A 144,179-nucleotide genomic window follows, 5' to 3' on the forward strand; every position below is an offset into this window, starting at 1 on the left:
AAAAAAGTACTAAACCCACACTACCATATAACCATATAACAATTACAGCACAGAAACAGGCCATCTCGGCCCTTCTAGTCCATCCGAATGCTTACTCTCACCTAGTCCCACTGATCCGCACTCAGCCCATAACCCTCCATTCCTTTCCTGTCCATATACCTATCCAATTTTACTTTAAATGACAATACCGAACCTGCCTCCACCACTTCTACTGGAAGCTCATTCCACACAGCTACCACTCTCTGAGTAAAGAAATTCCTCCTCATTTTACCCCTAAACTTTTGCCCCTTAACTCTCAACATGTCCTCTTGTTTGAATCTCCACTACACTCAATGGCAAAACCCAATCCACGTCAACTCTATCTATCCTCCTTATAACTTTTAATACCTCTATCAAGTCCCCCCTCAACATTCTACGCTCCAAAGAATAAAGACTTAACTTGTTCAACCTTTCTCTCGCTCATACACATTTTTTGCAATATTTTCAGGTTAGACATTTTTTACAATAATATTTACCTAAGTTTCCATATTTACAAGAAACTGATTTGTTGGATACCATTTTGAAATTGAATCCCTTAATGAAAGGTTTCATTAGCAGAATTTATAATTTATTTTTGTTACAAAAAGTGAACCTGTCACCAAAGATTAAACAAGATTGGGAGAGAAACTTAATATGACCTTTGTTAATGAAGATTGGCTTCAAGTTTTGAAAAACGTAAGTTCTTCTTCTGTATGTGCCAACCATTGTTTAATTCAATTTAAAATTGTACACCGTTATTACTTAACAAAGAAGAGACTATCTAAAATATTTCCTAGTATAGACAACTATTGTGATAGATGTAAAACTGAAATAGCTACATTGGCACATATGTTCTGGTCATGTTCTTCATTGAAAAGCTTTGAAAATTAATTTACAACCTAATAGATTGACTGTTCTATTTGGAATAATTCCGCATCATATTCGGGATATTTCATCTTCAGATCAACATGTAATTGCATTTGTTACACTGCTGGCAAGAAGAGCTATTTTATTAAAATGGAAAGATATTTCTTCCCCTAGATTAATTCAATGGTTTTCTCAAGTGATGTTATGTCTCAGTTTGGAAAAAATTAGAAGTAGAACTTTTGATCCTCAATTTGATTTTGAGAGAAGATGGGGTTCTTTTGCCAAATATTATCATTTAATTTGAATTATTTTATATGGTTTTCTTCCAGTTTTATTTTTTTATATATAAATATGAAATGACGGTTGATGACTCTTTTTTTATATATTTAGATGATGGTCAAATATATTGCTCTGGGGGATTGAGTCTTAATGGGTTTTTTTTCTTAGTTAGATGGGGTTCTTTTTTTTCTTCTTTTTTCTATATATAATTTTTTTTTCCATTTTTATCTTTCAAGATCAGTTTTTTCTTCTCTTTAGCTTTATTAATTGTATACATATTAATCTGTTAAAGTTTTGTATCATTTTATAGCTGTTGATGAATAAAAAGATTCTAAAAATGAAAATGAAAAAAAAGAAATTCCCCCTCGTGTTACCCTTAAACTTTTGCCCCCTAACTCTCAACTCACGTCCTTTTGTTTGAATCTCCCCTACTCTCAATGGAAAAACCCAATCCACATCAACTGTATCTATCCCCTTCATAATGTTAAATACCTCTGTCAAGTCCCCCCTCAATCTCCTACGCTCCAAAGAATAAAGACCTAACTTGTTCAATCTTTCCCTGTAACTTAGGTGCTGAAACCCAGGTAACACTCTAGTAAATCTTCTCTGTACTTTCTCTATTTTTTTGACATCTTTCCTATAATTTGGTGACCAGAACTGTACACAATACTCCAAATTTGGCCTTAACAATGCCTTGTACAATTTTAACATTACATCCCAACTCCTATACTCAATGTTCTGATTTATAAAGGCCAACATACCAAAAGCTTTCTTCACCACCCTATCCACATGAGATTCCACCTTCAGGGAACTATGCACCATTATTCCTAGATCACTCTGTTCTACTGCATTCTACAATGCCCTACCATTTACCATGTATGTCCTATTTTGATTATTCCTACCAAAATGTAGCACCTCACATTTATCAGCATTAAACTCCATCTGCCATCATTCAGCCCACTCTTCTAACTGGCCTAAATCTCTCTGCAAACTTTGAAAACCTACTTCATTATCCACAACGCCACCTACCTTAGTATCATCTGCATACTTACTAATCCAATTTACCACCCCATCATCCAGATCATTAATGTATATTGTAAACAACATTGGACCCAGTACAGATCCCTGAGGCATACCACTAGTCACCGGCCTCCAACCTGACAAACAGTTATCCACCACTACTCTCTGGCGTCTCCCATCCAGCCACTGTTGAATCCATTTTACTACTTCAATATTAATACCTAATGATTGAACCTTCCTAACTAACCTTCCGTATGGAACCTTGTCAAAGGCCTTACTGAAGTCCATATAGACATCATCCACTGCTTTACCCTCGTCAACTTTCCTCGTAACCTCTTCAAAAAATTCATTAAGATTTGTCAAACATGACCTTCCACGCACAAATCCATGTTGACTGTTCCTAATCAGACTCTGTCTATCCAGATAATTATATATGCCATCTCTAGGAATACTGTCCATTAATTTACCCACCACTGACGTCAAACTGACAGGCAGATAATTGCTAGGTTTACTCTTAGAACCCTTTTTAAACAATGGAACCACATGAGCAATAGGCCAATCCTCTGGCACCATCCCCATTTCTAATGACATTTGAAATATTTCTGTCAGAGCCCCTGCTATTTCTACACCAACCTCTCTCAAAGTTCTAGGGAATATCCTGTCAGGATCCGGAGATTTATCCACTTTTATATTCCTTAAAAGCGCCACTACTTCCTCCTCTTTAATCATCCATAACTACCATACTTGTTTCCCTTACCTTACACAATTCAATATCCTTCTACTTAGTGAATACTGAAGAAAATAAATTGTTCAAAATCTCCCCCATCTCTTTCGGCTCCACACATAGCTGTCCACTCTGATTCTCTAATGGACCAATTTTATCCCTCACTATCCTTTTGCTATTAATATAACTGTAGAAACCCTTTGGATTTATTTTCACCTTACTTGCCAAAGCAACCTCATATCTTCTTTTAGCTTTTCTAATTTCTTTCTTAAGATTCTTCTTACATTCTTTATATTCCTCGAGCACCTCATTTACTTCATGCTGCCTGTATTTATTGTAGATATCTCTCTTTTTCCTAACCAAGGTTTCCAATATCCCTTGAAAACCATGGCTCTCTCAAACCTTTAACCTTTCCTTTCAATTTAACAGGAACATAAAGATTCTGTACCCTCAAAATTTCACCTTTAAATAACCTCCATTTCTCTATTACATCCTTCCCGTAAAACAAATTGTCCCAATCCACTCCTTCTAAATCCTTTTGAATCTCCTCAAAGTTAGCCTTTCTCCAATCAAAAATCGCAACCCTGGGTCCAGTCCTATCCTTCTCCATAATTATATTGAAACTAATGGCATTGTGATCAGTGAACCCGAAGTGCTCCCCAACACGTACCTCCATCACCTGACCTATTTCATTCCCTAACAGAAGATCCAACACTGCCCATTCTCTAGTTGGTACCTCTATGTACTGCTGCAAAAAACTATCCTGCACACATTTTACAAACTCCAAACCATCCAGCCCTTTTACAGTATGGGCTTCCCCGTCTATGTGTGGAGGGTTACTACCCCGTAACCCTCTATTTTTCTTTCATCCATGTGCTTGTCCAAGAGGCTTTTAAATAGTCCTAATGTTTTAGCCTCCACTACCATTTCTGGCAATCATTCCAGGCACTCACAACCCTCTGTGTAAAAAACTTACCCCTGATGTCTCCCCTAAACTTCCCCCCCCCCTTAACTTTGTACATATGCCCTCTGGTGTTTGCTATTCATGCCCTGGGAAACAGGTACTGGCTATCCGCCTATCTATGCCTCTCATAATCTTGTAGACCTCTATCAAGTCCCCTCTCATTCTTCTACGCTCCAAAGAGGAAAGTCCCAGCTCTGCTAACCTTGCCTCATAAGACTTGTTTTCCAATCCAGGCAATATCCTGGTAAATCTCCTCGGCACCCTCTCCATAGCTTCCAGATTCTTCCTATAATGAGGTGACCAGAACTGAACACAATACTCTAAGTGCGGTCTCACCAGAGATTTGTAGCGTTGCAACTTGACCTCTCTACTCTTGAACTGAATCCCCTATTAATGAAGCCTGGCATCCCAAAGGCCTTCTTAACTATCCTATCAACCTGTGCAATGACCTTGAGGGATGTATGGATTTGAACCCCAAGGTCCCTCTATTCATCCACACTCTTAAGTAACCGACCATTAACCCTGTAGTCAGCCTTCTGGTTTGTCCTTCCAAAATGCATCACCTCACACTTACCCGGATTGAACTCCATCTGCCACTTCTCTGTCCAACTCTGCATCCTGTCTATATCCTCTTGTAACCTAACCTTCGACAACCTGCATCTCCATCCACAACTCCTCCAATCTTCGTGTCATCTGCAAACTTACTCACCCATCCTTCTGCCTCTTCATCCAGGTCATTTATAAAAATCACAAATAGCAGGGATCCCAGGACAGATCCCTGCGGCACTGACCTCCAGGCAGAATACTTTCCTTCCACAACTACCCTCTGCTTTCTTCCTTTAAGCCAATTTTTTATCCAGACAGCCAAGGTTCCACTGATCTCATGCCTCATGACTCTCTCATGGGGGACCTTGTCAAATGCCTTCCTAAAATCCATGTAGACCACATCTACTGCCCTACCCTCATCAAATTCTTTTGTTACCTCTTCAAAAAACTCAATTAGGCTCGTGAGGCACAACCTTCCCTTCACGAAGCCATGTTAACTATCCTTGAGTAGACTGTACTTCTCCAAATGCTCGTAGATCCTCTTCTTAAGAATCATTTCCAATAATTTGCAGACTTCTGACGTAAGACTCACCGGTCTATAATTCCTAGGATTCTCCCTATTACCTTTTTTAAACAAGGGAACTATGTTTGCCATTCTCCAATCCTCTGGCACCTCCCCTGCAGCCAAAGAGAATTCAAAGATCATAGTTACTGCTCCAGCGATCTCTTCTCTCACTTCCCACAGCAACCCGGGGTATTTCACGTCTGGCCCTGGGGACTTATCAATCTTGATGTTTTTAAGAAGTTCCAACATTTCTTCTTCCTTAATCTCCACATTGTGCAGCACACAGGCCTGTTCTATTTCGACCTCACCCTGATCAAGGTCCTTTCGCTTGTGAATACTGTAGCAAAATATCCATTTAGGGCCTCCCCAACCTCCTCCGCCTCCAAGCACATGTTGCCTTCTTTATACTTTACACCTTCATTCTTGTCATCCTTCTGTTCTTCACATATGCATAGAACGCCTTGGGGTTCTCCTTAATCCTACATGCCAAGGCCTTCTCATGCCCCCTTTGAACTCTCCTGAGTCCTTTCTTAAGCTCCTTCCTGGTTACTCTATATTTCTCATGAGCCCCTCCTTCTTCCTGCTTCTTATATCTAACATATGCTTCCTTCTTCCTCTTGATGAGTTGCCTCACGTGTTTCATCAGCCACGGTTCCCTTTTCCTACCTTGTCTCAGTGGGACAAACCTGTCTTGAACCCAGCACAAGTGGTCCCTAAACTTCCTCCACATTACTTTTGTGCTTTCACCCTTGAGCATCTGTTTCCAATTTACTCTCTCTAGTTCCTGCCTCATCCCTTCATAGTTAGCCCTTCCCCAGTTAAGCACATTCCCATTTTGTCTGTTTTTATCCTTTTCCATAGCTATGCTGAAGCTAAGGGAGTTGTGATCACTCTCACCAAAGTGCTCCCCCACCATGAGGTCTGTCACCTGACCAGGGTCATGACCCAGAACTAGATCCAGTATGGCCTCTCCTCTCGTCAGCCAGTCCACAAACTCTGTCAGGAATCCTTCTTGAACACACCTGACAAATTCAACCCCATCTATCCCTCTTTCAGTCAGGAGGTACCAGTCAATATGAGGGAAGCTGAAATCACCCATAACTACAACCCTGTATTCACTGCACCATTCTAAAATCTGCCTGCTTATCTGCTCCTCGGTGTCCCGAGGGCTATTTGGGGGCCTATAGACTACTCCCAGTCCAGTGATTGATCCCTTCCCATTTCTGACTTCCACCCACACTGACTCAGTGGACACTCCCTCTGCAGTGTCCTCCATTTCTATAGCTGTGATACTATCCCTGACCAGTAATGCTACTCTCCCCCCCTTTCTACCTCCCATCCTATTCCTTTTAAAACACCTAAACCCCAGTACCTGCATCTGCCAATCCTGCTCTTCCTCTAGCCAAGTTTCAGTAACGGCCACAACATTGTAGTTTCACGTACTGATCCATGCTCTAAGCTTATCCCCTTTGTTCCTAATACTCCTGGCGTTGAAATAGACACATTTCAACCGCTCTAACTGGCTACATTTATGTTTTGTCCCCTGCCTGTCCTTCCACACCAACAGATAGCACCATACCCTTGTCCTTCTACCCTAATCTCTGCACTCACATTCTGATTCCCACCCCTCCCCTGCCAAACTAATTTAAACCCACCCCAGCAGCTCTAGCAAACCTGCCTGCCAGGATATTTGTTCCTTTCCAGTTCAGGTGCAGCCTGTCCTTTTTGTACAGGTCAGACCTTCCCCAGAAGAGATCCCAATGATCCAGAAATCTGAACCCCTGCCCCCTGTACCAACTCTTCAGCCACACATTCATCTACCATAACTTCCTGTTCCTACCCTCTCTGTCTTGTGGCACAGATAGCAATCTCAAGATTACTACCCTTGAAGTCCTGCTTTTTTTAACTTCTTTCCTAACTCCCTATATTCCTTCTTCAGGACATCATCCCTACCCCTATCGATGTCATTGGTCCCCACGTGGACCACAACATCTGGCTGCTCACCCTCTCTCCTGAGAACTCAATACAAGATATCACGAACCCTGGCACCAGGGAGGCATCAGACCATCCGGGATTCTCGATCTCTCCTACAGAACCTCTTATCTGTCCCCCTAACTATTGAATCCCTTATCACTACTGCTCTCCTCTTTTCCCTCCTTCCTTTCTGAGCTGAGGATCCAGTCTCAGTGTCAGAGACGCAACCACTACAACTTGTCCCTGGTAGATCATCCCCACCAACAGTATCCAAAACAGTATATTGCTGATGGGAACGGCCCCGGGGTTGCTCTGCTCTTTCTGTCTATTCCCCTTCCTTCTCCTGACAGACACCCATTTACCTGTCTCTTGACTTTTAGGAGTGACTGTCTCCCTGAAACTCCGATCTATTACTGCCTCTGCCTCCAGAATGATCCGAAGTTCATCCAGCTCCAGCTCCAGTTCCCTAACTCGGTTTGACAGGAGTTGCAGCTGGATGCACCTTTTGCAGGTGTAATCATCAGGGACAATTGTGCTGACCCTGACTTCCCACATCCTACAATCGGAGTACTTGACTGCCCTATCTACTATCTCCATTACCAACTCCTAAGTTAATTAAATTAATTAAAGAAGTTTACCTGGCCTTACCTCTCTGGGAGCAAGCTCATCTTCCACCTCCTCGCCGAATCCTCTTGAGCCAAAGCCTCAAAACTCCACTCCTTCACTAGCCCACTCACTCACTGGCGGCTCTACACTGATATAATATTTCTGGCTACTGCCCTGGGACATTATTGTTAAACGCTTTATTTCAGTGCGTTAAGGTGGACTAAGCTTAAAACACAATTGGGCAGTCCAGGAAAGAATAGAGTCTAACAACAACACACACAAAATGCTGGTGGAACACAGCAGGCCAGGATTTTGTGTGTGTTGTTGTTTGAATTTCCAGCATCTGCAGATTTCCTCGTGTTTGCTCTTTTAAAAGAATAGAGTCTAATTCATTCATGGAAAGTGAACATTGTTATCTGTTTACAAAAGGAGGGAGAGAGAAAAAAAAATGGATCTACAGATTGTTCCACTGGCTTCAGAACTTGGGAAATTGTAGTGAACTACAATGAAGTATAAGAATCTAGAAAGTAATATCTTTAAGAGGCTAAAAGACCATAAGACATAGAAGCAGAATTAGGCTTTTCAGCTCATCAAGCATACTTTATTATCCCTCTCAACCCCATTCCCCTGCCTTCAAGTTTCTGGGTGTGAGCATCACCTGATAGAACCATAGAACATTACAGCACAGAAACAGGCCTTTTGGCCCTTCTTGGCTGTGCCGAACCATTTTTCCGCCTAGTCCTGCTGACCTGCACCCGGACCATACCGCTCCATACCCCTCTCATCCATGTACCTGTCCAAGTTTTTCTTAAATGTTAAAAGTGAGCATGCATTTACCACTTCATCTGGCAGCTAATTCCACACACTCACCACTCGCTGTGTGAAGAAGCCCCCCACCCCATGTTCCCTTTAAACTTTTCCCCCTTCACCCTTAACCCATGACCTCTGTTTTTTTTCTCCTCTAGCCTCAGTGGAAAAAGCCTGCTTGCATTCACTCTATCTATACCCATCATAATTTTATATACCTCTATCAAATCTCCCCTCATTCTTCTGCGCTCCAGGGAATAAAGTCCAAATGTATTCAACCTTTCTCTGTAACTCAGTTTATCAAGTCCCAGTAACATCCTTGCAAACCTTCTCTGCACTCTTTCAACCTTATTAATATCCTTCCTGTAATTAGGTGACCAAAACTACACACAATACTTCAAATTTGGCCTCACCAATGCCTTATACAACCTCACCATAACATTCCAACTCCTATACTCAATACTTTGATTTATAAAGGCCAATGTACCAAAAGCTCTTTTTACGACCCTACCTACCTGTGACATCACTTATAGGGAATTATGTATCTGTATTCCTAGATCCCTCTGTTCTACTGCACTCCTCAGTGCCCTACCATTTACCTTGTATGTTCTACCATGGTTTTTCCTTCCAAAGTGCAATACCTCACACTTGTCTGTATTAAACTCCATCTGCCATTTTTCAGCCCATTTTTCCAGCTAGTCCAGATCCCTCTGTAAGTTTTGAAAACCTTCCTCACTGTCCACTACACCTCCAATCTTTGTATCATCAGCAAATTTGCTGATCCAATTTACCACATATCATTGATATAGATGATAAATAACAATGGACCCAGCACTGATCCCTGTGGCGCACCACTAGTCACAGGCCTCCACTCAGAGATGCAATCCTCCACTACCACTCTCTGTCTTCTCCCATTGAGCCAATGTCTAATCCAATTTACTACCTCCCCATGTATACCTAGCAACTGAATCTTCCTAACTAACCTCCCATGCGGGACCTTTTCAAAGGCCTTACTGAAATCCATGTAGACAACATCCACTGCCTTCCCTTCATCCACTTTCCTGGTAACCTCCTTGAAAAACTCTAATAGATTTGTTAAACATGACCTACCATGCACAAAGCTGTGTTGACTCTAATAAGTCCCTGTCTATCTAAATACTTGTCGATTCTATCTCCTAGTACTCCTTCCAATAATTTACCTACTACTGACATCAAACTTACCGGCCTATAATTTCCCGGATTACTTTTAGAGCCTTTTTTAAACAATGGAACAACATGACCTATCCTCATGTTATCCTATCGGCACCTCACCTGTAGATACCAACAGTTTAAATATATCTGCCAAGGCCCCTGCAATTTCAACACTAGTCCTTCAAGGTCCGAGGGAAAACCCTGTCAGGTCTGGGGATTTATCTACTCTGATTTGCCTCAAGATAGCAAGCACCTCCTCCTCTTCAATCTGTTTAGGTTCCATGACCTCACTACTTGTTTGTCATATTTCCATTGACTCCATGCCAGTTTCCTTAGTAAATACAGACACAAAAAAAACATTTAAGATCTCCCCCATTTCTTTTGGTTCCATACATAGACGTCCACTCTGATCTTCAAGAGGACCAATTTTATCCCTTACTACCCTTTTGCTCTTAAAATACCTGTAGAAGCTCTTTGGATTATCCTTCACCTTGACTGCCAAAGCTACCTCATGTCTTCTTTTAGCCCTTCTGATTTCTTTCTTAAGTATTCTTTTGCACTTTTTATACTCCTCAAGTACCTTATTTGCTCCCTGTTTCCTATACATGTCATACATCTCTCTCTTCTCCTTTATCAGAGTTCCAATATCCCTAGAGAACCAAGGCTCCTTATTCTTATTCACTTTGCATTTAATCCTGACCGTAACATACAAACTCTGCACTCTCAAAATTCTTCCTTTGAAGGCCTCCCACTTACCAACGACATCCTTACCAGAGAACAACCTGTCCCAATCCATGCTTTTTAGATCCTTTCTCATTTCTTCAAATTTGGCCTTTTTCTGGTTTAGAACCTCAACCTAAGGACCAGATCTATCTTTATCCATGATCAAGTTGAAACTAATGGTGTTATGATCACCGGAACCAAAGTGTTCCCCTACACACACTACCGTCACCTGTCCTAACTCATTTCCTAATAAGAGATCTAATATTGCATCCTCTCTAGTCAGTACCTCTATATATTGATTTAGAAACTTTCCTCAACACATTTTACAAACTCTAACCCATCTAGACCTTTAACAGTATGGGAATCCCAATCAATACGTGGAAAATTAAAATCCCCTACTATCACAACTTTATGTTTCCTGCAGTTATCTGCTATCTCTCTGCAGATTTGCTCCTCCAATTCTCACTGACTGTTGGGTGGTCTATAATACAACCCTATTAATGTGGTCATACCTTTCCTGTTTCTCAGCTCCACCCATATGGCCTTGGTAGACAAGCCCTCTAATCTGTCCTGCCTGAGCACTGCTGTAACTGTTATGGTCTGGTCCGGAGCCCGCATTCCTGGTCTTGATCCAGTCCACGGACTCCGCACTCCAGGTCTTGTAGTCATCCCTCCTTTCGCCCTTGAGCCCAATTAGTCACACCTGTGGATCATCGTGGCTTGTTTGGATTCAAGGAGGCGCACCTGATGCTGATCGGCTGGCAGTGTATATAGGGGGCTCTGGGATTGAGTGGAGTTGGGGGTTGTTCTGGCTTGGAGTTCCTCTTGTTAAAAGATGAGTTCTTTAAGTAAGTCTGGTAGTCACCCTGGACCTAGTTCCCTTCCTATCCTTTGCCTCTGTTGGGTAAGCCTGGCTGGACTGCTGTTGCCTGGTGGGGAACTCTGCCCCTTTCCATCTCTTGCTGCTGATGGGTTGTGCTCTGCAACCTACCCAGGTGTCCCTGTGTTCCTACCTGGGAGGTCTGGGCCTTGCCCAGGAGTTAAGTGGCCTGCCAAGTGAATTCTGGGATCCTGCCTTGCCTGGACATCTTAGAAGATTATTACCACCACACACAACCCTTCTATTTGTGACTTTGCATGAATCTTTAACATTTATTTTCACCCCTGCTCCACTATCTACTCTGGCACTCTGATTCCCATCCCCTCGCAAATCTAGTTTAAACCCCCCCCCCCCAATAGCACTAACAAACCTCCCTGCAAGGATATTGGCCCCCCTGTAGTTCAGGTGTAACCTGTCTCTCTTGTACAGGTCCCACCTGCCCCAGAAGAGGTCCCAATGATTCTGAAATCCTGCCCCCTACACCAGTTCCTCAACCACGTGTTCATCCTCCAGAGCATCCTATTGATACTCTCACTGGCACGTGGCACAGGTAGCAATCCTGAGATTACCACCCTCGAGGTCCTGCTTTTTAACTTCCTACTAAGCTCTCTATACTCACTCTTCAGGACCTCCTCCCTCTTTCTTCCTATGTCATTGGTACCATGACATCTGGCTGCTCACCCTCCCATTTCAGAATGCTGTGCACGCAATCAGAGACATCCCTGACTCTGGCACCTGGGAGGCAACAAACCATCCAGGAGTCTTTGTCGCACATCCTCCTGTCTGCACCTCTAACTATCGAGTCTCCTATCACTACCGCTCTCCTCTTCTTCCCCCCTCCCTTCTGCACTGCAGAACCAGACTCAGTGCCAGAGATCTGGCTTCCACAGCTTGTCCCAGGTAAGTCATCCCCCCCCCAACAGTATCCAAATCGGTATACCCATATACCCAATCCTGTTGATGTTGGCTTAAGGAAGCTCACCAATGCCTCAGCTTCCTCAGGAGGCTGAGGAACAGCATGTCTGCATTACCTCTTGCCAATCTTTATTGATGTACCACAGAAGGCATTCTGCCTGAATGTATAGCAGCTTGGTTCAGCAACTGCTCTGCACATGACCAGCAGAAACCACGTGGAGTTGTGGACACAGCTCAACACATCACAGGAACCACTCTATAGACTCTGCCTTTACTTCTCACTGCCTCAGTAAAGCTTCCATCATAATCAAAGACCCCACCCACCTCATTTATTCTCTCTTCTCTCCCATTGGACAGAAGGTTCTGAAGCCTGAAAGCATGTCCCACCAGGCTCAAGGGCAGCTTCTATCCCAGTATTTTCAGATTCTGGAATGGCCGCCAGCAGTGTTGCAGGATTTGCCTGTCAGCATTGAACTCAACAAGGGACTGCCCTAGGGACTCCAGCTCTGGACTTTTCCTCAGGGTTTACTTCTTGAATACAGTAGCTGTGAGTGTGCATACAATAGCTGCAAGGCAGCAGAGGTTTCAGATTAGAGTTTTCCTTCCCCTAGGTGAGCTGACAACCATGACACCTGAGCTCCAACAGCCCAAAGACACTGGTTTTAAGTTGCTAGTGTGATGGGGTCCTGAGTTACCCCTATGAACTGTGTTTTGGAAAAGAGAGAGGGAGTTGTTGTTCAACCCCTTGCAATGTGAAAAGGTTATGACCGGTGGGGAGTTATTCATGTGTCCAATCCTCACCTGGGTTAATAATTCCACCACAGAAGAATGGTCCCCTTTGTTGTGGTCACAGTTGGTGACTTCCAAAGGATTTCGGAGGACAATGGGACGATCAACGGCGTCAGCTTACCTGAAGACTCAAAACTTCTCTCTCTCTCTCTCTCTCTCTCTCTCTCTCCATCACTACTCAACTCAATACCACGAACTGAACTGAACTTCACTCATCATCATAAGACTGTATCCATTTACCTCTAGGCTTGAAGAAGCTTGGTTTTCCTATGTCCACACTAACCTGTTCGATATGTCTGCATTTATATTACTGTATTGCGTAGTTACTAATAAATAGCATTAGTTTATCGCAATACCAGACTCCATGGTGTTTTCTATCTCTGCTGGTTCTTTAACCAGTCACGGGGTATGTGACACTAGTGACCTGCCTTTGTCTCTTCTGTCAGTAGAAATGGTTCCGCCGGACTTAGTAGCTAAGCCACACGTGAAGGCCAGGAACTGGACTTAGTTGTCAGAGGCTATTTGAGACACATGCCATTGAGAGTATTTAGGAGCTTATCCCCACTACCATCCCCAGCTATAACAACCTTAAAGAACCAGCATTATAGCACTGAGAATGCTTCAATATTACTTCACTGGCTTAGGGGGCTTGGGAATGTCCTGACATTGTGAAACGGAAAGGCAAGACTTGAACATTTCTCAAATACATTTACTGAAAGATGTCTTTATTGGCACTAGCCTTTACTGTACTGTACTGTACGTGTTCAACATGTCTGCTCCAGTAACAAGGTCTAATTGTCTTTCTAAAAGATACCTCCCAAAACAAAGCAGTTTTGTTCATTTATTAATTCCGCATTTGTCTAAGATAAGTTGTGCATTTGAAGCTGTCAGTAACATAACATCTTGATGAACCATTGTGAACAGCTACATTAACCTGTCTTAATCCACAGTGTGTTTCATTTGAGAGTTATATCTGCTGCAGTTTCCTCTTGAGTCTTGTACTCTCTTCTAAAAACTTCCACATTAATTTCCAATGCAGTACCAATGGCTGCCAAGACCCTGAGCCCCAGAATTCACTCTTTAATATACAGTGCGTTCCAGTTCACTGGGTTATATCAGGACCAGTATATGTTTTGGCCCAATTGCTCAAAATACCATGGAAATAGTTAAAAGGTATAAAAAAGACAAATTACTGTTCAACTAAGTAATAAATAATGTATTTAAATGAAATAGAGAACAAATTAGAACAATATCTAAACTACTTCAGTACTAAAAAACTGTGTGTTAGTTTCTAAAAGTTATTGATGAAGGAATCCATCCAGTGTCCACTGCCGTGCTCTTTTGATTGACTGTCAATGAACTAAATCAGCACAGACACCTAGTGCAGATAATGGACTGCTTCCATACAATGCTTTCAATGACTGAATCCTCCATCTTTGTTTTCATTGTAACATTCAAGATGATTGTCGATACCTTCAAATTTTTCGTAGTGCCGAATTTGCTGAAGTAGAGTAATTATTTCATTTTCACTCCCTGCCGCTTCTGGCATCTCCAGGCCTGGAAGTCTGAAACCATGGGAAGCAAAACAGTTCCGATTGTCTTACTGCTTATTTCTGGCCAACTATCAGTGACAAAAATCACTGCTTTTTGAACCGAAACACACACAACTGACGCTATTTAGAAACTGACCACTCTAAGCATGGTATAGCGTCTAACGGCCAAGGAAGTGCATGTGACTGACGCTAGCTAGAAACTTCAGCAGCAGTCTCCTCCTCCAATTAAGCTGCATATTGTCCCAAATTAACAAAGGGAATCCCGGACATTTTCTCAACTTTGTTCTTCAAGAGTTGTCCCAAATAAAGGGCTGCATGGTTAACTGATGGCCCAATTATCTGGAATCCACTGAAACCTATCTCCAGCTAATGGTCACTTGTCCAAGAATCCCCGTAAGTGGTTTAGTGTCAAATTTTTGTGTAATTATATTCTTCTGGAAAAACCAGGTACTAGATGGTGATTTGGGGTGGCACGGCCGCATAGTGGTTAGTGTGATGATATTACAATTCTCACTGCAGTCTGTAAGGAGTTTGTTTATTACCACCCCCCCCCCCCCACCCCCAAACCATGACCTGTGTGGGTTTCCTCTGGGTGCTCCAGTTTCCTCTCACAGTCCACAGACCTACAGGTTAAGGATAGTCAATTGAGGACATTCTTTGCTGGCTCAGGTAAGGCAACTGCACATACTTGCACTGTGTGGTCGTTGACACAAATGACACATTTCAGTGTATGTTTTGGTGTACATGTGACACGTAAAGCTAATCTCTTTCTTTCTTTAAGGATCGTGGTTTCCCTTCTGCTGTCATCAATGATGCCCTCACCTGCATCTCCTCCATTTCCCACACTTTGGCCCTCACCCCATCCTCCCATCACCACAAAAGGGACCGTATTCCCCTTGTCCTCACCTACCACCCCACCAGCCTCCGGATCCAGCACATTATCCTCTACAACTTCCGCACCCTTCAACAGGACCCCACCACTAAGCACATCTTTCCCCTCTCTGCTTTCCGCAGGGATCGTTCCCTCCACAACTCCCTGGTCCACACGTCCCTCCCCTCGGATCTCCCACCTGGCACTTATCCCTGCAGCATAAGTGCTACACCTGTCCCTACACCTCCTCCCTTACCACCATTCAGGGCCCCAAACAGTCCTTCCAAGTGAGGCGACACTTCACCTGTGAGTCTGTTGGGGTCATCTATTGCATCCGGTGCTCCCGGTGTGGCCTCCTCTACTTCAGCGAGACCCGACACAGATTGGGGGACCGCTTCGCCGAGCACCTTCACTCCGTCTGCCACTACAGACAGGATCTCCCGGTTGCCAACTCTGCTTCACATTCCCATTCGGATGTGTCCATACATGGCCTCCTCTACTGCAATGATGAGGCCAAACTCAGTTTGGAGGAGCAACATCTCATATACCGTCTGGGTAGTCTCCAGCCCCTTGGCATGAACATTGAATTCTCCAACTTCCAGTAATTCCCTCCCCCTCCCTTCCCCCATCCCAGTTTCACTCTGCCTCCTCCTCCAGCTGCCTATCACCTCCCTCATGATTCCGCCTCCTTCTACTACCCATAATGCTTTCCCCTTACATTCCTCCTTCACCTTTCCTGCCTATCCTCTCCCTGCTTCCCCTCTCCCACCCCTTGATCTTTCCCCTTACTGGTTTTTCACCTGGCACCGACCAGCCTTCTCCTTCCCACCCGCCCCCCACCTTCTTTATAGGGCCCCTGCCCCCTCCCTCTTCAGTCCTGACAAAGGATCTGGGCCCAAAACTTTGACTGCTTGTTTCCATGGATGCTGCTCGACCTGCTGAGTTCCTCCAGCATGTTGTGCGTGTTGCTTTGACCCCAGCATCTGCAGAGTATTTTGTGTTTAAGCTAATCTCGTTAATCTTTATGAAAGTATACAACTCAGAAACAGGCCATTCAACCCATCTTGTCCATCCGAGCAAGATATATGTCGGAGCTAGTCCAATTTGCCCGCGTTTTGCCTTTATCTCTCTATCCATCAATTTGAAACATCGTTTTAAAACCTCTGCCATTCCCTCAGCTCATTCCATATGCTTACCATCCCCTGTGTGAAAAACTCCTCTGGCCCACTTTAATTCTTTTCTCTCTCACATTAAATTGATGCCCTCCAGTTTTAGACTCCCCTACCCTGGGAAAAATACTCTCACCATCCATCTTGTATAACGGTCACCCCTCAGCCTCTCATGAGAACTGAAGCTCTCCTGTCCCGGTAACAGTCGGGATCAGCATTGCTATTGGTTTATTATCGTCACGTGTACCAAGATACCGTGATAAAGCTCGTTTTGCTGGCCGTTTGAGGCCCTCCGTTGGTGGAAGTCGAGCGTGTTTTGGCTGTCTGTGCGATACGGCAGTAAGATATGGAGAGCAAGCTGATCTCCATGCACTTGATGAATCCAAAGGAACGACAGAGTTTGGCACCAGCAGCGTCGCAGGAGTTACCAGTCAGCATTGAACTCAACGTAGGGACTCGAGTTCCAGAATTTTCCTCAGGGTTTATTCCCGAAACCTTCCCCATGAGTGGGTATAGCCACAAAGCAGCGGAGGTTTGATGTCAGAATTTTCCTTCTTCTAGATGAGCTATCAACCACGGCTGACGAGCCCCATCTGCCCGGAGCAACTGGTTTTAAAGCGCCTTTGCCGCTTCTCCAGTCAGTGGGATTGGTTCCGCCCGGCCCAGTAGCCAAGCCACAGGTGAAGGCCAGGAGCTGGACCTGGTTGTCAGAGGCTGTTCGAGACGCACGCCGTTGGGAGCATTTAATAGACAACCTATTAAATCTTACTCCCACCCACCCAGTTTAAGGAACTGCACACTGATCAGATCATTACACTGTGCATTGAGTTAGAACAAGGTAAAACAAACAATGCAGAATAAAATGCAAGCTCATGCCGAGGTAGATTGCGAGGCTGAGTCCATTTCATTGTGCGAGCGTCTGATAACAGCAGGATAGATGCTGTCTTTGAGCATGATGGTACGTGCTTCCAAACTGCCTGAGAAGAGAGAATGCCTGGGGTTGGCAGCTTCACTGAGGCAGTGCAACTATAGACAGTGCACGGAGCGGACAATGTGCTGAGCTGTCTCCACAACTCTCTGCAGGTTCCTGCAGTCACGGGCAGAGCAGTTTCTACACCAAGCCGAGACACTTCCACGTGGAATACTTTCTACGATAAAAATTGGTAAGGACCGACGGGGACTTGCCGAATTTATCTTCTGCGTTACTTCATTGTAAATTCTTTCTGCGCCATTTTAAAGTTTGATGACATCCTCCCGGTAGGCGGGTGAAAAAATGTGCACAGTCCTCTTCTTGCGTGAAGACCTTTGGTCAAAAGAGAGAAAAAAGATGTAAGCTTCAAAGTGAGGGAGGGAGGGCTGAAAAAGGCAGTTGAAGATGGGATTACTGAGGAAGTGTTATCAATAGGCCAGTTAGAAGGCAACGCACATTTACAAGGAGCGCTGTCACAAGAAAGCGGCGTTAATTATAAAGGGCCCGCACCAGGCTCTTCTCGCTGCTGCCACCGGGAAGGCGGTCCCACACCACCAGGTTCAGGAATTATCGGGAAGGAGGTAGAGGAGCCTTGGGTCCCACCAGGTTCAGGAACAGTTATCCCCGCAATTATCAGGAAGGAGGTACAAGAGCCTCAGGTCCCACACCACCACGTTCAGGAGCAATTACCTTTCAACCATCAGGCTCCTGAACCAGTGTGGATAGCTTCACTCAACTCAACACTGATCTGATTCCACAGCCTATAGACTCGCGCTCAAGGACTCTATAAATCTTGTTCTTATAATTATTAAATTAGTAAATAAATAATACTATTTTCTTTATATTTGCATGGTTTATCTTCCGCTGAACTCTGCTTGTCAATTTGGGTAGTTTTTCTTTAGTATTTCTACGTTCCACTGTAAATGCCCGCAAGAAAATGCATCTCAGGGTGACATTTATTTATTTTGATAATAAATCTTTTTAAATTTTGAACCAAGAAGAATGATGGGCGACATAGAGTAGGTCTATTGGAATGGAGGGCGGGTGGGGGGGGGGGGGGAGAGAAAATGGCGCCAATATCAAACACGACAACAATGGCCTGTTCTGGTATAAACAATGAAAGCAAGTTATCAGAAGCTTGAATATTCGGTAGTAATTCCAGAAGGCTGCGTGGTGCTCAGCCGGAAGATGAGGTGTTGCTCCTGACACGTACGTTGTGCCTAGCCTCCTTGTACGAGAGGCCACAGTCCGACTGGCCAGAGGGGCAGGGAATTAAAGGGGCAGGCGACAAGAAGTTCAGGCTCACGGCTGTGGACTGGACATAGGTGTATCGCGAAGTGACCGCCGAATCTGTGTATGCTCCCTCTGATGCATAGGAGAGCACGTTATGAACCCGGACTGCAGTAATACTAAACTGGTAGGAGTCCAACTGAATTGTACTACGGGGGCCGTACTCTGCACTGGGCTGTGAGTCTCACAGTTCCAAAAAAGGCCTTTAACCCCCTCTGTCATACAGATAAGCTACCCGAAAGTCTGCCTTGGAAACGTTGTCTGGCAGCGTTCGCTCTCCTGCGTGATCGACACCGGTGGGAGGGTCGGGCTGGTTCCAATCCAATTTGCTTGCATTCTGTATCTTTCGAGTGCAACTGTTTTTTGTATGAGAGAGTTGTGTGTGTATGTAGGTGTTGTGTGTGTGTGTGAGAGAGAGAGAGAGAGGTGGGGGAGGGAGGGGCAACGGGGAGGAGTTTGATCCATCTCAGACGCTGAATCTGAAAGAAGTCTGTGAAGGGGAACAGTCTTGCGATATAGGGGAGAAAATAGAGTTGTAGGAAACGGGCATTCAGCGGAGGATGAAACTGCGAACAAGAGGCAATCTCTTTGAGATTTTTTGCTATCAACTATTGCAATTGTTCTAAAACAGCGTTTGTTTAAATCTGAGACAGCGGGTTGCCTGATTCTGGGTGTCTCGAGTGCGGGCGTGTGGATTTTACTTGCGAGCCGGCACCACTCCACTGCACCGTGTCAGACACCGGCTGCTTCCTGCCCGCACTGCTCTGGACCATGGAGGCGGAGCGGGGCTCAAACCCCGGCGACCACTGCCGCTGATCTGCGCAGGATGGATGCAGGTGCCGCCTCGTCGCTATTTACTAACCAGTCCGCCGGCGGGCCAGGGCACACGGCGGGCATCCGCTCCTCGTCCGTTCCGGTCAAGATACTGCTGGAAACCATCATGGTCCTGATGTGTGTAGCTGCTATCACAGGTCTGGCCCGAGTAACTCGTTGCCGTGTTGTGGAGTTTGCTTGTAAAAGCGTGCCTGCATCGTGGTTATACCCTTTAAAAACGGACACCCCCCCCCCCCACTTCATCGCAAGCTGAAGCCTGCCATTGGCGTTGGACTCAAGCGGGTTAACGTTATACAATAGTTTGTCACGAGAGACGAACGACAATAAAATGTATTAAAACTACCACCGGAATAGCAATAGCCGGGGGCTTTAATCAGAGGTGCAGATTTATCTATGGGTTGGTGTTATATGTCTATTAATGTAAAATGTCTGCTTATTTATACTTGCACACACGTGTACATTTCATATATGGATGCAATTCCGATATCCACATTAAAATTAAATCTGAAATATTTATTAATATTAGGAAAAGAAATAGAATCTCAAAGCGCCTCGTTTGGTAAAGATGCTTTCAGCAGAAATGTTCTGACACTGCTTGTTTCGAGGTTTATTGTGTAATCCGGGCGGTGATTTTTGTTTTGCCATCAGTTTGGTGGCATATGTCCTCGAGATCTGAAAGGTTCCGAGCTGTTCATTTCTCAGTCCGATTCCTGCCCTAGATTTCTGCTCCCGTGGAGCCGCAGAGGAGAGTTTGGGTTCGGTTTCTTGGTTTGCTCATTTAAAGGAGGATAGATACCACGGGTACAACGTTATGAGAGGGAAACTGGCGTTTGTCCTTGCGCTGTATTGGCTGAAAAGCTTCAAACCTCGCCCTTGGCACCAGAATTCTCCCCCCCCCCCCCCATACCCACCAAGGACAGTTACATGCTCCGCCCCAACTGGTATGTGGGTCAAAAACAGGAATGGGCAGGGAATGAAGGGGCACGGATCACATGCAGGAATAGCAGAGCAGATTGGATGGGCCGCATGGTCTAATTCTGCTCCTTTGTCATGTACTCTTATGACGAGGTTCAGTGGGATTGACCCCGGAGGCTGAAGGACCTTTTCCTGTTCAATTTAATTCAGGCTGAGTTCCACACATGTATCATTAACTTGTGGAGAATGTTTTCTTCATTATACCCACCCCACTCCACTCTTTCTGCAATTTTTACTTAAAGTATCTGCCTCCCTTGACTTCAAACCACACCCCTCCCTCCTTGTGAAGGAAAATGTCTCCATCCTGTTTAATCAATCTAGATCCCTCTAGACAGATAGATATTTTGCTGGCCTCAATTGAGGGTTAGCCTCTGCCTCCACTTTGCAAAGGAAACAGCTGTAGCTTGTCCAGTCTATTCCCCCAGATAAAATGTTCCTTTCCTGGCAACATCATCATAACTCTGCTCTGCACTCTCTCCAGTGCAGTTACGTGTGGCCAGTACAGTATGCAGTAGGTGAGCTGTGGCCTAAGACCTTGTCCTTATTCTCTATAGCTTGTCCAGTAAAGGAAAGTAGCCCAAGTGCTTTCTAACCACTTAGTTAGCCCGATCTACCTTTAATGTCCCATGGATAGAAATTCCAATTTTCTTTTGTATCTCCAGATCTCTTAATATCCTTACATTTGCTGGGATTCCCTTTATATTTCTGCACCATTCCCTTCACATTACTTTGTACGTTAGTTTGCCATTTATCTGTCCAGTTGATGAGATTATCTCCATCTTCCTGCAGCCTAAAGCTTTCCTCCTAATGGCCTAAAGCTTTCCTCCTAATACAACTATTTTTGTATCATTGCAGATCTCCCAATTGTGGCTCCTAATTTTGGGCTAACTTATTAATATTAATGTGCAGGCTGAGAATGGAGCCCTGTGAAAGTCCACTAGTACAGTACCAGCATTTGAGCTGAAGTTACACTCTTCAACCATTCCCATCAGTGAGTTAGCTTTGGATCTAATTTGCCTGCTTCTCTGAGATTCACTGGTTTTATTTTTTTTAATCGGACTCCAGGTTGTTCCTCCTGGGCACAGTCTGTGTCGATGGTTCTTGTTACCACCTCAAAACATTCCATTGAAATATTCAGATCCTCGGGGTAGAATCTAAAAATACCTCTGCCCAGACCTATATCCATCTTGTGCAGGTCTACTCCAGCCTCCATTCTAGCCGTGCATTGATAGACCCATCTCACATTGGACACCTTTGATAGAGTCTCTCCCTCTGTGATGTAGAATCTTTCTTTAGAAGGCTTGTCCAGGTTCCATGTGTGTCTGCATGTATTAATGTATACAGGTCTTATAGAGGCATCTCCCATGCTGCCTCCATCAGCTAATTCTCCTTAGTTCCAACTGTCCACATCCTCACTTTATAGAGGACCCCTGTTTTATTCTCTATGAAGATAGCATGGTTAACGTTGAGTGTATTGATTGATCATTAATCTTTGATGTGAGTGGCATAGTAGCATAGTGGTTACAGCACCTGTGATCACCATCAGGGTTTGATTCCTGCTGCTGTCTGTAAGGAGTTTGTATGTTCTCCCTGTGACCACATGGAATTCCTCCCACATTTCAAAGCAGGCAGTTAGGGTCAGTAAGTTGTGGGCATGTTATAGAGGTACTGGACATGTGGCAACATTTGTGGGCTGCCCCTTGGACTTTATTGGTCATTTGTGCAAGATGACACATTTCACTGTATGTTACAATGTACGCATGACAAATAAAGTAAAGCTAATCTAATTTAATCAATTGTAGAGAGATTGATTTTCTGTACTGCCTAGAAATTACTGAATGAATGTGTTCTCTTTCAGGTAACATTCTAGTGATTGCGATTATTGCTGTTACCAAACACTTCCATTCAGTCACCTCGGTGTTCTTGGTCAATCTGGCTGTCAGCGACTGTTTGGTGGGGCTAGGAGTCATGCCATTTGTTGCTATGTCCGTGTTTTATCAGGACTGGAACAGATACAACGTGAGTATTGCTCTAAATTTCCAAATATATATTTTGCATCCAATAATTAGAACAAGATTGCTTGGTAATATTATTCAGATTCAGTTTATTGTCATTTATAAACCACAAATACAATGCAGTTAAAAAATGAGACAACGTTCTCTGGAATGATATCATGAAAAAGCACAAAACAGACCACACAAGAAAAACCACATAACATTTGGTAATCCCCAATCCAGAGTCTGGAGAGGCAGCTGCATATCAATATCACGCTACCGTCTTAGCACATTCCCCGGAAAGGACCTACAAACCCATCAGACAAAACTAAAGCTACAAGACCTACACAAAACCACATAGTTACATATAGTTATAGTTAACATATAGTTTCAACAGTGCAGACAATACCATAATTGATAAAAGACTAACTGACAAAGACTGCATAATTATAACACATAGTTTCTAGATTATGATCTAGAATGAAAATAGTCTATGCTTGAGCAGATTAGTTCATCCTGCATTCAAAGACAATGTGTCTGGGACTAATGGAGAGGACTTGTAGATAAGAGAAAACCATCAGTTACAAAAGGCAATGGAACCTTGGGAATAATCTTTTTGACCTCTGACCTGAACTCCAAGATAACTTTCATACAATTGCTAATTATAACACATGGAAACTACTCTATCTACCGTTGATGCTAATTAGTAGACAACAAACATTATTACAGGAAAACTAAATCATATAAACACAAAAATAATAACTAGCATTTGTGTGGCACAAATGTCAATAAGATGATTCCTCATGAACCAGTTTGATTCAGAACTACATAAGGTTACAAAGCCAATCTAAGAGGTATGCCCAGAAATTTATCAGCAGATGTAAGTGCAGAATTGTAGGAGAAACTCAAACTCATTATCAAAGTACATAGTGTCTGTCATCATATTATTTACATGACATTCATTTTCTAGCAGCAATTCACTCTAGAACAGAGAAATGCAATAGAGTCAATGAAAAACTACACAGAAAGACTGACAACAAATGTGCATAAATAAATAAGTACATACATACATGCATAATTAAGTAATTCTGAGAACAAGTTGAAGAGCCCTTAAAAGTGAGTCCATAAGTTGTTGAATCAGTTCAGTGTTGAGATGAGTTAAGTTATCCACATTAGTTCAGGTGCCTGATAACTGTTCTTGAACCTGGTGGTGGGGATCTAAGGTTCCTGTATCTCTGCCCGAATGTAGTAGCAATAAGACAGCATGGTCTGAAATGCTGTTATTGGCCATTTTATGTTAAATTTTAAGTAATGTTTTTATGGTGACTGTAGAGGAAGAAGTGGTCTCAGAGAGAGAATTTCAGCATTTGGGGTCTTGGGAAGTAGCAAGGGTAGAGAAAGTAAAACTGGGAATCTGCAGATGGCCAGAATTCAAGGATTTGGGGAATCTGGATACCATGGACCTGGAGCAGATACAAGAAAGGGGTTTAAGTTGATGAATCTGGATTGGAGTCTGGATTCATAATATAAGACATAAAACATAGAACATGGAAAACCTACAGCACAATACAGGCACTTTGGCCCATGAAGCTGAGCCGAACATGTCCTTACCTTAGAAATTCCTTAGGGTTACACATAGCCCTCTATTTTTCTAAGCTCCATTTACCTGTCCAGGCATTTCTTAAAAGACCCTATTGTTTCTGCCTTCACCACACTCTCTGGCAGCCCATTCCACGCACTCACCACTCTCTGCGTAAAAAAACTTACCCCTGACATCTCCTGTGCACCTGCTTCCAAGCACCTTAAAACTGTGCCCTCTCGTGTTATCCATTTCAGCCCTGGGGAAAAAGCCTCTGACTATCCACATGGTCAATGCCACTCATCATCTTATACACCTCTATCAGGTCACCTCTATCCTCCGTCGCTCCTGGGAGAAAAGGCTGAGTTCACTCAACCTATTCTCATAAGACATGCTCCCCAATCCAGGCAATATCCATGTAAATCTCCTCTGCACCCTTTCTATGGTTTCCACATCCTTCCTATAGTGAGGCAACCAAAACTGAGCACAGTACTCCAAGTAGGGTCTGACCAGGGTCCTATACAGCTGCAACGTTACCTCTTGGCTCCTAAATTCAATCCCACGATTGATGAAAGCCAATGCTTTCTTAACCACAGAGTCAACCTGCACAGCAGCTTTGAGTGTCCGATGGACTCAAACCCGAAGATCCCTCTGATCCTCCACACTGCCAAGAGTCTTACCATTTCTCATGTCCAACACCTATGTAGACATCTTGGACATAAGAAACGCATCACAAAGTGTTTAACATTTTGAAGGCAAAGGTGAATTGTGAATTATTTCAGTTTAATTTGAGAATATATCAGCACAGATGCTAAAATTCTTAGCATACTCATTGAAATTCAGCATATCCTTTGAGCTTGAGCAGGGTGAGCTGTAGCAGTGTAAGATAACTAGGTACCTGTACCCAGAAATTAATAGTTAACTTTAAAGAAGTTTAGATCCCTAAATCTAATGCTATTCATACAAAATGTGGCTATCAATAGCAATGACAATGTTAGTTGTAAAACCTTGCCTGTCATTAAACTGACTGGCTTATTAAACCATTCACGAGGAATTCAGTCATATACAGAGTAAGTAAATACAGCAGATGTCTTCTCTTATAGGGCACCTTTGAACCAGATGGTTTATTTTATAACATTGGTAGTTTTGCAATTGCTGCTATCAGTGCTGATTTAATTCCTGATTATTTAATTAATATAATTTAAATACCCAGATGCCACAAAGGGATTTGAACTTGTACCTCCAGATCAGATGCTGAAGCCTGTGGATTATCGGAACCATTATGCCTCTGTGGCTGTGGTTATAGGGTGGTAGTGAATATGCGTTTTCAGAAAGATGAATGGAATTGGAGATTTTAAGCTGCAAATTGCTGGCGAAGGAATTGGGAGTCTGTGTAATTAAAAACAAAATCATATTTTTACTTAGTCACTGTAAACAAATACTCCAGAGGCTTGATCATAGTTGGAGAAAATATCCTTAAGTCCTGGACACTCAGGTAATAAAAATGGAAATTAACTCGTTTGATCACCGTAAACCAGTCATCATTCTTTGATCTATTCTCTTCATGAAAGAGCTGTGATTCTAAATATTAAATCATTGTAATTTAAAGGTCTGTCTTTTTTATGTAACCTTGCATTTGAAATAACCAGAATATCCTTGAAAGAAATCAATCCTGATTTGCAAATCCAAAAGTAGTTATTTTAAACTCCCTGATGTGTTTGCTAAATAAAGAATGTGGCAGAATCAAATTAGCATTTTCTCTCCCTAGCTGTTCTATAGTAAAGGTTGCAGTGGAGCTGCTCTTTGGAAATGCCCTTTGATGATAACTGCTCCTGTTCACCAGGATTCATAAAGACTTGCATTTATGTAGCATTTTTATACCACCTTCGGGATGTTCCCAAAGTGCTTTACTGCTGATGGAGTCCACTGGAGGTGTAACCAATGCACCAGTGAAGGAAATTGATGTCTTTCTTTTCAATAATAAAGGAATTTTTTTCCTTACTCAAGTTGGAATTCATTTCTAGGGGTGTAGAATATAAGAGCAGGGATGTGATGTTGAGGCTCTATAAGGCACTCGTGAGACCACACTTGGAATATTATGTGCAGCTTTGGGCTCCTTATTTTAGAAAGGATATACTGACATTAGGAAGGGTTCAGAGAAGATTCACGAGAATGATTCCAGGAATGAAAGGGTTACCATATGAGGAATGTCTGGCAGCTCTTGGGCTGTATTCCCTGGAGTTCAGGAGAATGAGGGAAGATCTCATAGAAACAGTCCGAATGTTAAAAGGCCTGAACAGATTAGATATGGCAAAGTTATTTCCCATGGTAGGGGAGTCCACGACAAGAGGGCATGACTTCAGGATTGAAGGACGTCCATTTAGAACTGAGATGTGGGGAAATTACTTCAGTCAGAGGGTGGTAAATCTCTGGAATTTGTTGCCACAACCAGCTGTGGAGGCTAAGTCATTGGGTGCATTTCAGACAGAGATAGATAGGTTCTTGATTAGCCAGGGCATCAAGGGGTATGGGGTGAAGGCAGGGTAGTGGGAATGACTGGAAGAATTGGATCAGCCCATGATTGAATGGTGGAGCAGACTCAATGGGCTGAATGGTCTACTTCTGCTGCTATATGTTATGGTATTATGGTCTTAAGTAATTATTAACACTCAGTGGCCACTTTATTAGTACAACTGTACACCAGGTTGTTAATGCAATATCTAATCGGCTAATTCTGTGGCTGCAACTCTGTGTTTATTTCAGTAAAAGGGAGGTGGGAATTAATATTGAACCACTGGAAAATTATGCTGGTGAGGTAGTAATGTGAGACAAAGAAATGGCAGATGAACTTAATGGGTACTTTGCATTAGTCTTCACTGTGGAAAACATTAGCAGTGTGCCAGAGATCCATGAGCATCAGGGAGCAGGAATGAGTGCCATTGCTATTACAAAGGAAAAAGTTCTAGGCAAATTCAAAGACCTTAAGGTGGATAAGTCACCTGCAAGAGGTTGCTGACAAGATAACTGATGCATTGGTCATGATCTTTCAAGAATCATTTGATTCTGGTATGGTTCCGGAGGACTGGAAAATTACAAATGTCACTCCACTCTTTAAGAAGGGAGGAAGGCAAAAGAAAGCAAATTTTAGGCCAATTAGACTAACCTCGGAGTGTGTTGGAGTCTATTATTTAGGATGAGGTTTCAGGGTACTTGGAGCCGAATGATAAAATAAGTCAAAGTCAGCATGGTTTCTGTAAAGGGAAATCTTGCTTGACAAATCTGTTAAGAGTTCTTCAAGGAAGTAACAAGCAGGGTGGACAAAGGAGAAGCAATGGATGTCATTTACTTGGATTTTCAGAAGGTATTTGATAAGGTGCCACACATGAGGCTACTTAACAAGATAAAATCCCATGGCGTTACAGGAAAGATACTGGCATGGATAGAGAAATGGCAATCAAGCAGGAGGCAAGGAGTGGGAATAAAGGGGGCCTTTTCTAGTTGGCTGCCAGTGACTAATGGTGTTCCTCAGGGTTCAGTATTGGGACTGCTACTTTGTCAATGGAATTGATAGCTTTGTGGCAAAGTTTTCAGATGATACAAAGATAGGTGGAGGGATAGGTAATGTTGAGGAAGCAATGTAATTGCAGCAGGACTTACACAAATTGGAAGAATGGGCAAAAACTGGCAGATGGAATACAGTGTTGGGAAATGTATGATAATGCATTTTGCTAAAAGTAACAACAGTGCAGACTGTTATCTAAATGGGGAGAAGATTCAAACTATAAAGGTGCAGAGGGACTTGGGAGTCCTCATACAAGAGTCCCAGAAGGTGAATTTACTGGTTGAGTCGGTGGTAAAGAAGGCAAATGCAATCTTGGCAATTATATCAAAGAGAATAGAATATAAAAGCAAGGAGATAATGCTGAGGCTTTATAAAACACTAGTCAGGCTGCACTTGGAGTATTGTCAACAGTTTGGGGTCCCATATCTCACAAAGGATGTGTTGTCATTGGAGAGAGTCCAGAGGAGGTTCACGAGGATGATTCTGGGAATGAAGGGGTTAATTTGGCATTTGGCAGCTTTGGGCCTGTACTCACTGAAATTTAAAAGAATGGTGGTGGTGGTGGGGGGGGGGGGGGTAATCTCATTGAAACCTGCAAAAATGTTGAAAGGACTAGATAGGGTGGATGTGGAGAGGATGTTTCCTATGGCGGGGGTATCCCGAACTAGAGGGCACAGCTTCAAATTTGAGTGGCAACCCTCTGAATCAGAATCAGGTTTATTATCACCGGCATGTGACGTGAAATTTGTTAACTTAGCAGCAGCAGTTCAAAGCAATACATAATCTAGCAGAGAGAGAGAAAAAAACATAATAATAAACAAGTAAATCGGTTAAGTATATTGAATAGATTTTTTTAAATGTGCAAAAACAAAAATACTGTACATTAAAAAAAGTTAGGTAGTGTCCAAATCTTCAATGACCATTTAGGAATCAAATGGCAGATGGAAAGAAGCTGTTCTTGAATTACTGAGTGTGTGCCTTCAGGCTTCTGTATCTCCTACCTGGTGGTAACAGTGAGAAAATGGCATGCCTTAGGTACTGGAGGTCCTTAATAATGGACATTGCCTTTCTGAGACACCGCTCCCTAGAGATGTCCTGGGTACTTTGTAGGCTAGTGCCCAAAATGGAGCTGACTAGATTTACAACCTTCTGCAGCTTCTTTCAGTCCTGTGCAGTAGCCCCTCCATACCAGACAGTGATGCAGCCTGTCAGAATATTCTCCAAGGTACAACTATAGAAGTTTTTCACTGTACTTGTTGACATGCCAAATCTCTTCAAACTCCTAATAAAATATAGCCACTGTCTTGCCTTCTTTATGACTACATCGATACGTTGGAACCAGGTTAGATCCTCAGAGATCTTGACACCCAGGAACTTGAAACTGTTCACCCTCTCCACTTCTGATCCCTCTATGAGGACTGGTATGTGTTCTTTCGTCTTACCCTTCCTGAAGTCCACAGTCAGCTCTTTTGTCTTACTGACATTGAGTGCCAGGTTGTTGCTACGCCACCACTCCACTAGTTGGCATATCTCACTCCTGTACGCCCTCTTGTCACCATCTGAGATTCTACCAACAATGGCTATATCATCAGCAAATTTGTAGATGGTATTTGAAACAGATTTAAGGAGGAATTTTTTTTAGCCAGTGAGTAGTGAAACTGGAGTGCCCTGCCATAGACAGCTATGGAAACCAAGACTGTGGGTATATTTTAAGTGAAAATTGATAGTTTCCTGATTGGTCAGGGCATCAAAGCTTATGGCGAGAAAGCAGATTGAGTGGGATCCAGGATCAGCCATGATGAAATGGTGGAGAAGACTTGCTGGGCTGAATGGCCTAATTCTCCTCCCATGTCTTATGCTCTTAATGCATAAAAACATGCAAACATAGTCAAGAGGTTCAGTTGTTGTTCAGACCAAACATCAGAAATGGGAAGAAATGTGATCTAAGTGTTTTTGATTGTTGAATATTTGTTGGTGGCAGATGGGGTGGTTTGAGTATCTCAGATGATCTCCTGGGATTTTCTCGCATAATAGTCTCTTGCCTAGACTGTACAGAGAAGGGTGCAAAAAAAATCCAATGAGCAGCAGTTCTGTGGGCAAAAATACTTTGTTAATAAGAGAGGTCAGAGGAGAATGGCAAGACTAGTTCAAACTGACAGAATGGCGACAGTAACTCAAGTAACCACACGTCACAACAGTGACATGCAGAAGAGCATCTCTGAATGTGCAACAGGTCAAATCTTGAAGTGGATTGGCTGCAGCAACAGAAGGCTGTGAACATCACTCAGTGGCCACTTTATTAGGTACAGGAGCTACCTAATGGGTGTATACTGGACACATAAGTACTGAGTTTCTCATCAACTCATTTCATATGAAATGTAGTGTCTTATGTTGAATCACCATTGATTATGCACCCAGAGTTCAACATTATAATTGGATGTACAAACATTTCATTGCTTTCTGTACTGTGGTGAACAGCAGTGATCTATTTAGTCCCATACTGGTGATCTACTCAGCCCAATACCAGTGATCTACTTAGCCCCAAAGCAGTGACCTATTGAGTCCCATACCAGTGATCAGTTCAGTCCCACACCAGTTATCTAGTTATTCCCATACTGGTGATCTATTTACCCCATATTGATGATCTATTTAGTCCTGTACTAGTGATCAATTTAGTTCCTCACTGGTGATCTATTTAGTCCCACACTGATGATGGATTTAGTCCAATAGCAGTGATCTACTCAGTCTCATAGTGGTGATATATTTAGTCCCATATTGGTGAACTATTTTGCATCATACTGATGATTGTTCAGCCCCATTCCAGTAATCAATTTAATCCCATAAGGGGCATCTATTTAGTCCCATACCAGTGATCTAATTAGTTCCATACTGGTGATCTTTTTAGTACCATTCCAGTGATTTATTTAGTCCCACAATGGTAATCAATTTAGGCCCAGAGCAGTGATCTAGTTATTCCCATAGTGCTTGTCTATGCAGTCCAGTAGTGATGATCTATTTGGTCCCATAGTTGGTGATCTATTTAGCCCCATAGTTGGTGATCTATTTAGCCCCATAGCGATGAGCTATTGGTCCCATAGCAGTGATCTATTTGGTCCCATTGTGGGTATTTATTTAGTTCCATACTAGTGACCTATTTAGTCCCATGTTGGTGATCTCTTCAGTCCCACTTTGTTAATATGTTTGGTCCACAGAGCAGTGATCTATTTCATCCCTTAATGGTGATCTGTTCAGTTCCATAGCAGTGATCTATTTAGTCCATAGCCATGATCTCAGTAGTCACATAGCTGCAATTGTTTTGTCACAAACTGGTGATCTTTTGTGGTCACAGTGGTGGTGATCGATTTAGCCCCACAACAGAGAACTGTTTAGTGCCACACTGATATCAATTCTGCCCCACACTGGTGATTTATTCACTCAATTAGCAGTGGTCTATTAATTTCCATACTGGCGATATATTTAGTCCCATACTAGTGCTCTATTCAGCCCCATCCTGGTGATCTATTTGTCCATGGCCACGATCTAGATAGTCACAGAGCCATGGTCTACTTAGTCCCTTAGCAGGGATCTGTTTAGTCCCACAGTGGTGATCTATCGAATCGCTTTGTGGTGATCTATGCATCACTTTGCAGTGATTTATCTAGTCCCACAGTGCTGATCTGTCTAGTCTTATGCTGGTGATCTACTCAGTCCCATAGCAGTTCCACAGTGGTGATCTTTTTAGTCCATAGCCATGATTGACTTAGTCTCATAGTGATGATCTACTCAGTCTCATATTGGTGATTTATTTAGTACCACAAGTGGTGATCCCTTTAGTTCCAAAGCAATGATCTATTTGGTCTCAAAGCGATTATCTATTTAGTCCCATGTTGGTGATCTATTTAGTTCCATAGTGATAATCACTGTACTGCTGATCTAGTTAGCTGCATGGCATTGATCTACTTAGCTCCATGTTGGTGATCTATTTAGTCACATAGCAGTGAGCTATTTAGTCCCAAAGTGGTGATTTATTCACTGTAGCAGTGAAATTTTGAAATATAACAGGAAAGAGTCATTGGGCTAATTTTGGAAGCATAGTTGCAGCTTCATTTTCCCATAGGTTTGAGATCTTGCCAAGTAGATTTGTCTACTTCCACCTTGAGATGGTCACAGATTATTTCCACATTTCCCACTGAAGGGGGGTGTATGCAGAGTGCAGATTTTCTTCAGTCGGGAGTTGGCTTCATTTCCAGTGTGTATCACAGCAGTGTAAAGCACAGAATGGGCTCTTGTGGCCAATTTCATCCAGGTGACCATGGTGCGTGTCTGCATTACACCCCATTACCTGCATTAGGCCATAGAGAGGAGCAGAAAGGACCATTGGCCCATCTAGTGTGCCCTGCCATTCCACCATGGCTGTTAGGGGAACAAACAGGAGATTTTGTGAATGTGAATGAGATAGTATATTGCCTCCCAAGTGCTGGGATCAGGGACATGTCATATCGGGTCCACAGCAGCCAGAAGTCATGGTACTTGTTGGTACTAGCGACAAAGGCAGGAAAAGGGGCCCTGAAGAGAGAAATTAGGGAGTTCGGTAGAAGCTGAAAAGCAGGACCTTAAGGGTGGTAATGTCTTAATTACTGCCTGTGAGGTTACAAGCTGGACCATTTGACTGATGAATGTGTAGCTAAGGAATTAGTGTAGGAGGCAGGTTTTCAGCTTTGTGGATCCCTCTGTTACTTTTCTATCCAAGTACCTGTCCAGTTGCCTTCTAAATCTTGTTGGGTGGGACTACAACCAGAGGGTGAAAGGTAAAAAGTTTAAGGGGAGCATAAGGGAAACTTCTTCACTCAGAGGGTTGTGAGAGTGTGGAACGAGCTGCCAGCATCAGTAGTGCATGCAAACTCAATTTCAATGTTTAAGAGAAGTTTGGATAGATACATGGATGGTAGGGTTATGGAGGGCTATGTTCCGGTGTCCATCGACAAGAATAGGCAGTTTAAATGGTTTCAGCATGGACTGGATGGGCCAAAGGGCCTGTTTCTGTGCTGTACTTTTCTATATCTCTCCACCATCTCTTCACTCTAGATAACCACCAGACCGTGTGGAAAAACCTGCCGTTCAGTCCTCCTTTTAAGTTCTCCCCTTTCATCATAAACCTGCATTCTCTAGTTCAAAATAACACATACAAAATGCTAGAGGGCTTCAGCAGATCAGGCAGCATCTATAGAAGTGAACGAACAGTCCGAGTTCAGGGCGGAAACCCTTCTTCATGACTGGTAAAGAAGGGAGAAGAAGTCAAAGTAAGAATTTGGAAGGAGATGGGGAAGGAGTACAAGCTGGCAGGCAACAGGTCAAGGGCGGTGGGTGGGGAGGGGGCAATGAAGTGAGAAACTGGCAGGTGATAGATGAAAAAGATAAAGGGCTAGAGAAGAAGGATTCTGATGCAGAAGAGAGTGGACTATGGGAGAAAGGGAAGGAGGAGGGACACCAAAAGGAGGTGACTGACAAGTAAGAAAACACTGTGTGACCTGTGCCCCTCATAATTCTGTGAGTGTGTATATCACGTCAATCCTCAGCATTTTACATAGGAAACATTCCTAGCCAACACAATCTCTTGTTCTAAATGGAGGCCTCCATTCCAGGCAACATTCCGGTGAATTGTTTCTACACTCTCGATTGCTACCACTTCCTTCCTGGAGTAGGGTGTCCCGAACTGTGCACATGACACTGTGAATTACAGTATACATTCTGCCCATCTACTGGTACCATAGACATGACCTTCACAGCACAGCAATTACAGGGAAATGCCGTGAACAAAGGCAACCCTCCTACAGAGATCTGACAAATCCAAGCTCTGTTGTATATTATCAAGATGCGGCTGCCCTAACAAATACCGACGAATACTGAGGCTTCTGCATGATGACGTGTCAACCACAGAACTCAGCAGTAGTGGGGCTGAATCAGAACCTACACTGTCCACACAGGAGCCAAACAGCACTCAGCAATAGTGGCATTGAATCAGAACCTACACTGTCCACACAGGAGCCAAACAGCACTCAGCAATAGTGGCATTGAATCAGAACCTACACTGTCCACACAGGAGCCAAACAGCACTCAGCAATAGTGGGGCTGAATCAGAACCTACACTGTCCACACAGGAGTCAAACAGCACTCAGCAATAGTGGTGCTGAATCAGAACCTACACTGTCCACAGGAGTCAAACAGCACTCAGCAATAGTGGGGCTGAATCAGAACCTACACTGTCCACACAGGAGTCAAACAGCACTCAGCAATAGTGGCATTGAATCAGAACCTACACTGTCCACACAGGAGTCAAACAGCACTCAGCAATAGTGGCATTGAATCAGAACCTACACTGTCCACACAGGAGTCAATCAGCACTCAGCAATAGTGGCATTGAATCAGAACCTACACTGTCCACACAGGAGTCAATCAGCACTCAGCAATAGTGGCATTGAATCAGAACCTACACTGTCCACACAGGAGTCAAACAGCACTCAGCAATAGTGGTGCTGAATCAGAACCTACACTGTCCACAGAGGAGTCAAGCAGCACTCAGCAATAGTGGTGCTGAATCAGAACCTACACTGTCAACAGGAGTCAAACAGCACTCAGCAATAGTGGCATTGAATCAGAACCTACACTGTCCACACAGGAGTCAAACAGCACTCAGCAATAGTGGTGCTGAATCAGAACCTACACTGTCAACAGGAGTCAAACAGCACTCAGCAATAGTGGCATTGAATCAGAACCTACACTGTCCACACAGGAGTCAAACAGCACTCAGCAATAGTGGTGCTGAATCAGAACCTACACTGTCAACAGGAGTCAAACAGCACTCAGCAATAGTGGCATTGAATCAGAACCTACACTGTCCACACAGGAGTCAAACAGCACTCAGCAATAGTGGCATTGAATCAGAACCTACACTGTCCACACAGGAGTCAAACAGCACTCAGCAATAGTGGCATTGAATCAGAACCTACACTGTCCACACAGGAGTCAAACAGCACTCAGCAATAGTGGCATTGAATCAGAACCTACACTGTCCACACAGGAGTCAAACAGCACTCAGCAATAGTGGCATTGAATCAGAACCTACACTGTCCACACAGGAGTCAATCAGCACTCAGCAATAGTGGCATTGAATCAGAACCTACACTGTCCACACAGGAGTCAATCAGCACTCAGCAATAGTGGCATTGAATCAGAACCTACACTGTCCACACAGGAGTCAATCAGCACTCAGCAATAGTGGTGCTGAATCAGAACCTACACTGTCAACAGGAGTCAAACAGCACTCAGCAATAGTGGTGCTGAATCAGAACCTACACTGTCCACACAGGAGTCAATCAGCACTCAGCAATAGTGGCATTGAATCAGAACCTACACTGTCCACACAGGAGTCAATCAGCACTCAGCAATAGTGGTGCTGAATCAGAACCTACACTGTCCACACAGGAGTCAAACAGCACTCAGCAATAGTGGTGCTGAATCAGAACCTACACTGTCCACAGGAGTCAAACAGCACTCAGCAATAGTGGCATTGAATCAGAACCTACACTGTCAACAGGAGTCAAACAGCACTCAGCAATAGTGGCATTGAATCAGAACCTACACTGTCAACAGGAGTCAAACAGCACTCAGCAATAGTGGCATTGAATCAGAACCTACACTGTCAACAGGAGTCAAACAGCACTCAGCAATAGTGGTGCTGAATCAGAACCTACACTGTCAACAGGAGTCAAACAGCACTCAGCAATAGTGGCATTGAATCAGAACCTACACTGTCCACACAGGAGTCAATCAGCACTCAGCAATAGTGGCATTGAATCAGAACCTACACTGTCCACACAGGAGTCAATCAGCACTCAGCAATAGTGGCATTGAATCAGAACCTACACTGTCAACAGGAGTCAAACAGCACTCAGCAATAGTGGCATTGAATCAGAACCTACACTGTCAACAGGAGTCAAACAGCACTCAGCAATAGTGGTGCTGAATCAGAACCTACACTGTCAACAGGAGTCAAACAGCACTCAGCAATAGTGGCATTGAATCAGAACCTACACTGTCCACACAGGAGTCAATCAGCACTCAGCAATAGTGGCATTGAATCAGAACCTACACTGTCCACACAGGAGTCAATCAGCACTCAGCAATAGTGGCATTGAATCAGAACCTACACTGTCAACAGGAGTCAAACAGCACTCAGCAATAGTGGTGCTGAATCAGAACCTACACTGTCCACACAGGAGTCAATCAGCACTCAGCAATAGTGGCATTGAATCAGAACCTACACTGTCCACACAGGAGTCAATCAGCACTCAGCAATAGTGGTGCTGAATCAGAACCTACACTGTCCACACAGGAGTCAAACAGCACTCAGCAATAGTGGCATTGAATCAGAACCTACACTGTCCACACAGGAGTCAAACAGCACTCAGCAATAGTGGTGCTGAATCAGAACCTACACTGTCAACAGGAGTCAAACAGCACTCAGCAATAGTGGCATTGAATCAGAACCTACACTGTCAACAGGAGTCAAACAGCACTCAGCAATAGTGGTGCTGAATCAGAACCTACACTGTCAACAGGAGTCAAACAGCACTCAGCAATAGTGGCATTGAATCAGAACCTACACTGTCAACAGGAGTCAAACAGCACTCAGCAATAGTGGTGCTGAATCAGAACCTACACTGTCAACAGGAGTCAAACAGCACTCAGCAGTAGTGGTGCTGAATCAGAACCTACACTGTCCACACAGGAGTCAAACAGCACTCAGCAATAGTGGTGCTGAATCAGAACCTACACTGTCAACAGGAGTCAAACAGCACTCAGCAATAGTGGCATTGAATCAGAACCTACACTGTCAACAGGAGTCAAACAGCACTCAGCAATAGTGGTGCTGAATCAGAACCTACACTGTCAACAGGAGTCAAACAGCACTCAGCAGTAGTGGTGCTGAATCAGAACCTACACTGTCCACACAGGAGTCAAACAGCACTCAGCAATAGTGGTGCTGAATCAGAACCTACACTGTCCACAGGAGTCAAACAGCACTCAGCAATAGTGGTGCTGAATCAGAACCTACACTGTCAACAGGAGTCAAACAGCACTCAGCAATAGTGGTGCTGAATCAGAACCTACACTGTCCACAGGAGTCAAACAGCACTCAGCAATAGTGGTGCTGAATCAGAACCTACACTGTCAACAGGAGTCAAACAGCACTCAGCAATAGTGGTGCTGAATCAGAACCTACACTGTCAACAGGAGTCAAACAGCACTCAGCAGTAGTGGTGCTGAATCAGAACCTACACTGTCCACACAGGAGTCAAACAGCACTCAGCAATAGTGGTGCTGAATCAGAACCTACACTGTCAACAGGAGTCAAACAGCACTCAGCAATAGTGGCATTGAATCAGAACCTACACTGTCAACAGGAGTCAAACAGCACTCAGCAATAGTGGTGCTGAATCAGAACCTACACTGTCAACAGGAGTCAAACAGCACTCAGCAGTAGTGGTGCTGAATCAGAACCTACACTGTCCACACAGGAGTCAAACAGCACTCAGCAATAGTGGTGCTGAATCAGAACCTACACTGTCCACAGGAGTCAAACAGCACTCAGCAATAGTGGTGCTGAATCAGAACCTACACTGTCAACAGGAGTCAAACAGCACTCAGCAATAGTGGCATTGAATCAGAACCTGCACTGTCAACAGGAGTCAAACAGCACTCAGCAATAGTGGTGCTGAATCAGAACCTACACTGTCAACAGGAGTCAAACAGCACTCAGCAATAGTGGCATTGAATCAGAACCTGCACTGTCAACAGGAGTCAAACAGCACTCAGCAATAGTGGCATTGAATCAGAACCTACACTGTCAACAGGAGTCAAACAGCACTCAGCAATAGTGGCATTGAATCAGAACCTACACTGTCCACACAGGAGTCAAACAGCACTCGGCAATAGTGGTGCTGAATCAGAACCTACACTGTCCACACAGGAGTCAAACAGCACTCAGCAATAGTGGTGCTGAATCAGAACCTACACTGTCCACACAGGAGTCAAACAGCACTCAGCAATAGTGGTGCTGAATCAGAACCTGCACTGTCAACAGGAGTCAAACAGCACTCAGCAATAGTGGTGCTGAATCAGAACCTACACTGTCAACAGGAGTCAAACAGCACTCAGCAATAGTGGTGCTGAATCAGAACCTACACTGTCAACAGGAGTCAAACAGCACTCAGCAATAGTGGTGCTGAATCAGAACCTACACTGTCCACACAGGAGTCAAACAGCACTCAGCAATAGTGGTGCTGAGTCAGAACCTACACTGTCAACAGGAGTCAAACAGCACTCAGCAATAGTGGCATTGAATCAGAACCTACACTGTCAACAGGAGTCAAACAGCACTCAGCAATAGTGGTGCTGAATCAGAACCTACACTGTCAACACAGGAGTCAAACAGCACTCAGCAATAGTGGTGCTGAATCAGAACCTACACTGTCCACACAGGAGTCAAACAGCACTCAGCAATAGTGGTGCTGAATCAGAACCTACACTGTCCACACAGGAGTCAAACAGCACTCAGCAATAGTGGTGCTGAATCAGAACCTACACTGTCCACAGGAGTCAAACAGCACTCAGCAATAGTGGTGCTGAATCAGAACCTACACTGTCAACAGGAGTCAAACAGCACTCAGCAATAGTGGTGCTGAATCAGAACCTACACTGTCAACAGGAGTCAAACAGCACTCAGCAATAGTGGTGCTGAATCAGAACCTACACTGTCAACAGGAGTCAAACAGCACTCAGCAATAGTGGTGCTGAATCAGAACCTACACTGTCAACAGGAGTCAAACAGCACTCAGCAATAGTGGTGCTGAATCAGAACCTACACTGTCCACACAGGAGTCAAACAGCACTCGGCAATAGTGGTGCTGAATCAGAACCTACACTGTCAACAGGAGTCAAACAGCACTCAGCAATAGTGGTGCTGAATCAGAACCTGCACTGTCAACAGGAGTCAAACAGCACTCAGCAATAGTGGCATTGAATCAGAACCTACACTGTCCACAGGAGTCAAACAGCACTCAGCAATAGTGGTGCTGAATCAGAACCTACACTGTCCACACAGGAGTCAAACAGCACTCGGCAATAGTGGTGCTGAATCAGAACCTACACTGTCAACAGGAGTCAAACAGCACTCAGCAATAGTGGCATTGAATCAGAACCTACACTGTCCACACAGGAGTCAAACAGCACTCAGCAATAGTGGCATTGAATCAGAACCTACACTGTCAACAGGAGTCAAACAGCACTCAGCAATAGTGGTGCTGAATCAGAACCTACACTGTCAACAGGAGTCAAACAGCACTCAGCAATAGTGGTGCTGAATCAGAACCTACACTGTCAACAGGAGTCAAACAGCATTCAGCAATAGTGGCATTGAATCAGAACCTACACTGTCCACACAGGAGTCAAACAGCACTCAGCAATAGTGGTGCTGAATCAGAACCTACACTGTCAACAGGAGTCAAACAGCACTCAGCAATAGTGGTGCTGAATCAGAACCTACACTGTCCACACAGGAGTCAAACAGCACTCAGCAATAGTGGTGCTGAATCAGAACCTACACTGTCCACACAGGAGTCAAACAGCACTCAGCAATAGTGGTGCTGAATCAGAACCTACACTGTCCACACAGGAGTCAAACAGCACTCAGCAATAGTGGTGCTGAATCAGAACCTACACTGTCCACACAGGAGTCAAACAGCACTCAGCAATAGTGGTGCTGAATCAGAACCTACACTGTCAACAGGAGTCAAACAGCACTCAGCAATAGTGGTGCTGAATCAGAACCTACACTGTCCACAGGAGTCAAACAGCACTCAGCAGTAGTGGCATTGAATCAGAACCTACACTGTCAACAGGAGTCAAACAGCACTCAGCAATAGTGGTGCTGAATCAGAACCTATACTGTCAACAGGAGTCAAACAGCACTCAGCAATAGTGGTGCTGAATCAGAACCTACACTGTCAACAGGAGTCAAACAGCACTCAGCAATAGTGGCATTGAATCAGAACCTACACTGTCAACAGGAGTCAAACAGCACTCAGCAATAGTGGTGCTGAATCAGAACCTACACTGTCAACAGGAGTCAAACAGCACTCAGCAATAGTGGTGCTGAATCAGAACCTACACTGTCCACAGGAGTCAAACAGCACTCAGCAATAGTGGCATTGAATCAGAACCTACACTGTCCACACAGGAGTCAAACAGCACTCAGCAATAGTGGCATTGAATCAGAACCTACACTGTCCACACAGGAGTCAAACAGCACTCAGCAATAGTCGCATTGAATCAGAACCTACACTGTCCACACAGGAGTCAAACAGCACTCAGCAATAGTGGCATTGAATCAGAACCTACACTGTCCACACAGGAGTCAAACAGCACTCAGCAATAGTGGTGCTGAATCAGAACCTACACTGTCCACACAGGAGTCAAACAGCACTCAGCAATAGTGGTGCTGAATCAGAACCTACACTGTCCACACAGGAGTCAAACAGCACTCAGCAGTAGTGGCATTGAATCAGAACCTACACTGTCAACAGGAGTCAAACAGCACTCAGCAATAGTGGTGCTGAATCAGAACCTATACTGTCAACAGGAGTCAAACAGCACTCAGCAATAGTGGTGCTGAATCAGAACCTACACTGTCCACACAGGAGTCAATCAGCACTCAGCAATAGTGGTGCTGAATCAGAACCGACACTGTCAACAGGAGTCAAACAGCACTCAGCAATAGTGGTGCTGAATCAGAACCTACACTGTCCACACAGGAGTCAAACAGCACTCAGCAATAGTGGCATTGAATCAGAACCTACACTGTCAACAGGAGTCAAACAGCACTCAGCAATAGTGGCATTGAATCAGAACCTACACTGTCAACAGGAGTCAAACAGCACTCAGCAATAGTGGCATTGAATCAGAACCTACACTGTCAACAGGAGTCAAACAGCACTCAGCAATAGTGGTGCTGAATCAGAACCTAAACTGTCAACAGGAGTCAAACAGCACTCAGCAATAGTGGTGCTGAATCAGAACCTACACTGTCCACACAGGAGTCAATCAGCACTCAGCAATAGTGGTGCTGAATCAGAACCGACACTGTCAACAGGAGTCAAACAGCACTCAGCAATAGTGGTGCTGAATCAGAACCTACACTGTCCACACAGGAGTCAATCAGCACTCAGCAATAGTGGCATTGAATCAGAACCTACACTGTCCACACAGGAGTCAATCAGCACTCAGCAATAGTGGTGCTGAATCAGAACCTACACTGTCCACACAGGAGTCAATCAGCACTCAGCAATAGTGGCATTGAATCAGAACCTACACTGTCCACACAGGAGTCAATCAGCACTCAGCAATAGTGGTGCTGAATCAGAACCTACACTGTCCACACAGGAGTCAAACAGCACTCAGCAATAGTGGCATTGAATCAGAACCTACACTGTCCACACAGGAGTCAAACAGCACTCAGCAATAGTGGCATTGAATCAGAACCTACACTGTCCACAGGAGTCAAACAGCACTCAGCAATAGTGGCATTGAATCAGAACCTACACTGTCCACAGGAGTCAAACAGCACTCAGCAATAGTGGCATTGAATCAGAACCTACACTGTCCACACAGGAGTCAAACAGCACTCAGCAATAGTGGTGCTGAATCAGAACCTACACTGTCAACAGGAGTCAAACAGCACTCAGCAATAGTGGTGCTGAATCAGAACCTACACTGTCAACAGGAGTCAAACAGCACTCAGCAATAGTGGTGCTGAATCAGAACCTACACTGTCCACAGGAGTCAAACAGCACTCAGCAATAGTGGTGCTGAATCAGAACCTACACTGTCAACAGGAGTCAAACAGCACTCAGCAATAGTGGCATTGAATCAGAACCTACACTGTCAACAGGAGTCAAACAGCACTCAGCAATAGTGGTGCTGAATCAGAACCTACACTGTCAACAGGAGTCAAACAGCACTCAGCAATAGTGGTGCTGAATCAGAACCTACACTGTCCACACAGGAGTCAAACAGCACTCAGCAATAGTGGTGCTGAATCAGAACCTACACTGTCAACAGGAGTCAAACAGCACTCAGCAATAGTGGTGCTGAATCAGAACCTACACTGTCCACACAGGAGTCAAACAGCACTCAGCAATAGTGGTGCTGAATCAGAACCTACACTGTCCACACAGGAGTCAAACAGCACTCAGCAATAGTGGTGCTGAATCAGAACCTACACTGTCCACAGGAGTCAAACAGCACTCAGCAATAGTGGTGCTGAATCAGAACCTACACTGTCCACAGGAGTCAAACAGCACTCAGCAATAGTGGTGCTGAATCAGAACCTACACTGTCCACACAGGAGTCAAACAGCACTCAGCAATAGTGGTGCTGAATCAGAACCTACACTGTCCACACAGGAGTCAAACAGCACTCAGCAATAGTGGTGCTGAATCAGAACCTACACTGTCAACAGGAGTCAAGCAGCACTCAGCAATAGTGGCATTGAATCAGAACCTACACTGTCCACAGGAGTCAAACAGCACTCAGCAGTAGTGGCATTGAATCAGAACCTACACTGTCAACAGGAGTCAAACAGCACTCAGCAATAGTGGTGCTGAATCAGAACCTATACTGTCAACAGGAGTCAAACAGCACTCAGCAATAGTGGTGCTGAATCAGAACCTACACTGTCAACAGGAGTCAAACAGCACTCAGCAATAGTGGTGCTGAATCAGAACCTACACTGTCCACACAGGAGTCAAACAGCACTCAGCAATAGTGGTGCTGAATCAGAACCTACACTGTCCACACAGGAGTCAAACAGCACTCAGCAATAGTGGTGCTGAATCAGAACCTACACTGTCCACAGGAGTCAAACAGCACTCAGCAATAGTGGCATTGAATCAGAACCTACACTGTCCACAGGAGTCAAACAGCACTCAGCAGTAGTGGCATTGAATCAGAACCTACACTGTCAACAGGAGTCAAACAGCACTCAGCAATAGTGGTGCTGAATCAGAACCTATACTGTCAACAGGAGTCAAACAGCACTCAGCAATAGTGGTGCTGAATCAGAACCTACACTGTCCACACAGGAGTCAATCAGCACTCAGCAATAGTGGTGCTGAATCAGAACCTACACTGTCAACAGGAGTCAAACAGCACTCAGCAATAGTGGTGCTGAATCAGAACCTACACTGTCCACACAGGAGTCAATCAGCACTCAGCAATAGTGGCAGTGAATCAGAACCTACACTGTCCACACAGGAGTCAATCAGCACTCAGCAATAGTGGCATTGAATCAGAACCTACACTGTCCACACAGGAGTCAAACAGCACTCAGCAATAGTGGCATTGAATCAGAACCTACACTGTCCACACAGGAGTCAAACAGCACTCAGCAATAGTGGTGCTGAATCAGAACCTACACTGTCCACACAGGAGTCAATCAGCACTCAGCAATAGTGGCAGTGAATCAGAACCTACACTGTCCACACAGGAGTCAATCAGCACTCAGCAATAGTGGCATTGAATCAGAACCTACACTGTCCACACAGGAGTCAAACAGCACTCAGCAATAGTGGCATTGAATCAGAACCTACACTGTCCACACAGGAGTCAAACAGCACTCAGCAATAGTGGCATTGAATCAGAACCTACACTGTCCACACAGGAGTCAAACAGCACTCAGCAATAGTGGCAGTGAATCAGAACCTACACTGTCCACACAGGAGTCAAACAGCACTCAGCAATAGTGGCATTGAATCAGAACCTACACTGTCCACACAGGAGTCAAACAGCACTCAGCAATAGTGGTGCTGAATCAGAACCTACACTGTCCACACAGGAGTCAAACAGCACTCAGCAATAGTGGTGCTGAATCAGAACCTACACTGTCAACAGGAGTCAAACAGCACTCAGCAATAGTGGCATTGAATCAGAACCTACACTGTCCACACAGGAGTCAAACAGCACTCAGCAATAGTGGTGCTGAATCAGAACCTACACTGTCCACACAGGAGTCAAACAGCACTCAGCAATAGTGGTGCTGAATCAGAACCTACACTGTCCACACAGGAGTCAAACAGCACTCAGCAATAGTGGTGCTGAATCAGAACCTACACTGTCCACACAGGAGTCAAACAGCACTCAGCAATAGTGGCATTGAATCAGAACCTACACTGTCCACAGGAGTCAAACAGCACTCAGCAATAGTGGCATTGAATCAGAACCTACACTGTCAACAGGAGTCAAACAGCACTCAGCAATAGTGGTGCTGAATCAGAACCTACACTGTCAACAGGAGTCAAACAGCACTCAGCAATAGTGGTGCTGAATCAGAACCTACACTGTCCACACAGGAGTCAAACAGCACTCAGCAATAGTGGCATTGAATCAGAACCTACACTGTCCACACAGGAGTCAAACAGCACTCAGCAATAGTGGCATTGAATCAGAACCTACACTGTCCACACAGGAGTCAAACAGCACTCAGCAATAGTGGCATTGAATCAGAACCTACACTGTCCACACAGGAGTCAAACAGCACTCAGCAATAGTGGTGCTGAATCAGAACCTACACTGTCCACACAGGAGTCAATCAGCACTCAGCAATAGTGGCATTGAATCAGAACCTACACTGTCCACACAGGAGTCAAACAGCACTCAGCAATAGTGGTGCTGAATCAGAACCTACACTGTCCACACAGGAGTCAATCAGCACTCAGCAATAGTGGCATTGAATCAGAACCTACACTGTCCACACAGGAGTCAAACAGCACTCAGCAATAGTGGTGCTGAATCAGAACCTACACTGTCCACACAGGAGTCAAACAGCACTCAGCAATAGTGGTGCTGAATCAGAACCTACACTATCCACACAGGAGTCAAACAGCACTCAGCAATAGTGGTGCTGAATCAGAACCTACACTGTCCACAGGAGTCAAACAGCACTCAGCAATAGTGGTGCTGAATCAGAACCTACACTATCCACACAGGAGTCAAACAGCACTCAGCAATAGTGGTGCTGAATCAGAACCTACACTGTCCACAGGAGTCAAACAGCACTCAGCAATAGTGGTGCTGAATCAGAACCTACACTGTCCACACAGGAGTCAAACAGCACTCAGCAATAGTGGTGCTGAATCAGAACCTACACTGTCCACACAGGAGTCAAACAGCACTCAGCAATAGTGGCATTGAATCAGAACCTACACTGTCCACACAGGAGTCAAACAGCACTCAGCAATAGTGGTGCTGAATCAGAACCTACACTGTCAACAGGAGTCAAACAGCACTCAGCAATAGTGGTGCTGAATCAGAACCTACACTGTACACACAGGAGTCAAACAGCACTCAGCAATAGTGGTGCTGAATCAGAACCTACACTGTCAACAGGAGTCAAACAGCACTCAGCAATAGTGGTGCTGAATCAGAACCTACACTGTCAACAGGAGTCAAACAGCACTCAGCAATAGTGGTGCTGAATCAGAACCTACACTGTCAACAGGAGTCAAACAGCACTCAGCAATAGTGGTGCTGAATCAGAACCTACACTGTCCACACAGGAGTCAAACAGCACTCAGCAATAGTGGCATTGAATCAGAACCTACACTGTCCACAGGAGTCAAACAGCACTCAGCAATAGTGGCATTGAATCAGAACCTACACTGTCAACAGGAGTCAAACAGCACTCAGCAATAGTGGTGCTGAATCAGAACCTACACTGTCCACACAGGAGTCAAACAGCACTCAGCAATAGTGGTGCTGAATCAGAACCTACACTGTCAACAGGAGTCAAACAGCACTCAGCAATAGTGGCATTGAATCAGAACCTACACTGTCCACACAGGAGTCAAACAGCACTCAGCAATAGTGGTGCTGAATCAGAACCTACACTGTCCACACAGGAGTCAAACAGCACTCAGCAATAGTGGTGCTGAATCAGAACCTACACTGTCCACAGGAGTCAAACAGCACTCAGCAATAGTGGCATTGAATCAGAACCTACACTGTCAACAGGAGTCAAACAGCACTCGGCAATAGTGGTGCTGAATCAGAACCTACACTGTCCACAGAAGTCAAACAGCACTCAGCAATAGTGGCATTGAATCAGAACCTACACTGTCAACAGGAGTCAAACAGCACTCAGCAATAGTGGCATTGAATCAGAACCTACACTGTCAACAGGAGTCAAACAGCACTCAGCAATAGTGGCATTGAATCAGAACCTACACTGTCAACAGGAGTCAAACAGCACTCAGCAATAGTGGCATTGAATCAGAACCTACACTGTCCACACAGGAGTCAAACAGCACTCAGCAATAGTGGTGCTGAATCAGAACCTACACTGTCCACACAGGAGTCAAACAGCACTCAGCAATAGTGGTGCTGAATCAGAACCTACACTGTCAACAGGAGTCAAACAGCACTCAGCAATAGTGGCATTGAATCAGAACCTACACTGTCCACACAGGAGTCAAACAGCACTCAGCAATAGTGGTGCTGAATCAGAACCTACACTGTCCACACAGGAGTCAAACAGCACTCAGCAATAGTGGTGCTGAATCAGAACCTACACTGTCCACAGGAGTCAAACAGCACTCAGCAATAGTGGCATTGAATCAGAACCTACACTGTCAACAGGAGTCAAACAGCACTCGGCAATAGTGGTGCTGAATCAGAACCTACACTGTCCACAGAAGTCAAACAGCACTCAGCAATAGTGGCATTGAATCAGAACCTACACTGTCAACAGGAGTCAAACAGCACTCAGCAATAGTGGTGCTGAATCAGAACCTACACTGTCCACAGAAGTCAAACAGCACTCAGCAATAGTGGCATTGAATCAGAACCTACACTGTCAACAGGAGTCAAACAGCACTCGGCAATAGTGGTGCTGAATCAGAACCTACACTGTCCACAGAAGTCAAACAGCACTCAGCAATAGTGGCATTGAATCAGAACCTACACTGTCAACAGGAGTCAAACAGCACTCAGCAATAGTGGTGCTGAATCAGAACCTACACTGTCAACAGGAGTCAAACAGCACTCAGCAATAGTGGTGCTGAATCAGAACCTACACTGTCCACACAGGAGTCAAACAGCACTCAGCAATAGTGGCATTGAATCAGAACCTACACTGTCCACACAGGAGTCAAACAGCACTCGGCAATAGTGGTGCTGAATCAGAACCTGCACTGTCAACAGGAGTCAAACAGCACTCAGCAATAGTGGCATTGAATCAGAACCTACACTGTCCACACAGGAGTCAAACAGCACTCAGCAATAGTGGCATTGAATCAGAACCTACACTGTCAACAGGAGTCAAACAGCACTCAGCAATAGTGGTGCTGAATCAGAACCTACACTGTCAACAGGAGTCAAACAGCACTCAGCAATAGTGGTGCTGAATCAGAACCTACACTGTCCACACAGGAGTCAAACAGCACTCAGCAATAGTGGCATTGAATCAGAACCTACACTGTCCACACAGGAGTCAAACAGCACTCGGCAATAGTGGTGCTGAATCAGAACCTACACTGTCCACACAGGAGTCAAACAGCACTCAGCAATAGTGGTGCTGAATCAGAACCTGCACTGTCAACAGGAGTCAAACAGCACTCAGCAATAGTGGCATTGAATCAGAACCTACACTGTCCACACAGGAGTCAAACAGCACTCAGCAATAGTGGCATTGAATCAGAACCTACACTGTCCACACAGGAGTCAAACAGCACTCAGCAATAGTGGCATTGAATCAGAACCTACACTGTCAACAGGAGTCAAACAGCACTCAGCAATTGTGGTGCTGAATCAGAACCTACACTGTCTACAGAAGTCAAACAGCACTCAGCAATAGTGGTGCTGAATCAGAACCTACACTGTCAACAGGAGTCAAACAGCACTCAGCAATAGTGGCATTGAATCAGAACCTACACTGTCAACAGGAGTCAAACAGCACTCAGCAATAGTGGTGCTGAATCAGAACCTACACTGTCAACAGGAGTCAAACAGCACTCAGCAATAGTGGTGCTGAATCAGAACCTACACTGTCAACAGGAGTCAAACAGCACTCAGCAATAGTGGCATTGAATCAGAACCTACACTGTCAACAGGAGTCAAACAGCACTCAGCAATAGTGGTGCTGAATCAGAACCTACACTGTCCACAGGAGTCAAACAGCACTCAGCAATAGTGGTGCTGAATCAGAACCTACACTGTCAACAGGAGTCAAACAGCACTCAGCAATAGTGGCATTGAATCAGAACCTACACTGTCAACAGGAGTCAAACAGCACTCAGCAATAGTGGTGCTGAATCAGAACCTACACTGTCAACAGGAGTCAAACAGCACTCAGCAATAGTGGTGCTGAATCAGAACCTACACTGTCAACAGGAGTCAAACAGCACTCAGCAATAGTGGCATTGAATCAGAACCTACACTGTCCACACAGGAGTCAAACAGCACTCAGCAATAGTGGTGCTGAATCAGAACCTACACTGTCCACACAGGAGTCAAACAGCACTCAGCAATAGTGGCATTGAATCAGAACCTACACTGTCAACAGGAGTCAAACAGCACTCAGCAATAGTGGCATTGAATCAGAACCTACACTGTCAACAGGAGTCAAACAGCACTCAGCAATAGTGGTGCTGAATCAGAACCTACACTGTCAACAGGAGTCAAACAGCACTCAGCAATAGTGGTGCTGAATCAGAACCTACACTGTCCACACAGGAGTCAAACAGCACTCAGCAATAGTGGCATTGAATCAGAACCTACACTGTCAACAGGAGTCAAACAGCACTCAGCAATAGTGGTGCTGAATCAGAACCTACACTGTCAACAGGAGTCAAACAGCACTCAGCAATAGTGGCATTGAATCAGAACCTACACTGTCAACAGGAGTCAAACAGCACTCAGCAATAGTGGTGCTGAATCAGAACCTACACTGTCCACACAGGAGTCAAACAGCACTCAGCAATAGTGGCATTGAATCAGAACCTACACTGTCAACAGGAGTCAAACAGCACTCAGCAATAGTGGTGCTGAATCAGAACCTACACTGTCAACAGGAGTCAAACAGCACTCAGCAATAGTGGTGCTGAATCAGAACCTGCACTGTCAACAGGAGTCAAACAGCACTCAGCAATAGTGGTGCTGAATCAGAACCTACACTGTCAACAGGAGTCAAACAGCACTCAGCAATAGTGGTGCTGAATCAGAACCTACACTGTCAACAGGAGTCAAACAGCACTCAGCAATAGTGGCATTGAATCAGAACCTACACTGTCAACAGGAGTCAAACAGCACTCAGCAATAGTGGTGCTGAATCAGAACCTACACTGTCCACACAGGAGTCAAACAGCACTCAGCAATAGTGGTGCTGAATCAGAACCTACACTGTCCACACAGGAGTCAAACAGCACTCAGCAGTAGTGGCATTGAATCAGAACCTACACTGGCAACAGGAGTCAAACAGCACTCAGCAATAGTGGTGCTGAATCAGAACCTATACTGTCAACAGGAGTCAAACAGCACTCAGCAATAGTGGTGCTGAATCAGAACCTACACTGTCAACAGGAGTCAAACAGCACTCAGCAATAGTGGTGCTGAATCAGAACCTACACTGTCAACAGGAGTTAAACAGCACTCAGCAATAGTGGCATTGAATCAGAACCTACACTGTCCACACAGGAGTCAAACAGCACTCAGCAATAGTGGTGCTGAATCAGAACCTACACTGTCAACAGGAGTTAAACAGCACTCAGCAATAGTGGCATTGAATCAGAACCTACACTGTCCACACAGGAGTCAAACAGCACTCAGCAATAGTGGTGCTGAATCAGAACCTACACTGTCAACAGGAGTCAAACAGCACTCAGCAATAGTGGTGCTGAATCAGAACCTACACTGTCAACAGGAGTCAAACAGCACTCAGCAATAGTGGTGCTGAATCAGAACCTACACTGTCAACAGGAGTCAAACAGCACTCAGCAATAGTGGCATTGAATCAGAACCTACACTGTCAACAGGAGTCAAACAGCACTCAGCAATAGTGGTGCTGAATCAGAACCTACACTATCAACAGGAGTCAAACAGCACTCGGCAATAGTGGTGCTGAATCAGAACCTACACTATCCACACAGGAGTCAAACAGCACTCAGCAATAGTGGCATTGAATCAGAACCTACACTGTCCACAGGAGTCAAACAGCACTCAGCAATAGTGGTGCTGAATCAGAACCTACACTGTCCACACAGGAGTCAAACAGCACTCAGCAATAGTTGTGCTGAATCAGAACCTACACTGTCCACAGGAGTCAAACAGCACTCGGCAATAGTGGCATTGAATCAGAACCTACACTATCCACACAGGAGTCAAACAGCACTCGGCAATAGTGGCATTGAATCAGAACCTACACTGTCAACAGGAGTCAAACAGCACTCAGCAATAGTGGTGCTGAATCAGAACCTACACTGTCCACAGAGGAGTCAAGCAGCACTCAGCAATAGTGGTGCTGAATCAGAACCTACACTGTCAACAGGAGTCAAGCAGCACTCAGCAATAGTGGTGCTGAATCAGAACCTACACTGTCAACAGGAGTCAAACAGCACTCAGCAATAGTGGTGCTGAATCAGAACCTACACTGTCCACACAGGAGTCAAGCAGCACTCAGCAATAGTGGTGCTGAATCAGAACCTACACTGTCAACAGGAGTCAAACAGCACTCAGCAATAGTGGTGCTGAATCAGAACCTACACTGTCAACAGGAGTCAAGCAGCACTCAGCAATAGTGGTGCTGAATCAGAACCTACACTGTCAACAGGAGTCAAACAGCACTCAGCAATAGTGGTGCTGAATCAGAACCTACACTGTCAACAGGAGTCAAACAGCACTCAGCAATAGTGGTGCTGAATCAGAACCTACACTGTCAACAGGAGTCAAGCAGCACTCAGCAATAGTGGTGCTGAATCAGAACCTACACTGTCAACAGGAGTCAAACAGCACTCAGCAATAGTGGTGCTGAATCAGAACCTACACTGTCAACAGGAGTCAAACAGCACTCAGCAATAGTGGTGCTGAATCAGAACCTACACTGTCAACAGGAGTCAAACAGCACTCAGCAATAGTGGTGCTGAATCAGAACCTACACTGTCAACAGGAGTCAAGCAGCACTCAGCAATAGTGGTGCTGAATCAGAACCTACACTGTCAACAGGAGTCAAGCAGCACTCAGCAATAGTGGTGCTGAATCAGAACCTACACTGTCAACAGGAGTCAAACAGCACTCAGCAATAGTGGTGCTGAATCAGAACCTACACTGTCAACAGGAGTCAAACAGCACTCAGCAATAGTTGTGCTGAATCAGAACCTACACTGTCCACAGGAGTCAAACAGCACTCAGCAATAGTGGCATTGAATCAGAACCTACACTGTCAACAGGAGTCAAACAGCACTCAGCAATAGTGGTGCTGAATCAGAACCTAAACTGTCAACAGGAGTCAAACAGCACTCAGCAATAGTGGTGCTGAATCAGAACCTACACTGTCCACACAGGAGTCAAACAGCACTCAGCAATAGTGGCATTGAATCAGAACCTACACTGTCAACAGGAGTCAAACAGCACTCAGCAATAGTGGTGCTGAATCAGAACCTAAACTGTCAACAGGAGTCAAACAGCACTCAGCAATAGTGGTGCTGAATCAGAACCTACACTGTCCACACAGGAGTCAAACAGCACTCAGCAATAGTGGCATTGAATCAGAACCTACACTGTCCACACAGGAGTCAAACAGCACTCAGCAATAGTGGTGCTGAATCAGAACCTACACTGTCCACACAGGAGTCAAACAGCACTCAGCAATAGTGGCATTGAATCAGAACCTACACTGTCGACACAGGAGTCAAACAGCACTCAGCAATTGTGGTGCTGAATCAGAACCTACACTGTCAACAGGAGTCAAACAGCACTCAGCAATAGTGGCATTGAATCAGAACCTGCACTGTCAACAGGAGTCAAACAGCACTCAGCAATAGTGGTGCTGAATCAGAACCTACACTGTCCACAGGAGTCAAACAGCACTCAGCAATAGTGGCATTGAATCAGAACCTGCACTGTCAACAGGAGTCAAACAGCACTCAGCAATAGTGGTGCTGAATCAGAACCTACACTGTCCACAGGAGTCAAACAGCACTCAGCAATAGTGGTGCTGAATCAGAACCTACACTGTCCACAGGAGTCAAACAGCACTCAGCAATAGTGGCATTGAATCAGAACCTACACTGTCAACAGGAGTCAAACAGCACTCAGCAATAGTGGCATTGAATCAGAACCTACACTGTCCACAGGAGTCAAACAGCACTCAGCAATAGTGGCATTGAATCAGAACCTACACTGTCAACAGGAGTCAAACAGCACTCAGCAATAGTGGTGCTGAATCAGAACCTACACTGTCAACAGGAGTCAAACAGCACTCAGCAATAGTGGTGCTGAATCAGAACCTACACTGTCAACAGGAGTCAAACAGCACTCAGCAATAGTGGTGGTGAATTGGAGCCTACACTGTCAACAGGAGTCAAACAGCACTCAGCAATAGTGGTGCTGAATCAGAACCTACACTGTCCACACAGGAGTCAAACAGCACTCAGCAATAGTGGTGCTGAATTGGAGCCTACACTGTCAACAGGAGTCAAACAGCACTCAGCAATAGTGGTGCTGAATCAGAACCTACACTATCCACACAGGAGTCAAACAGCACTCGGCAATAGTGGTGCTGAATCAGAACCTACACTGTCCACACAGGAGTCAAACAGCACTCAGCAATAGTGGTGCTGAATCAGAACCTACACTGTCCACACAGGAGTCAAACAGCACTCAGCAATAGTGGCATTGAATCAGAACCTACACTGTCAACAGGAGTCAAACAGCACTCGGCAATAGTGGTGCTGAATCAGAACCTACACTGTCCACAGGAGTCAAACAGCACTCAGCAATAGTGGCATTGAATCGGAACCTACACTGTCAACAGGAGTCAAACAGCACTCAGCAATAGTGGTGCTGAATCAGAACCTACACTGTCCACACAGGAGTCAAACAGCACTCAGCAATAGTGGTGCTGAATCAGAACCTACACTGTCCACACAGGAGTCAAACAGCACTCAGCAATAGTGGTGCTGAGTCAGAACCTACACTGTCAACAGGAGTCAAACAGCACTCAGCAATAGTGGTGCTGAATCAGAACCTACACTGTCCACACAGGAGTCAAACAGCACTCAGCAATAGTGGTGCTGAGTCAGAACCTACACTGTCAACAGGAGTCAAACAGCACTCAGCAATAGTGGTGCTGAATCAGAACCTACACTGTCAACAGGAGTCAAACAGCACTCAGCAATAGTGGTGCTGAGTCAGAACCTACACTGTCAACAGGAGTCAAACAGCACTCAGCAATAGTGGTGCTGAGTCAGAACCTACACTGTCAACAGGAGTCAAACAGCACTCAGCAATAGTGGTGCTGAGTCAGAACCTACACTGTCCACACAGGAGTCAAACAGCACTCAGCAATAGTGACATTGAATCAGAGCCTACACTGTCCACACAGGAGTCAAACAGCACTCAGCAATAGTGGCATTGAATCAGAACCTACACTGTCAACAGGAGTCAAACAGCACTCAGCAATAGTGGCATTGAATCAGAACCTACACTGTCCACAGGAGTCAAACAGCACTCAGCAATAGTGGCATTGAATCAGAACCTACACTGTCCACAGGAGTCAAACAGCACTCAGCAATAGTGGCATTGAATCAGAACCTACACTGTCAACAGGAGTCAAACAGCACTCAGCAATAGTGGTGCTGAATCAGAACCTACACTGTCCACAGGAGTCAAACAGCACTCAGCAATAGTGGTGCTGAATCAGAACCTACACTGTCAACAGGAGTCAAACAGCACTCAGCAATAGTGGTGCTGAATCAGAACCTACACTGTCAACAGGAGTCAAACAGCACTCAGCAATAGTGGCATTGAATCAGAACCTACACTGTCAACAGGAGTCAAACAGCACTCAGCAATAGTGGCATTGAATCAGAACCTACACTGTCAACAGGAGTCAAACAGCACTCAGCAATAGTGGTGCTGAATCAGAACCTACACTGTCCACAGGAGTCAAACAGCACTCAGCAATAGTGGTGCTGAATCAGAACCTACACTGTCAACAGGAGTCAAACAGCACTCAGCAATAGTGGCATTGAATCAGAACCTACACTGTCAACAGGAGTCAAACAGCACTCAGCAATAGTGGTGCTGAATCAGAACCTACACTGTCCACAGGAGTCAAACAGCACTCAGCAATAGTGGTGCTGAATCAGAACCTACACTGTCAACAGGAGTCAAACAGCACTCAGCAATAGTGGTGCTGAATCAGAACCTACACTGTCAACAGGAGTCAAACAGCACTCAGCAATAGTGGTGCTGAATCAGAACCTACACTGTCAACAGGAGTCAAACAGCACTCAGCAATAGTGGCATTGAATCAGAACCTACACTGTCAACAGGAGTCAAACAGCACTCAGCAATAGTGGCATTGAATCAGAACCTACACTGTCAACAGGAGTCAAACAGCACTCAGCAATAGTGGTGCTGAATCAGAACCTACACTGTCCACACAGGAGTCAAACAGCACTCAGCAATAGTGGCATTGAATCAGAACCTACACTGTCCACACAGGAGTCAAACAGCACTCAGCAATAGTGGCATTGAATCAGAACCTACACTGTCAACAGGAGTCAAACAGCACTCAGCAATAGTGGTGCTGAATTGGAGCCTACACTGTCAACAGGAGTCAAAAGGGGCTGTATCATTGTATCCACCCTAGACGCATCCACATTGGCCAAGACCTGCCACAGGGAATCCCATCATGGACGGCAGAGTTTTTCACCTCAAATAGTTCAAGGCCATGAACAAGTTTGGCACCACCACTATCATGGAGCTTCAGTATGTGGTTGACAATGCTATCGTAGCACACTCTGAAAAAGACTTCCAATGTGTCATGAATGCCTTTGCCAAGCCATTTAGAGCCCCGGGTCTTATTTTTAATATGAACAAGATACAGGTCCTATATCAGTAAGCAGCCACTTATTCAACCATCCAGAAAAGTTGCGATATCATCCTTAAAATGTAAACCACTTCCCTTCTCTCCTCAAATGTGAATATGCTAGTGCAGTATTTGCAAGATTAAAGAAAAGTGTCTTTGACGACCAACAGGTCCAAACAAAATTTCTGTTCTACAGAGCAGTTGTCCTTACTACATTACTATATGAAGCTGAATCATGGACCCTACAGTAGACACTTGAAAGCCCTGGAATAATAGCAAAGGATTCTGAGGATCACTTGGAAGGACTAACACACTAACACCAGTATAGTAGGGGAGGCCAATGCAACAGCATCTCTACCATGATAAAGCAACTCCGATGGATAGATCCCTAACTTGTGGCTCCCGAAACAATCCTTTACTCCCAGTTGAAGGAAGATCAACAGTTCCCCGGGGGGTAAAAAAAATACTTCAAAGATTTAGATCAGCCTGAAGAAATCTAATATTACATCTAAAAACTGGGAAGACATTGTGCACAATAGATAGACCTGGAGGAAATCTGTTCCAGAGGGAGTTATGCTACATGGGAATACATGGGCACGCCTGTGCCACAGAGAACAAGCAGCAGCTGCGAAAGGAGAGACTGAACAACCAAAAAACCCAACCTCTGACCACAGCCACAGCTTACTCTTGCCCACACTGCACCAGAATATGTGGATCTGAGAACCCACCAATAGACATCCCTTAGGAGAACATCATACTCGACTTGAGTGTTTGCACTGCCAGGTGCGACGAGCTGCAACTCCTTAAGGACCGTGTTAGGGAACTGGAGATGCAGCTCAATGACCTTCGTCTGGTCTGAGAGAGTGAGGAGGTGATAGAGAGGAGTTATAGGCAAGTAGTCACTCTGGGGTCTGGGGAGACAGAGAGGTGGATAACAGTCAAAAGAGGGAAGAGCAAGAAGCAGATGCTGGAGAGTACCCCAGTGGATGACCCCTTAACAATAAGTACTCCTCTTTGAGTACTATTGGGGGAGACAGCCTACCTGGGGGAAGCAACAGTGGCTGCACCTCTGGCACAGAGTCCGGCCCTGTGGCTCAGAAGGGTAGGGAAATGAAGAAGGAAGCAGTATAGGGGACTCTATAGTTAGGGGGTCAGACGGGTGATTCTGTGGACACGGGAAAGAAAGGTGGATGGTAGGTTGCCTCCCAGGTCCAAGGGTCCAGGATGTTTCTGATCGCGTCCTCGATATCCTGAAGTGGGCAGGAAAACATATTGGTACATATTGGTACCAATGACAGGTAGGAAAAGGGAGGAGGTCCTGAAAACAGACTACAAGGAGTTAGGAAGGAAGTTGAGAAGCAAGACCTCAAAGGTAGTAATCTCAGGATTACTGCCTGTGCCATGTGACAGTGAGTATAGGAATAGAATGAGGTGGAGGATAAATGTGTGGCTGAGGGATTGGAGCAGAGGTCAGGGATTCAGATTTCTGCATCATTGGGACCTCTTATGGGGCAGGTGTCCCAAAGGACGGGTTGCACTTGAACCTGAGGGGGACCAATATCCTGGTGGGGAGGTTTGCAAAGGCTATTGGGGAGACTTTAATCTAGAATTGCTGGGGGGTGGGAACCAAACTGAAGTGATGGAGGAAAGGGGGGTTGGCTCACAAATAGAGAAAGCTTGGAGACAGTGCGAGAGGGAAGATAGGCAGGTGATAGAGGAGGAATGCACTCAGACCAGTGGTTTGAGATGTGTCTATTTTAATGTGAGGAGTATCATGACTAAAGTGAATGAGCTTAGAGCATGGATCAGTGCTTGGAGCTATGATGTTGTGGCCATTACAGAGACTTGGATAGTGCAGGGACAGGTGCTACCTGAATAACTTCATGCCGAGACTGTAACCCAGCTTGATCTAAGGTCAAGACGGAAGTAGACGGAAGAAAGTAAAAGCCCACAGACAAGTGGCAAATGATTAAACCTTGGCTTTGTTTAAGAGAAAAAGCAATGGTTAAATAGGTAAATTCTGACATGTACTGAGGTACAGTGAAAAATGTTATATCATCCATACCACAACGTGTTATGGTAGTACAAGGGAAAGTGCACAATAAGAGTACAAAATAAAGTGTAACAGTTACAGAAAAAAGTGCACTGCAAACAGAGACAGTAACTAGCTAATAACTAGGTATGTTCTGGGGTCAAGAGTCCATTTTACTGTACGGGGGAACTGTTCAGTAGTCTTATAACAGAGGGGTAGAAACTACCTTGAGCCTGATAGTTCGTGCTTTCAGACTTTTGTATCTTCTGCCCGAAGAATTTTTCTGCTCTGCTGAGGCAATGGGAAGTGTAGACAGTGTTAATGGAGGTGTTCTGGTATTGGAGAGCAATGAGTTTCACAGAACTATGTCTGCTCCCCCTACTTCTCACAATATTGATTAGACTTAAACACAGGAGCCAAAATGAAGAAACGTTGCAATGACTGGCAGTGTGGTTGATAGTGAGGAAGAAAGAGGAAGGTTCCTCTATCTTGAGGGATTTGTGCACATGAAGTCCCTGTGGTCCCTCTCATTACTCTTTACCTTCCCATGTATCAGGTCATCCATTGCCTTTCCTCTTCAGTCACTCTCCGTCAAACATCTCCAGACTGGTTAACTAGGCACAAAAATGCCAGAGGAGTGTGGGGTACCACAAAAATTTCTTTATCTGAAACGTAAGATAATAAGAAACAGGAGCAGAATTAGGCCATTTGGGCCATCGAGACTGTTCCGCCATTTCATCATGGCTAATCTATTTCTATCTCAACCCCATTCTCTTGCCTCCTCCCCAAAACCTTTCACACCTTGACTAACCAAGAACCTATCAACCTCTGCCCCGTGACCTGGCCTCCACCGCCACCTGTGGCAATAAATTCCACAGATGAAGAAATTCCTTCTCATTTCTGTTCAACTGGACATTCCTCTATTTTGATGCTGTGTCCTTTCATCCTAGACTCCTCCACCAAAAGAAACACTCTCTTCACATCCACTCTCTCTAGGCCTTTTAACATTCAATAGGTTTCAAAGAGATCTAGAAGAGAGCCTTCAATATAAAAGAACAGATCAGTTATGATGGAATGGCGGAGAAGACTCAATGGGCCAAATGGCCTAATTCTGCTCCTATGTCTTATGGTCTAATACAATAACCTGTTCGTTTCCTGAATCATTCTCAGGTGAACCTCCTCTGAACCTCTCCAATGTCAGCACATACTTTGTTAAATAAGAAGCCCAAAACTGATCACAATACTCCAATTGATGCCTCACCAGTGCTTTATAAAGCATCATCATTACATCCTTGTTTTTATATTCTAGTCCTCTTGAAATGAATGCTAAAATTGTATTTGCCTTCCACAACACCTGCAAATGGGAAACTTGTCCCACAGATGGATTGAATGTCCTCAGTGAGATGGCAGCTGATGACTGGGAGGGTTTTGGGTTGGAAAAGTGGGAGATGAGAGTTGAACAATCTCAGTAATTTCAATAAATAACAATCTTACTCAAAGATCTTTGTACTCTAATCATAGGATGTCAGAATCAAAATTAGGTTTAGTATATCTGACATTTATTTTGAATATGTGTTGTTTTGTGGCAGCAGTACTGTGCAAGACACAATAATTACTATAAGTAATGAAAATAGAGGCAGATTGAGATAGTTTTCATGAACTCTTCAGAAATCTGGGGAAGGAAGAGGAAGAAGCTGCTTCTGAAATATTCTGTGGGCTTTAAGCTCCAGTACCTCCTCCTCAGTGGCAGTAATGAGAAAAAGGCATGTCCTGGATGGTAAGGGGCCTTAAGGATGAATGCTTTGTACTTAAGACACTGCTTCTTGAAGATGTCCCCGATGGTAGGGAGGCTAGTGCCCTGATGGAGCTGTCTGTCTTGATTCTCCAAAAGAAGATCTATACCTTCAGCCATGTTTTGATCTCTTTTATTTTATAATGCTTTGTAAATGAATTCACATGCAAGGATAGGAGTGGTAAGAGTGCAAATTTGTTTCACCTCACTCACTGATGTTCATGGTATTTGGCCCAGTGTACTTGTGCTCCAGAAATCTGAAAGGCCATATTGACTAATGGGCAGGTGGTCATATAACATTGTGGCAGATCTTCTCTAGCTCACCAGTGCCCAATTTATTTATTCTATTATTTAGAGATACAGTGCAGAACAACCCAGCAGTGCACTGGAATAATCACTGGACAGTTTATAATAACCGGTATGTCTTTGCACACACACAGCCACAGGGAGAATTCAGGAGAATGAATGAACTCCGAATTCCAAGTTGCAATAAGACCATAAGACATAGGACCAGAGTTAGGCCATTCAGTCCATTGAGTCTGCTCCACCATTTCATCATGGCAGATCCTGGATCCCACTAAACCCCATAAACCTGCCTTCTCACAGTATCTTTTGGTGCCTTGACTGATCAGGAAACAATCAATTTCCGTCTTAAACACTCCCACGGACCTGACCTCCACCACAGTCTGGGGCGGAGCATCCCACAGATTCACTACACCCTGGTTCAAAAAATTCCTCCTTACCTTTGTTTCAAAAGGTTGCCCCTCAATTTTAAGGCTGTGCTTTCTAGTTCTGGATATCCACCCCCCCCCCATAGGATCCTTTCCCCATCCACCCTATCTAGTCCTTTCAACATTTGGTAGGTTTCACTAAGATCTCCATGCATTCATCTAAATTCCAGTGAGTACAAGCCCAAAACTGCCAAATGCTCCTCATAGGTTTGTCCCACTGAGGCAAGGAAAAATGGTAGGAAAAGGGAACCGCGGCTGACGAAACATGTGAAGCAACTCGTCAAGCGGAAAAAGGAAGCATACGTTAGATATAAGAAGCAGGGAGTAGGAGGGGCTCATGAGAAATATAGGGTAGCCAGGAAGAAGCTAAAGAAAGGACTTAGGAGAGCTCAAAGGGGGCATGAGAAGGCCTTGGCATGTAGGATTAAGGAGAACCCCAAGGCGTTCTATGCGTATGTGAAGAACAGGAGGATGACAAGAATGAAGGTGGGACCACTAAAGGATAAAGAGGGCAACATGTGCCTGGAGGCAGAGGAGGTTGGGGAGGTCCTAAATGAATACTTTGCTTTAGTGTTCACAAGTGAAAATGATCTTGTTCAGGGTGAGGTCGAAATAGAGCAGGCCTGTGTGCTGGACAATGTGGAGATTACAGAAGAAGTACTGAATCTTCTTAAAAACATCAAGATTGATAAATCCCCAGGGCCGGATATGATACACCCCAGGTTATTGTGGGAATTGAGAGCAGAGATCGCTGGAGCATTAGCTATGATCTTTGAATCCTCTTTGGCTACAGGGGAAGTGCCGGAGGACTGGAGAATGGCAGATGTAGTTCCCTTGTTTAAAAAAGGTAATAGGGAGCAACCCGGGAACTATAGACCGGTGAGTCTTACGTCAGTGGTCTGTAAACTACTGGAAAGGATTCTTAAGGATAGGATCTACGAGCATTTGGAGAATGGAGAATTTGGAGTATAGTCTACTCATGGATAGTCAACATGGCTTTGTGAAGGGAAGATCGTGCCTCACGAACCTGATTGAGGTTTTTTGAAGAGGTAACAAAAGAAATTGATGAGGGTAGGGCAGTGGATGTGGTCTACATAGACTTTAGCAAGGCATTTGACAAGGTCCCTCATGAGAGACTCATCCAGAAAGTCATGAGGCATGAGATAAGTGGAACCTTGGCTGTTTGGATAAAAAATTGGCTTAAAGGAAGAAAGCAGAGGGTAGTTGTGGAAGGAAAGTATTCTGCCTGGAGGTCGGTGACTAGTGGAGTGCTGCAGGGATCTGTCCTGGGACCCCTGCTATTTGTGATTTTTATAAATGACCTGGATGTAGAGGCAAAAGGATGGGTGAGTAAGTTTGCAGATGACACGAAGATTGGAGGAGTTGTGGATGGAGCTGCAGGTTGTCAAAGGTTACAAGAGGATATAGACAGGCTGCAGAGTTGGGCAGAAAAATAGCAGAAGGAGTTCAATCCAGATACGTGTGAGGTGATGCATTTTGGAAGGACAAACCAGAAGACTGAGTACAGGATTAATGGTCAGTTACTTAAGAATGTGGATGAACAAAGGGACCTTGGGGTTCAAATCCATACATCCCTCAAGGTCGCTGCGCAGGTTACTAGGGTAGTTAAGAAGGCCTACGGGATGCTAGGCTTCATTAACAGGGGGATTGAGTTCAAGAGTAGAGAGGTCATGTTGCAACTCTACAAATCTCTGGTGAGACTGCACTTAGAGTATTGTGTTCAATTCTGGTCACCTCATTATAGGAAGGACTTGGAAGCTATGGAGAGGGTGCAGAGGAGATTTACCAGGATGTTGCCTGGTTTGGAGAACAAGTCATATGAAGCTAGGTTAGCAGAGCTGGGACTTTTCTCTTTGGAGCGTAGAAGAATGAGAGATGACTTGATAGAGGTCTACAAGATTATGAGAGGCATAGATAGGATGGATAGTCAGTACCTGTTTCCCAGGGCACCAGAGGGCATATTTACAAAATTAAGGGAGGGAAGTTTAGGGGAGACATCAGGGGTAAGTTTTTTACACACAGGGTTGTGAGTGCCTTGAATGACTTGCCAGGGATGGTTGTGGAGGTTAAAACATTAGGGGTATTTAAGAGCCTCTTGGGCAGGCACATGGATGAAAGAAAAATAGAGGGTTATGGGGTAGTGTGGATTTAGTACTTTTTTTTAAGGATTATATGGGTCAGCACAACATGGAGGGCTGGAGGTCTGAAAGGCCTGTACTGTGCTGTAATATTCTATGGTTCTATAGTGCTATGTTAACCCCTTCATTTCTGAAATCATCCTCGTGAACCTCCTCTGGACTGTCTCCAAAGACAACATATCCTTTCTGAGATATGGGGCCCAAAACTGTTGACAATACTCCAAGTACAGCCTGACTAGTGTCTTATAAAGCCTTAGCATTATCTCTTTGTTTTTGTATTTTATTCCACTTGAAATAAATGCCAACATTGCATTTGCCTTCTTTGTCACAGACTCAACCTGTAAATTAACCTTCTGGGAGTCTTGCATGAGGATTCCCAAGTCTCTTTGCACCTCTGGTGTTTGAACATACTCCCCATGTAGATAATAATCTGCATTATCGTACATTTCCCAACACTGTATTACATCTGCCACTTTTTTTGCCCATTCTTCCAATTTATTGAAGTCCTGCTGAAATTACATCACTTCCTCAGAACTACCTACCCCTCCACCTATCTTCATATCATCCGCAGACTTTGCTCCAAAGCCATCAATTCCATCCACTGCCTCTCCTTTGTCCACCCTGCTTGGTCATTCCTCGAAGAACTGTAACAGATTTGTCCGACAAGATTTCCCTTTACAGAAACCATTCCAACTTTGACTTATTTTTTCATTAGTTTCCAAGTACCCTGAAACATCATCCTTAATAATAGACTCCAACACTAGCCTATAATGTCCTCGCTTTCGTCTTCCTCCCTTTTTAAAGAGTGGAGTGACATTTGCAATTTTCTAGTCCTCTGGGAGCATGCCAGAATCAAATGATTCTTGAAAGATCATGGTCAATGCATCTGTTATCTCTTCAGCAACCTCTCTCAGGACTCTGGGATGTAGTCAACCTTTCTCTGACTTTGGTCAAGACGACATAACTGCCTTAAGACCTCTGAGTATAATTTGCACTTTTTTCTTTGTAATACCAATGACACTCACTCCTGCTCCCCGACACTCAGGGACCTCTGGCACGCTGCTACTGTCTTCCACAGCCAAGACAGATGCAAAGTACCCATTACGTTCATCTGCCATTTCTTTGTCCCCCATTATCACCTCACCAGAATCATTTTCCAGTGGTCCAATATCAACTCTCACCTCCCTTTTACTCTTTATATAAATTAAAAGAAACTTTTAGTATCCTGCTTTATATTATTGGCTAGTTTGCCCTCATATGCCATCTTTTCCCTTCTTATAACTTTTTTATTGCTTTTTTTTTAGATTTTAAAAGCTTCCCAATCATCCAATGTCCCACTCACTTTTGCTACCTTATATGCCCTTTCCTTGGCTTTTATGCAGTCCTTAACTTCCCTTGTCAGCCACGGTTGCCTAGCCCTGCCATTTGAGAACTTCTTCCTATGTGGGCCATATCTATCCTGCACCCTGTGAATTATTCCCAGAAACTTCAGCCACCTCTGCTCTGCCGTCATCTCTGTCAGTATCCCCCTCCAGTCCACCTGGACAGGCTCCTCTCTATTGCTTCTGTAATTCCCTTTATTCCATTACAATACTGATACATCTGACTTGTGCTACTCCCTCTCAAATTGCAGTATGAATTCAATCATATTATGATCACTGCCTCCTGAGGGTTCCTTTACATTAAGCTCCCTAATAAGATCTGGGTTATTACACAACACTGGGTCTAAGATAGCCTTTCCCCAACTTGGCCCAAGCACAAGCCGCTCTAAGCATAAGCATTCAACAAATTCCCCCTCTTGCAACTCAGCACCAACTTGATTTCCCAATCGCCTTGCATATTGAAGACCCTAATTATAATTGTGACATTACCTTTATGACATGCGTTTTCCAACTCCCTTTGCAGTCTCAACTCTGAATCTTGGTTACTACTTGAAGACTACTTATGATTCCCATAATGGTTTTTTTACCCTTGCATTTTGTTCACTCCACCCACAAATATACAACATTCTCTGACCCCATGTCACCTCTTTCTAAAGATGTAATTCCATCTCTTATCAACAGAGCCACACCACCACCTACGCCCTCCTGCCTGTCCTTTTGATACAAAGTATATCCTTAGATATTAAGCCTTCTTTCAGTCCCGACTCAGTGATGCCCACAATGTCAGAAAAAACAATCTCTAATTGCGCTACGAGTTCATCCACCTTATTTCGAATGCTACACGCATCAAAATACAGCACCTTCAGTCAGACATTAATTGTCTTTTTGAAGTTTGCCTCTGTGGACAATTTAACTCTTTGCTCTGTCTGCATTTGTACCCGATCATTGGTTTGTCCTTCCTTACATTCATATTACACCCTTCATCTACTCGTAAACCTGCTGGCTCATCCTCAGCTCTATCAGACTGGTTCCCATCCCCTGGTATATTAGTTTAAACAACTCACAAGAGTTCTAGTAAACCTGCCCGTAAGGATATTGGTCCCCTCAGATTCAAGTGCAACCCGTCCCTTTTATACAGGTCCCACCTGCCCCAGAAGAGGTCCCAATGATCCAGAAATCTGAATCCCTGACCCCTGCTCCAATTCTTCAACCATGCATTTATCTGCCACCTCATTCTATTCCTATCCTCACTGTCACATGGCACAGGCAGCAATCCTGAGATTACTACCCTTGAGGTCCTGTTTTTCAGCTTCCTTCCTAACTCCCTGTATTCTGTTTTCAGGTCCTCTTCCCTTTTTCTACCCATGTTGATAGTACCAATATATACCACAACCTCTGGCTGCTTACTCTCCCGTTTCGGGATATTGTGGACATGCTTAGAAACATTGCGGACCCTGGCACCAGGGATGCAAACTACCATCTGTGTTTCTCTTCCACATCCAGAATTGCTTACCTGTCCCCCTCACTACAAAGTCCCTTATTACTGCTGCCAGCCTCTTCAGTTCCTTACCTTCTGAGCCACAGGGTCAGACTCAGTGCCAAAGGCACAGCTGCTGTTGCTTCCCTCAGGTAAGTCACCCCCCACAACAGTACTCAATATAGGAGCAGAATTAGGCTATTTTGGTCCATCGAATCTGCTCCACTATTTTATCATGGCTGATCCAAATTTCCTCTTAGCCCCAATCTCCTACCTTCTCCCTGTATCCCTTTATGACCTGATCAATTTAAAATCTATCAAACTCCACCTTAAATAGAAAAGGACTTGGGCTCCACAGCTGCCTGTGGAAACTAATTCCACAGATTCACCACTCTCTGGCTAAAGAAATTCCACCTCATCTCCATTCTAAAAGGATGCCCCTCTGTTCTGAGGCTGTGTCTTCTGGTCCTAGACACTCCCACCACAGGAAACATCCTCTCCACATCCACTCTATCACCATTCACCATTCGATAGTTTTCAATGAGGTCACTGTGCGAACCACTACGTTACTATGACACCCATAGTACAGCCCATACAAACGGATGAGAGCTTGGATGACCTTTGGTACAGATTTTCTGGCTGCTATGGGTATCTTCTGCCACCCAGGATCTGAGTTCACAGCCACATTTCTGACACACAAACTACTCAGGTTTCAGAAGGAGAGGAACCCTGCCATAACCTGGGACCACCTGTACTGGGATTCTTCTGAAAGAGTTATAGAATCATAAAAATGGTTCTATGTTCAGCCCACACTGTTGTACCAACCATGTAACCTTCTCTAGAAACGGCCTAGAATTTACCTACTACATAGCCCTCTATTTTACTAAGCTCCATGTACCTATCTAAGAGTCTCTAAAAAGACCCTATTGTATCCACCTCTACCACCATTGCCGGCAGTGCATTCCACGCACCCACCATTCTCTGTGTAAAAAACTTAACTCTGACATCCCCCTTGTACCTACTTCTAAGCACCTTAAAACGATGCCCCCTCTTGTTAGCCATTTCAGCCTTGGGAAAAAAGCCTCTGACTATCCACACGATCAATGCCTCTCATCATCTTGTACACCTCCATCAGGGCACCTCTCATCCTCTGTCACTCCAAGGAGAAAAGGCTGAGTTCACTCAACCTATTCTCATAAGGCATGCGCCCCAATCCAGGCAACATCCTTGTAAATCTCCTCTGCACTCTCTCTATAGTATCCACATCCTTCCTGTAGTGAGGCAACCAGAACTGAGCACAGTACTCCAAGTGGGGTCTAACTAAGCTTATATACCTTTCACATTACCTCACAGCTCTTGAACTCAGTCCCACGGTTGATGAAGGCCATCACACCAGATGCCTTCTTAACAACACTGTCAACCTGCATAGCAGCTTTGAGTATCCTATAGACATAGACAAGGACTCCAAGATCTCGCTGATCCTCCATACTGCCAAGAGTCTTACCATTAATATTATATTCTGTCTTAAAATTCGACCTACCAAAATGGGCCACTTCAGACTTATCTGGGTTGAACTCCATCTGCCACTTCTCAGCCCAGTTCTGCATACTATTGAATGTCCTGCTGTAACCTCTGATAACCCTCCAGACTATCCATAACACCCTCAACTTTTGTGTCATCAGCAAAGTTACTAACCCACACTCTACTTCCTCATCCAGGTCATTTATAAAAATCACAAAGAAGAGGGATCTGAGAACAGATCCCTGCCGAACACCACTGGTCACTGTCCTCCATGCAGAATACAAACCATCTCCAACCTCCCTTTGCCTTCTGTGGCAAGCCAGTATTGGATCAACAAAGTGAGGTCTCCTTGGATCCCATGCCTCCTTACTTTCTGAATGAGAAAGGTGAACCTTATCAAATGCTGAAATTCATATACCCTACATCCATTGTTCTGTCTTCATCAATGTGTTTTGTTACATCCTCAAAGAATTCAATCAGGCTCATAAGGCACAACCTGCCCTTGACAAAGGCATGCTGACTATCCCTAACCAGATTATGTCTCTCCAAATACTCATAAGTCCTGCCTCTCAGGATCTTCTCCAACAACTTGCCCACCATTGAAGTATGACTCACTGCTCTACAATTTCCTGGGTTATCTCTGCTCCCTTTTTTGAACAAGAGAACATTTGCAACCCTCCAGTCCTCCAGTACTTCTCCCATCCCTATTGATGATGCAACAATCATTGCCAGAGGCTCAGAAATCTCCTCCCATGCATCCCACAGTAGTCTGGGGTATATCTTGTCCAGTCCCGGTAACTTATTTAACTTAATACTTTTCAACAGCTTCAGTACATCCTCTTTCTTAATGTCTCTACACTCAAGCATTTCAGTCCACTCTAAGTCATACCCACAATTGCCAAGGTCCTTTTCACTGGTGAATGCTGAAGCAAAATATTCATTAAGTACCTCCGCTACCTCCTCCAAATCCATGCACACGTTGCCACTATTGCACCTGATTGGTCCTATTCTCTCATGCCTCATCCTCTTGCTCTTCACATACTTGTAGAATGCCTTGGAGTTTGCCTTTATCCTGCTTGCCAAGACCTTGTCATGGCCCCTTCTGGCTCTCCTAATTTCATTCTTAAGCTCCTTCCTGGTACCGTTGTAATTTTCCAGAGGTCTAACAGTACCTAGTTTCTCAAACCTTTCATAAGCTTTTCTTTTCTTTTTAACTAGATTTTCCACATCCTTTGTACATCATGGTTCTTTTACCCTACCATCCTTTCCCTGCCTCAATGGAACATAATGATGCTGGACACCATGAAAATGTTCCCTGAACATGCTCCTATCCCTCTGCAGTGCTGTGGGAAAGGAGATAGAGTCGTGGTCACTACCTCCAAAATGCTCAGCCACTGAGAGATCTGATACCTGACCAGGTTCATTTCCCAATACCAGATCAAGTACAACCTCTCCTCTGGTTGGCTTATCTACATATTGCATCAGGAAACCTTCCTGAACACACCTAACAAACGCCACCCCATCCAAACCCCTTGCTCTAAGGAAATGGCAGTCAATATTCGTCATTAGGTCACATCTGGAATTTCCAGATGGCGGACGATTTCTTTCCACGCCATTTTGACATATTGGAAAATCATGTACTTGGCAGGTTACGGCAGTGGTTTACTTTTGCCTTCAGTCAATGTTAGGAAAGTTAAAATTACCCATCACAACAACCCTATTATTATTTCACCATTCCCAAATCTGCCTCCCTATCTGCTCTTCAATGTCTCTGTTCCTATTGGGGGGTCTATAAAGAACACCTAGTAGAGTTATTGCCCCTTCTTCTTTCTGACTTCCACCCACAATGACTCAGTAGACAATCCCTCCATGACTTCCTCCTTTTCTGCAGCTATGATACTGTCCCTGATTAGCAATACCACATCCCCACCTCCCTGTCTTTTTTGAAACATCTAAATCCTGGCACACTCAGCAGCTATTCCTGCTCCTGAGACGCCCAAGTCTCTGTAATGACAACATCGTAGTTCCACGTATTGATCCACACTCTTGTTTAGGATACTCCTTGCATTAATATAGACACATCTCAAACCATCTGGCTGAGTCCTTCTCTGCTCTATCATTTGTGAAGAGCAAGAGGATAAGACATGAAGGAATAGGACCTATCATGTGTGACAGTAAGACATGAAAGAATAGGACTTATCAAGTATTACAGTGGGAAAGTGTGTATCGAACCGGAGGAAATAGCAGAGCTACTTAATGAATACTTTACTTCAGTATTCACTATGGAAAAGGATTTTGATGATTGTAGTGTTGACTTGCAGCAGACTGAAAAGCTTGAGCATGTAGATATTAAGCAAGAGGATGTGCTGGAGCTTTTAGAAAGCGTCAATTCCGATAAGTCGCTGGGACCAGATGAGATGTACCCCAGGCTACTGTGGGAGGCAAGGGAGGAGATTGCTGAGCCTCTGGCGATGATCTTTGAATCATCAATGGTCCCCGGAGAGGTTCTGGAGGATTGGAGGGTTGCGGATGTTGTTCCTTTATTCAAGAAAGGGAGTAGAGAGGGGCGTCACGTGATGACATAGGATTGAGACGTTGGGAATCCAGCTCCCTCGTAAAAATTAATGAAATAGGGTTTAAATGAAGAAGAGTTAACAAATATCTACTAGAAACTATTTATAAGCAACTCAGGATTATTTTTAGATATGGCTCCTAAACCGAAACAGAAGAAAGCTACTACTTCAAAGACTGCGCAAATCGGCGGGGAAGAAGGCCTAACCATCTCGGCAAAGCCTCGTACTCAAGTTGGATCTCCTCCTGGTGAAGTGCATGGCACTTCTGATAATGCGGGACAGGAAGCTGCAGCAATGTCGGCGGTCTCTAAGAAGAAACGGCAAGAACAACGCATGCACGAAGAAACAAGTATGCATGAACAGATATTAACAAAACTACAAATCCCAACTACGGCTGGAAGTGAAATTGGAAGTGAATCAGAAGTGGAATCAGACTCTTGGGAAACACAGAGGAAGAAGAAGAGGAAAAGAAGGAGGAGATTAAAGGAGACATAAGAGATATCCTGATATATATGATGAATGAATTAAAAGCTATAAGAACAGATATAAGAAGGATGCAGATTACACTCGATAATGTGGTGGAAAAACAAAAGATGGATAATAAAGTTAAAGAGATGGAAGTAAAAATGGAAGAAAACACTGAAAGAATAGATAAGATAGAAGACAATAATCTTGCCTGGACAATAGAAAGAAAACGGATGTTGCAAAAAATAGATGCTCTTGAAAACTCTAGTAGACGAAATAATATTAAGATTGTTGGTCTTATGGAAGGTACAGAGGGAGAAAATCCAATAAAATCCTTTCAAGAATGGATTCTGAAAATTTTGGAAATGAAAGAAGGAAGCCAAGTAATTGAAATTGAAAGAGCACACAGAGCTTTAAGACCAAGACCTCAACAAGATCAAAATCCAAGATCAATTTTGATAAAATGCTTAAGGTACCAAGATAAAGAAATGATCTTGAAGGCAGCTACTCAAGGTGCTAAAAAGAGAAATGGGCCATTGATAATAGAAGGGAAAAGAGTTTTTTTTTATCCAGACATAAGTTACAATCTTCTGAAGAGGCGGAAGGAATTTAATCCAGTGAAAAAATCTTTATGGGAAAAGGGCTATAAATTTTTATTGAGCTACCCAGCAAAATTGATAATTTTCCTGGATAACGAAGAAAGAAGATTTTTCGTTGACTACCGGAAAGCGGAGAAATTTGTACAAGAATTACCTGATGTCCACGAGGAGGAGTAAAGAATTATAGAAATGAAGAGGACTAATGATGAAGACTGAAATAAGGTTGGACTTGACGGACATTTATAAGGAAAAAAAAAATAGAGACATTAATTATTTTCTTTTTTTTCTTCACTAATATATTTTCTTTCTTTTTTTTGCGGGGGAGCTGGAGGAGCTCCTGATCAATGGCTGTGAGTTTCATGTGCACAATCATGGCGATTGCCATGACCCGTAAAATGGGGGGGGGGGGGTAATGTTGTGTTCTTTTTATTTGCAACATTAGTGGGAGGGTATTTTTTCTTATATATTAGTTACCTTTCTTCTATTTTTCTTCTTTTTTGCCTGGATGGTTGGGGAGAGACTCATAGCAACATGGAGAATTTTAAAGAGTTCCCAAGGTATTATGAATGATTAATTTACTTAATTTTTTAAGTTTTAATATTAATGGACTTAATGGACCTGTGAAAAGAAAAAGAGTTTTAACATATATTAAGAAAATGAAAGGAGATATAGCTCTTTTACAAGAAACACATTTAACAGAAACAGAACATAAGAAATTAAAGAGAGATTGGGTTGGAAATGTCATTGCAGCTTCATTTAATTCAAAATTGGGAGGAGTTGCAATTTTGGTTAATAAAACTTTACCAATTAAAATACAAAATGTAGTAATTGATTCTGTGGGGAGATATGTGATTATACATTGTCAAATTTTTTCAGAATTATGGACTCTTATGAACATTTATGCACCAAATGAAAATGATGCAAAATTCATACAAGGTTTTTTTGAACTTGGCTGATGCACATGATAAAATATTAATAGGTGGAGACTTTAATTTTTGTTTAGATCCAGTTTTGGATAGGTCAACTAAAGTTGCTACAAAATCAAAAGTAATAAAACTAACTTTATCATTAATGAAAGATTTAAACCTGATTGATATGTGGAGAAAAATTAATCCAAGAGAAAGAGATTATTCATTTTATTCAAATAGACATAAAACTTACTCAAGGATTGATTTTTTTTATTATCAAAAAATATTCAGGATAGAGTGAAAAGTGTGGAATATAAAGCAAGAATACTGTCAGATCATTCCCCCTTGATAATGACAATGATAATGATGGATAAGGAGGAATCGATCTATAGATGGAGATTTAATTCAATTTTATTAAAACGTCAAGATTTTTGTGATTTTATGAAAAAACATTCAATTTTTTTTGGATACAAATTTACATTCAGTTGAGGATAAAATTGTATTATGGGAAGCGATGAAAGCATATTTAAGGGGTCAGATTATAAGTTATACATCTAAAATTAAGAAGGAATAATGGCAGAAATAGATCAATTGGAAAAAGATATCATAAAGTTAGAAAAAGAATCTCAAAGATATATGACAGAAGAAAAACGAAGACAACTTGTTAATAAAAAATTACAATATAATACACTCCAGACATATCATACAGAAAAAGTAATTATGAGAACTAAACAGAAATATTATGAATTAGGTGAAAGATCACATAAGATTCTTGCTTGGCAGTTGAAAACAGAACAGGCTTCTAAAACAATAAATGCAATTAGAACAAGTGTAAATAAGGTTACTTATAAACCTTTAGAAATTAATGAAACTTTAAAAATTTTTTATACTGAACTATATCAATCAGAATCACAAAATAAGATTGCTGAGATAGATACATTTTTATCACAAATAACCCTTCCAAAATTAAATTTGGAAGAACAGAAAGGATTAGATATGCCCTTTACATTAAAAGAGGTTGAAGAAGCTTTAGGATCACTTCAGAGTAATAAATCCCCAGGAGAAGATGGTTTTCCTCCTGAATTTTATAAAAAATTTAAAGATTTATTAATTCCTCCTTTTATGGAATTAATATATTAAGTGGAAAGAATGCATAAACTCCCACAATCTTTTTTAACAGCGATCATAACTGTATTGCCAAAAAAAGTTAGAGATCCTTTAAAACCAACATCATGTAGGCCTATTTCTTTGTTGAATACAGATTATAAAATAATAGCAAAAATTTTATCTAATAGAATATCTAAATATTTACCAAAATTAATACATATGGATCAAACAGGTTTTATTAAAAACAGACAATCAATGGATAATATAACCCGGTTACTTAGTATAATTCATTTGGTACAAAAAAGAGAGGAAATGAGTGTGGCAGTTGCTTTGGATGCAGAAAAAGCATTTGATAGATTGGAATGAGATTTTTTATTTAAGGTATTGGAAAAATATGAGTTAGGAAAATCTTTTATACAATGGATTAAAACCTTAAATACTAATCCTCAAGCTAAAGTAGTTAAAAATGGTCAGATTTCAACACCATTTTGCTTAACGAGGTCAACTAGACAAGGCTGCCTTTTATCACCTGCTTTATTTGTGCTGGCAATAGAACCATTAGCTGAATTAATTAGAACAGATTCAGACATCGGGGGCTTTAGAGTTAATCAAGAAGAATATAAGATTAATTTATTTGCTGATGATGTTTTGATTTATTTAACAAACCCATTGCAATTTTTGCAAAGATTATCTGTTAGATTGGAAGAATATGGGAAAGTATCAGGGTATAAAGTAAATTGGGATAAAAGTGAAATTTTACCCCTTACCAAAGGAAATTATAATCAATGTCGATTAGTAACTCAATTTCGATGGTCAATAAATGGGATAAAATATTTAGGTATTAGAGTTGATAATGATGTAAAAAATTTATATAAACAAAATTATTTGCCATTATTTAAAAAAATAAAAGAGGATCTTGATAAATGGATGATGTTACCAATAACATTAATAGGTAGAGTTAATGCTGTAAAAATGAATATATTTCCTAGATTGCAATATTTATTCCAAACTTTACCAATATAATTGCCTCAGAAGTTTTTTCAAGAACTGAATAAATATGTAAGGAAATTTCTTTGGAAAGGAAAGATGTCAAGAATATCATTGGAAAAATTGACATGTAAATTTGATTTAGGAGGGTTACAACTTCCAAATTTTAAGAATTATTATAAAGCAAATCAACTTAGATTTATTGCGTCTTTTTTTGATGAAGAAAAACCGGCATGGATTAGAATAGAATTAGATAAGATAGGAGAAAATATACCAGAAGATTTTATATATAAATGGGAATCCAAATGGATACGGGGAAAAAAAGAATCTCCTATATTAAGACACTTGATTGATTTATGGAAGAAGGTAAATATGGACGATGAGATAAAGAAATCTTTATTAGCAAAAAGAACTTTAATTCAAAATAGGCTTATTCCTTTTACAATGGATAATAAACTTTTACATAATTGGTTCCAAAAGGGGATTAAATATATAGGTGATTGTTTTGAAGGAGGTATATTGATGTCGTTTGATCAATTAAAAAATAAATATAAAATATCAAACAACACTCTTTTCTGTTATTTTCAATTAAATGCTTATTTACAAGAAAAGCTGGGTCAAACAATGTTGATGCCAAAACCTAGTGAAATAGAAATATTAATTCAAAAAGGAAAAATTAAAAAATTTACATCTTGTATGTACAATTTGATTCAAAAACAGACAATTAAATCAGGAATTCATAAATCAAGACAAAAATGGGAATCTGATTTGGATGTTAAAATTGATGGAAAAAGCTGGTCAAGCTTATGTTCTGATAGTATGATAAATACAATAAATGTTCGACTTAGATTAGTACAATATAATTTTTTACATCAATTATATATAACACCACAGAAAATAAATAGATTAAATTCAAATATGTCTGACCAATGTTTTCGATGTAATCAAGAAATTGGTACTTTTTTACATTCTACTTGGTCTTGTTTTAAAATTCAACCATTTTGGATAAATCTAAGACTTTTATTGGAACAAATTACTGGAGTACAACTCCCACATAGTCCAATATTATTTTTATTAGGAGATATTGAAGGGACAATACCGAAACTTAAATTGAATAAGTATCAGAAAATATTTATAAAAACTGCATTGGCAGTAGCTAAAAAAGTTATCGCAGTTACTTGGAAATCTGATTTATATTTAACTATGGATCATTGGAATAATGAAATATATAGTTGTATTCCACTTGAAAAAATTACATATAATCTAAGAAATGAATATGATATATTTTTGAAAATTTGGCTCCCATACCTACAAAAGATAGGATTAAATACATAGGTCCTTTGAAGATAAAATTATAAAGTAATTGGGGAAAGTAAAAATAAATATTAAAATTATTTTGAACTCCATGGAGCATGTGGGGATCCTCCGATATCCAGGCAATCTTTCTCTTCTTTCTTTCTTTTTTTTTTCTTTCTTTAGATAAGGGTTAAGGGGGGAGGGTTAAGGGGAGGGGAGGATTAATATTATTTTTCTCTTTCTTACTATTTTATCATCACATTTATTCTTTGTAATTTTCTAAAAATGTAATAAATAGATAGATAGATAGATAGATAGATAGATAGATAGATAGATAGATAGATAGATAGATAGATAGATAGATAGAAAGAAAGAAAGGCAGTAGAGATAGCCCAGGAAATTATAGACTTAAGTCTTACTTCTTACTTCAGTGAGTCTTACTTCAGTGGTTGGTAAGTTGATGGAGAAGATCCTCAGAGGCAGGATTTATGAACATTTGGAGAGGCATAATATGATCAGGAATAGTCAGTACAGCTTTGTCAAAGGCAGGTTGTGCCTTACGAGCCTGATTGAATTTTTTGAGGATGTGACTAAACACATTGATGAAGGAAGTGTAGTAGATGTAGTGTATATGGATTTCAGCAAGGCATTTGATAGGGTACCCCATGCAACGCTTATTGAGAAAGTAAGGAGGCATGGGATTCAAGGGGACATTGCTTTGTGGATCCAGAACTGGCTTGCCCACAAAAGGCAAAGAGTGGTTGCAGACGGGACATATTCTGCACAGAGGTCGGTCACCAGTGGAGTACCTCAGGGATCTGTTCTGGAACCCCTACTCTTTGTGATTTCTATAAATGACCTGGATAAGGAAGTAGAGGGATGGGTTAGTAAGTTTACTGATGACACAAAGGTTGGGGGTGTTGTGGATAGTGTGGAGGGCTGTCAGAGGTTACAGTGGGACATTGATAGGATGCAAAACTGGGCTGAGAAGTGGCAGATGGAGTTCAATCCAGTTAAGTGTGAGTTGGTTCATTTTGGTAGGTCACATATAATAGCAGAATATAGTATTAATGGTAAGACTCTTGGTAGTGTGGAGGATAAGAGGGATCTTGGGGTCTGAGTCCGTAGGATGCTCAAAGCAGCTGCGCAGGTTGACTCTGTAGTTAAGAAGGCATACAGTTGTTCAGATTCAGATTCAGTTTCAGTTTATTGTCATTTAGAAACCACAAATGCAATGCAGTTAAAAAATGAGACAACGTTCCTCCAGAATGATAGCACAAAAGCACATGACGAAACAGACTACACCAGAAAATCCACATAATGTTTGGCAATCCCCAATCCAGAGTCCGGAGAGGCTGCTGCGTATTAATATTGTGCTACCATCTTAGCGCGTTCCCCGGAAAGGAGCTCCAAATCCCACCAGACAAAGCAAGACAAAACAAGACTGAAAACTAAAGCTACAAGACCTGCACAAAACCACATAGTTACAACATATAGTTACAACAGTGCAAACAATAGCATAATTGTTAAAAAAAAAGACCATGGGTACAGTAAAAATAGTCCAAAGATGTTAAAAGACTATAAGTTCAAAAGAAACCACCACACAGTTTCCACAAGTCCTCAGGGTCCCAATAGATTCGTCATCCCATGCAGGCGGCAGAAGGGAATACCCCAGCTATGGACTTCCACGGTGCCGCCCAACTCAGCCTCGCAGACACAACACACAATGAAAGCACTCCGACCGCAGGGGACTCCAAGTCCGTCGAACCTCCGAGCCTCCGACCATCCCCTCCGGCACAGCTTCTCTGAGCATCATCCTCTGCCGAGCGCATTAAGATGCCCCTGCCAACGGCCATCGGCAACGTGACCCCGAGGACTGGGGGCCTGTTCTTCCCAGCAGAGACCCAGACCTTATAGCAGCAGCAGCAACGAAGAAAGTCTTCTTGGAGATTTCCAGATGTCTAGTTGTACTGCCTATGTTAATCAAAATAGCTTCTTTGTTTGTTAAAAGTAAAACTGCTTCTTTGTTATGATAACTGGTGAGAGAGTGCTTTTCTTGCAGAGCGTTCTCGAAGCTTCTTGAAGCTTGTTTAGGTTTAAGTTGCTGATAACGGGGATTGTATTCATTTGTTAACAATTGGGTTGGATGTTATTTTCTCTTGTGGGTCTGGGAGCTGGGATTGTGCGGACTTTTTGGGAGTCGAGGAGAAAACGGCGAAGAAGGTGGACGCGTGCGGCACTGCTCGGTTGATCACTTCGGGTGGTCCCAGGTGCGGGGTTGTGGAGGTCGGAGGAGAGCGAAGAAGGGTCGAACGGTTTGATGGTTGAGCTCCAACGATGTGCACTAAATTGACTGAACTCTGATAAGTTTTGGCACCTTTTCTTTATTTTCTTTTCCTTCATATGTACTGTATCATTATTAATCACTTAGTTCTAGTAAGATTTATAAAGTGTATTCTGTAAAAGTACCTGGCGTGAGCTTAATATTGTGTGTGCAACGTTGCATTAACATGTATTCCACAGCAGCCACATATACGGGTGGCTGGAATTTTCCCCTAGACATACACCAGCCTGTCGCGTAAGCGTTATACGGTGTATTGGCCTTCATTAATCGTTGAATTGAATTTAGGTGCTGAGTGGTAATGTCATAGCTATATAGGACCCTGATCAGACCACACTTGGAGTACTGTGCGCAGCTCTGGTCGCCTCACTACAGGAAGGATGTGGAAGCCATAGAAAGGGCACAGAGGAGATTTACAAGGATGTTGCCTGGATTGGGGAGCATGCCTTATGAAAACAGGTTGAGTGAACTCAGCCTTTTCTCCTTGGAGCGACAGAGGATGAGAAGTGACCTGATAGAGGTGTATAAGATGATGAGAGGCATTGATCATGTGGATAGTCAGAGGCTTTTTCCCAGGGCTGAAATGGTTGCCACTAGAGGACACAGGTTGAAGGTGCTGGGGAGTAGGTACAGAGGAGATGTCAGGGGTAAGTTTTTTTACGCAGAGAGTGGTGAGTGCGTGGAATGGGCTGCCGGCAATGGTGGTGGAGGTGGATACGATAGGGTCTTTTAAGAGACTTTTGGATAGGTACGTGGAGCTTAGAAAAATAGAGGTAACCCTAGTATAGTAATTCTCAAGGTAAGGACATGTTCAGCACAACTTTGTGGGCCGAAGGGCCTGTATTGTGCTGTAGGTTTTCTATGTTTCTATTTGCTTGTCCTTCCTCACAAACCCACTATGAGCTGTCTCTACTTGTACGCCAATCGTCCCATCCTCTACCTCTGCACTTCGGTTCCCAACCCCCTACAAATCTGGTTTAAACCCTCCCCAATAGCATTAGCAAACCTTCCTCCCAAGATATTGCTTCCCCTCCAGTTCAGGTGCAGCCTGTCCCACTTGTACAGGTCACATCTTCCCCAGAAAAAGTTCCCAAAATTATTGGAAAGATATTTTCGGTATTATTTCAACAGTTCTGAATATCAAATTGCAACCACATCCTATTATTGCAATTTTCGGTTTACCAATGGTGGATAATAGTTGTTTATCCCCCTCAGCTCGACGGATGATTGCATTTGTTACATTAATGGCTAGAAGATTTATCCTATTGAACTGGAAAGAAATTAATCCTCCAACTGTATTTCAGTGGTTTTCTCAAACTATCTCTTGTTTGAGCTTAGAAAAAATTAGAAGTGTTGTCTTTGATCCTTCAGTTAAATTTGAAGAAACTTGGGGACCATTTATTCAACATTTTCATATGAGTTAAACTGACTTTTCCTAAACCCTGCTTCTATTATCCTTAATTATTTGAATGGAGGTACGGAGTTATTGACGCTACTGTGTATATTTGACATAATGCCCATGTTGGTTAGGTTTTTTTTTTCTTTTCTTTTTTGGGGATTTTTTTTTCTTATTGTGTACAGTTCTGGTCACCGAATTATAGGAAAGATATCAATAAATTAGAGAGAGTGCAGAGATGATTTACTAGGATGTTACCTGGGTTTCAGCACTTAAGTTACAGAGAAAGGTTGAACAAGTTAGGTCTCTATTCATTGGAGCGTAGAAGGTTGAGGGGGGATTTGATCGAGGTATTTAAAATTTTGAGAGGGATAGATAGAGTTGACGTGAATAGGCTGTTTCCATTGAGAGTAGGGGAGATTCAAACGAGAGGACATGATTTGAGAGTTAGGGGGTAAAAGTTTAAGGGAAACACGAAGGGGTATTTCTTTACTCAGAGAGTGATAGCTGTGTGGAATGAGCTTCCTGTAGAAGTAGTAGAGGCCAGTTCAGTTGTGTCATTTAAGGTAAAATCGGATAGGTATATGGACAGGAAAGGAGTGGAGGGTTATGGGCTGAGTGCGGGTAGGTGGGACTAGGTGAGATTAAGAGTTCGGCACGGACTAGGAGGGCCGGAATGGCCTGTTTCCGTGCTGTGATTGTTATATGTTATATGGTTATTTACTCCTTTTTTCGCAATTACTATGAGTTTGGGAGGTTATTATATATGGATTATCATCTATCTGATTGTATACTTAACCTATTAATTATGTACTCTCAAACTCTCTGTATTCATGTTTCATTTATGTTTGTTTAAAAGTAATAAAAAGATTTTTTTTAAAGTTCCAATAATCCAAGAACTTGAAACCCTGCCCTTGCACCATCTCCTCAGCTATTCATTCGTCTGTGCTATCTTCCTGTTCCGAGCTTTCCTAGCTCGTTGCACCGGGAGTAATCTGGAGATTACCACCTTGGAGGTCCTGATCTTCAGCCTCCTTCCTAACTCCCTAAACTTACTGCACAGAACATCTACCCCTCTCCTACCTATGTCTTTGGTACCAACATGTGCTACAACTTCCGGCTGCTCACCCTCCCTTTTAAAAATATTCCGCAACTGCTCAGAGACATCCTGGACCATAGCACCTGGGAGGTAACACACTATCCTGGCATCTCTTTTGCTATCGCAGAATCTCCTCTCTGTCCCCCTAACTACTGAGTCCCCTATGACTACTGCTCTGCCTGACTTCAACCTACCCTTCTGAAGCTCAGAGTCGACCACAGTGTTATTGGTCTGGCGGCTGCTGCTGCCTTGCCCAGACAGGTCATCCCCCTCATCAGTATCCAAAGTGGTATACCTGTTACTGAGGGGAATGGCCACAGGGGGCCCTGCACTGACTTCTCTCTCCCTTTACCACTCACGGTGTTCACCCATCTACTCACTGAATTCTGCACTCTAGGTGTAACCACCTGCTCAAAAGCCATATCTATTAAATGCTCAACCTCCCAGATGATCCTTAGTTCATCCAGCTCCAGCTCCTTAATGCGGTCTTTCTTGAACTGGAGTTGGCTGCACTTCCTGGCGTCATCATTTATAGCCACAAACCAACAATAATAAAACTGATTCTGATTCTGCTGATCACAGGAATATATCAGGTATTTGATAGGAACACACAAGGACAACTTGTGCTGTCTATAGTTGCCGGAACAGAGCATTTCGAGGAGTCATCAGGTTCCATGAATTCTAACATCCTACAGGAGGAGCATTGCACTGCTATATCAGCCACCTGCCTGCACTGTACAATGGGCAACCAAGTCTAAATCTTCTAACCTGTGTCTTTGGCCTCAGCCTCTTGAGTCAAAGCCTGACTCTCACCGCTGGCCCACTCCTAACAGTGGCCGCCCTGCTTGTCCTTTCTGTATTTTTATTTACTTCGAAGTCCTCTGTTCTGGCTGCTGGTTGGACCACTGGAATGTCCAAACGCCCGCGGAGCTCTCCTTTTATTCAAGTTTCACTGAATTGTGAGTAACCTCCTCGAAATGCTCTGTTCCGGCAACTGTAGACAGCACAAGTTGTCCTTGTGTGTTCCTATCAAATACCTGATACATTCTTGTGATCAGCAGAATCAGAATCAGTTTTATTACTGTTGTTTTGTGGCTATAAATTACAGTAAGAAATTATATATATATACACACACATACACATATATAATTTGTGTGTGTGTGTGTATATATATATATATTCAAAAGTAGTGCAGAAAGAGAGCAAAAAAAGAGTGAGGTTGTGTTCATGGATTCATTGTCCATTCAGAAATCTGATGTGGAGGGGAAGGGGCTGATCCTAAAATTTTAAGAGTGTGCCTTCAGCGCTCCTGTACTACAGGAAGGATATTAATAAGGTTGAAAGAGAGCAGAGAAGGTTTACAAGGATGTTGCCGGAACTTGCAAAACTGAGTTACAGAGAAAGGTTGAATAGGTTAGGACTTTATTCCCTGGAGCGTAGAAGAATGAGGGGAGATTTGAAAGAGGTATATAAAATTATGATGGGTATAGATAGAGTGAATGCAAGCAGGCTTTTTCCACTGAGGTTGGGGAGAAAAAATCAGAGGACATGGATTAAGGTCGAAGGGGAAAAAATTTAAAGGGAACATTAGGGTGGCTTCTTCACACTGAGAGTGGTAGGAGTGTGGAATGAGCTGCCAGATGAAGTGGTAAATGTGGGCTCACTTTTAACATTCAAGAAAAACTTGGACAGGTACATGGATGAGAGTTGTATGGAGGGATATGGTCCAGGTGCAGGTCAGTGGGACTAGGCAGAAAAATGGTTCGGCACAGCCAAGAAGGGCCAAAAGGCCTGTTTCTGTGCTGTAATGTTCTCTGGTTCTATGATGGTGGCAATGCGAAGAGGTCATGGCCTGGGTGATGGCAGTCCTTAATGATGGACATCGCCTTTCTTGTGGCATTGTCTTTTGAAGATGACCTGGACGTTGGGGAGGTGAGTGCCCATGATGGAGCTGACTGAGTTTACAACTTTTTGCAGCTTTTTCCGAAGCTGTGCAATGCCCCCCCCCCCCCACCCCAGCCCATACATTGACTCTCTGTTTGCGCTCACCATTCTCCATCCATATTGTCCACTTCATATTCTCCATTCTTCATAACTAACCTGTCACCAGAGCTGGAACAATCCTACCTCCCTCCCAGGAGCAACTTAATCAGTGTGGACATCCTTTGAAAAAGACATTGGAGTGAGCTCCAAACACAACAATGTCAGCCCCAGTGTGTCACAATAAATTACATGCACACAGTTATCTATAGGAGATTATATATACATATTATCCTGTACATAATTGTATACATGTACTTAATATATAAACCACAGCTATTAATATTTGCTTATTAAATATATAGTGCATGTATGATAAATAATTGCTGTATATGTAAATATAATTATCATGTGATTGGTTGTCCATCATATCTGATGATACTGCACGAAGAAACCTAGAGTGTGGGAGAACTTTTAAAGTGGAAAAGCCATTGCTCTGAGGTATTTCCACCCATGGGACCTCAGAAGCCTGGGTCCAGTGGTATGAGTAGTCGTCACAAATGGGGTCTTCCTTGGCTGCAGTGAATGACCATGACTTCTTCTGTGCTTTGTCATGTCCTTCACTCTCCACAAGGCATTGCAGAGCTGAATTTGCATGCCAGCGCAGGCATGTCCCTATGTTACCAGGATATGTGGCCCCGTTGGCAACCCTCTCCTGGTTTAGCCTGCTTGTTAAAGCGATGTTCCACTGTGTGACCACTGTCATAGAGTCACAGAACACTACTGCACAGAAAGAGACATCTATACTGTCTAGTCCCATCGACGGTAGCCCTCTGTACCCCTCCCATCCATATACCTATCCAAATTTCTCTTGTTATCGCACATAAACAGCTACTTGGAGGTACAGGTGAGAGCTGAGTGCCTGGTGTGTGAACTGCCCCAGAATAGACACGACAAGCCCTTTCACCAGAGATGCTACCCCTCCCTGGGCACCCCATATAAAAGAATGCTAATCATTAATTTAATGATTTTGCAAAGACTTTTCTATCATTAAAATAAATTCTTAAAGAAAGAAGAAAACAATTGTAGCTATGAAGTTTTGACATTTATCACTAATTCAGCGGCAGGTTCACAGAACACAAAATACTAGCTTGTGTCCCCCTCGGGAAAATGAAGCGAGGACAAACAGAAGTGAACGACAGACAGACAGATAGATATACATTATTGATCCCGAGGGGAAATTGGGTTTTGTTACAGCCGCACCAACCAAGAATAGTGAAGAAATATAGCAATATAAAACCATAAATAATTAAATAATAATAAGTTAATCATGCCAAGTGGAAATAAGTCCAGGACCAGCCTATTGGCTCAGGGTGTCTGACACTCCGAGGGAGGAGTTGTAAAGTTTGATGGCCACAGGCAAGAATGACTTCCTATGATGCTCAGTGTTACATCTTGGTAGAATGAGTCTCTGGCTGAACGTACTCCTGTGCCTAACCAGTACATTACTCAGTGGATGGGAGTCATTGTCCAAGATGGCATGCAACTTGGACAGCATCCTCTTTTCAGACACCACTGTCAGAGAGTTCAGTTCCACCCCCACAACATCACTGGCCTTGCGAATGAGTTTGTTGATTCTGTTGGTGTCTGCTACCCTCAGCCTGCTGCCCCAGCACACAACAGCAAACATGATAGCACTGGCCACCACAGCCTCGTAGAACATCCTCAGCATCTTCCGGCAGAGCTCTCAGCAAAACTCCAAACCTCACCCGTATTGTGTTGTTGAGAGTGTATTGATCGCCCGTGTTGTGTTGTTGAGAGTGTATTGATCGCCCGTATTGTGTTGTTGAGAGTGTATTGATCGCCCGTGTTGTGTTGTTGAGAGTGTATTGATTGCCTGTGTTGTGTTGTTGAGAGTGTATTGATCGCCCGTGTTGTGTTGTTGAGAGTGTATTGATCGCCCGTATTGTGTTGTTGAGAGTGTATTGATCGCCCGTGTTGTGTTGTTGAGAGTGTATTGATCGCCTGTGTTGTGTTGTTGAGAGTGTATTGATCGCCCGTGTTGTGTTGTTGAGAGAGTATTGATCACCTGTGTTGTGTTGTTAAGAATGTATTTATCACCTGTAAGGAAGAATCAGGTTCTCAGGAACTTTACACACTCTCATTGTGGAGGTGGCAGGGATTTCCTGTACATGCTGTGTGAGGGTGGGGGGGACTAGTGCTTCTCTGGAAGTGGGTTGATGGCATTATTCCAGATAAATATTCAAGATTCCAGTACACAAGTATAAAGGAGAACAAAATAATTGTTACTCTGGATCTGATGCAGCACATAAAGAAAAACACAATAAGATAAAGAACACAATAAATATAAATATCTGATAACTTACATACATACATTAATTGTATGTACATAAAGCAGCACTAGCTACAGGAGTGTTTGTACATAAAGTGACTGATAGTACTGGTGGTGGGAGGTTGTGGAGAAGTGGGTTAGTGGGGTAGTGTTGTTGATCAGCCTTACTGCTTGGGGAAAGTAACTGTCTAGTGGTCCTGGCATGGATGCAACATAGCTTCCCCACTAATGGAAATGGCTACATAGTCTCCTCCCTCCTCCCTGATTGAAGTTGGACTAACATCCATGAGCAGGGTGGGTGGGATCCTTCATGATATTGCTGGCCTGATCAGGCACCTTTCTGTATAGACTGTATGTCGTTGATGGAGGTTAGGCTGGTGCTGGTGATGTGTTGGCAGTTTTGACTACCCGTTGTAGAGCCTTTAGTGGAGGTCACAAGAATAATATCCTGTAATCTCATGGTTGAAACAACAATAACTTGCATCAATATAGTGCCCAAAAACCTGTAAGACATGGGCTCTGAAGCATATTTGCCACAGTTTGAGAAGCAGGTTTTAAGGATCAGTGCCAAAGATGAGAGGCCAAGAAATTTGGGGACAGTTTTTCAACTGGCAGGCAGGAGGCCAAAGTTGGAGAAACAGAGCTTAATTTTTAAAATTAATTTTAATTTTAAAATATGGGTTTAACTTGTAATATCAATTGTTTTTCATGTTTAATTGCCCTTGACAAGGTGGTGGTGGACAATCTTCTTGGTAAACGGTTTATTATAATCATGTGTATCAAGATTTAGTGAAAAGCCATGCTTGCACGCCACCCACGTTCATTCTGCTACACAGAGATAGTACTAAGGGAAAAGCATATTTTGCATCAGTCTTCACAGTGGAAGACATCTGCAGTATACGGGACATTCAAGAGTGTCAGGGAAGTGAAGATTGTGCAGTGAAAATTACGACTGAGAAGGTGCTCAGGAAGCTTAATGGTCTGAGGGTGGATAAATCTCCTGGACCTGATGGAATGCACCCTCGGGTTCTGAAGGAAGTAGCTGGAAAGATTGTGGAGGCATTAACAATGATCTTTCAAGAATTGATAGATTCTGGCATTGTACCGGATGACTGGAAAATTGCAAATGTTACTCCGCTGTATAAGAAGGGTGGGAGGCAGCAGAAAGACCTGTTAGCCTGACATCAGTGGTTGGGAAGTTGTTGGAATTGATTGTTAGGGATGAGATTACGAAGTACCTGGAGGCACATGTCAAGATAGGCCAAAGTCAGCATGGTTTCCTGAAAGGAAAATCCTGCCTGACAAACCTACTGCAATTCTTTGAGGAAATTACAAGCAGGGTAGACAAAGGAGATGCAGTAGACGTGGGGTACTTGGATTTTCAGAAGGCCTTTGACAAGGTGCTGCATATGAGGTTGCTTAGCAAGATAAGAGCCCATGGAATTACAGGGAAGTTACTAGCATGGGTGGAGCACTGGCTGATCTGTAGAAAACAGAGAGTGAGAATAAAGGGATCCTGTTCTGGCTGGCTGCCGGTTACTAGTGGAGTTCCACAGGGGTTGGTGTTGAGACCGTTGCTTTTTACAATGTATGTCAATGATTTGGACTATGGGATTAATGGATTTGTGGCTAGATTTACCGATGATACAAAGATAGGTGGAGGAACGGGCAGTGTTGAGGAAACAGAGAGCCTGCAGAGAGACTTAGGTAGTTTAGGGAATGAGCAAAGAAGTGGCAAATGAAATACAATGTTGCAAAGTGTATGGTCACACCCTTTGATGGAAGAAATAAACGGGCAGACTATTACAGGTGTCCCCCATTTTTTGAACGTTGGCTTTACGACACCTCGCTGTTATGAAAGACCCACATTAGTTACTTGTTTTCACTAACAGAAGGTGTTCCCACTGTTACAAAAAAAGGCAGTGCGCGTGCCGAGCAGCCAAGCTCCTCCCCCGGAACTGCATTCTAGCCGGCATTACTTAAACACCTGCCTGTGAGCATCCGTGCTTTATGATTTATCCGTGATTTATTTTGTGCATCCGTTAGCAAGATGAGTTCTAAGGTATCAGAAAAGCCTAAAAGAGCGCGTAAGGGTGTTACACTTAGCGTAAAACTAGACACAATTAAGTGTTTCGATCATGGTGAACGAAGTAAGGATATAGTGAGTTCAGCTAATGGTTTGCGGAAGTTGACGAAGATGATGTTGAAAGGGTTTTGGCATCCCGTGACCAAGAACTGAGAGATGAAGAGCTGATGAAGAGGAAGGGATAACAATTGAAGCCAAACACAGTAGTGAACGGCCCAAAAGTGAAGTCGTCCAGGAACAGAACGTGAAGCAATTGCGTGAGATTTTCGCTGTGATTGACAACGCTGCAATGATTGCAGAAAAGTACGACTTTAATTTTGAAAGGGTCTGTAGGTTTAGGGCTTATTTGCAGGATGGTTTGAGTGCTTACAAAGAATGTATGATAGAAAAATGTGCGAGGCTAAGCAGTCAAGCATACTGTCATTTTTCAAGCCTTCCACACCAGCCATAGCAGACGACGAAACTCGACCTTCGACATCAAGGCAGGCAGACATAGAAGAAGGTGACCTGCCTGCCCTGATGAAAACAGACGACGATGAGATGACACACCCAGTGTCCGACAACTCAGCCTAACACACCATCATCAGTGTGCTCACTGTCTTCTCGATTCCGGTAAGTGAAACTACACTGTACATACATTATTTCTACTTTATACAGGCTGTGTATTTTTTATGTGTTACTTGGTAGCTTCATAGCTTAAAGGTTACTGGAAAGTGTGTTTCTGCCGGGAGCGCTTGCGCCGTGAGTTTTTGCTGCGAGTGCTGCCGAGAGCACTTGTGTGAAATTTTCGCTGTGGTGGACAGTGCTGCAATAATTGCAGAAAAGTATTCCTACTTTATATAGGCCATGTATTTATCAGATCATTCCTGCTTTTACTATATGTTACTGTTATTTTAGCTTTTATGTGTTATTTGGCATGATTTGATAGATTGTTTTTGGGTCTGCGAACGCTCACAAATTTTTCCCATATAAATAACTTAGATGGGGAGAGAATTCAAAATGCACAGATGCAAAGGGACTTGGGAGTCCTTGTGCAAGATACCCTAAAGGTGAACCTCTGGGTTGAGTTGGTTGTGAAGAAGGTTGGCATTCATTTCTAGAGGTGTAGAATATAAGAGCAGGGATGTGATGTTGAGGCTCTATAAGGCACTCGTGAGATCACACTTGGAGTATTATGTGCAGTTTTGGGTTCCTTATTTTAGAAAGGATATACTGACATTGGAGAGGGTTCAGAGAAGATTCACAAGAATGATTCCAGGAATGAAAGGGTTACCATATGAGGAACGTCTGGCAGCTCTTGGGCTGTATTCCCTGGAGTTCAGGAGAATGAGGAGGGATCGCATAGAAACATTCCAAATGTTAAAAGGCCTGAACAGATTAGATATGGCAAAGTTACTTACCATGGTAGGGGATTCTGGGACAAAAGGGCACAACTTCAGGATTGAAGGACATCCATTTAGAACTGAGATGTGGAGAAATTACTTCAGTCAGAGGCTGGTAAATCTGCGGAATTTGTTGCCATGAGCGGCTGTGGAGGCCAAGTCATTGGGTGTATTTAAGGCAGAGATAGATAGGGTCTTGATTAGCCAGGGCATCAAAGGGTATGGGGAGAAGGCAGGGGAGTGGGGATGCCTGGAAGAATTGGATCAGCCCATGATTGAATGGCGGAGCAGTCTCGATTGGCCAAATGGCCTATTTCTGCTCCTATATCTTATGGTCTTATGGTCTAAGCTACCTCATATTATCTACTTAAGACAGAGTTAGACAGATCTTTGCTTAGCAGGGGAATTGAGGGTTGTAGGAAAAATTGCAGGTAGGTAGAGCTGAGTCCACAGCCAGATCAGTCATGATCTTATTGAATGGTGGAGCAGGCTCGATGGACCACATAGCCGACTTCTGCTCCTATTTCTTCTATGTTAAGTGGTGAAGTAACCATCCAATTTAGATGATCTGAAAGGCCTCCAAACCGTGTGAATGCATAGAAGTAAAGGTCAATTGCAAACTTGAAAGAGATAGATGACATGATAGTTGGCAGTGTTGAGGATAGAGTAGAAGGTTGTCGTAGGTTACAGTAGGACATTAACAGGATGCAGATCTGGGTTGAGAAATAGCAGATGGAGTTCAATCTAGAAAAGTGTGAAGTAATTCACTTTAGAAGGTCAGAGCTGAAGGCAGAATACAAAGTCTGAATATTTCTTTAAAGTTGTGAGGTTGTCTGTCTCCACCATCTCTTCAGGCATCCGTCGGAAGGCAGAGGGTGGCAGTAGATGGAGTGTATTCTGGCTGGAGATCAAGGACGAGTGCTGCTCCCCAGGGATCTGCTTTGGGACCCCTGCTCTTTATGAGTTTTAGAAATAACGGACAAGGAAGTGGAAGGGTGGCTTAGCAAGTTTGTAGATGACAGAAAGATTGATGTTGTGGATACTGCAGAAAGTTGTTGTAGGTTACAACAGGACATTGTTAGGGTGCAGAGCTGGACCAAGAGTGCATATGGAGTTCCACCCAGAGAAGTGTGTAGTGATACACTTTGGCAGCTCGAACTTGAAGGAAGAGTACAAGGTTATTGATAGTTTCTTAGCAATGTAGAGAAACAGAGGGATCATGGGGTTTGTGCCCAGAGTTCCCTCAAAAGTGATAGGTTGATTAAGAAGGGTGTGCTCTGTCACCCTTCATAAGTCAGGGATTGAGTTCAAGAGCAGTGAGGTCATGTTGTAGCCTGTAAAAACTCTGGTTAAAACACACCTTGGATATTCTGTTGTGTTCTGGTTGCTTCATTATAGGAAGGATGTGGAAGCTTTAGAGAGATTGCAAAAGAGATTTACCAAGATGCTGACTAGAATAGAGAGAATGTCTTATGAAGAAAGTTTGAGCCACGTAGGGCTTTCTTTTTGGAGTGAAGGAGGATGAAAGGGGATTTGATAGAGGTGTTTAAGATGATAAGAGGTATTGAGGGTGGGGACAGCAAAAGAATTTTTGTCCCAGGGCACAAATAGCTAATAAAGGGGGATCGTTTAAAGGTGGGAGGAAAGTGGGACTGTGAGAGGTAGGTTTCTTACACAGAGAGTGATGAGTGTGTGGAACATGCTGCCAAGGGTGATGGTAGACATTAGGAGATTCCTGGGTAGCAGGTGGTTGAAAGAAACACGGAGGGCTATGTGAGAAACATAGAAAACCTACAGCACAATACAGGCCCTTCAGCCCACAAAGTTGTGCCAATCATGTCCTTACCTTAAAATTACTAGGCTTACCTATAGCCCTCTATTTTTCTAAGCTCCATGCACCTATCCAAAAGTTTATTAAAAGATCCTATAGTATCCGCCTCCACCACCATTGCCAGCAGCCCATTCCACGCACTCACCACTCTCTACGTAAAAAAACTTACTCCTGACATCTTCTCTGTACCTACTCCCCAGCACCTTAAACCTGTGTCCTCCTGTGGCAACTATTTAAGCCCTGGGAAAAATCCTCTGACTATCCACATGATCAATATCTCTAGTCATCTTATACACCTCTATCAGGTCACCTTTCATCCTCCGTCGCTTCAAGGAGAAAAGGCCGAGTTCACTCAACCTATTCTCATAAGGCATGCTTCCCAATCTAGGCAACATCCTTGTAAATCTCCTCTGAACCTTTTCTATGGCTTCCACATCCTTCCTGTAGTGAGGCGACCAGAACTGAGCACAGTACTCCAAGTGGGGTCTGACCAGGGTCCTATACAGCTGCAACAAAGCTATAAGGAAGGCAGTGTTAGATTGATCCTAGAGCGGCTTGAAAGGTTGGCACAATGTCATGGGCTGAAGGACCTGAACTGTTCTGTGTTCTAGAATGATGACCTGATATTGGGTAAATGGGGTCAATATAGATAGGGACAACAGGTGGCAAAGCTGGGCTGGGTTGAAGGCCCTGTTTCTGCGCTGGAGAAGTCTGTAACTACTGCAGTCATTGCTGTTTTACAAGGCTGCTTATAAAAGACTGGAATACGCCTGTCTTCTGTGAACATGGGCATTGCGAGTAACTGTGTGGATGGGCCGAGCTAGTGGATGCTGCTAGCTTCAGAGCACAGATTTTCAGCTGCAGTGTAATTGGGTGCATACTCCCTTCTGTATCCTGTGAAAGAAAGAAAAAGAGAAAGATTAGCTTTATGCATCAAAGTATCAAAATGTACAGTGAAAGCCTCATTTGTGTCAATGACCATCAGAGTCCGAGGATTGTACTGAGGGCATCCTGCAAGTGTTGCCATGCTTCTGGCACCAGCAGAGCATGCCCACATCCAGCAGGATATGCCCACATCCAGCAGGTTATGCCCACATCCAGCAGGATATGCCCACGTCCAACAGAGCATGCCCACATCCAGCAGGTTATGCCCACATCCAGCAGGATATGCCCACATCCAGCAGGTTATGCCCACATCCAGCAGGATATGCCCACATCCAGCAGGATATGCCCACATCCAGCAGGTTATGCCCACATCCAGCAGAGCATGCCCACATCCAGCAGGATATGCCCACATCCAGCAGGTTATGCCCACATCCAGCAGGATATGCCCACATCCAGCAGAGCATGCCCACATCCAGCAGGATATGCCCACATCCAGTAGGACATGCCCACGTCCAGCAGGGCATGCCCACAATGCTGTCAGTAATTTATATATACCCAATGGCTTGGCCTCCACAGACATCTGTAGAAACGAGTTCCACAGATTCATAACCTCTGGCTAAAGAAATTTCTCCTCATGTCTGTTCTAAATGGACAACCCTCTAGTCTGAGGCTGTGCCCTCTGGTCCGAGGCTCACCTATAGGAAACATCCTGCCCACATCCACTCTATCCACTTGAAAGATCCACTCAATCTTTCAATATTTGATATGTTTCAATGAGATCCCGCTCATTCTTCCAAACTCCAGCGAAGTACAGGCACAGAGCCACCAAATGCCTCATACATTAACCATTTCATTCCCAGAATTTCCTCTGTACCCTCTCCAATGCCTGCACATCCTTTCTTAGTTAAGGAGCCCAAAACTGCTCAGAAGATTCCTGATATGGTCTGACCAATGCCTTATAAAGCCTCAGCATTACATCCTTACCTTTATATGCTAGTCCTGTTGAAATAACTGGTAACATTGCATTTGCCTTCCTTACCACTGATTCAACCTGCAAGTTAACCTTTAGAAAATCCTGCACAAGGACTCCCAAGTTTCCTTGTGCCTCTGACTTTTGAGTTTTCTCCCCATTTAGGCAATAGTCTACATCTTTATTCCTTCTACCAAAGTGCATGACCGTACTCTTCTCGACACTGTATTCCATCTGCCACTTCTTAGCCCATTCTCCCAATCTGTTCAAGTCTTTCTGCAGACTGCATTCTTCCTTAACACTACCTGCCCCTCCACCTATCTCTGTATCATTTGCAAACATGGCCACAAAGCATTCCATTTTGTCATTCAAATTGTTGACATATAACATAAAAAGAAGTGGTCCCAACACTGACCCCTGCAGAACACCATCACCAGCAGCCAATCAGAAAAAGCTCCCTTTATTCCCACTCTTTGCCTCCTTTCATTTCTTGATCTGACAAGGAGTTAATTGAATATGTTTAAGACTCTTTACTGTGGCATATTGTTCTGGGGATCTGGGGAAGAAGATCCCTTTTTGCAATACTACTTTTAAGGGATGAGGTACAGGAGCCTGAAGATCCACACTCAACTTCAGCCATCTATCACTTCCACCTATCACCTCCCAGCTTCAGACATCATTCCCGCTCCCACCCCTTCCTCATCTGCCTATCACCCCCCCCCCCCTCCCATCTGGATCCTGCCTATCACCCACCTCCTCTTGTTCCACCTCTATCTTCCACATTTTAACGCCAGCTAAAAACCCCTTTCTTATCAGTCCAGATGAAGGTATGAACCAAAACATCGACTGTCCATTTCCCTGCACATATGCAGACTGACCTGCCGAGTTCCTCCATATGAACCTGTTTGACTGGAATCATAACCATAGCTCCCTCCAATGGCCAGTTATCACGGTGCCCAGTAATATCCTAAAGTCATTAATATTAAGATAAAAACTGGTTCAGATTAGCTGTAATGCTCAACAGGATTTATTTTAATAATTAGGCACCGGTTATTAGCTTTTTTTGTCAGATAACCATTAATGATGAGTGATGATGAATCACGTAACCTGGATTTCCTTTCAGTTCACTACAGCTGAAAGCTGTTGCCTTCACCTCTCTGGAGCCCAAGCATTGGACATTGCCCTCAGATACCTCCTCTCCTTTATCATGTTCATTCAAACTTATTATCACTTTCTCCAGTATGTGGCAATTTTTGTCAACTCATCCCTTGGTGAAATCCCTTTAATTAATATATAGCTGCTATGTTAGTCTTGGTTTATTATTGTCATATGTCCTAAGATACAGTGAAAATTGTGTCTTGCACACTGTTGTTACGTATCCCGTAACTGGGTGTCTGACCAGCAGAGAAAGAAGAATCCGTTGGAGTCTGGTGGTACCAAACTAAAGGTGTTTATTAGTAAACTACACAATACAATATCAAAAATGCAAATATACATATAAAACAAGTTAGCAGTAATAAACCTAAAAGTGTAGGAATAATAATAATCAATAATAAACAAGCTCTATGGATGTCTAGGGGTAAATGAATTGTCATAGGAAAGTATAGAGTTCAGTTCATAAATGCTGAGGTAGTTATGGTTGTTGTATTGAAATCATTGGGGGGAGAGAGAGAGAGAGCGAGATGTAACAGCAACAGCTGTGGCAGGCAAACCTTTTGTGGCTTTCTTAATCCATCGTATCATTGTGGTCATTCAGTTATGACCCCTCTGTTCTTCAGCTAGACCGTTCTTCTGTGGTGGACTCATCACTCTGGCATGAGTGGACACACACACAAGTTCCCACCAGCCCTGCTGTAACACTGTGAGCTTTACTGACCAATCTCCTGGTTCGGTCTCCGAAGCCCCCACCTTTCTGTGGGTTCCCAACACTCAGTCAGTGTCCACTGGTGTGTCTGAAGGGTGTCTCTCCAGACCTGTCTTTTATCCCTACTAACGGGGTCTCAGCTATCCATCAACTCTGACTGACTGTGTCCATCAAATCAGGCCACTCCTGCTATCTCCTGAGGAATGTTAACGAGCAAAGTAAAGTCCTTGTAGTGGAAGGTAATTAATCCAGGAAGAGTCATAATACAGTAAATCAACAGTCTCTCTCCCCCTCTTATCTGTAGCAAATGTTCTTGCCTGGGCTTTATCTGTCTTTCTCATGAACAGCATAGCAACAGCAATAGTTCGTAGTTCTCAGGAGGGGGGTTGGGAATGGTTAACTCTGCACCCCATTGACCATCAGGTCTGTTCATCACTCATAACACCCCTGTCCTTCTGGAAATTTTCACCAGGGTGAAAATTAACTAATAAAGCATATTACTGAATTACAGAGTTTAACAAAATACAGAAGTGGTTCTAACTACAAGAATAATACAGATACACTTTCAAATTAACATCTAGATAAACAATCAGCAATTACATTGTCACTTCCCTTTACATGTTGTATTTTAATATCGAATTCCTGTAACAACAGACTCCAACTTAATAACCACCTATTTTTATTTTTCATGTTAGCCAAAAATACCAAGGGATTGTGATCTTAGCTTAGGTGTATATTACAAAGTGTGAACCAATACATGTGTGATTATACTGTGGTACATTACAGAAGTTTGTGCAAATACTAATCTCTATTTTACTTTTAAACTTAACATTCAATCTTCCATAATGTTGTCTTTCTTATTCATGTGCTTTGTTCAAAAAAAATCAAATTCCTGCAAAACCAGATCCTGTTATTCAAAGTGGCATTTGGTCAACCCTTGCCTCTTTTCCACTTAACTCTCACGTGGTTAGCTTGCTCACCAGCTTGGAACAGGCCTTCACAGACTCCTTTCACAGGAGCTATCTTATCGCCAATGTTTTCCAAACTAAGCCCATTTGCTGAACTTCCACACCACTCATTACTTTTAAGCAAGTCATTAATTTTATCTTCAGGATCTTTAATTCTGTTAATTTCTCGTTTAACATCTGCATGTGATCCCTCTTGGTCAAAACAACACTTTAAGTTCTGTCTCTCCAAATCACATACTTGAACAACATCACCAAGTTGTTTATCCTTAAATTCCAAAACAAACTGTAATTGACTCACAGGCACCTTGTTAACAAGCCACTGTTTAGTTAACAGTCCCTTCACTTTTATCAACAATTCTGAAACCAAACTCGACTTTAAATTTTCTTTATTCAAAAGTTTAGGAACAATACTTTTCCCTTTCCCTTCAATAAAATTCACATCACCACTTTCATCTCATTACTAACTTTTAACACAAGTGACTGAGAATTCTCACTTTCTCCCGGTGCCAAGGTTAACCCTTTCTTCACTGAACCAAGTCTATCTGACCCAAAAGGACTGCATTCCTTTTCAACTACATCAGACACTTCAGACTTTTCCTGAGCTTCAACACTAGATTCAGTACCCTCTGACTCCACATCTTTCACATCCTGAACACAGGCCAACGGGACATCTGCCTCTACTAGGCTTTCAATACCAGTCCCCTTTTCAAATTCTAAGTTCCCCTGATCCTCCCAGGTACTCTCTGGGCAACTCCCCTTCAGAGTAAACTCAACCTTGTGGGTTAAAACAGCCTCGTCTGCTAACCGAGCAGACTCCCTCAAGGTAGCGGCATCCTTTTCATCTAGGACTGCCCTTATATCATCGGGAACACACTTAATTTTTTTCAACTGAAAACAGCTCTGTCAAACCAGACAGATCATCCATGTCCAACCCTGGACCTTCTAACTGCCTCATCTGTTTCTCATCTTTACTCTGTGCCTCCATAACCTCCTTCCTCACTCCTAAGTGTCCACCTGGGGGTATCTTATGAACCAGGTTCGAAATTCCGTTCCTTGACAACACTAAATCTGCTTCGTCTCCCTTACTTTCCTTAGCTCCACTATCCTTTTCCTTCTCCGGTAACCCCTTTTCATACAAGGTCGGCAAAAATGTCTCCGCTAAATCAACCCTGGACTCATTTAAACTGTCTCCTTTCTCAGCCGCCTTTCTAGACATGCTGCGAGTGATTGCGCATGCGGGATAAATCTTAGAATCTATGGGCGAGTCCTCAGCACTTACAGGCTTACTTGTTAATTTCACTGCTGAATACACATCCCCAGTATCTCTCCAGATCCGCACTGGAACTGGGGTTTCTCCTTCCTTCACAGACACCGTCCCTTCTGAGATAAACCTCACTCCCCTCTTGTGCTCTATCTACCTTTGCCTTTCTCATCGATCTGTTGACCGACTCAATGCAACCAGTCAGGACTGCCGTTTTCCCATTTCCTGTCTCCTTCTTCGGAACAAAGCACTTAGATGCTATATGGCCAGCTTTCCCACAATTATAACACGTAAAGTTGGGAACCTTCCTGCCAGTCTGCTTTTCCTCCTCCTTACCTTTTCCACTAGCTCCCAGCTTATTCTCTGCCTTAGCCGGTGGGCTTTCTCTGCCATCCCTACTGCCTTTCTGGTAGCTCTTATTTAGGGAAAACTTTGTTTTGTGGGTTAGGGCATACACGTCTGCTAATTTGGCCATCGTAGATAGAGTCTCTGTCTCCTTCTCATCCAAGTACGTCTTCATACTCTCAGGGATACAACCTTTGAACTGCTCCATCAGTATTAACTGTAATAGTTTATCATAATCTCCAACGACCCCTTTTGAGGCGCACCAATGCTCACAATACATTTGCATCTCACGGGCAAACTCTAAATATGTGTGGTTCCACGGCTTTCTCAAGTTCCGGAACTTCTGCTGGTATGCCTCTGGCACCAACTCGTAACTTCTCAATACAGCCCTTTTTACTTCCTCATAATCCTTAGACTCATCTATAGACAATGCCGAATACGCTTGTTGAGCCTTCACCCTAAGTATGCTCTGTAACAGAACAGCCCATTTCCCCTTAGGCCAGTTTTGATTCACAGCCACTTTCTCAAAATGAAGGAAGAACTTATCGGCATCCATCTCCTCGAATGGAGGTACTAACTGGATCTCCTGACCAATCTTGAACCCCTCATTTGGGTCTGCTGCCTGGTCTCTTCCCTGTGATGCCTTCAACCTCTCCATTTCCAGCGCAAACTGCCTCTCTTTCTCTCTGTCCTCCCTCTGCCTATCAGCTTCTTCTCTCTGCCTTGCAGCATCTATCTCCTTTATCTGGAGCTCATGCTCTCTTTCCTCCTTCTCTGCAGCCAACCTTAATCTTTCTATCTGTATCTGAAGCTCACCCTCGACTGGTTTTTTCTCAGGGAACAGGTCCAATACGTCCGACGTGAACACACCCTCGGATATGTAATGTACAGCTATTGCTCTCTGTATATCCAACTTGCTCATCGACGATTTCACCGCCAAGAGATTTAATCATTTTGCAACGCTCACCTTATTGGCATCCTCTAATGCCCCCAAAGTTGGGTCTTTTAAAAATTTGTCAATTTCCATCTCTGTTGGTTTCCCGTCTGGTTATCCACACAACCAGATCAGATAAGGGACTTTTATCCTGATTCATCGGCCCCCCCAATTTGGTAATCAAATCCCGGAGATGAGGCCCCAATTTGTTACGTACCCCATAACTGGGTGTCTGACCAGCAGAGAAAGAAGAATCTGTTGGAGTCTGGTGGTACCAAACTAAAGGTGTTTATTAGTAAACTACACAATACAATATCAAAAATGCAAATATACATATAAAACAAGTTAGCAGTAATAAACCTAAAAGTGTAGGAATAATAATAATCAATAATAAACAAGCTCTATGGATGTCTAGGGGTAAATGAATTGTCATAGGAAAGTATAGAGTTCAGTTCATAAATGCTGAGGTAGTTATGGTTGTTGTATTGAAATCGTTGGGGGGAGAGAGAGAGAGCGAGATGTAATAGCAACAGCTGTGGCAGGCAAACCTTTTGTGGCTTTCTTAATCCATCGTATCATTGTGGTCATTCAGTTATGACCCCTCTTCTTCAGCTAGACCGTTCTTCTGTGGTGGACTCATCACTCTGGCATGAGTGGACACACACACAGGTCCCCACCAGCCCTGCTGTAACACTGTGAGTTTTACTGACCGATCTCCTGGTTCGGTCCCCGAAGCCCCCACCTTTCTGTGGGTTCCCAACACTCAGTCAGTGTCCACTGGTGTGTCTGAAGGGTGTCTCTCCAGACCTGTCTTTTATCCCTACTAACGGGGTCTCAGCTATCCATCAACTCTGAATGACCGTGTTCATCAAATCAGGCCACTCCTGCTATCTCCTGAGGAATGTTAACGAGCAAAGTAAAGTCCTTGTAGTGGAAGGTAAATAATCCAGGAAGAGTCATAATACAGTAAATCAACAGTCTCTCTCCCCCTCTTATCTGTAGCAGATGTTCTTGCCTGGGCTTTATCTCTCTCTCTCTCTCATGAGCAGCATAGCAACAGCAATAGTTCGTAGTTCTCAGGAGGGGGGTTGGGAATGGTTAACTCTGCACCCCATTGACCATCAGGTCTGTTCATCACTCATAACACTGTTTACACAATTAGATTATTACACAGTGCATTATGCTAGAAAAAGACAAAGCAATAACAAAGCAGAATAAAGTGTAAAAGCTGTCAAAAAAGTGCCGGGCAGAGAAACAGTAAGCACAAGATCATAAGAGTTCATCTTATTGTACATGGTTCATTCAAGAGTCTGATAGACGCTGCCCTTGTTCTTTCAGGCTTTTAGTATCTTCTGCCTGATGGGAGAGGGCAGAAGAGAGAATGTCTGGGGTGGGTGGATCTTTGATGATGCAGTGAGAAGTGCAGACAGAGTCCATTGAGGGGAGGCTGGTTTCTGTGATGAGCTGAGCTGTGTCCACACTGTCTGCAGTTTCCTATAGTCACGTGCAAATCAGTTCCCATACCAAGTTGCTATGCATCCAGGCAGAATGTTTTCTGCGGTGCATCAATAAAAATTAGGAAGAGTCATCAGGGACATATAAAGATAAGTTGTAAATAATGAATTGACCTGCCGAATTACTGTAGCCAACTGCGTGGTAGTATCGTATGAGACTAGAGTGCAGTGGACTTTTGAAAAAAATTAGCATTAATATTTCGTCCAATTTCCATCCGTTACCCCACTCCCAATAGTCAGTCAGTTAATGAATAAACTTCGTATCACTTAAAATATTCGTCATCATGACAAAGTGATTACTGTGCTGAAAGTTATTGGATAAAATTTGAATTGCTTTACTACCACTACTACGTCGACTCAGGCTTGGGGAGCTGGCATCGGGCACCGTGACAGACTTTCCACTCCTCCCTCTCCCTCATCAGTGTGTTCAGTTCATCTGCAATAGCCGTGCCGCTATTTTCTAGGAGCGTGTTGACCATAGTCTTGGGAGGATGCCCAGGATTCATCCTCCCATGCTTGGGCTCCCATGTGATGACTAGGCTGGCAGGTTGCTTTGCTCTAAGTGAAAACATATATATTGTTAATTGCCTCATTTCCTGCAATGGTTTAATTGCAGGATTGATTGCACTATTCAATCAGCACATACATTGCTTAGCTAGCTGGAATTTCACCATCAGTATCGTGTAGGTTACACTTTCCCTCGAGTAATTTGGGAGAAGATAAAGTTTAGTTTTAGTTTAGCGATGCAGCACAGAGTAGGCCCTGTTCGCCCTTGGAGCCAAGCTGCCCCAGCAACTCCACAACCATGATTAACCCTAACCTAATCACAGGACAAAAACTAGAGGACTAAGCTTTATGGTGGGAGAAGAAAAGTTAAAGGAGATATGTAAGGCAATTCGGGGTGGTACGGTAGCGTACAATATTACAGCTCAGGGCGTTGGAAACCGGGGTGCGGTAAACTTCAGTGTCAGAGCCCTGCCAAAGGTTGGGGGAGAGGGAGAAAAGGAACAGATTTGGGTAAATCCAGTCCTCCTTCAGCGGCTGGGGTGCGGTAAACTTCAGTGTCAGAGCCCTGCCAAAGGTTGGGGGAGGGGAGAAAAACAATATCAGCTTCCAGTAAGGCCAATTTTTTTTCCTGGCTACACAGGCATGGTAATTGTCAGTGTCAGGCCTAAACTCAACAACACATAAAAGGAAGCTAGGGTCAAGCAGAGCAGCCATTGTCTGAGTATGCCAGTGTTACTTATTCAGGTGGTGTTCCACAGGGAATGCTTTTCCTGTCTGTTGTGGGAATTCAGGATACCTGATCGGAAGGAAGTGCACCCAACTTCAGCTTCTGACTGACCAGGTCAAGGAGTTGGAGCTGGAGTTGTATGTACTTGGGATCATCAAGAAGACTGAAGACATTTGAGGAGGTGGTTGCATCCGCAGTGCAGACTTTAGATAGGTTAGGTTAGTAGTAGATAGGTTACCACCTGGACAGGTAGGAAGTCAGTGCAAAGTTCCTCTGTGGCAATTTACCTTAGCAACATGAATACGTCTTTGGATACTACTTGGGGGGGAATGACCTATCAGAGCATGGCAGCAGCAGCCACTGTAGTTGGCATTGTGGGCAGCTCTGAGGCTCAGCAGGGAATGGTAAAGTCAGGCAGCATAATAGTTATCGGGGACAAATGGAAGATTCACTGGCTACTAAGGAGATATCAGGATGGTGTGTTGCCTCCCGCATGCTAGGCTGCAGGATATTCTCAAGGGGGAGGATGAAAAGCCAGAGGTTGTGGTGCATATTAGCACCAGTGACATAGACACAAAAGGTCCTACGCAGTGAGTATTTAGAGTTAGGAGAGAGACTGAAGAGAAGGACCTCCAAGGTAGTAATCTTCAGATTACTCCTGGTGCCACGGACTCGTGCAGGTAGGAATGGGATGATAGCATGGATGAATGAGTGGGTGAGGAGATGGTGCAGGGGGCACGGTTTCAAGTTCTTTGATCATTAGAATTTTTCTGGGGAAGGGGTGACCTGTTTGAGAGGGCCTGGCTGCACCTTTACTGGAGGGGAACCAATATCCTGGCCAGGAGGTTTGATGATGCTACTCACGAGGATTTAACCTAGTTTTGCAGGGGGCTGGGAGCCAGAGTGCCAAATCAGTAAGTGAAGGATTGGACCAGAAGGCAGATGTCAGGAAAGGTACCAAAAGGCAAATTTGAAATAACAGGTATGAAGTGTGTATTTTAACGCGACGAGTGTTATGGGTAAAGTTGAAGAACTTAGAGCATGGATCAATACATGGAACTACGACGTTTCAGCCATTACTGAAACATGTTTGAGAGTTGGGCAGGAATGGATAATTAATGTAGAAAAGATAGAGAAGAGAGTAAAAGAGTGGGTGGAGTTGCACTACTAGTCAGGGACAATATCACAATTGCACTCAGGGGAGACATAATGGAGGGGTCAGACACTTAGTCCACGGGTGGAAATCAGGAACAGGAGGGGTGCAATCACACTGATGAGATTGTACTATAGACCCCCCAATAGCCACTGGGATATTGAGGAACAGATATGTAATCAGATTAAGGAAATGTGTAAAAATAATAGGGTTGATGTCCTGGGGGATTTCAACTTCCCTAATATAAACTGGGTCCTACTTAGTGTAAGGGATTTAGATGGGGCAAAATTTGTTAAGTGTCTCCAGGAAGGTTTCTTAAACCAATATATAGATGGTCCATTGAGAGGAGAGCCTGTACTGGACCTGGTGCTGGGTAATGAGCCTGGCCAGGTGACCGACCCTTCAATGGGTGAACAGTTAGACAACAGTGACCACAACTCCTTAACTTTCAGGATAGCGATAGATAAGGATACATATGGTCTTTGCAGGACAGTTTTAAATTGGAGTAAGGCAAATTACAAACCCCATTTCAAAAAAGTTGGGATATTTTCCAAAATGCAATAAAAACAAAAATCTGTGATATGTTAATTCATGTGAACTTTTATTTAACTGACAAAAGTACAAAGAAAAGATTTTCAATAGTTTTACTGACCAACTTAATTGTATTTTGTAAATATACACAAATTTAGAATTTGATGGCTACAACACACTCAAGAAAAGTTGGGACAGAGGCATGTTTACCATTGTGTTATATCACCTTTCCTTTTAATAACACTTTTTAATCATTTTGGAATGGAGGATACTAATTGTGGTAGATTTGCAATTGGAAATTTTGTCCATTCTTGCTTGATATAAGACTATAGCTGCTCAACAGTCCGTGGTCTCCGTTGTCTGATTCTCCTCTTCATGATGCACCATACATTTTCAATAGGAGATAGATCTGGACTGGCAGCAGGCCAGTCAAGCACACACACTCTATGTCTACAAAGCCACGCTGTTGTAGCCCATGTAGAATGTGGTCTGGCATTGTCCTGCTGAAATAAGCATGGACGTCCCGGGAAGAGACGTCGCCTTGATGGCAACATATGTCTCTCTAAAATCCTAATATACGCCTCAGAGTGAATGGTACCTTCATGTACATGCAATCACCCATTCCGTGGGCACTGATGCACCCCCATACCATCACAGATGTTGGATTTGCACCTTTCGCTGATAACAATCAGGATGGTCGTTTTCATCTTTGGCACGGAGAACTCAACACCCATTTTTTCCGAAAACTAGCTGAAATGTGGACTCATCTAAACACAGCACACAGTTCCACAGTCTTTCGGTCCATCTGAGATGAGCTCGGGCCCAAGAGAACTCGCCAGCGCTTCTGCATAGAGTTGATGTATGGCTTCCTCTTTGTGTAATACAGTTTCAAGTTGCATTTCTGGATGCAGCGACAGACTGTGTTAAGTGACAATGGTTTTCCGAAGTACTCACGAGCCCAGGTGGCTATAATTGTCACAGTAGCATGATCGTTTCTTAGGCAGTGCCACCTGAGGGCTCGAAGATCATGAGCATTCAACAGTGGTTTCTGACCTTGCCCTTTACACACTGAGATGTCTCTGAATTCTCTGAATCTTTTCACAATATTATGTACTGTAGATGTTGAAAGACCTAAATTCTCAGCATCTTGCGTTGAGAAATGTTCCTTTTGAACTGACTAACAATTCTCTCATGAATTTTGGCACAAAGGGGTGAGCCACGACCCATCCTTGCTTGCAAAGACTGAGCCTTTGATGGATGCTACTTTTATACCCAGTCATGATACCTCACCTGCTACCAATTAGCCTGCTTAATGTGGAGTCTTCCAAACCGGTGTTACTTGAATATTCTGTGCACTTTTCAATCTTATTTTAACTCTGTACCAACTTTTTTTGAGTGTGTTGCAGCCATCAAATTCTAAATTTGTGTATATTTACAAAATACAATTAAGTTAGTCAGTAAAACTATTGAAAATCTTTTCTTTGTACCTTTTTCAGTTAAATAAAGGTTCATGTGAATTAACATATCACAGATTTTTGTTTTTATTGCATTTTGGAAAATATCCCAACTTTTCTGGAAATGGGGTTTGTACAGGGGCATTAGGCAGGAACTAATAAGAGTTAATTGCGAACATGTTTTTTTTCTGGCAAGTCCACATCAGACGTGCAGGGTGTTTGAAGATTAATTGCACAGAGTACAGGAAAGGTATTTTCCTGTTAGAAGGAAGGAGGGGATGGAAAGAGAACCTTGGATATACAAAGTGGTGATGAGTTTAGTCAAGAAGAAGAAGGAAAAGTAGGTAAATCTTTGGAAGTTAGGGTCAAACTGGGCACATGATGATTGTAAAAAGAACTTAAGAGGGGAACTAGGAAAGCCAGGAGGAGCCATGAAAAGTCTTCAGCAAGTGGGATTAAGGTGAGTCCCAAGGCATTCCATACAAACATCAAGAGCAAGAGGATAACTAGGGAGAAGGTAAGATCATTCAAGGATAAAAAGAAAAACATTTGCTTGGATGCAGAGAATGTGAGTGAGGTATTTAATGAATACTTTGCTTCAGTATTTACCAAGGAAACAGATATGGAGGACCAGGAAATCAGTGCTAAGTGTATAAATATGTTAGGTGTTTCAATGTCAAGGAGGAGGATGTGTTGAGCCTCCTAATGTGTATTAAAGTGGATATGCCCCAGGGCCTGATGGGATTTACCACAGATTATTGAGGGAAGCAAGATATGAGATTGCTGGGCCCTTGACCAGTATCTTTGTGCCTCTCTAGCCACAGGCAAGCTCGTGGAATACTAGTGAGTGGCTAATGCTGTACCTCTAATTAAGAAGGGAACAAGGGAAAATCCTGGGAACTATAGGCTAGTGAGTCTCAAGTCAGTTATAGGGAAATTGCTGGAGAAAATTCTTAGGGATAGGATATATGAGCATTTGGAAAACAGTGGCCTACTTAGGGAGAGGCATGACGAGACATTGGTGAAGGTAGGACAGTGGATGTTGTCCACAAGGATTTTAGTAAAGCAGTTGACAATGTCACTCATGGGAGAAAAATCCAGAACATTAAGATGTTTGGGTCTGTGGCAGATTGGCTGTTTGGATTCAGAACTGGCTTGGAAGCCAGAGGGTAGTGGTTGAAGGGATTTATTTGAACTGGATTATGGTGTTCCACAGGGATCTGTGCTTGGACCTCTGTAATGTATTTAAATAACCTGGATGAAAATGTAGATGGGTGGGTTAGTAAGTCTGCGTATAATACCAAGATTGGTAGAGTTGTGGATAGTGTAGAAGGCTGGCAAAGAATACAGTGCAATACAGAGCAGTTGAAAATATGGGCAGAGAAATGGCAGATGGAGTTTAACCCAGATAAATGTGAGGTGTTGCACATTGGTAGGGCGAATGCAAGGAGACAGTACACTGTTAAGTGCTGCTGAGTGGAGATATCCTGGGATCCAAGTTCATAGCTCCTTGAAAGTAGCTGCACAAGTTGATAGGGTGGTTATGGAATGCTTGAGTTTCAAGGTAAAGAGTTTATGACAGACAGACAGACATACTTTATTGATCCCGAGGGAAATTGGGTTTCGTTACAGTCGCACCAACCAAGAATAGTGTAGAAATATAGCAATATAAAACCATAAATAATTAAATAATAATAAGTAAATTATTCCAAGTGGAAATAAGTCCAGGACCAGCCTATTGGCTCAGGGTGTCTGACACTCCGAGGGAGGAGTTGTAAAGTTTGATGGCCACAGGCAGGAATGACTTCCTATGACGCTCAGTGTTGCATCTTGGTGGAATGAGTCTCTGGCTGAACGTACTCCTGTGCCTAACCAGTACATTATGGAGTGGATGGGAGACATTGTCCAAGCTGCAACTTTATAAAGCTCTGGTTAGGCCTCATCTGGAGTATTGCATACAGTTCTGGTTGGTCCACTATAGGAAGGATGTTGAGCCTTTGGAAAGGGGGCAGAAGAGGTTTACCAGGATGATGCCTGGTTTAGAGGGCATGTGCTATCATGAAAGGCTGGACAAAGTTGGGTTGTTTTCTTTGGAGTGGCAGAGGCTGAGAGAGGTCTAACAGAGGTTTATAAAATTATGAGAGGCATAGATAGAGTAGACAGGGAATATCTTTGTACCCCAGGGTAGAAATGTCTAATCCAGAGGGCATGCATTGCAGGTGAGAGGGGTAGGTTCAAGGGGATGTGAGAGGTAAGTTTTTTACTCAGAGAGTGGTGGATGTCTGGAATGTGTGGCCTGGTGTGGTAGAGGCAAATACATTAGAGGCTTTTAATAGACATTTGGATAGGCACATGGATGTGAGGAAGATGGAGGGATATGGACATTCTGCAGGAAGCAGGAATTCATTTTTGGGGTTTTTTGATTTGTTTTTTAGCTGGTTCAGCAGAACATTGTGGGCCGAATGGCCTGTTCTTGTGTTGTACTGTTCTGTGTTCTATTTCTGGCCCCGTCTGTATGTCCTTCCTGTGAATCGCATGGGTTTCCTTTGGGAACTCCAGTTGCCAACCACAGTCCAAAGACGTACCAGTTAGTAGGTTAATTGGTCATTATAAATTGCCCTGTGATTAGTCTACTGTTAAATAGGTGGGTTGCTGGGCAGGGCAGTCGTTGGACCAGTAGGACCTGTTCTGCACTGTATCGCTAAATAAATATAAATAAATTTATTTTTAAACAGAGAGTAGTAGATGCGGGTAATTGGTGCCATGGAGATGGTGGGTCCGATATGATAACAACACAAAGAGGTGTTCAAACATACATGTGAACAAGCAGGGAATAGAGGGATACAGCTTTGGACTTACTTTAGATTGGTATCACGTCGTGGTTTGCACAGAAATGATGGGCCAAAGGTCCTGTTCCTGTTCTCTACACTGTTTTGTGTTCTTGAAGTAATTAAATGAATATGGAATAAAAATCAAATCAAGTACATCATTTAACCACACAAAATGCAGCTGAACGAAACAGCGTTCCTCTGGAGCCGAGATGCAAACATACACAGTGCATTCAAACAGCACACAGTCACTATTCAAACATACACAGTGCATTCAAACATACACAGCACATTCAAGCAACGCACACAAAATGCTGGGGGAGCTCAGCAGGCCAGGCAGCATATATGGCAAAGAGTACAGTCAACGTTTGCGGCTGAGACCTGTCATCAGTACTGAAGAATAAAAGATGAGATTTAGTGAACGAGATAGAGGGCTGGAGAAGAGGAAATCTGATAGCAGAGGGTAGAAGACCATGGAAGAAAGGGAAGAGGGAGGAGCACCAGAGGGAGGTGATAGGCAGGTAAGGATAAAGGTGAGAGAAACAGGAATGAGGAATGGTAAAGGTGGGGGGGGGCAATTACCATAAATTTGAGAAACTGAAGCTCATGACATCAAGTTGGAAGCTAGCCTTTCAGAATATATGGTTACTCCTCCAACCATATTCATTATGTTGATGTTGCTCATCACAGCAGTAGAGGAGACCATGGACTGACATGTCACTGACGTGAGAAAAAGCACAAACATGCAAAAACAGCCCCAAGCGACATCTCCCACAGTTTGATGGTAATCTCCAAGTAGTGCACAGATGCACACAATCCAGCCTGTCATTCCACAAATTGAACACTGGAAGGCAGCACGGTTGGGAGAGGCCAATCCCCAACCGAACATGGACGCCATGCTGCATCGCTCCAGCACTGGACTGCAGCAGCAGGCAAGCCCGTGGCTTGAGGCCTGGTCCTAATTACATCCAAGGCTGCACAGCTTCCGTGACGCCTGCTTCTGCACTAAACAGGCCTATGGTATCTTGCATTATCAATGTCCAACACAGTTTTGCGATCGCAAGAGAAATGTCCAGGAAAGATATTAATAATGCAACCATGAAATTACAGAATAGTTATTAAAAAAATCCATCTGGTTCACCGATATACTTATGGGAGAGAAATCTGCCAACAATGTCCACTTCCTGTGACTGAATAAATAATTTTAAAAATCCAGATTTAGTCACTGAGATAAGTGATTACATGCAGCAGACATTTGTGGAGACCAAATATTTAAGCATCATATCTGAAAGGATAAACTTCATTTTAAGGCCAGGAGGATCATTAAGCAGTCATTTATAGCACAGGATGCTATTAAAAATTCATGCCTGTTATGCAACAGAGTGCAATACAGTGAGAATGGTTTCCTGGAGTTTGCATTAGGATTCTGATATTCAGGATATCATGCTGCAAAACAACAAATACCATGGAAATAAGTGACAACAATCTCTTAATTTCCTGTGCGTATATTTATTTAACACAGATAATTCAGCCCATTGTGCGCAGGCCAAATCCCAGCAGAACATTCGAGTAAATTCTAATCCTCCCTCAGTAGCAATGAAACTTCCCTCTCACCAAAGGTTACTGTGGTGTTAATATAGAGACTGCAGGACGATTTGCTTTGGTCACAAGGCTAGAATTTACTGCTTCTCATTAAATGGTAGTGCACTGTTCAGTTTCCAGGCCGGGCTGGAATACCCTGCGGCTCTTTGTCTGACTGAATGGACGGGTGCGGGGGGAGAGGGAAGTGATAGAGGACGGCCCTGTTGGTGATGAAGGGGAATGCGTGTCTCAGTGAACAGTGGTGGGGTTGGGGGGGGGGGGGGGGGAGGAGAAATTCCCAGTAGGTGTTCCTGTACTCACAGAAAGCTAGTGGGGATTCTCCACCTAGTACTGCTGTCTCCCTACATTTGAGGCAATGTTTCACCATGGACACTTCGATGCCTCACCAAATGGGGGGCTGTGGTACTAGGTGGAGGGAATGTCTTATGCTTCAATGAATGGTGTTGCTGGTAGTCACGAGTGTGAATTCCGCTTCTGTTCCTGTCTCTACTGAATGCTGTTAGAAGTGATATATTGTCCTCTGGGTTCACCAGTCTCACATGCCATGGGGACGGTCCCACCGGTGTGTCCGTGTCTCGCTGACGGTGTTTGTGAGTGGGGACGGTCCCACCGGTGTGTCCGTGTCTCGCTGACGGTGTGTGAGGGTGGGGACGGTCCCACCGGTGTGTCCGTGTCTCGCTGACGGTGTGTGTGGGTGGGGACGGTCCCACCGGTGTGTCCGTGTCTCGCTGACGGTGTGTGTGGTTGGGGACGGTCCCACCGGTGTGTCCGTGTCTCGCTGACGGTGTGTGAGGGTGGGGACGGTCCCACCGGTGTGTCCGTGTCTCGCTGACGGTGTGTGAGGGTGGGGACGGTCCCACCGGTGTGTCCGTGTCTCGCTGACGGTGTGTGAGGGTGGGGACGGTCCCACCGGTGTGTCCGTGTCTCGCTGACGGTGTGTGAGGGTGGGGACGGTCCCACCGGTGTGTCCGTGTCTCGCTGACGGTGTGTGAGGGTGGGGACGGTCCCACCGGTGTGTCCGTGTCTCGCTGACGGTGTGTGAGGGTGGGGACGGTCCCACCGGTGTGTTTGTGTCTCACTGATGGTGTGTGAGGGTGGGGACGGTCCCATCACTGTGTCCGTGTCTCACTGACGGTGTGTGAGGGTGGGGACGGTCCCATCGGTGTGTTTGTGTCTCACTGATGGTGTGTGAGGGTGGGGCAGTCCCATCGGTGTGTCCGTGTCTCACTGACGGTGTGTGTGGGTGGAGCAGGGGCGTACTATCATATCATTACACCTGTATCTGAACTGGTTGTTGACTTCAGAAGGAGTAGCGGACCGCACGACCCCATCTACATCGGTGGTGCGCAGGTGGAACAGGTCAAAAGCTTTAAGTTCCTCGGGGTGAATATCACAAATGACCTGACTTGGTCTAACCAAGCAGAGTCCACTGCCAAGAAGGCCCACCAGCGCCTTCACTTCCTGAGAAAGCTGAAGAAATTTGGCCTGTCCCCTAAAACCCTCACTAATTTTTATAGATGCACCGTAGAAAGCATTCTTCTAGGGTGCATCACAACCTGGTATGGAAGTTGTCCTGTCCAAGACCAGAAGAAGCTGCAGAAGATCATGAACGTAGCCCAGCACATCACACAAACCAATCTTCCATCCTTGGACTCACTTTATACCGCACGCTGTTGGAGCAGTGCTGCCAGGATAATCAAGGACACGACCCACCCAGCCAACACACTTTTTGTCCCTCTTCCCTCCGGGAGAAGGTTCAGGAGCTTGAAGATTCGTTTGGCCAGATTTGGGAACAGCTTCTTTCCAACTGTGAGAAGACTGCTGAACGGATCCTGACCGGATCTGGGCCGTACCTTCCAAATATCCGGACCTGACTTGCACTACCTTACTTTCCCTTTTCTATTTTCTAATTATTATTTATAATTTAAATTTTTATTATATTTACTTCGATTTGTACTTCAGGGAGCGCGAAGCGCAGAATCAAATATCACTGTGATGATTGTACGCTCTAGTATCTATTGTTTGGTGACAATAAAGTATCTCATCGATGGTAGGTATGAGGCAGAGGAGGTATTATGTCAGAGAGCCTGTATATGATGGTGTGTGTAGATGGTGCAAGAGTATTTTACTGTCACTGTACCTGTATTATTGTGTATGTATGGAGCAGTGGTGTACTGTTGAGTCATTGTATTTCAGCTGTAGTGTTGGGGAGTTGTGGCACTGGTGCCTGTATCTCATGGTTGTGTGTGTGGGTGAGGAAGGGGGTATTCATTATGTCGATGTGCCTGTATCTGACTGGAAGTGTTTGTCGAGGACAGAGGGCATTGTCCTGTACTTCTGTAGTGTTGGGGGATTGCCCCGTGGTTACCAATATCTCACTGGTGGTATGTGTGAATATTATCTTGTCAGAGTGCCTGGCTGGTGCTGGTCCGCATGTATGTGTTTGTGTGTGTGCGTGTGTCTGTGTATGTATCTGTGCTTGTCTGTGTCTGTGTATGTATCTGTGCTTGTCTGTGCCTGTGTGTGTTTGTGTCCGTGTCCATGTGTGTGTCTGTGTGAGTCTATGGGTGTATGTGTCTGTGTCTATGTGTGTGTGCATGTTTGCGTCCGTGTCTGTGTATGTATGTGTCTATATGAGAGTGTGTGTGTGTGTGTGTGTGTGTGTGTGTGTGTGTGTATGTGTGACTGTGTGAGAGAGTGTGTGAGTGTGTGTGTCTGTGTCTGTGTAGGGGTCGGAGGAGAGGTTATTGCCCTGTGGATGTGTACATGTGTGTCTGTGTGAGAGAGTGTGTGAGTGTGTGTGTGTGTGTCTGTGTCTGTGTAGGGGCTGAAGGAGAGGTTATTGTCCTGTGGATGTGTACATGTGTGTCTGTGTGAGAGAGTGTGTGAGTGTGTGTGTGTGTGTGTGTCTGTGTCTGTGTAGGGGCTGGAGGAGAGGTTATTGTCCTGTGGATATGTACATGTGTGTCTGTGTGAGAGAGTGTGTGAGTGTGTGTGTCTGTGTCTGTGTAGGGGTCGGAGGAGAGGTTATTGCCCTGTGGATGTGTACATGTGTGTCTGTGTGAGAGAGTGTGTGAGTGTGTGTGTGTGTGTGTCTGTGTCTGTGTAGGGGCTGAAGGAGAGGTTATTGTCCTGTGGATGTGTACATGTGTGTCTGTGTGAGAGTGTGTGTGTGTGTGTGTGTGTGTGTGTGTGTGTGTGTGTGTGTGTGTGTGTGTGTGTGTGTGTGTGTGTGTGTGTGTGTGTGTCTGTGTCTGTGTAGGGGCTGGAGGAGAGGTTATTGTCCTGAGGATGTGTACATGTGTGTCTGTGTGTGAGAGAGAGAGAGAGAGAGAGAGAGAGTGTGTGTGTGTGTGTGTCTGTGTAGGGGTCGGAGGAGAAGTTATTGTCCTGTGGATGTGTACATGTGTGTCTGTGTGAGAGAGTTTGTGTGTGTGAGTGTGTGTGTGTGTGTGTGTGTGTGTGTGTGTGTGTGTGTGTGTGTGTGTGTGTGTGTGTGTGTGTGTAGGGGCCGGAAGAGAGGTTATTGTCCTGTGGATGTGTATGTATCTCAGTGCCGGTGTGTGATCTGTGTCCCGTGTCTCCACTGTTGTGACAGTCACTCTCTCCTTATTTTGTTTCTGTCTGGCTGCAGGATCTGTGCCTCTATGTGGGCTACACCTCGTCAGTGTATTGTACGGCATCGGTGCTGACCCTGGCCGCCATCGCCCTGGACCGCTACCACGCCATCATCGACTGCTTGCAGTACAACTCGCAGAGCACGGTGCGCCGCACGGCTGCCACGGTGGTGTGGATCTGGCTGCAGTCGGCGCTCAGCAGCTGCCCTCCGCTGCTGGGCTGGGGTCGCTTCGGCTACTCGCCGGCCATCCGCAGCTGCTCGGTGGCATGGGATGACAGTCTGAGTTACGCGGGCTTCATGGCCGTCATCTCCTTCCTGCTGCCCGCCGCTGTCATGATCTTCTGCTACGCCCGCATTGTGCGGGTGGCTCGGGGCCATGCCAAACGTATCCACGACATCGAGAACCAGGTGCAGCGGCGGTCGCCAGCACCGGCCGAAGGTCAGGGCCCCTCCTCCGAAATGCCCACCTTCTCTCACCTCATCTCCAGCCTCAGCTCCCCCATCGTGGCCCAGCATGGTTGTGGGGAAGTGCGGCGTGGCTTGCAGAGACGGGCGCCAGACATCTTCTGCAAGTACGCTGGCGTTGTTAGCCCGGGCCGCGAGCACCACGGCGCTTTCCGCCTCTTCCTGGTCATCTTTGCCTTCTTCTGCTGCTGGTTGCCCTACGAGGTGGTGGGGCTGGTGCAGGCAGTGGAGGCGGCGGGCGGCCGGCGGGGCTCCAGTGTGCCGTCCGGCTTGGTGACAGCAGCCCACTGGCTGGCCCTGCTCAACTCAGACATCAACCCGCTGCTGTACGCGCTACTCAGCAAACGGTTCCGCAAGGCACTGCGGCACTGGCAGCGGCGGCTGGAGGCCAAGGTGGGCTTGGGACAGAGACCCCAGCGGGAGGAGGGTGGGGCGGCAACCAGCGGCAGCGGAGCCAGACTCACCGGCTTCCTGCGGCACGCCAAGCCGCCGGGTGGCCCGGCCAGAAGCAGCTCCAATGTGAGCGGCATCAGCCAGCTGAGTCCCCGACAGCCAGGGCTCCAGGCCCACTCCTGTTCCGTCTTCTCTATCAGCTCGCTGCCCCGCAGCAGGGCCAACCAGCCCTTAGAAGAGCTGCTGGTGTCCGGCCCGGCGGCCTCCGCTGCCTCGCTGGTCTTCATGCCCTGTGGCAGGGCACTCAGGTGCAGTGGCGAACAGCAGGGCGAGCCCTTGCCCAAACACTACCTGACGGTCCCTTCACTTCCCCCAGAGGCTGACCACATGGTACTGCCCTCGCAGACTTTCGGCGAAAAGCAGTCCTCCGCTTACGTATTCGGAAACATCGTTAAAGTGGAAAATGATGCCGTCGACCTGTAGACGATTCTAACCTCGCTGCGTGTGTTACTTTGGGTGCCACCAATGGGGTATTTTCAGCTCCATTAAAGTGCCAAAACAATGAGTCGCAGTTGGCTCACCTACTGCTCCTTAAGGCAGAGGCTGCACAAAAGAGGCAGGAGAGAGTCTCCATACGCTGAAGACCTGCATCAACACACACAAAGTGCTGGAGGAGCTCAGCCAGTTGGACAGTATCTATAGAAAGAAATGGACAGTCAACATTTTGGGCTAAGAACTCTGCACACTGAGCCACAGGCTTGTTCCAGGTAGGGGAGCGACTGAGGAGGCCAGGAAAGAAATAAAACCACACACATTTGTATGTGTAGCAAAAGCCCAGTGTGCTGCCTACACGATGTTTGAGCATAGATTTAGTTCTGCACAGGGTAAGACCATTCAGCCTGATGAGCCCATGCTGACACTTATAAAGCAGTCCAGTCACCTCACCCTTACTCCATAACCCTGTAAATTACCCTCCCTCTCCAAGGTCCTTGTTGAATTCAAATTTCCCTTTTGAGTGCTTTAACCTGCCTTGTGGGGGAAAATAGCACAACATATATCCCTCTGCATAAAGCCTTCTTCTCTCCTCTTATCACTTTGTCCCCACACAGTTCCTTAAATCTGCTGCTAATGGAAAAAGGCTTCTCTCTATCTGACCTAACTCAGCACAACAATATTTTGACTGAAGTGCTCCAATGAGCTGTTCCACACCTCCAATCACACAGACCAAAAGATCAGAGACAAAACACATACAATGAAGGAAAATTAAATTCATCCTCTGCCCACCTGCATCAAATTTAGCAAAGGAATCAAAAGTGAAGGGGATGAAACATAGAAACATAGAAAAGCTACAGCACAAAACAGGCCCTTTGGCCCACAAAGTTGTGCCAAACATGTCCCTACCTTAGAAATTACTAGACTTATCCATAGCCCTCTATTTTTCTAAGCTCCATGAACCTGTCTAAAAGTCTCTTTAAAAACCCTATCGTATCCAGCTCCACCACTGTTGCCGGCAGCCCATTCCACGCACTCACCACTCTCTGAGTAAAAAAAACTTACCCCTGACATCTCTGTACCTACACCCCAGCACCTTAAACCTGTGTCCTCTTGTGGCAACCATTTCAGCCCTGGGGAAAAGCCTCTGACTATCCACACGATCAGTGCCTCTCATCCTCTTATACACCTCTATCAGGTCACCTCTCATCCTCCGTCGCTCCAAGGAGAAAAGACCGAGTTCACTCAACCTGTTTTCACAAGGCATGCCCCAATCCAGGCAACCTTCTTGTAAAGGATGAATTATTATGCACATTAACACTATGGATTTCCGCACATGAGATCATAAGGCAGAGGAGTAGAATTAGGCCATTCGGCCCATCATGGCTGATTTACTTTCCCTCTGAACCCCATTCTCTTGTCTTCTCCCTGCAACCTTTGATGCCCTGACTAATCAAGAACCTATGAAACTCCACTTCAAATATACCCAGTGACTTGGACTTCAAAGCTGTCTGTGGCAACAAGTTCCACAGATTCACCACTCTCTGGCTAAAGAAAGTCCTCCTCATCTCTGTTCTAAAGGGATGCCCCTCTATTCTGAGGCTGTGCCCTCTGGTCCTAGGCCCCCATGATAGGAAACATCCTCTCCATATCTGCTGTACCAAGGCTTTTCAATATTTGATAGGTTTCAATGAAATCCTCCCTCATTCTTCTGAACTTCCCAAGATGATGTGATATCAACCTTATTTATATCTTTTTAAAAAATCTTGGTGTTTAAAATGAGAAAATTCATTTAAAATTGAAATATAAATGTGATGCTATGATTTACATGGGACAATTGCAAGATATTATAGCTGCCAGAAATCATACTGGAATAGAAGTTCTGTAAACACTCCGCAAGTGTGGCAGCATCCACGGAGAGAGAAACCATGAAAATTAATGTCAGCAAGTGAAATATTAACTCTGTTTCACTGGCCATGGACGCTGCTTGACTTGCTGTGCATTTTCAACCTCTTCACTTTTTAAAAATTAGTTTAGACGTACAATGTGGTCACATACCCTTTGAGTCCAATATAGCCCCTGTTGTCGAGTTACAACCATGTGACCAATTACCCTACTCACCGGTACAGCTTTGGACTGTGGGAGGAAACCGGAGGAAACCCACGCAGTCACAGGGAGAATGTATAAACTCCTTACAGGCAGCAATGGGATTTGAACCTGGGTCACTGGTGCTGTAATAGTGTCATGCTAACCAATTTTAGATTTCCAACTCTTGGAGCATTTTGCACTTTTTTCATGGTGGATTGGGGCAAACTCCACTTCTTTGCTCAATGGAATAAAGCCAACTTGATCAGCTGCTTTCTGCAGCACCCTCTTGACCCCAGCACTGCCTCTGGCAGCCAGACTTAAATTCCGACTTCCACCAGCTTAGCATGACAAGGCAGACAACATCTTCTGACTGACATCGGTTCTAACCAATGTCAATCCTCCACCATCATCCATGTCCCCACTATTTCACATCTGAATCTGCCTTCACTTGGCATTGTCCCCTGACTGAGATACCTACATCATTATTGCCTACATCCATCTCAGTAATACTGCTTACCTCAATATGTCACTCCACTCACTATTGACATCTTGTTATTTATTTAAAGATACCAGCCCTTTCAGCTCTACGAGCCCACTCTACCCACTTACATCCTGCTAACTCATGTCTTTGGAATGTAGGAGGAACCTGGAGCACCTGGAGGAAACCCACACAGTCACAGGGAGAACATACAAACTTTTTAACAGGCAGTGCCGGGAATTGAATCTAGGTCACATCATGCTACTGCTCACTGCTACTCTACCGTACCAGCATCTCCAGATCCTGTTCCCATCTCACTGGCTGCCGAGCACATTAGTGCTTAATGATGGGAAGCTGAAAGATGCCATAGATATGCAACCTCATTCAGAATCCTCAACAGGCCATGAATCTCAGCACCTTCATAACTCTTTTTTGGGTTTTTGTTTGGTATCTCATCAGCACTCCTTTCATAATCATTTCCCAGAACCACAAGTGCAAAACTCTTGCCTTGCTGTTTAAATACTTCCCTGGCAAGACCTCGTCCAATTTCCTTGAATGTTTCCTGTGCACAAAAATGTTGTTCTCGTGACTGAACACATTCTGAATTTTTCCATATTAAAGGTGCTGTTGTTGTAAAATATTTTACAAACAATAGTTTTATTTAAAGTTTTTAGTTGTCCTGCATGAGCACGATGCTCAGTCAGGTTTCAATGACTTCTGAGAGCAATTTGTGGAACATAAAAGGTAATAACTTCCAAAAATATAAAGTAACAATGACTGTCCTTTTCCACCATTAGCCTGTAGTCTGTTGGCAGTTTGGTCAGTTGATCACAGGCTCATGAAGTAAAAGAAAACGAGAGCAGACTAACCCTTGCAGTTTACTTGTTCCAACAGCACAATATGTCTGCTTAAGGAGCTCACTGTGCCTTTCCTATTTGGAGGGACCATATGCAGTTTAGTTGATTCTGGTTTGATTGATAATAAAATTGTTTTAAAAACTTCAAATGCTTGTGCTGAGTCTTGTCTAATGTGGCAATATCTAAAATGTTCTGTTATTATTTTTGTGTAAGAACCTATTTGATGAACATGCTGAACAAGATTAGGATTAGGTTCCCTGTAACAAAATCAAAGAGTACATCAATTCCACATTCCTGCTGTTTCTCCCTACCTAGTTCTCCAGGCTGTTTATCCTTAATATCAATGATTTATTGTATTTAACTTTCATATCTGGTTATTAATATATATCAACAGGATTGATTCCTGGCATTAAAATCATAGTCATATATAAGCTCTTTGGCAACTATGCCAACTATGGTGCCCACACACCCAATTTCCTGTGCTTGTTCCATATCGCTTGAAGACCTACTACTTCATGTGCTTCTTAAATGATACTATTATAACTGCCTCAACCACTTCCTGTGAGTTATTTCTATATACTTACCACCCCTTGTGAAAAACTTACCCCTCAGGTCCCCTTTTAATCTATTAAGCACTTGGCAAAGGCCAGTTAAAAGAAGCCATGTATAAGTGGAGTGGTCATTGCTGAAATGGACAGTGTTGGAATGGTCAGGCTTGGGTGAGAACAGGCAGAGCTCTAAGTGTTTCTAGTAAGTTTTTTTTCTCCCTCCTTGTTTATTAGTACATAGCGGGTGTGGTGAGAATGGGTACAGGGTTAATGCTATGTCCTTTGTGTGAGATGTGGGACCTCTCGTCTCCCTGATCTGCACGAAGTGTATCAAGCTACAGCTCCTTAGAGACCATGTTAAGGAACTGGAGCTGCAGTGGATGGCCATCAGCTCATACGGGAGAATGGGGAATTGATAGATAGGAGCTACAGGGAAGTAGTCATCCCAGTGTTGCAGGAGGCAAGGATCTGGGTGATTGTCAGGAGAGGGAAGGGAATATGCAACCACTGGATACAGGACTGAAGGTGTTATATTTGAATGCACACAGTGTATGGAATAGGGTAGATCATCTTGCAGTGCAGTTAGAGACTGGCAGGTATGACGTTGTGGGCATCATTGAGTCGCCGCTGGAAGATCATGGTTGAGAGCTTAATATCCAAGGATACACATTATATGGAAAGGACAGGTGAGCAGAGGGTGTGGGGTGGCTCTGTTGTAAAAACTGAGATCAAATCTTTGGAAAGAGGTGACATAGGATTGGAAGGTGTAGAATCCTTTTGTGGGTATAGTTAAGGAACTGCAAGTGTAAAATGACCCTAATATACAGCCCTTTGAACAGTGGCCAGGCTGTAGGGTACAAATTGCAATGGGAGATAGGGAAGGCATATAAAAAGGGCAATGTTATGATGGTCATGGGGAATTTCAATATGCAGGTAGATTGGGAAAATCAAGTTGGTGCTGGATCCTGAGAAGAAATTTGCAGAATGTCAATGAGGGACAGAAGCTTGAAGGAACACACTCAGCAATTTAGGAACAGCTTCTTCCCCTCTGCCATTCAATTCCTAAATGAACATTGAACCCATGGACACTACCTCTCTTTTTTATGTTTCTGCACTTTTTAATTTGACTAATATACATGTGTGTGCATATTTATTTAATTTATATTTATTTATATGTGCACTGAAATTGATTTACTTTGTTTCTTTCTATATTTATCATGTATTGCATTAATAAATTTCACGACATATGCTGGTGATATTAAACCTGATTCTGATTCTGAGATGGCTTGTGGTTGAGCGCAGTAGGAGAGAAACAATTCAGGATTGTGTTGTGTAATGAACCAGATCTGATTTGGGAGCTTAAAGTCAAGGAGACCTTAGTAGGCAGTGATCATAATGTGATAGAATTCACCCTGCAATTTGAGAGGGAGAAGCTAAAGTCAAATGTCTCAACACTACTGTAGAGTAAAGGGGATTACAGAGGCCTGAGAGAATAACTGGCCAAAGTTGATTGGAAGGAGACACTAACAGGGATGGTGGCAGAACAACAATGGCTGAAGTTTCTGGGAGCAATTCAGAAGGTGCAGGATAGAAACATCCCAGTGATGAAGAAGGATTCTAAAAGGAGGACAATGTAACCATGGCTGACAAGGGAAGTCAAAGACAGCATATAAACAAGAGAGAGGCGTATCATCACACACAAAATGCTGGAGGAACTCAGCAGGTCAGAACTGGAAAGGAAGAGAGAAGATGAGAGAGTAAAAGTGTGGACGGAGGAGAAGGTGATAGGTGAAGTCAGGTGAATGGGAAAGGTAAAGGGCTGGAGAAGAAGGAATTTGATAGAAGAGAGTAGACCATGGGAGAAAGGGAAGAAAGAGGGATACCAGGGGGAGGTGATAGGCAGGTGAGGCCGGAGTGGAGGATGGGGTGGGAAAAATTACAAGGAGAAATTGAAATTCATGTCATCAGTTTGGAGGCTATCTGAATGGAATATGAGGTGTTACTGCTAGTAGTCTCATTGTGCCAAAAGTGGAGACCATAGACCAACATGTTTAAACGGGAATGGGAGAGGGATTTAAATGCTTGTCTACCAGGAAATTTCACTTCTAGCAGATGGAGTGGAAGTGCTCAACAAAGCAGTCCCCCAATTATGTCAGGTCTCATCAATGTAGAGGAGGCCACATTGGGAGCACCAGATACAATTGACAACCACAACAGATTCACATGTGAAGTGCTGCCTCACCTGAATAACTGTTTGAGACACTTAATGGAAGGGAGTGAGGAGCTGGATGGGCAGATGTCGCATTTCTGTCATTTACAGAGATACTGTATGTGCCAGGAGCTAGATTAGTGGGGAGGGACAAATGGGCACAGGAATCATGGAGGGAGCAATCCCTATGGAAAGTGGAGAGTGGTGGTAGGGATCCTGTTGAAGATGGCAGAAGCTGCAAAGAATGATGTGTTGGCTGTGGAGGCACATGGGGTGGTAGGTGGACAGGAGAAACTCTATCCCTGTTGAGGTGGCAGGAAGATGGGGTGAATGCCGATGTTTGGGAAATGGAGGGAAGCATCAACAATGGAGGAATGGAAACCCCGTTCTTTGAAAGAGGTGAAGTCCTGGAGATGAAGGAACTGAGAAAAGGAAATAGCATTTTTTGACTAAATGGGCTGCATGAGGTATAATCAATATAGCAATGGGAATTGGACGGATTATGAAAGATGCCAGTAGACAGAGAAATGAAAAGAGGGAGAGAGATATCAGAAATGGACTGCAGGATGGAAGTTGTAAGCAAAGTAAGAGGTAAATAACAGCAAAAACTAGTGGGAAGTTAGAAGATTAGGAAGCTCTTATACAGAATCTATAAGGAGACTAAAGATGAAATATGAAGGCAAGGTAGACAATAACATAAAAGAGATACCGTAAGTGTTTTCGGATATATAGAGAGCAAAAGAGAGGCGAGAGTGGATACTGAACCACTGGAAAATGACAATGGAGCAGGAGTAACAGGGGACAAAGAAACAGCAGATGAATTTAATAAGAATTTTGCAACAGCCTCCACTGTGGAAGACACTAGCAGAATACCAGAGATGCAACAGTATCAGTGGCTAAAAGTAAGTACAGTTGCTATTACAGTACTAAGGAGTAGGTGCTGGGGAAGCTGAAAATTCTGAAGGTAGATAAGTCACTTGGAATAGATGGACTACACCTCAGGATTCTGAAAGAGGTGGCTGAAGAGATTGTAAAGGCATTATTGATCTTTCAAGAATCACTAAATTCTGGATCAGAGCACGACCGCACAAGCGCGTGGACACCAGCCAGTGAGAACAGCGAGAAGAGTTTAAAAGGAGATGGGTTTATAGAGTGGATGCAGGAGTAGAGGGAAACTGAGTAGGAAGACCTTGGCTCAATGGGGCTTTGACAAAAACAGATCGAGGAGACGTAGGTTGCCTGTGTAGAATACAGACAGGAAGAATGTCTGAGGCTGATGTTCTGTGCTCAGTGTCAGATGTGGGAAGTCCGGGAGTTTCCCAGCCTCCCGGATGACCTCATCTGCATCAGGTGCATTGAGCTGCAGCTCCTTAGGTTAGGGAACCGGAGATGCAGCTCGATGAACTTTGTCTGGTCAGGGAGGGTGAGGAGGTGATTGATAGATGGGAGCTATAGGCAGGTAGTCACACCAGGGCCTGGGAAGACAGATAAGTGGGTAACAGTCAGGAGAGAGTAACCCAGTAGCTGTACCCCTAGACAATAAGTACTCCTGTTTGGGTACTGTTGGGGGGATGGCCTGCCTGAGGGAAGAAGCAACAGTGGCTGTGCCTCTGGCACAGAGTCTGGCCCTGTGGCTCAGAAGGGCAGGGAAAGGAAGAGGATGGCAGCAGTGATAGAGGACTCTATAGTTAGGGGGTCAGCCAGGCGATTCTGTGGACGCAGGAAAGCACGGATGGTAGTTTGCCTCCTAGGTATCAGGGTCTGGGATGTTTCTGAATGTGTCCACGATATCCTGAAGTGGAAAGGAGAATGGCCAGAGGTCGTGGTACATATTGATACCAACAACATAGGCAGGAAAAGGGAGGAGGTCCTGAAAACAGACTACAGGCAGTTAGGAAGGAAGTTGAGAAACAGGATCACAAAACTAGTAATCTCAGGATTATTGGTTGTGCCACACGACAGTGAGTACAGGAATAGAGTGGGGTAGAAGATAAATGGGTGGCCGAGGGATTGGAGCAGAGGGCAGGGAATCAGATTTCTGGATCATTGGGACTTCATTTGGGGCAGGAGTGACCTGTACAAAAAGGATGGGTTGCACTTCTATCCTATTGGGGAGAGTTTAAACTAGGATTGCAGTGAGGTGGGAACTGAACTGAAAAGATGGAGGAAGAGGTGGTTCACTCACAAATAGAGAAAGCTTGGAGACAGTGTGAGGGGTAAGGATAGGCAGGTGATAAAGAAAGGACATGCTCAGACTGATGGTTTGAGATGTGTCTTTTTTTAATACAAGGAGAATTATGAACAAAGCGGATGAGCTTAGAGTGTGGATCAGTACTTGGAGCTTTGATGTTGTGGCCATTACAAAGACTTGGATGGGCCTGACTCATTAGAACGTACCTATGCAGAAGCCCACGCAAATATCCCCTGAACATTCGCCACATTTCCTCCATACATTTCCCTGAGAACATCTGTTCCCAATTTGTGCTTCCAAGTTCCTGCCTGATAGCTTCACATTTCACCTTACTCCAATTAAACGTTTCCCTAACTTGTTTGTTCCTATCCCTCTCCAATGCTATGGTAAAGGAAATAGAATTATGATCACTATCTCCAAAATGCTCTCCCACTGGGAGATCTGACACCTGACCAGGTTCATTTCCCAATACCAGATCAACTACAGCCTCTCCTCTTGTAGGCTTATCTATATACTGTGTCAAGAAACCTTCCTGAACACACCTAACAAACTCCACCCCATCTAAACCCCTCGCTCTAGGGACATACCAATTGATATTTGGGAAATTAAAAACTCCCACCACGACAACCCTGTTACTATTACACTGTGGTGTACACATAACCATATAAATATACATCTAGTCAAGAAGAAAAGAAGAGCTTACGAAAGGTTCAAAACACTAGGATAGAGATCTAGATTATAAGGCTAGCAGGAAGGAGCTTAAGAATGAAAAGAATGAAACACCACAGAAAATAGATTTAATTTAAATATGTCTGACCAATGTTTTCGATGTAGTCAAGAAATTGGTACTTTTTTACATTCTACCTGGTCCTGTTTTAAAATTCAACCATTTTGGATAAATTTAAGACTTTTATTGGAACAAATTATTGAAGTCCATTATTATTTTTATTAGGAGACATTGAAGGGACAATACCGAAACTTAAATTGAACAAGTATCAGAAAAAATTTATAAAAATTGCATTGGCAGTAGCCAAAAAAGTTATCGCAGTTAGTTGGAAATCTGATTTATATTTAACTATGGATCATTGGAATAATGAAATACATAGTTGTATTCCATTTGAAAAAATTACGTATAATCTAAGAAATGAATATGATATATTTTTGAAAATTTGGCTCCCATACTTACAAAAGATAGGATTAAATACACAGGTCCTTTGAAGATAAAATCATAGTAATTGGGGAAAGTAAAAATAAATATCAAAATTATTTTGAACTCCATGGAGCATGTGGGGGTCCTCCGATATCCAGGCAATCTTTTTCTTCTTTCTTTCTTTTCTTTAGATAAGGGTTAAGGGGGGGGGGGTTAAGGGGGGGGGTTAAGGGGAGGGGGGAGGGTCAACATTATTTTTCTTACTATTTTATTATCACATTTATTCCTTGTAATTTCTAAAATTTAATAAATAAATAAATAAATAAATAAATAATTTAAAAAAGAATGAAATTAGGAGAGCCAGAAGGGGCCATGAGAAGGCCTTGGCAGACAGGATGAAGGAAAACCCCAAGGCATTCCACAAGTATGTGAAGAGCAAGAGGATAAGATGTGAGAGAATAGGACCAATCAAGTGTGACAGTGGAAAAGTCTCTATGGAACTGGAGGAGACAGCAAAGGTACTTAATGAGTACTTTGCTTCAGTATTCACTACACTAAGAAAAGGATCTTGGTGATTGTAGGGATGACTTACAGCGAACTGAAAAGCCTGAGCATGTAGGTATTAAGAAAGAGGATGTGCTGGAGCTTTTGGAAAGCATCAAGTTGGGTAAGTCACCAGGGCCAGACAAGATGTACCCCAGGCTACTGTGGGAGATGAGGGAGGAGATTCCTGAGCTTCTGGCGATGATCTTTGCATCATCAATGGGTGAGGTTGTTGTTCTATTATTCAAGAAAGGGAGTAGAGATAGCCCAGAAATTATAGACCAGTGAGTCTTACTTCTGTGGTTGGTAAGTTGATGGAGAAGATCCTGAAAGGCAGGATTTATGAACATTTGGAGAGGCATAATATGATTAGGAGTAGTCAGCATGGCTTTGTCAAAGGCAGGTTGTGTCTTCCCACCCCGCCCCCCCCCCCCCCCCATTCCTGATGAAGGGTCTTGGCCCGAAACGTTGGCTACTCTTTTCTCACTGATGCTGCCTGACCTGCTGTGTTCTTCCAGTGTTGTGTACGTAGGTTGTGTCTTATGAGCCCGAATGAATTTTTTTGAGGTTGTGACTAAACAGATTGAAGAAGATAGAGCCATAGATGTAGTGTATATGGATTTCAACAAGGCATTTGATGAAGGCCAATGTACCTTATGCTTTCTTAACCTCAGAGACCACCTGCACAGCAGCTTTGAGTGTCCTGTGGACTCAGACCCCAAGATCTCTCTGATCCTCCACACTGCCAAGACTTACCATTAATACTATATTCTGCTGTCATATTTCACCTACCAAAGTGAACCACTTCACACTTATCTGGGTTGAACTCCATCTGCCACTTCTCAGCCCAGTTTTGCATCCTTTCAATGTCCCACTGTAATCTCTGACAGCCCTCCACACTATCCACAACACCTCCATCCTTTGTGTCATCAGCAAATTTTACCAACCCATGCAAGGGTTATTGAGAAATAAGGAGGCATGGAATCCAAGGGGACATTGCTTTGTGGATCCAGAACTGGCTTGCCCACAGAAGGCAAAGTGTGGTTGTAGACAGGTCATATTCTGCATGGAGGTTAGTGACCAGTGGTGTGCCTCAGGGATCTGTTCTGGGACTCCTACTCTTCATGATTTTTATAAATGACCTGAATGAGGAAGTGGAGGGATGGGTTGGTAAAATTTGCTGATGACACAAAGGATAGAGGTGTTGTGGATAGTGTGGAGGGCTGTCAGAGGTTACAGTGGGATATTGATAGGATGCAAAACTGGGCTGAGAAGTGACAGATGGAATTCAATCCAGATAAGTGTAAGGTGGTTCACTTTGGTAGGTCAAATATGAAGGCAGAATATAGTATTAATGGTAAGACTCCTGGCAGCGTGGAGGATCAGAGAGATCTTGGGGTCTGAGTCCACAAGACACTCAAATCTGCTGTGCAGGTGGACTCTGAGGTTAAGAAAGCATAAGGTACATTGGCCTTCATCAATCGTGGGATTGAGTTTAGGAGCTAAGAGGTGATGTTGCAGCTATATAGGATCCCAGTCAGACCCCACTTGGAGTACTGAGCTCAGTTCTGGTCACCTCACTGCAGGAAGGATGTGGAAACCATATAAGGGTGCAGAGGAGATTTACAAGGATATTGCTTGGATCGGGGAGCATGCCTTATGAGAATAGGTTGAGTGAACTCAGCCTTTTCTCCTTGGAGTGACGGAGCATGAAAGGAGACCTGATAGAGGTGTATAAGATGATGAGGAACATTGATCGTGTGGATAGTCAGAGGCTTTTTCCCAGGTGCTTGAAAGTAGGTAAAGAGGAGATCTCAGGGTAAGTTTTTTTACGCAGAGAATGGTGAGTGCTTGGAATGGGCTGCCGGCAGAGGTGGTGGAGGCGGAAACGATAGCTAAGAGACTCCTGGGTGGATACATGGAGCTGAGAAAAAGAGGGTTATGGACAAACCCTAGGTAATTTCTAAGGTAAGGACTTGTTCAGCACAGCTTTGTGAGTCGAAGGGCCTGTATTGTGCTGTAGGTTTTCTATGTTTCTAGTGCAAATGTCATTCCATTCTTTAAGAAGAGGGAAGCAGGAGGAGGAAATTTTAGGCCAAGAGTCATGAAGCACTGCAGCACAGACAGCCCCTTTAGCCCATCTGTACCAATCCAGTCTGATACTCTGTCTAGTCCCATCAACTCGCACCTGGACCACAGCCCTTCCTCCATGTACTCATCCACACTTCTCTTAAATGTTGAAATTGAACCCACATCCACCATTTCCGTGGTAGCTCATTCCAGACTCTCACCACCCTCTGAGTGAAGAAGTTCCCCTCATATTCCTCTTAATCCATGACCTCTACTTCTAGTCTCACCCAACCTCAGTGGATAAAGCCTGCTCGCATTTACCCTATATTCCTTATGTTATCTGTATATGGTATACAAAATTACAACTCCAGAATACATAGATTTTAAACTATGAGTGTATGATACTTTGTGTAAATGTCATTGCCAACCCAAACTTGGGAGTCTTTTGATACTGGGCTAGAAAATATTTGGTTATGTAATCATCCATTCACTCCAAACTGAAACAGACACTTCCCAAACCCAATAAAGTCAGAAACCACAAAATTACTCATTTAGCCTAAGTCTTGATGCAAAACATGCCACTGTTGCAATTAAAAGTGTGAATTGTGATGTGCTTTGCACTTTTTTGGGACTTTAGGAACACAGCATTAAGGCTGGTAATTCTCCTTAGATCAGCAGTGAAAATACTCAAATATTCTCTCCAGATCAACACTGAGAACTACACAGCATTTATTTCTATCATAATTGAAACATTTTCATATATTCTGTCAACAGAATCCATCCAGCAACCTTAAATCGTATAAATAAATGATTCTTCAGACCTTTATTATGCCATTGATCTTGGAGTAGGTAATAAGGTTGGCACGTCATGGGACAAAGTTCTACATTCTATAATCTCACAATCATATACCTTGAATATGGTATTCAGGGTTTGTAGGTCAGTAAACCAATTAAAAAATTAAAAGTCAAGAGGTGGTTGTGCCATTCCCTTTGCACTTGTGATCCCCTACACACACACACACAAAGATTTCCTCTGCCTGTTATTTTGACTAAAGTTGTGAAGAAGTTCATTTAAGTTTTTTCCCCATGGAAAAAAGAAACTGGTCAACATACGGTCGTTTTTGACACGTACTTTAATTACAGACCAGGCACACACATTTCACTTTAATTATGCAATAATATTTTTAGATTTCTAAAAAAAGGAAGAGTAGAAATTAAATTTCGGTTTCTGGAAGGTGTAAAAGTGCTTGCATTCGAGTTTTGCATGAAAATTACCGATTCTATCCTTCCAAAGAGTTATTTTATACATTAGTCATAATGCAGATAGAAATATCATACATTCTTGGTTTGCATCCTTTTCTGCCTCTTTAGTACAGAATAACTAATATATTCATTAAATCTTCCCTTCTCATGTCCCACAACTCTCTCCACCATGAGCTTCTCCCCAAGAACTGTTGCTGTGGGAGCACAGTGAAGAAAGTTAATTACGTACAGTAGATTCCAGTTAATTGGGCCATTGGTTATTCAGGGCCGCCACTTATTTGGGACAACTCTTAAAGAACGAAAACTAATCGAGAAAATAGCCAGGATTCCCTTTGTTTATTTGGGCCACAAAGTGGCTTAATTGGGACAGGAGGATGTTGATGATCGATTTGTAACTAGCGTCAATCGTGCACTTGTGTGGCTGTTAAACACTACACTGTGCTTAGAGCAAATGCTTTTTAGTGTCAGTTGCATGTGCCTGTGTTATATTATCTATTTGGGCTAATGCTCTGCTGATTCAAAGCAGTGATTTTTGATCATTTTTATTGTTTTGAGTTTAAAAAAAAGTTTCAGAGCCTTGCCAAGAAGTCACAAAAAAATTGGAGGGTATGGGCTGAGTGCAGTTCGGTGGGACTAGGTGAGAGTAAGCATTCAGCATGGACTAGAAGGGCTGAGATGGCCTGTTTCTGTGCTGTAATTGTTATATAGTTATACTAGCCAAAAAGATTACACTACTGGACCAAAAAAAAATCATCGCCCTAACACCACTTATTTATTGCTGTATTACAACACTACTTCATGCTGGAAGTCAATCCATTACCTGCACTTATTTTGTTCATTTACAGTCAATCAAAAGAACACAGCAGTGTACACTGGATGATTTCCTCTGTTGATAACTATTAGGAACTAATACATAGTTTTAACCTACTGTAGTAGTCTTAGAGGTGTTCAAATTTGTTCCCTACAGTTAAACAGAGTTTGTCTTTTTTTACTCCCTTTTAACTATTTCCATGTAACTTTGGCTTCTTGGGGTAGCTGCTTAATTGGGCCAAAATGTCCTGGTGCCGATGTGTCCCCTCCAGTGTGCATCTTAAATGTTATGAATATGCATTCCTCCAAATGTGTGTAGCAGTTAGTTACTTTTTATTATTTAAAGACAACCATTTGAAGTGATCGGCTTAAGGTTGTTACAGCCGGGGATGGTAATGGGGACAAGCTCCCACTATCTATTAAATGATCCCAAAGCCTCTGACAACCAAGTCCAGTTCCTGGCCTTCAGGTGTGGCTTAGCTACTAAGCCCGGCAGAACCATTACTACTAACAGGAAAGGAAGCAAAGGTGTGTAACTGTTACCTTAAAACCAGTCATTCGAGCAGTGGGGCTCATCAATCATGGTTGGCAGCTCATCTAGAAGGAAAACTCTGATCTCAAACCTCCGCTGCCTCACAGCTACACCCAGTCATAGGGATGTCTCCGGGAGTAAACCCCTGAGGGAAAAATTCTGAATCCAGAGTTCCCAAAACAGTCCTATGTTAAGCTCATCGCTGACTGGCAACTCCTGTAACGCTGCTAGTGCCGAACTGTTTCAGTCTCTGCCATTTGTTTGGATTCATCAGCTGCGTGGAGAGGGGGAGCCTGCTGCGTGGGCAACAGCTTGCTCGCCGTATTGTACCGCCCTGGCTTGCGTACATGTAGACGACTGGGATGCACCATCCATGGTCGATCCCGACCAACAGAGGGCCTCAATTGAAGTGAAACCTTGTGCAGCTGAGACTCCTCGAAAGTGATACTTCAGATTCAGATTTGTTTTCAACATTATACTGAGTTAAAGAGGAAATCAAAGAGACTTAAAATAAATAACTAGTTCAGCTACAAATGATCCAGCATTGCTGGAGACACCCAGTTTGTTTTATACTGGTTCACCAGCAGAGGGAGCAGAGACATAACATGGAGACATTACCCTCAACAATTAACCTTAAACAACATTCTCCTGACTAATCTGTGTTGAGTATGACATTTTTAAATATCAATAGGACAATATCGCTAGTATTTTGGGAATAAAAAGCACAAGTCAAAAGACCATTTAGCTTATCAATGTCAATTTGGAAGGGTGAACAAATCTGTAAAACACAAATCCAACCCTTGCAAATGCAGGCCAAATTTGAAGGATGAAAATGAAGGACAACAATAATACCAGGCTGGCCGCAGCTCAGTCACTGGAATTCAGATGTGAATAAATTCAGCAAACTTACAATGTACTGATTTTGGCTGCAGTTTTCCTTACATCACATTTGTAATCAGTACTAAATTAAATGGCAAGAACGCTAACAGCACAACGTGACAGTAAATGATGTTCACAATACAGTTGGCCCTCCTTATCTGCGAGTTCCACATGCACGAATTCAACCAACCACAAATCAAGAAAACCCTGAAGTGCTCTTCCAGCACTTGTTGTTCGAGCATGTACAGACTTTTGTTTCGTCATTATTCCCTAAACAATGCAGTAAAACAACTATTTTACATAGCATTTACATTGTATTAGGTATTATAAGTAATTTAGAAATGATTTAAAGTATATGGGAGGATGTGCGTAAGTTATTGTGGATCGGGATCGAAAAGTTCCCAAGTTCGATCCAGTGACAGATCACTCCCGAACGCGCTCTCCATCCGTGCCTGGTTGATATGGAGGATCAAAAACCCAATAATTAAACCACTGAGTTGCTTAGTAATAATTGTAGCTTTCATCAGGGCAGGGCCTTTCTCACTTTATCCTTTAAAATTGTTCCGATCGTTGACCGACTGTAGCATAACGCTTTTCCAATGACCGATGGCGTCTCACCTCTTTCCGATCACTTCATTATTTCCACTTTATTTTCAATCGGGAAAGCCGATTGAGCAGGAAGCCCGAGGATTGGGAAACTTTTAAAGAGCAACAGAAGATAACTAAAAAGGCAATATGGGGTGAAAAGATGAGGTACGAGGGTAAGCTAGCCAAGAATATAAAGGAGGATAGTAAAAGCTTCTTTAGGTATGTGAAGAGGAAAAAATTAGTTAAGACCAAAGTTGGGCCCTTGAAGGCAGAAACGGGTGAATTTATTATGGGGAACAAGGAAATGGCAGACGAGTTGAACAGGTACTTTGGATCTGTCTTCACTAGGGGAAGACACAGACAATCTCCCAGATGTAATAGTGGCCAGAGGACCTAGGGTAACGGAGGAACTGAAGGAAATTCACATTAGGCAGAAAATGGTGTTGGGACTGATGGGACTGAAGGCTGATAAATCCCCAGGGCCTGATGGTCTGCATCCCAGGGTACTTAAGGAGGTGGTTCTGGAAAATGATTACCAATGCGTCCACGATTTCTAATGTTCTATAGATTCAGGATCAGTTCCTGAGGATTGGAGGGTAGCTAATGTTATCCCACTTTTTAAGAAAGGAGGGAGAGAGAAAACAGGGAATTATAGACCAGTTAGCCTGACATCAGTGGTGGGGAAGATGCTGGAGCCAATTATAAAAGATGAAATAGTGGCACATTTGGATAGCAGTAACAGAATCGGTCCAAGTCAGCATGGATTTATGCAGGGGAAATCATGCTTGACTAGTCTTCTGAAATTTTTTGAGGATGTAACTATGAAAATGGACAAGGGAGAGCCAGTGGGTGTAGTGTACCTGGACTTTCAGAAAGCCTTTGATAAGGTCCCACATAGGAGATTAGTGGGCAAAATTAGAGCACGTGGTATTGGGGGTAGGGTACTAACATGGATAGAAAATTGGTTGGCAGACAGGAAACAAAGAGTAGAGATCAATGGGTCCTTTTCAGAATGGCAGGCAGTGACTAGTGGGGTACCACAAGGCTTGGTGCTGGGACCGCAGCTATTTACAATATACATTAATGATTTAGATGAAAGGATTAAAAGTAACATTAGCAAATTTGCAGATGACACAAAGCTGGGTAGCAGCGTGAAATATGAGGAAGATGTTAGGAGAATGCAGGGTGACTTGGACAGGTTGGGTGAGTGGGCAGATGCATGGCTGATGCAGGTTAAAGTGGATAAATGTGGTTATCCACTTTGGTGGCAAGAACAGGAAGGCAGATTACTATCTGAATGGTGTCAAGTTAGGAAAAGGGGAAGTACAATGAGATCTAGGTGTCCTTGTTCATCAGTTATTGAAAGTAAGCATGCAGGTACAGCAGGCAGTGAAGAAAGCTAATGGCATGTTGGCCTTCATAACAAGGGGAGTTGAGTATAGGAGCAAAGAGGTCCTTCTGCAGTTCTACAGGGCCCTGGTGAGACCACACCTGGAGTATTGTATTCAGTTCTGGTCTCCAAATTTGAGGAAGGACATTCTTGCTATTGAGGGAGTGCAGCGTAGATTCACGAGGTTAATTCCCGGGATGGCGGGACTGTCATATGTTGGAAGATTGGAGCGACTGGGCTTGTATACACTGGAATTTAGAAGGATGAGAGGGAATCTGATTGAAACATATAAGATTATTAAGGGATTGGACATGCTAGAGGCAGGAAACATGTTCCCAATGTTGGTGGAGTCCAGAACCAGAGGCCACAGTCTAAGAAAAAGGGGTAGCCACTTAGAACGGAGTTCAGGAAAAACTTTTTCACCCAGAGAGTTGGGGATCTATGGAATGCTCTGCCTCAGAAGGCAGTGGGGGCCAATTCTCTGGATGCTCTCAAGAAAGAGTTAGATTGAATGGCGGTGCTGGCTCGAAGGGCCGAATGGCCTACTCCTGCACCTATTGTCTATTGTCAATCGTGATCGTGATTATTTTCGTGAACAGAAACACTGCAGATTCAGAGCTCCGCCGCCAGGTCCTAATGTCCACCGCACTGAGACAGGTTAAATAAGGTCTGGGGTTCCGCTGAGTCCTAAGGTCCACTGCATTGAGACAGGCTGAATAAGGGACTTGAGCATCTGCATTTTGGTATCCGTGAGAGGTCCCGGAACCAATCTTTCGTGGATAAGGAGTGCCGACTGTATCGTTCTCTCTGGAAGGCAAAACTACAAAAGCAAAGAAGCAGCTAGAATTCTGAAATGGCATCAACCCAAGAATGGGTTTCTGAAGGCCATTCTGAAGGGTTTCAAAGGCTTTCTGAAATGAAACTCCTCTCCTGGCTTCATAGATATTACCCGACTGTTTTAATGTCTCCAGCAGTTTCATTTATTTCAGTACACCTGTGATGTAATGGGGGTAAAGATTCCTCCAATCGCCACCTGAAACTAAATGCATTTGCTATAAAGAACATTGACATAAACAGCAACTGTACCTAATAACCACCCTTCTCCACTTTCAACTGGGGAATCTTAACAGAGAGCAAAACTACTCCATAAACATTTCAGAAAGAGGATGCTATTGCCAAGAATAGCCAGTCACTACCACCAACTCCAACTTCTCAACCACTGATGGAAACATATGCCAAGTGTCCAGATTTTTGCACTCAACTGCTGGACTTGGATCCCATGGCAGCCAATCAACAGCCACCAGAAGATGAGTGAGTTCCATCTCTTTGGGCAGGTGGTTATAGCTTGTCACTGCTCTCCTGAGGTTGATATCCCGCACTTTCCATTTTTGCCTTGTACTTCAGAAAGCCTCTTCTTTTGTCGAAATACTTGATCTGGAGAGCAAAAGGCGGTCTGTTAAAAATCACCGAAAGGCAATGAAGGAACAGGTAAGACATAGAAGCAGAATCAGGCCATTTGACCCATCGACTCTACTCTGCAATTCCATCAATCCCATTCTCTTGCCTTTTCCCTGTAACCTTTGACACCTTGACTAATCAGGAACCTATCAATCTCTGCTTTAAATATACATACAGTACGTAAATATGCCTGATGAAACCACACTGGAGTTGGAGGAGCAATACCTCATATTCCATCTGAGCTACCTCTACCCTGATGGCATAAATATCGATTTCTCCAACTTTGTGTTATTTCTTCTCATCCCTCCCTCCAATTCTCTTTTTTCATTCCCAATTGTGGCTTCCTACTTACCCCTTCTCTTCTCCACAACAGCCCACCACTTGCCTCTGGTCCACCCTCCTTTCCCAAAAGATTCCTTCTTCAGTCGTTTGCCTCTTTCTCCTATCTCCACCCAGCTTCTTACTTCATTCCCTCTCTCAGATACCCACCTTTCCCCTCACTTGGTTTCACCAATCACCTGCCAGCTTGCTCTCCTCCTCCTCCCCCACCTTTTTTCCCATTCTGCTCCAGTCCTGATGGAGTCGCAGCTGAAAACCTCATCTGTTTATTCCTCTCCATGGATGCTGCCTGACCTGCTCAGTTCCTCCACAATTTTGTGCTCATCCTCTTGCTGCTTGCAATACCTTTAGCTCAATTCCAGTTCCCCGTCATCTCTTACCGCCAAGCCTGATCGGATCTTACTAAGTGTGCCAAATTTGGGTCAGGTGTCTGAGGCAGAATTAGGGAAGAACTCCAAAAGTTTGGGGCTGAGCAAATGGAAGCATTTTCACCAATGATAGAGTAATTAAATACAGGGATCTGGAAGACCACGGATTTCTCAAACTTACATCTCTGAAGCTGCAAACAGATCTCAGTGTTCTGACTTGAGAATCACCCTCAAGTAAGATACCACAATCTCAAGGAAAGTCCTGATGTAGTGTGAAGATGTTTAAATACGTGGAGCTGTTCTGGGCATTCTTGTTGCTTAAAACTCCGTAGTTGTAATACTCACCCATTGCTGTGGGCAGCTGTTTTCAAATACTGTTCTGAATTTCTGACACTCTGAAAAATCTTCGTCAGTCTGATCCAGACACTGCCAGTACTTGTCCCTCGCTCCCCAACAGACTTTTCTCTCCTCCGCTGTAGGAGCAGTCATTCTACCAGGAAAATTATAATATGTATTTATTGACACAACCAAGACTGCCTCAGTAAAAAAGTCTGTAGAGTCACAGCCAGAGACCAGTTAGTTTTCCACACAAGGCCAAAGGATCCAGATTTATCACGTGTACACTGAAACATACAGTGAAATCTGAATTTGCATTAGCAACCCAACACCATCCAAGGATGTGCTGAGGGCAGCCTACAAAAGTCACCACGTATTCCAGTGCCGACATAGCATGCCCACAATGTTCAGCAGAACAACACAGACAAAAAAAAACACGACTCTTTTCTCCCCCCCCACCCACTTACATACACAGACAGATCTCAAGCCACAGGATGGGCTGCCTCTGGACCTCCCAGACTCAAGCTAAGAGGTGTAACTCCTGCCCTTTCACATCTTCTCTATACACCTGATAGAGGAGTATAAGATGATGACAGGCATTGATTGTGTAGATAGTCAGGGCTGAAATGGCTAACACAAAAGGGCAGAGTTTTTGGGTGCTTAGAAACAGATACAAAAATGTCAGGGGTAAGCTTTTTTTATGCAGAGAGTGGTGAGTGCATGGAATGGGCTGCCGGCGACTGTGGTGGAGGCAGATATGATAGTGTCTTTTAAGAGACTCCTGGATAGGTACATGCTTAGAAAAATAGAGGGCTTTGTGTAACCCTAGGTAATTTCTAAAGTAAGTACATGTTTGGCACAGCATTGTGGGCCGAAAGGCCTATATGGTGTTGTAGGTTTTCTATGTTTCTATAGGCCTGCATTGTGCTGTAGGTTGTCTATGTTTCTATAGGGAGCCTTTTCCAGTTGGCTGCTCCTGACATGGTGTTCCACAGTGGTCTGTTTTGGGACCACTTCTTTTTACACTATATGTCAATGACTTGGATAATGGAATTAATAGTTGTGTGGCCAAGTTTATGGATGATAGGAAGGGAGGTGGAGGGACAGGTTGTTCTGAAGAAGTAGAGTGGCCACAGAAGTTCTTGGATGGATTAGGAGAATGGGCAAAGAAGTGGCTGATAGAACATAGAAAACCTACAGCACAATACAGGCCCTTCGGCCCACAAAGCTGTGCTGAACATGTCCTTACCTTAGAAATTACCAAAGGTTACACATAGCCCTCTATTATTCAAAGCTCCATGTACCTGTCCAGGAGTTTCTTAAAAGACCCTATCGTATCCGCCTCCACCACCGTCGCCAGCAGCCCATTGCACGCACTCACCATTCTCTGAGCAATAAACTTACCCCGACATCTCCTTTGTACCTACTTCCAAGCACCTTAAAACTGTGCCCTCTCATGCTAGCCATTTCTGCCCTGGTAAAAAGCCTCTGACTATCCACACAATCAATGCTTCTCATCATCTTGTACACCTCTATTAGGTCACCTCTCATTCTGTCACTCCAAGGAGAAAAGGCCAAGTTCACTCAACCTATTCTCATAAGGCATGCTCCCCAATCCAGGCAACATCCTTGTAAATCTCCTCTGCACCTTTACTATGGTTTTCACATCCTTCCTGTAGTGAAGTGACCAGAACTGAGCACAGTACTCCAAGTGTCTGACCAGGCTCCAATATAGCTGCAACATTCCCTCTCAGCTCCTAAACTCAATCCCATGATTGATGAAGGCCAATGCACCCAATGCCTTCTTAACCACAGAGTCAACCTACGTAGCAGCTTTGAGTATCCTATGGACTCGGACCTCAAGATCACTCTGATCCTCCACACTGCCAAGAGTTTTACCATTAATACTACATTCTGCCATATTTGACCTACCAAAATGAACCACTTTACACTTACCTGGGTTGAACTCCATCTGCCACTTCTCAGCCCAGTTTTGCATCCTATCAATGTCCTGCTGTAACCTCTGACAGCCCTCCACACTATCCACAACACACCCAACCTTTGTGTCATCAAATTTACTAACCCATCCCTGCACTTCATCCAGGTCATTTATAAAAATCTTGAAGAGTAGGGGTCCCAGAACAGATCCCTGAGGCACACCACTGGTCACCGACCTCCATGCAGAATATGGCCCGTCTACAATCACTCTTTGCCTTCTGTGGGCAAGCCAGTCCTGGATCCACAAAGCAATGTCCCCTTGGATCCCATGTCTCCTTACTTTCTCAATAAGCCTTTCATGGGGTACTTTGTCAAATGCCCTGCGGAAATCCATATACACTACATTTACTGCTCTTCCTTCATCAATGTGTTTAGTCACATCTTCAAAAAATTCAATCAGGCTCATAAGGCACGATCTGCCTTTCACAAAGCCATGCTGACTATTCCTAATCATATTATGCCTCTCCAAATGTTCATAAATCCTGCCTCTCAGGATCTTCTCCATCAACTTACCAACCACTGAGGTAATTTCCTGGGCTATCTCTACTCCCTTTCTTGAATAAAGGAATAACATCTGCAAACCTCCAATCATCTGGAATCTCTCCCGTCCCCATTAATGATGCAAAGGTCATCGCTAGAGGCTCAGCAATCTGCTCCCTCGCCTCCCACAGTAGTCTGGGGTACATCTCGTCCAGTCTTAGTGACTTATCCAACTTGATGCTTTCCGAAAGCTCCAGCACATCCTCTTTCTTAATACCTACATGCTCAAGCTTCTCAGTCCACTGTAAGTCATCCCGACAATCACCAAGATCCTTTGCTGTAGTGAATACTGAAGCAAAGTATTCATTAAGTATCTCTGCTATCTCCTCTGCTTCCATACACACTTTTCCACTGTCACACTTGATTGGTCCTATTCTCTCACGTCTTACCCTCTTGCTCTTCACATACTTGTAGAATGCCTTGGGGTTTTCCTTAATTCTGTCCACCAAGGCCTTCTCATGGCCCCTTCTGGCTCTCCTTAAGCTGCTTCCTGCTTGCCTTATAATCTTCTCGATCTCTAGCATTACCTAGTTTTTTGAACCTTTCGTAAGCTCTACTTTTCTTCTTGACTAGATTAACAACAGCCTTAGTACACCACAGTTCCTGTAACCTACTATCCTCTCCCTGTCTCACTGGAACATATCTACACAGAACCCCACACAAATATCCCCTGAAAATTTGCCACATTTCCACATTATAGAGGTTGGAAGTGTATGGTGATATACTTTGATAGAAGAGAAAATTCAGAAACTTGAGGGTCCTCATGTAGGATTCCCTGAAGGTTAATTTGCAGGTTGAGTTGGTGGTGAAGAAGGTAAATGCAATGTTAGCATTCATTTCAAGAGGACTAGAATATAAAAGCAATCATGTAATGTCAAGGCTTTATAAGGCACTGGTGAGGCCTCATTTGGAATATTGTGAACTGCTTTGGGCTGCTTAGGATGTGCTGAGATTGAAAGGAGGTTCACAAAAATTATTCGATGTTTGAAAGGCTTGTCATATGAAGATATTTGATGGCTCTGGGCCTTTACTCACTGGAATTTAGAAGAATGAGGGGTGACCTCATTGAAACCCATTGAATGCTGAAAGGCTTAATAGAGTGGATGTGAAGAGGATGTTTCCTGGGGCAGTTTAAGACCAGAGGACACAACCTTGGAATAGAGGGGCATCCTTTTCAAACAGAGATGAGGAGGATCTCTTCAGCCACAGAGTGCTGATTCGTCAGCTGTGGAAGCCAAGACATTGGGTATATTTCAGGCAGAGCTTGATGGATTCTTGGTTCATTGAGGCATGGAGGGAAATGGGGAGAAGGCAGGAGATTGGGCTGAGAAGGAAAATGGATCAGCCGTGATGAAATGGCTGAACAAATCTGATGGGCCAAATGGCCTAATTCTGCTTCTACATCTTATAGTCCTATAACTCAGGTCCTCAAGTCCTAGCAACATCCTTGTTAATTTTCTCTGTACTCTTGCAACCTTATTTACATCTTGCCTGTAAATAGGTGACCAAAACTGCAAATGATACTCCAAATTAAGCTTCACCAATGTCTTATAAAACTTCAACATCTCCAGGTTATTGGGAATCTCCAGCCCATGACTGATCAAACTGGAGAAGAACTTTGATAGTGTTTAAAAACGCGAGCCCTTGGATCAGGACTTTGAAATAGCAGAGGGAGCACACCACCTCACAGAAACTACCTAGCTGTCCACCCCCTGCCACACAACCTAGTAAGCCTGCATTCCCACACTGGCCTCAACAGCCACCTTAGATCTCACAAAGAAAGAAAACACAGTGTAATAACAAGTCAACCTCGATGCTGAAGGGCCAACTGAGAAGGAGAAGCAGAAGGACTGGGATCCATGAAGGGAGACTGAGCAAGCCCCGTCCATTCAGCAATGGGGCGACAGCATGGAGATTGGGAGGCTCACAAAAGCAGAAGATGATAGCAAGCTTTTTGATCTAGTCTTAACATCAAAATAGAGATTTCTTGTTACAGTCAGGAAAAACCTTAACCTGAATACTGACTGTGTGGCTTGTAATAATCTGACCCTAGTGAGATTACTGACTTTATTTATAATTGCTATAGTCAGCCCTCCTGATCCGCGGGTTCCCCATGCGCGGATTCAACCAACCGCGGATTGGGAAAACCCAGAAGATGAGCATTGTTCATCTCGCTCATTTGCTACTTGTGAGCTAGAGGAAGGAGTTTAAGGCTAGTAAGGGATGGCTGGCTAGCTATGTAAAGTGCTACAGCATCAAGAACAATAGAAACATAGAACATTACAGCACAGAAACAGGCCTTTTGGCCTTTCTTGGCTGTGCCGAACCATTTTTTTGTCTAGTCCCACTGACCTGCACCCCTGGACCATATCCCTTTATACCCCTCTCATCCACATACCTGTCCAACTTTTTCTTAAATCTTAAAAATGAGCCCACATTTACTACTTCATCTGGCAGCTCATTCCACACTCCCACCACTCTCTGTGTGAAGAAGACCCCCTAATGTTCCTTTAAACTTTTCCCCCTTCAACCTTAACCCATGCCCTCTGGTTTTTTTCTCCCCTAGCCTCAGTGGAAAAAGCTTGCTTGTATTCACTCTATCGAAACCCACCATAATTTTATATACCTCTGTTAAGTTTCCCCTCATTCTTCTACGCTCCAGTGAAGTCCTAACCTATTCAACCTTTCTCTGTAACTCAGTTTCTCAAGTCCAGGCAACATCCTTGTAAACCTTCTCAACCTTATTAATATCCTTTCTGTAATTAGGTGACCAAAACTGCACACAACACTCCAAATTCAGCCTCAACAATGCCTTATACAACCTCACCATAACATCCGAACTCTTATACTCTATACTTTGATTCATAAAGGCTAATGTGCCAAAAGCTCTCTTTACTACCCTATCTACCTGTGACGCCACTTTTAGGGAATTTTGTACCTGTATTCCCAGATCCCTCTGTTCTACTGCACTCCTCAGTGTCCTACCATTTACCTTGTATATTCTACCTTGGTTTGTCCTTCTAAAGTGCAGTAAGAACTTAAAAGATCACGGGAGAATCGGGATTGGCTGATGCCAAGGCGGCATCAGCATTCCCAGAAGAGCTACAGTGGTTGCATCTGTACTGAACATGTACAGACATTTTTTCGTCATTATTCCCTAAACAATACAGTATAACAACTAGTTACATAGCATTTACATTATATTAGGTATTATAAGTAATCTAGAGATGATTTAAAGTATATGAGAGGATGTGTGTAGGTTATATGCAAATACTACACCACTTTACATAAGGGACTTGAGCATCCACGTTTTTTGGTATCTGCAGGGGGTCTCGGAACCAATCCCCTGCGGATACGGAGGGCCGACTGTAACCAGAAAAAAATCTTAAACTTATAGGGAAGTCAAATCACAAACAAGAGAAAGTCTGCAGATGCTGGAAATCCGAGCAACACACACAAAATGCTGGAGGAACAGCAGGCCAAGCAGCGCGCATGGAAAAAAAGTACAGTTGACGTTTCGGGCAAAAACCCTCCAGCAGGACTGCAGAAAAAAAGATGAGGAGTCAGAGTTAGAGGATGGGGGAGAGGAGGAAGAAACACAAGATGATAAGTGAGACAAGGAGAGGGAGGGGTGAAGTAAAGAGCTGGGAAATTGATTGGTCAAAGAGATACAGGGCTGGAGAAAGGGGAATCTAATAGGAAAGGACAGAAGGCCATGGAAAGGGAGAGGAGCACCAGAGGGATGCGATGGGCAGGCAAGGAGATAAGGTGAGAGAGGGAAAAGGGGATGGGAAATAGTGAAGGTGGGGGTGGAGTGGGGTGGGGGGGGGGGGCATTACCAGAAGTTCCAGAAATCAACGCTCATGCCATTGGGTTGGAGGCTACCCAGTTGTTGTTTCTCCAACCTGAGTGTGGCCTCATTGCGACAGTAGAGGAGCCCATGGATTGACATATCAGAACGGGAATGTGAACTGTAATTAAAATGGGTGGCCACCAGGAGATCCCACTTCTTCTGGTAGACGGAGCATAGGTATTCAGTGAAACAGTCTCCCAATCTGCATTGGGTCTCACTGATATGCAGGAGGTCACACTGGATACAGTATACAGACTCACAGGTGAAGAGTTGCCTCCCCTGGAAGGAATGCTTGGGGCCTGAATGGTAGTGAGGAAGGAGGTATAGGGGCTTTTTGTTCCAGAATGACAAGATGTCCTCCTTCTTCAAAGAAAAGGCCTTCCCTTCCTCCACTATCAACACTGCTCTCAACCACATCTCTTCTATTTCATTGATGTCTGCTCTCACCACCGTACAAGGGATAGGGTTCCTCTTGTCCTCACCTACTACCTCACCAGCCTCCGCGTCCAGCACATAATTCTCTGCAGCTTCCACCATCTCCAACTGGATCCCACCACCTTTCCCTCCCCCAACTTTCTGCTTCTGCAGGGACCACTCCCTATGCAACTCCCTTGTCCATTCATCCCCTCCCCACTGATCTCCCTCCTGGCACTTATTCTTGCAAGTGGAACAAGTGTCACACCTGACCCTACACCTCTTCCCTCATTCAGGGCTTGAAACAGTCCTTCCAACTGAGGTGACACGTCACCTGTGAGTCTGTTGGGTTCATTTCACCCGGTGTGGCCTCCTGAATACTGGTGAGATGCACCATCGACTGGGAGACCCCTTTGCCAAGCATCTATCAGAAAAAGCAGGCCACCCATTTTAATTCCATTTCCCATCTGACATGTCAGTCCATGGCCTCCTCCACTGTAGAAATGAGGCCACACTCAGGTTGGAGGAACAACACCTCATATTCCATCTTCTGGTAATGCCACCCACAAACCCCACCCCCATCTCCAACCCTGTATCTTCTTCACCAATTAACTTCCCAGTCCTTTACCTCATTAATCACCCAGTTTCACCTACCGCCTGGTGTTTGTCTCTCCCCTCCCCCCTTTTTAGATCTACTCCTCAGCAATTTTTCTCCAGTCCTGCCGAAGGGTTTTGGCCCGAAACGTCCACTGTGTTTTTTTCTCCATAGATGCTGCTTGGCCTGCTGAGTTCCTCCAGCAGTATGTAGCTTAACTTATAGAGTGTAGGCTGCCAATGTAAGCACTGAACGCCTTTTGAGGAGAAACTGACCGAAACACTTAAAGTAACTTGCATTTCTCCCCCCCCCCCCTCCAACCTTTGTGACTCCCCGACACTCCCAGCCCGAACTCCCCGGCTGCTTTACTAGGGCACTTGTGCTCCCGGCATGTTCGAGGGCGAGCATCTCTGCAAATCTTCATAACACTGATGCTGGAATATTTTTCAACATTTCAAAGCCCCAAACTAGACACAAAACTAAGCAAAGCTTAGTTCTGTATTCACGAGCATCACCTTCCGTCCTGCGGCCTTCGGTCACCAACTGGTCTAAAATGGCGGCGGACATCTGTGTCTGTATCCGGAACTCACAATGAGGGCCAAAGCGCGCTGATGGGGAAAGATTATACGTGACTCAGGATGCAGTTCCGGTTATTTTTGAGACTCGTGTGGCGTCGTCATCTTTGAAAAAGGCAACACGATCCCGGAAGTTCAGGTGCGGTGCTCGTGTCAGTTCAAGGTAATGAGAACTTGCTCTGGCAAACTGACGCTACCTTTGACTTCACTCCTGAAAAATTATCTGAATTAAATTGTATGAGGATAAAGCTGGTTAAAGTACACCGCGAAAACAGATTGAAAGGTAATAAGTAATGGAGGCATTTAGTGGTTATTCTCAACAAAGACATTCCGTTACGAAAGATTGACGATTATGAGGACAATTCATCTGTGGCCAAAGAACGAAACTGAAGGCGTAAATTGGAGTAATGAACCCCAATTGTTGGGGTTATTGGTAACTAAGAATATTAGCAAAAATAGAAAGTAAAAGATAACAATTCGGTGAGGACAAATGAAGACAAGCAGAGACTTTAAAATAATATTTTGTTTCAATCTTCTCAGATTGCCAACATTCTGATCATAATAACTGGTTTATCATTGGCGCATGTACTGAGATACTCTTGTGAGATTTGCATGCCAGTTCTCTGTATGCAGCTTCAACAATGCAATACAAAAGGAAAAACAGTAACAGAATGCAGAATATATGGCGTTGCAGCTACAGAGAGTACATAGCAACTAAGTTCTGTGCAGGTGGATAACGAGGAGACTGAGAGTTCATCTTTATCCTAAAGGAGGTCCTATAATAACCATGTAACATTTACAGTACGGAAACAGGCCATCTCGGCCCTTCTAGTCCGTGCCGAACGCTTACTCTCACCTAGTCCCACTGGCCCGCACTCAGCCCATAACCCTCCATTCCTTTCCTGTCCATATACCTATCCAATTTTACTTTAAATGACAATGTCGAATCTGCTTCTGCTGGAAGCTCGTTTCACACAGCTACCACTCTCTGAGTAAAGAAGTTCCCTCTCGTTTTACCCTTAAACTTTTGCCCCTTGTCCTCTTGTTTGAATCTCCCCTACTCTCAATAGAAAAAGCCTATCCACATCAACTCTACCTATCCCCCTCATAATTTTAAATACCTCTATCAAGTCTCCCCTCAACCTTCTACGCTCCAAAGAATAGAGACCTAACTTGTTCAACCTTTCTCTGTAACTTAGGTGCTGAAACCCAGGTAACATTCTAGTAAATCGCCTCTGTACTCTCTCTATTTTGTTGACATCTTTCCTATAATTTGGTGACCAGAACTCCAATGCTCCAAATTCAGCCTTACCAATGCCTTGTACAATGTTAACATTACATCCCAACTCTTATACTCAATGCTCTGATTTATAAAGGCCAGCATACCAAAAGCTTTCTTCACCACCCTATCCACATGAGATTCCAACTTCAGGGAACTATGCACCATTATTCCTAGATCACTCTGTTCTATTGCATTCTTCAATGTCCTACCATTTACCATGTGTATCCTATTTTGATTATTCCTACCAAAATGTAGCACCTCACACTTATCAGCATTAAACTCCATCTGCCATCATTCAGCCCACTCTTCTAACTGGCCTAAATCTCTCTGCAAGCTTTGAAAACCTACTTCATTATCCACAACACCACCTACCTTAGTATCATCTGCATAGTTACTAATCCAATTTACCATCATCCAGATCATTAATGTATATGACAAACAACATTGGACCCAGTACAGATCCCTGAGGCACACCACTAGTCACTGGCCTCCAACCTGACAAACAGCTATCTGGCATCTCCCATCCAGCCACGGTTGAATCCATTTCACTACTTTGATATTAATTCCTAATGACTGAACATTCCTAACTAACCTTCCATGTGGAACCTTGTCAAAGGCCTTACTGAAGTCCATATAGACAACATCCACTGCTTTACCCTTGTCAACTTTCCTCGTAACCTCTTCAAAAAATTCAATAAGATTTGTCAAACATGACCTTCCACGCACAAATCCATGTTAACTGTTCCTAATCAGACCCTGTCAATCCAGATAATTATATATATTATCTCTAAGAATACTTTCCATTAATTTACCCACCACTGACATCAAACTGACAGGCCTATAATTGCTAGGTTTACTCTTAGAACCCTTTTTAAACAATGGAACCACATGAGCAATACGCCAGTCCTCCGGCACCATCCCCGTTTCTAATGACATTTGAGATATTTCTGTCAGAGCCCCTGTTATTTCTACACTAACTTCCCTCAAGGTCCTAGGGAATATCCTGTCAGGACCCGGAGATTTATCCACTTTTATATTCCTTAAAAGCGCCGGTACTTCCTCCCCTTTAATCGTCATAGTTTCCATAACTTCCCTACTTGTTTCCCTTACCTTACACAATTCAATATCCTCCTTAGTGAATACCGAAGAAAAGAAATTGTTCAAAATCTCCCCCATCTCTTTCGGCTCCACGCATAGCTGTCCACTCTGATTCTCTAAGGGACCAATTTTATCCCTCACTATCCTTTTGCTATTATTATAACTGTAGAAACCTTCCAATTTATTTTCACCTTACTTGCCAAAGCAACCTCGTATCTTCTTTTAGCTTTTCTAATTTCTTTCTTCAGATTCTTCTTACATTCTTTATATTCCTCGAGCACCTCATTTACTCCATGCTGCCTATATTTATTGTAGATAAACACAAGGAAATCTGCAGATGCTGGAAATTCCTGACGAAGGGTCTTGGCCCGAAACGTCGACTGCGCTTCTCCCTATAGATGCTGTCTGGTCTGCTGCGTTCCACCAGCATTTTGTGTGTGTTGCTTTATTGTAGATATCTCTCTCTTTCTGAACCAAGTTTCCAATATCCCTTGAAAACCATGGCTCTCTCAAACCTTTAACCTTTCCTTTCAACCTAACAGGAACATAAAGATTCTGTACCCTCAAAATTTCACCTTTAAATGACCTCCATTTCTCTATTACTTCCTTCCCATAAAACAAATTGTCCCAATCCACTCCTTCTAAATCCTTTCGCATCTCCTCAAAGTTAGCCTTTCTCCAATCAGAAATCTCAACCCTGGGTCCAGTTCTATCCTTCTCCATAATTATATTGAAACTAATGGTATTATGATCACCAGACCCGAAGTGCTCCCCAACACATACCTCTGTCACCTGACCTATTTCATTCCCTAACAGGAGATCCAACACTGCCCCTTCTCTAGTCGGTACCTCTATGTATTGCTGCAAAAAACTATCCTGGACACATTTTACAAACTCCAAACCATCCATCCCTTTTACAGTATGGGCTTCCCAGTCTATGTGTGGAAAATTAAAATCTCCCACAATCACAACCCTGTGCTTGCTACAAATATCTGCTATCTCCTTGCAAATTTGCTCCTCCAATTCTTGCTCCCCGTTAGGTGGTCTATAATACACCCCTATAAGTGTTACTACACCTTTCCCATTCCTCAATTCCACCCAAATAGCCTTCCTAGACAAACCCTCTAAACTATCCTGTCAGAACACTGCTGTAATATTTTCTCTGACAAGCAATGCAACACCTCCCCCTCTTGTCCCTCGATTCTATCACACCTGAAGCAATGAAATCCAGGAATATTTAGTTGCCAATCACACCCCTCCTGCAACTATGTTTCACTAATAGCTACAACATCGTAGTTCCAAGTATCAATCCATGCTCTAAGCTCATCCACCTTTCTTACAATGCTCCTAGCATTAAAATAAATGCATTTAAGAAATTCTCTACCTCTTCCTCTCTGTTTATCTCTACCAGTACAAAGAACTTTACTGTCTTCTTCTTCTTCCTTCTCCCATGCATCTGTTCCTACACTCTGGTTCCCCTCCCCCTTATATCTAGTTTAAATCCACTGGAGCCTCTCTAGCAAAGCTACCTGCAAGAATATTTGTCCCCCTCCAGTTCAGATGTAAACTGTCCCGCCGGAACAGGTCCCACCTTCCCTGGAAAACTGCCCAATTATCTATAAATCTGAAGCCCTCCCTCCTGCACCTTGTCTTCAGCCACGTGTTGATCTGCACTATCTTACTATTTCTAAACCCACCTGCACGTGGCACTGGTAGCAATCCTGAGATTGATATCCTGGAGGTCCTGTCCTTCAACTTGGCACCTAGCTCCCTAAACTCACCTTTCAGGACCTCCTCACTCTTCCCACCCACGTCATTGGTCCCTACATGGACCAGGACATCTGGCTGCTCACCCTCCCTCTTGAGAATACTGAGAACTCGATCCGAGATATCGCGGACCCTGGCACCAGAGAGGCAACATACCATCCGGGATTCTCGATCTCTTCCACAGAACCTCCTATCTGTCCCCTTAACTATCGAATCCCCTTTCACTACTGCTCTCCTCTTTTCCCTCCTTCCCTTCTGAGCTGAGGGTCCAGTCTCGGTGCCAGAGACGCGACCACTGCAACTTGTCCCTGGTAGGTCGTCCCCACCAACAGTATCCAAAACAGTATACTTATTGTTGATGGGAACGGCCACAGGGGTGCTCTGCTCTCCTGTCTATTCTTCTTCCCTCTCCTGACAGTCACCCAACTACCTGTCTCCTAAATTCCAATCTATTTCTGCCTCTGCCTCCCGAATGATCCGAAGTTCATCCAGCTCCAGCTTCAGTTCCCTAACACGGTTTGTCAGGAGCTGCAGCTGGATGCACCTTTTATAGGTGTAGTCATCAGGGACAGCTGTGCTCGTCCTGACTTCCCACATACTGCAAATGGAGCACTCAACTGCCCTAACTGCTGCCTCCATTACCTACTCCTAAGCTAATTAGATTAATTAAAGGAGTTTACCCAGCCTTACCTCACTTGGAGTGAAGCTCATACTCAGCCCTCTGCTCGCTTTTTAAATTCCCCCGCTGATCTCAGAGGCCGACTTTCACGTGCTTGCACAGTCATGCCCGTTCAACCTTGCCTCTGCCTGATTGAGCCCAAAGCCATCCCACTCTGCCTCAGTCCACTCCGACAATGGCCGCTGTATATGGCGGGTCTTTCTTTTAAACCTTTGACGCACTACGTCACGCGCCTGTGCAGTCTACCCCTCTTTGCCCCGATCAGTTAAAAAAAAACAACTTATCTCCGAGCTTCTTTTACCTCTTCCCTCTCCGCCTCTTGCTTCGATTTAAAAAAAGAGTCCTGTCCAAGAGTCTTTTAACAATCAGATAGAAAGCTGTCTTTGAACCTGATGATATATGTCCTCA

At 43.8% G+C, this 144,179-nt stretch overlaps 2 protein-coding genes across 2 annotated transcripts; one reads left to right on the forward strand and one right to left on the reverse strand.

The window, feature by feature from the left end:
- Positions 1-19,234: 19,234 nt before the first annotated feature.
- On the forward strand, positions 19,235-113,178 carry LOC140730754 (beta-3 adrenergic receptor). The gene is made up of 3 exons (XM_073051602.1): positions 19,235-19,692; positions 22,389-22,549; positions 109,539-113,178. The coding sequence occupies exons 1-3, from the start codon at positions 19,548-19,550 to the stop codon at positions 110,862-110,864; spliced, it is 1,632 nt and encodes a 543-aa protein (XP_072907703.1). The 5' UTR covers positions 19,235-19,547; the 3' UTR covers positions 110,865-113,178.
- Positions 113,179-124,124: 10,946 nt separating this feature from the next.
- coa6 (cytochrome c oxidase assembly factor 6) lies at positions 124,125-138,975 on the reverse strand. The gene is made up of 3 exons (XM_073051601.1): positions 138,886-138,975; positions 130,980-131,124; positions 124,125-129,903 (listed from the first exon to the last, which is right to left on the reverse strand). Exons 2-3 carry the CDS (start codon positions 131,121-131,123, stop codon positions 129,808-129,810), a joined length of 240 nt encoding a protein of 79 aa, XP_072907702.1. The 5' UTR covers position 131,124; positions 138,886-138,975; the 3' UTR covers positions 124,125-129,807.
- Positions 138,976-144,179: the final 5,204 nt, after the last annotated feature.

The sequence above is a fragment of the Hemitrygon akajei genome, chromosome 7, assembly GCF_048418815.1.
Source record: "Hemitrygon akajei chromosome 7, sHemAka1.3, whole genome shotgun sequence".
In the NCBI taxonomy this organism is placed as follows: domain Eukaryota; kingdom Metazoa; phylum Chordata; class Chondrichthyes; order Myliobatiformes; family Dasyatidae; genus Hemitrygon; species Hemitrygon akajei.

Coding starts and splice junctions, on each gene's coding strand:
- coa6 (XM_073051601.1), bottom strand. CDS start 131,123: ATGACTGCTCCTACAGCGGAGGAGAGAAAAGTCTGTTGGGGAGCGAGG. Junction 129,904..130,979: donor ACAGCTGCCCACAGCAATGG/GTGAGTATTACA, acceptor TTTGCTCTCCAG/ATCAAGTATTTCGACAAAAG.
- LOC140730754 (XM_073051602.1), top strand. CDS start 19,548: ATGGATGCAGGTGCCGCCTCGTCGCTATTTACTAACCAGTCCGCCGGC. Junction 19,693..22,388: donor GTGTGTAGCTGCTATCACAG/GTCTGGCCCGAG, acceptor GTTCTCTTTCAG/GTAACATTCTAGTGATTGCG. Junction 22,550..109,538: donor AGGACTGGAACAGATACAAC/GTGAGTATTGCT, acceptor GTCTGGCTGCAG/GATCTGTGCCTCTATGTGGG.